Source organism: Mus caroli, unplaced genomic scaffold (genome assembly GCF_978045245.1).
Source record: "Mus caroli unplaced genomic scaffold, Mus_caroli_1 scaffold_14, whole genome shotgun sequence".
Classification (NCBI taxonomy): domain Eukaryota; kingdom Metazoa; phylum Chordata; class Mammalia; order Rodentia; family Muridae; genus Mus; species Mus caroli.
In genome coordinates, this window is record NW_028227269.1 from 84777501 (window position 1) to 84882500 (window position 105000).

General features: G+C 44.7%; 1 protein-coding gene across 2 annotated transcripts; it reads left to right on the forward strand.

Annotated features, from left to right (window-relative positions):
- Positions 1 to 40081: 40081 nt before the first annotated feature.
- Gpatch2l (G-patch domain containing 2 like) lies at positions 40082 to 89850 on the forward strand. 2 transcript variants are annotated; one of them, XM_021179228.3, is made up of 10 exons: positions 40082 to 40148; positions 42325 to 42996; positions 55181 to 55245; positions 58862 to 59038; positions 59901 to 59980; positions 63490 to 63557; positions 65399 to 65438; positions 67226 to 67311; positions 79702 to 79796; positions 86825 to 89850. In XM_021179228.3, exons 2-10 carry the CDS (start codon positions 42335 to 42337, stop codon positions 86998 to 87000), a joined length of 1449 nt encoding a protein of 482 aa, XP_021034887.1. In that variant the 5' UTR covers positions 40082 to 40148; positions 42325 to 42334; the 3' UTR covers positions 87001 to 89850. The 2 variants fall into 2 exon arrangements, with proteins under 2 accessions (XP_021034887.1, XP_021034888.1); XM_021179229.2 differs by lacking the exon at positions 79702 to 79796.
- The last annotated feature ends 15150 nt before the right edge of the window (positions 89851 to 105000 follow it).

A 105000-nucleotide genomic window follows, 5' to 3' on the forward strand; every position in this document is an offset into this window, starting at 1 on the left:
TACCAAATCTATGAGTGAAGCTGAGTCCACTTATGTTAAAGATGAGTCAGATGAGACAGCTGCCCACTTCTCCCAGTCACTGAAGGTCATGTGGACCAAACCCCAAATCTCACACAACATTTCACTTTCCAGAAGTCTAGGAAAGGGCAATTCTCCATCTAAGACACTTGTTGTCTTCCCCACCAACCTCCTAGTGCTGGTCTTCCATGGCTCTCTGGGCTTTGGTCCTTGTCTTGAGCAGGTCTCACTTGAGTATGTTCTAGTCTACAGTTCACAACAGGGACATATATTAAATATGGCTTATTTGGGCCCTATTAGCTTTTGAGAGGGACAATTCTCATCCTTTTCCAACTCTGTGGTCAGTAATAGCATGTTGGTACCAGGAAATAGCCATGGTGGGAGAATTCACACTATGGAGATGGGCAAATGCCATACTTTGGGCTTCCTGCAGGCCCCTTGAGGAGCCAGTTCAACACTGATCAACACACACTTGAGAGAGAAAGAGAGAGAGGGGGGGGGAAGAGAGAGAGAGGAAGAGAGAGAGAGGGAGGGAGAAAGAGAGAACTTATCTGCCTCCCCACACCCAAGTTTTCTAAAGCAAGGCTCTCATCTGTCTTGTTCACCACCCAGAAATTAGAATTTGCATAAAATAGAGTTTCTCTGATACCAGTAAAGCTTGGACCACCCTAAGTGTGTGCCCTCCATGACTGGTCTAGGTTCATGTTCTGAGGGTTTGGGATGCCCATGAAGGTACCCACCCTTGGTGCCTCTGCATCCTAGAACTGAAGGTAGCATAACTGCTTATCCCTGCTGGAACTTGGGAACATTAATGTAAGATCATTTCACACTCCTCCCTCCCTGAGATAGACTCAACTACTGTCTCCTCTCTTGCTGTTCCTCTCCAGAGCTCTTAGCTCTGCTGAAAAGAGCCTGGAGGCCATGTTTACTTCTCCAGGAGGACTAGGGGCTGCTTAGCAAGGGCCATGGTTCCTCTATCTCTGTTGGATGAGACCAGACTTTCAGCTATCACGGGAATGAGCAAGCGGGGGAGGGTTTAGATAGGTGGTTTTTAACCTTCCCAATGCTGCGACAGTTCTTCATGTTGTGGGGACCCCCAACCATAAGATTATTTTCATTGCTACCTCATAACTGTATCTTTTCTACTGTTATGAATCATAACATAAATATCTGATATGCAGGATATATTTTAAGCGACCTCTTCAAAAGGGTTATTTGACCCCAAAGGGGTCCCGGTCCACAGTTTGAGAGCCAAGGATGTGGAGAATGAGAAAGCTGTCCCACTGACAGGTCACACACTACTGAATCTAGGGTAACTTCAGAAACAGAGGCCCAGATATGGAGGATCCACCAGACAGCTGCTCAGCCCTTCTCAGGTCTACACCCCTAATCTAGAGGAGAGGAGCCGATCCCCAATCCTGCCCCAGGTCAGGAGCCTCTCAGCCTCCCTGGCTGCTCTTCCCCTGTATTCTCCACAGAGGTCCTTGTTCCTCGGGCCCCATTTTCTGGATTATTTTGAGTCTTCCAGAGTGGAGGGATTTGGTTTACAAGCAAATCTGGGCTTTCTTTCAACCAGTGTGATGTGATTACATACAAACATCTCCTGCCCAGGGAGTGGCAAGAGGCTGCTTAGGTATATTCTAAGTCATCATCCTTTGATGCCTTGGGGTGCAAATGTAAAACATCATGATCTGCAACCCCAAGAGCTGCGCGTCACAAAGAAAGTAAAAGAAACAAAAGCGAACCCATCTGCCAGTGTGCTTGCTTTTGGCTAGCACAGGCTCCAGAGTTAGAGGCCGATGGGAACTGAGGGTGCTCAAAAGCTGGTAAAGAGGAGATGGGGAGGGAAGACAGAGAAGAGAAGGAGAGAGGGAAAGAGAGGGGGGAGAGGGAGGGAGAGAAAGAAAACAGGTGGAAGAGATGAGAAGGGAAATGATCTGAAGCTTCCGGATGAAGACAAAGACACTTGAGCCGAGGAAGGTGTTGGGCGTGGAGGAACTACTGTCGGTGGATGGGTGCTAGGGAGCCAGGCTGGAGCGTGGTGGGTGGTCCCCGGCTGCAGCCTGCACTGACCAGATGCAGAGAGGGGGCGGGGCGGAGAACTGGGGAGGAGGTGAAGACAGCGTGACTGTGTCTGATCTACAGTGACGAGTACCAATGTTAACTGTCACCTCTCATCTCCAAACTAAATCACACCTGGAATTGGAGCCACCGAGGAGCTGATAGAGTCAGCCTCGCAGCGGCGACAAGTCAATCAGCGCGGAGATGCGCACTCGGAGACAGGCTCCACCAGGCCGGGCGCCTTCATTCATTCTGGGATTTACACTTGTCAAGCAGCCGCCTGGGGGTGGGCGGGAGGAGGGGTGGGCAGGAGGCTGGTCTCACTTCAGCTCCACTTAAAATGAAATGACTGGCGGTTTTCCCCCAGGGTCCACGCAGGCTGGGTCCCCTTACTCTGGATAACGAACGATTGGCAGGCTAGGTAGGAGAAAGCCTTATGGGATGCCCCAAGCAGCCTGCTGCATCCAGCAGCCCCTCAACATGTTTGGCAACTATGAGTTCAAAAAAAAAAAAAAATTCTTTCCAGGGCAACAGGTCGTGTTGTTGGGAGGGAGCAGCCAGGGCAAAGATGGTTGGATTCAAATGGATCTTTTTGGAGCAGATTTTACCAGTGGCGGAATGATATGCAAAAGGGGCTTTCTCCTGTTTATATTGTTCTGCTCATTCAACAAATGCTATTTAGTTGCACTCCATGGTGGACTGAAGATTCATCAGCACAGAGCTTCTGCATTCTGAAAATGAGGAGGGTTAAGCATGTTAAAGACCTGGGGTATAGCTTGTTTGGTAGGGTACTTGCCTGGGGTGTAGCTTGGTTGGTAGAGTACTTGCCTGAGGTGTAGCTTGGTTGGTAGGGTACTTGCCTGAGGTGTAGTTTGGTTGGTAGGGTACTTGCCTGGGGTGTAGCTTGGTTGGTAGGGTGCTTGCCTAGCTCGCAGCCCTCTGTTCATCTCCCAGCACTTTTGAAGATCAAGGTCACCAAGGACTACATAGTGAAACTAGCTAAAAATAGTGTTAAGACAGCTCAAGTTAGGGTCTTCTACAGCCCTTGAGTTCCTGAGTGAGTCCTTCCCCTGCCGTGGCTGACCACACTAGTTGTAATCCCTCGGGTTTACAAAAGAAAGGGCTTCTTACCAATAAACATGACTGAAAACTGTTGTGCCGAGGAAAGTACCTAGACATGTAAATGCCAGGTAAAAGGGAAACTGAGAGTCCTTCTCTCTCTCTCTCTCTCTCTCTCTCTCTCTCTCATCATTAAAGCAGTAAAACTTCATCACAGAAAGTCTGGAGCAACACAGAGAGAAAGTCACCTACATACAACATTAGCATTTTGATTGGCTCCCTTGTGGTCTTCTCTCTCTCTTCTGAGGAAAAAAAAACACATCTTTGTTGTTGTTTTGTTTCATTTTGAGACAGGTTCTCACTGTGTGGTTCAGGCTGGCTCTGAATTTGTGATCCTCCTACCTCAGTCTTGCAAGTATTGGAATTACAGATGAGCACCCCTGTGCCCACCTCTTCTTGCTGTATCCTTTACATATGATTTCTCAAAATCCCCTAGCAGAGAGCGTGTGCTGTGCCGATGGATGTGGAGGTAACCCCCATTCAGGCTGGTCCCTGAGGACAAGACCTCATTCTGCCTGGCGCCCAGCACAGACTTGGTGATACCGGCATTGGGCAGGCTGATCTCTTAATCCAGATTGGTGTAGTCATTTGGAACTGAACGTAGCTCTTTTTATGTTGCCTGCTTCTCCGCATTAACTTCTCTTTGATGTAATTTTTGCTTCCGATGCTCTCTCCCTTCATGGGTTAGATTAGTGTGAAATTGGCCCGGCTTCTCTAGAGACCGCAGTGTTAAGCTTCAAATATTTGGTCCTTATTGAAAATCCTTAACCCACATCAAGGGAGAAAAGTGGCTGTTACTTGGGAGTGTGTGTGTGTGTGTGTGTGTGTGTGTGCCTGTGAGCACATGTGTACAGGATTTGGCATAGGGTAAGAGGGAGAAACGTGTATGCTGGCTAGGGGCAGTGGGGAAGTGAAGACTCTTCTCTACTTATTGACCTCCGAGACTACAATAACCAGTCTTATAAGGCACTTAAAAACTTCAAAGGGAAGAAAGCCTGATTACTTGGCTGGACCGCTGTCTGGAGCTGTCCAACGATCCTGGTGCTGAAGGGAAGCAGAGACTCCATTTGCCTGTGCTCAGAGATCGTGTGCCAATTATATCTTCCTGGTGGTACCCGTGCAGTTAAAGCGACCCTTGAAGCTAATACCAACTGGTTCAGAGATGACTGTGAACTACATGGTTGCCAGAATTCTACAAGGACTCTCTTACTAGTGAGCCGGTCTATACTGCTACCCTGCTTTTTTGTTACCATGTTAAAAAAAAAAAGTGCAAGTTCAAGCTTGGGTCAGACTGCTGGATGTAGGTACTCAACTCCAGGAGATACCACCTAAGTGCAAGGCCTAAGGGAAAGTCCTCCGCTTTTAAGAATGAACTGGGGAGGGGAGGCTTCCTCTAGTAATTGATCCAGACAAGCCCAGAAGGGAAAGATCTCCAGGGTGGCAGTTTATGTCCCCTGCTTCCATATCCGGGTTGACACCTGAGAACCTTACTGGAGGACAGAAGCAAGGGCAGTCCTGACCCCGCCTTGAGCCAGCTACCCAAAGGGGAAATGATCACATGACCAAAGTGTTGGAGAGGGGCAGGGTTAAAGACTCTCCATTTCAAAGCAGATGAATTCTGTTTATTTCACTCTTGCCATCAGCCAACCAACAAACTCGTTGCTCTGTACCTCCCACCCAACTTTCTCTGCTCTATTAACCTTGGCCTTTTATTGTATATCTGGCTTCTGCACTGGTTCCTCTTCCAGACCACACTCCTTTCTCTGGTGGGGTCTCTGTGATCTCCCCTTCTCTTGGCATTCTTTGTCTTTTCCCTCACTCCCGTTGGGTCCTTCCACTCCCTTCTGCTCTTGCATCAAGTGTGTCCGTGCTCCCTCCCAGCTTTGGCTCCAGTTGCCCACTCCATCCATGAGGGACCAGAGCTCGGGAAAGGGCCTTGGCCCAACTTTGGCTCAGCGTTGTGCCTCCTTGTGTTTGGGTCCTCCTCTCCCCTTCTGGAGTCCGCAAATCACTCCTTCCAGTGTCAGCGGGCAAATTGGTTTATCCTCCCCCCAACCCGGCTTTCATTACCTTGCCGAAATGAAGCGATATCTCCTCGCGGAGGCTTCCAGTCCGTGCCGCCGCTGGCATAATAAATGAAGACAAAGTGCCGGCGGCAGAGACCATCTCCCCTCCGCACCACCAGCCGCTGCCAGCTTCATTATTCGCTTAAGTTGCCGGAGAGAATTACTTAACCCTGACCCGTGTATTAGGGGCCTGTATTAATGCCGCGACAGGCGCCTCTTACGGCAGAGAACAATTTATTAGCGCCGAAACAGGCTGCTTTTCTCTGTCATTTTTCCAATCTGAGCTTTGAACACACATCATTAAACTTGTCTGACTCTCTCCCCTTCTCCATCATTCCTTTCATTTTTTTAAACAGAAAGCACCATAGAGAATGGAGATTGTTCTGAAAATCTCCAAGCTCCCCCTCTCTACCCTCATTCCCTTTCCTTTCCTTTCCTTTCCTTTCCTTTCCTTTCCTTTCCTTTCCTTTCCTTTCCTTTCCTTTCCTTCCCCTTTCTTTTCTTCTTTCCCTCTTTCTTGTTTTTTTCCCTGGGCTCTTTCTTAGTCTGTATCCTTGACCTGTTTTTAGAGTCAGAATTTGTGGGGAGGGGACTTGGGGTTTCCAAAAAAGGAATGGGTGTATGGTCTGGGTGTTAGGAAAATGATAGCCCCATCCATTGAGCTATACATCAGCTATCTCTCCTTCAGATGGCGGAGGGGAGGGGAGGCCTTTTTGTGCCTTCAGCAAAGCCCCACCCCCACCCCTATCAGGCTTGAGATGGATCCTGAAAACTAAGGGAGCTGAGAATAAGAAAAAGCTGGGTGAGCTTACCAAGCAAGGTTTGGAAGTAAGCAAAAGTGCCTAGGGGTGGCCATGCTGGACCTGAATACCCCCAGCCCAGGTGCAAAGGCTGGCCTAGTGACTTGGCCATAGGCTATGCTGCCACAGGATATGAGCCTAGTTCTCCCAGGCCAGGGCACTGCAGTGTTGAGCCTCTAGTTCCCATCGTTGGCTCTGCATGTGACTTTGTCTCAGCTCCTGAGCTCAGCTTGCAGCTTTCACTGTCTTCCTAGGTTCTTGGTCTTGACACTTCTGCTCTTGCAGAGGCTATGTGTGTAACACCAGCTGCTGACTGGAGTCACAGGCAGCCGTGCTTCCTCATGGCCTCCTCTGCCCTTTAAACTGGGAGATGCATCAGACCACCATCTTTACTTACATCCCTCTGAGGCTGACCTTGATCAGACTTGGAGTGGACAGTTTGGGAAGCAGTAGGGGAGGGTGGGGAGAATGAGGCTAAGAAGAAGAAGTAATGAGAATGTGGGAGCCATTGGAGACAGTTTGACTCCAATAGGTTCTCTGGACTAGGCTGTACTCCCACTTATTTGTCTGGGGAGCTGAGGTATTTATCCACAAATTCCTGCCCACCCCCATGGGGGGGGTGTAAACTCAGATATTTCTCCCATGTGTTCTGTGTGTGTGTGTGTGTGTGTGTGTGTGTGCACTCAAGTGCATGGTATATGTGTATATGTGTATAAGTGTATATGTGTATAAGTGTATATGTATATATGTGTATAAGTGTATATGTATATATGTGTATAAGTGTATATGTATATTTGTGTATAAGTGTATATGTATATATGTGTATAAGTGTATATGTATATTTGTGTATAAGTGTATATGTATATATGTGTATAAGTGTATATGTATATTTGTGTATAAGTGTATATGTATATTTGTGTATAAGTGTATATGTATATGTATATATGTGTATAAGCGCATATGCATATGTATGTATATGTATATATGTGTATATATGCATATGTATACATGTGTATATGTGTAGGCAATACTGCTGCTAAGCTCAGTTCCCTTGGTCTCAGGGACAAAAGGAAAAGGTGAGTCCCCTAATGGAAACATGAAGGGTTCGGATGGGGTCACGGGGCACTGGCCAGCACAATTATGCAAAGGGTGAAATCAAGAGGTGGTCAGAAGGGAACACTCATCCTTGCAGCACACCCTTCCACCCATCATCTCTCTGAGGTCTCTCGCCAGTCCCTGGCACTCACTGCCTCTGGCAAGTCTAAACTTTGCAGCTCCAGGCGAGTCCTCAGGTCAGGAGAGGCCATGAGCAATTGAGGCAGGATGGAAGCAGGGACTGGTGGGAGCTGTCAAATCGTGGCACCAAGACAATCGCATCATTGAAGAAAAACAAAACAAAACAAAACACATGCGGTCAGCGAAGCACTCAGGCAGGGGGAAGACAGTTTGCCCTGCAGACTTCCAGGTCAGTGTCAGGGTGGGATTTCTAGGGTTGCATGACTTCTGTTTCGCTCAATTTTGTTTGTGTTCTTCACAACTCTCATTGATGGTTTGGGAGGCATTGGGACTGTGAACCTGGGGAGAGGAGAAAGGATGAGGGGCTGAAAGCTTGTCTAAGAGGTCAGTGGCTTTCCCCCAACCCAGTCCCGCCCGGATTCCCTGGGCCCGCAGATCCCTGCAACCCTCCCTCCCGCTTAGTTCAATGGCTCCTGAAGACTTCTCTAATCACCTCTGCTTCCCGCATTAATGAGCCTCTCATCTCACTGATGGCAATCAGGATATTTGCTTATGAAAGGGACACAGTTAATAACACGATCGCTCCTCTCCACCTCCTTCCTTCCTCTCTCCCCCCTCCCTTCCCCTCACCCTCCACACAATTCTCTCAATTAACGATAGGCAGAAATTAATTTTTCCCCTCGATCGAAACAATTGCCGAGAAGCGGATTGCTAGCGTGGCTTCAGATAGGAACGGCTCCCAGCAGAGCGCAGAGAAAGGAAGGGAGATGCGGGCGATAAGCAGGCTCTATCTGCAGGCACAGGACAGAGTAATACAAATGTTATCCTTAGAAATGTACTTAAAGAGGATATGTTTATAATTCGGAGGGGATTTTCAGGGCCTCTCCTGTCCTCCCTCCCTCTCCAGGGCACGCTGCTCCTCTCACTTCTGCAAGACGAGAGCCCAGGGTTTGCTGGAAAGTGGTTCCCATTGCCTCAAAGAGGGCGTGGCCCAGAGCGAGAACAGAGATCAAGTTACGCAGAGTCCTGACCCTGGACCAAGGGCCCAGGATAAGTCTCCACTAGCAGTGCTCACCTGATCTAACTGTCCAGTGGGTCTTTAGGCAAGAGGCTGTTTGTCTGCCCCCTGTACCGCCCCTTCCGAACCTCCCAGTGTGCTTGGTGAACTCCCTTTCAGTCAGGTCTCTGACCTATGATGGAGTTCACATCCTAGAGAACTGTCTTTAAGAACCAAGAAGCCAAACTGATTTCGGGAGTGGTTGTACCAGCTTGCAATCCCACCAGCAATGGTGGAGTGTTCCTCTTTCTCCACATCCTTGATAGTATCTGCTGTCACCTGAGTTTTTGATCTTAGCCATTCTGACTGGTGTGAGGTGGAATCTCAGGGTTGTTTTGATTTGCATTTCCCTGATGATTAAGGATGTTGAACATTTTTTAGGTGCTTCTCAGCCATTTGGTATTCCTCAGTTGAGAGTTCTTTGTTTAGCTCTGTACTTCATTTTTTTAATAGGGTTATTTAGTTTTCTGGAGTTCAACTTCTTGAGTTCTTTATATATATTGGATATGAACTCCCTATTGGATTTAGGATTGTTAAAGATCATTTCTCAATCTGTTGGTTGCTGTTTTGTCTTATTGACATGTCCTTTGTCTTATAGAAGCTTTGCAATTTTATGAGGTCCCATTTGTCGATTTTTGATCTTACAGCACAAGCCATTGGTGTTCTGTTCAGAAATTTTTCCCCTTGGTGGCTCCTCAGAAAATTAGACATAGTACTACAGGAAGATCCAGCAATACCACTCCTGGGCATATACCCAGAAGATGCTCCAACTTGTAATAAGGACACATGCTCCACTATGTTCATAGCAGCTCAACAGAGGAATGGATACAGATAATGTGGTACATTTACACAATGGAGTACTATGCAGCTATTAAAAACAATGAATTTATGAAATTCTTAGACAAATGGATGGATCTGGAGGATATCATCCTGAGTGAGGTAACCCAATCACAAAAGAACACACATGATATGCACTCACTGATACATGGATATTAGCCCAGAAACTCAGAATACCCAAGTTACAATTTGCAAAACACATGAAACTCAAGAAGAAGGAAGACCAAGTGTCGATACTTCGATTCTTCTTAGAATGGGGAACAAAATACCTATGGAAGGAGTTACAGAGACAAAGTTCGGAGCAGAGACTGAAGGAAGGATAGTCCAGAGACTGCCCCACCTGGGGATCCATCCCATAAACAACCACCAAACCCAGACACTATTGCAGATGCCAACAAAATTTTGCTGACAGGAGCCTGATAAAGCTGACTCCTGAGAGGCTCTGCCAGTGCCTGGCAAATACAGAAGTGGATGCTCACAGTCATTCATTGGACAGAGCACAAGGTCCCCAATGAAGGAGCTAGAGAAAATGCCCAAGAGGCAAAGGGGTTTGTAGCCCCATAGGCGGAACAACAATATGAACTAATCAGTACCCCCAGAGCTTCCTGAGACTAAACCATTAACCAAAGAAAACTCATGGCTCTAGCTGCATATGTAGCAGAGGATGTCCTAGTCGGTCATCAATGAGAGGAGAGGCCCTTGGTCCTGTGGAGGTTCTATGCTCCAGTATAGGGGAATGCCAGGGCCAGGAAGAGGGAGTCAGTGGGTTGGGGAGCAGGAGGAAGGGATGGGGGGTTTTTAGAGGGGAAACTAGGAAAGGGGATAGCATTTAAAATGTAAATAAAGAAAATATCTAATAAAAATAAAAATAAAAGAACCAAGACGCTGCAGCTCACGAGCTTGGGTTGGAACCTTGGCCCTGCTGCCTAGCAGCTCTGAGGGAGGATGTGGAAAGTTGTTCTCTTTCTTTGTGGCTTCATTTCCTCACCTGTAACATGGGGCAGGGGCTAGGGGTAGTGAAAAGGCCTCCCTGGGTTGTGGTAAAGTTTAAATGAGAAGTGATTGCATTGGTCAGCTTTGCACTACTCTCAGGAAATAGCTGAGGTCAAAGTTTTATTTTGGCTCACAGTTCTGGTGGTTCAAGGCCAAGGTCTCTCGGCTGAGTTAGTTTGGACCTCTGGCCAGAGCAGCATATTATGTCAGGAGGCCATGTTAGAATGAGTACACTTACCACACAAGCCAGAAAAAGAGAGGGAAGAGGACAGGAGAGAGAGAGAGAGAGACAGAGAGAGAGACAGAGAGAGAGAACACCCGGATCTCATCTTTCAATGTTCCTAAGTATGTTCTGTTAGACCTCCTAAAGGTTCTAGCACCTTCCAACAGTACCACCCTCAGGAGCAAGCCTCCCATACATGAACTGTTGGAGAACATTCAATATCCAAACCATGACAGTCAATGAGTACTTAGAATGGCATGTGGAACATAGCAAGTGTTACTTAAATGTTTGATACAGAAAAAGAAATGTCTCTGCACTCAGGAATCTGTGGATAAGTTCACTTGTCAATAACTAGGTAGGTCCTGCTCCTATGAAGGATATGGGCACTTCAAATACCTGCTGTCTGTATGTCTGGAGTTGTAAATAGACATAAAATGCATGGAATTCTCATCTTATGAGAACTGAAATGGGATTGCCATGGGAAGAAGCCAGGAAATTCGACCAGGACAATCTAGACTGGCTTCACAGAGGACACTACCTCTCAGAGGGACTTTTTCTTTTATGAAGATTTATTTATTTTAATTTTATTCATACGAGTGTTTTGCTCACCTGTATGTAAATGCACGGTGTGCACATCTGGCGCCTGTCAGGGCCAGATGAGGGCGTCAGGTTCCCGGGAACTGGAGTTAAGATGGTTTGCAACCATGGCATGGATGCTGAGAATCCAACCCCAGTCCTCTGAATGGCTGAACCATCTGTCCGCCTCTATTGGCGGAACCCTGAAGAACATATTGAGTTTTTATAATAAAGTCTGGTGCAGGCTGCTGCTGAGTAGAGGGGGGGCAGGAAAGCGAGGGCTCCAGTGGTAAAGCCAACAGGTCATAGGGAAAGTTGGAGAGCTGGGTGGGCAGAATAGCGAATCCCTCTGTGGTCTCCATCAGTGTCCGCTTCTCCCCACCCCCACCCCACTCCCAACACATACACTCTGCTTGTCTCCCTCCTTTCTCTCCACATCCAAGAAAGATTAACTTCTCTCAGTTCCAGAAGAAAGTTATCATTAGCCAAGAATTAAAAGAGTGATTAATGATGCACAGCCCCCCACCCCGGGGCCTTATCTGGTGGCAGTGAGCCGGACAATGGGGCGAGTGAGGAGGAGGGACAGACCAAGGGAGGGAGAAAATGGAAAACAATAAATATTAAGTGCAAGAAGAAAGGGAGCGCCGCGGTCCCCACTTGTTACATTGAAGGCGCCTCTCCAGAGGGGGCAAGGCTCCAAATTGCTAATTAGCGCCTCTGAAAAGGCCTGGCTCTGATATGCGGCAGGCTGAAAGGCCGCGTTAATGAAGGCGCCGAGCCCCGCTTCCCTTTGACGGGCCCCGCAGCCCTCCTCCAGCCCCGGGCCGCCGAACAATGCGGCGGGGAGCGCCGGCTCCCCCAGGCCTCGCCGGGACAGCCCGGGCAGCAAGCGCGCCATGTGGAGGGGGAGATAAGGCCGAGCGCAGGGAAGAGCTCCCTCCCAGGGGCCCAGGGAAAATTTGCAGTTATTATGAAGGAGATGAGACAGATTAAAAGCCCTTGTGTTCGCCGCTTTGCCCCTTTATTTAGTGGCTTCATCTTGGAGATGAAAGAAGTTGGAAATGACTTTCCCTGCTTTGCGCCGCAAGTAGCTTCGTGGCGCATTTCTTGACTTTATTCCTTCCTTTGTTTCTCTCTTCCTTGCTTTTAACCCCTGAATGGCTTTTCCGTGGGGCCGTGGGTACTTGGGGGTGAGGAACCAGAAGGAAGTTCTCCAATGGCAACTGGCAGGCAGACTCCCGGATCGTCTGTTGTCCGAAGGCAGTGACACGGAGTTTACACTGTGGAAGGCTCTAAGAGAAGGCTGGAAGAGTATCTCCCAAGGCTGGATCTTCTTTGGGCCTATCTGTAGTAGGTCAAGTTACTTGGGCTCAAGCCCCAGGGTCTCAGAACAGAACCTTGGCAGGGACCCTTAACATATGTGTACTTTCCTACAACACGATGTTATCATTGAACTGCTCTGAAGCCTACTTGGCGGGTGGGGGAAATGGCTCTCAATACTGACCCCACCCTAAGAGTTTGTTCTGGATGTCGTTATCATTTTTTCTTTAATGTCTCCCTGTATGTAGCCTTTCTCTGGCGACTTCCGGCTTGGCTCGAGAGACCTACCTGTTTTGTCTAATATGTTACTGACAACCTTAATTCAAGGAGGGCTTGAAAACACGTTAAGTCCTGAGCATTTCTGCCCTCTCTCTTAGTGTCCTTATGGTGGGAAGGACATGCTCAACTCTGATCGTGAGACAGTGACTATATCAGCTTGCTGGAGGAGTGTGGTAGACATAGAGGGAGAGTCAGGTTGTCCTACACAACAGTATCCTAGGATAATATACAACCTCCCTCTGACTGTAGATGTATTGAGTAAACCCAGCCATGACCAGCCCAGTCCAGATGGGCAGAATGTCCCAGCGAGCATAGGGATTTGTGAGAGTCGATGAATGAGTATTATTTTAAGTAATCATTTTTTCATGTTTATTTATTTTTGTTTGTTCAGTGTGTGTGTGTGTGTGTGTGTGTGTGCACGCCTACTCATGTGAGTCCATGACAGAATGCACACAGAGAAGTCAGAGGGACCACTTGGGGGACTCAGCTTTCTCCTTCTACTGTGTAGGTCTCAGGAATCGAGCCTACTTTACCAAGATTGGCAGCCAGTGCCTTGATCTGCAGCGCTATCTTGCTATTATTGCACCACCTCAGTAACTAAGTTTTAAAACTTTTTTTTTTTTAACATCAGCAGACAAAGCAATGGGTTCCATCACAGCCTCTCCATGCGTGTGTGTTATTGTACCTTGCTCTCATTCATTTCTCTCTCCTCAGCAACTACACTGATTATTTTTTAACATTTTTATTTAGTTGTGTTTGTATATGTGGGGTTGTCACAGAGGTCCGAGGACGACTTGCAAAAGCCAGTTCTCTCCTTCCACCGTGTGGCTCCCTGGAATGATGGAGCCACGTGACAAGTGTCTTCACTGACGGAGTCATCTCAGCTGCCCAGAAATAATGCTTTGAGGTGACTTGGTTAAGCTGTATCACTGAGACAACAGATGCTTAATGTGCAAGCAGATGCTGAGAGATCCAGGGTATTAAACCAAACTCAGGTTAACTGGGACATCAGAGCATTGGCTCCGGAAGGCAGGGCAGCCGAGCTAGAAAGCCTGGGAAGGAACTGGCACAGCAGGCTGGAAAAGAGGGTGACCTGTGCCATGCCAGCTGAAATAACTGGTAAAAACCATTGCCTGAAGTCATTTGGAGATGGAAGCACCTAATGAACTTACTGGTGTGAGTAACAAGAACAAGTGGGACTCTGAAAGGGTCAGATGCTCTTGGCTGCTGAACTGATCAAATACTGTGAGAAAGAGGTAGAGAAGGAGATGACCAGGTGGCAGGATTTAGAGAGACTATTAAGGACCTAGAACTGGCTGGAAAAAAAAAAAAGGACTATTTCTTATCTCTGCCTGGCTGAGCTGTAAAACACCCTAAATGCAATACAGGGCTTGAGACTTCTACCTTTGGCAACGGACATACCTATGCCCCCAAACGATCATTCGGCTGTTGAAGGTTTGGTTCCCAGTACAGAAATGTTCTGAGGAGGGGGGTTTTGGGGAAATGACTGGACCATGAGCACTTTGACTTCATGGATTGATGGATGGATGGATTCACTGGGGAATTCATATTCCGACAGGGCACTGGGAAGTGGTGGAAACTTAAGAGGCCCTCGCTGGTGTGCCATAAAAGGTGGTGTCTCAGCCCAATCCCATCTTCTCTTTCTCTCTGCTTCTTGGCTGCTATGAGGTGAGGAGCCCAGCTGCAACCCACTCTCCTTAAATGATGCTCTGCCTCACCCCAGGCCTGCAAACAGCAGAGCCAAGCAACACCGAGGAAGAAGGGAGACAATACAAAGATGAGCGGTGGTGCATGCCTTTAATCCCAGAACTCAGGGAGGCAAAGGCAGGCAGATCTCAGGGTTCAAAACCAGCCTGGTCTACAGAGAGAGTTCCAGGACAGCCAGGGCTACACAGAGAAACCCTGTCTGGAAAACCCAAACCCTAAACCAAAACCAACCACTCCCCCAAACAAAAGAAAACAAAGAGCCCTACTATGCGTGTGTGCATGTGTGCATGTGTTTAAAAGCTGTGTGAATGCTTGCTTGTGTATCCATGAGTGTGAATCAGAGTGTGCGTTCCTCAGTACATGTGTGAAGGTCAAAGGACAACCTTTAGGAGCTGAAGCTCACTGTTCTGTCTCTTGGATGCTGTATCAGCCAGGAATGCTGCGCTGAGAGCCTCTGGAGTTTCTCCCGTCTCTGCTGGCTACTACTACAGACCTTTCTGCTAATGCACCCAGCTTTAATGTGGGTTATGAGGATCTAAGTCCAGGCTGATGGACTGTGCAGCCCAAGCTTTCCTCCTTCTTGTTTTCTTCCTCCTCCTCCTCCTTTTTTAGAGTTTAATTCTACGTTTTATGTGTATACTTGGCCAGGATGTGCCTGTGCATCACATGGGTACCAGGGAGGTCAGAAGAGATCAGATCCTCTAGACCTAGACCTAGAGTTATAGACATTGTGAGCCACCATGTGATTGGTAGGATTTGAACCCAGGTCCTCTAGAAGAGCAGCCAGTGCTCTCTTCACAGCCGAATCATCTCTCCAGATTCTCAACCTTTCCTTTAGTTATTTTTTTCCTAGGGTATTTTTGTCACAGAGATAAAAAGTTGGCCAACAGGGACATTAATGGACTGTCAAGTATTGCTTTTACCTCATATCAAACAATGGGGTACAAACGTTTTCAGTATCCAGCAGTGTCAGGAAAAATAAATATTATGATTATAGTATAAAGAAAGTCAAAGGGATGGAGAGATGGCTCAGCGGTTAAGAGCACTGACTGCTCTTCCAGAGGTCTAGAGTTCAATTCCCAGCAACCACATGGTGGCTCACAACCATCTGTAATGGCGATCCCATGCCCTCTTCTGGTGTAAAGATAGTGAGAGTGTACTCACATACATAAAATAAATAAGTAATTCAAAACATAAAGAAAGTCAATCAATAAAAACAGAGCCCATTGTTGCTAAAGGACAGAATTAATAAACTCCTAGGAACTGATGTGAATAAAATTAAACACTATAAATAAAAAGGAAACAATCAAAAATCCAGAGCCCAGCGTGGCGGTGTGAGCCTTTGATCCTAGCACTGAGAGGCAGAGGCAGGTGATTTCTGTGAGTTCAAGGACACCCTGGTCTACAAAGAAAATCCAGGACAGCCAGGGCTATTATACAGAGAAACCGTGTCTTGAAAAACAAAACAAAACAAACAAACAAACAAAACACAAACAAACAAAAAGCCCTATCCCTCTACTTCATCTGTTTAACAAGATAAGAGAAATATGAGCACATTAAGAAGCAATGCTGAATGTTGAGAAAGAACTGCAGTTAAGAAATTAATAGAAAATGGTGCTAGATACTGCAACAGTAACAAAAATGAATTTCAAATCTAGCTTCAGTTTAAACACAACATCTGAGATGAAACAATACAGTTTTCATCAGTGGGCTAAGCAGCCCATCTGCTGTTGCAGTTGGAGAAAATGGCTGACTCTGAAGACAGCAATATAAGTTGCCTAAAGTAAAAGGCCAAACATAAAAGAGGAAGGAAGAAAGAAAAAATAAAGAATCGGGCATGGTGACACTTGCCTTTAATCCTGGCACTTGGGAGGCAGAGGCAGGCCCTCAGAAAGAGTGAAACTTTGAGTTTAAGGCCAGCCTAATCTATAGCATGATTTCCAGGACAGCCAGGGTTATACAGGGAAATCCTGTCTCGAAAAAAACAAGGCGGGGGAGGACGGGGGGGGGGGGAGGAAGACGAAAGAATACAGGGTAGAAAGAAGGAAGAAAAGAAAGACAGAAAAGAAAAAGAGAGGCTGGAGGGATGGCTCAGTGGTTAAGGGCACTGGCTGCTCTTACAGAGGATCTGGATTTAGTTCCCAGCATCCACATCTGTTGGGCCACAACTGCCTGTAACTCCAGCTCTAGGGGATCTCTATTCTCTTCTAAAGCTTTTACACATATGTTAAACACATATTCTCAGGCCCACGTATCTGCACATAAGAAATAATAAAATAAAATGTTTTAAATATTAAGAAAGAAGAGCTAGGCATAGCAGTGCACACCTTTAATCCCAGCACTTGGCAACGCAGGTGAGTTCAAGGCCAGCCTGGTCTATGGTCTACACGGTGAGGTGAGTTACAAGACAGCCAAGATTACATAGAGACCCGTTTCAGTCTTCTCCCTCATCAGAAAATTTTTTTTTAAAAATGGAAAGAAAGATCAAAAAAGGAGAACTTAAAATAACCCAGTGTGTATGCACAATGTGACTGAAGATGGAGTTACATCCTGACAGATCTGTAATAATTTAAAAATATGAGTCTAAAATACAACTAATATCACTGGCCTTCTGACCATCGTAGCTTATTCTATCTTAAACATGCTCAGAAGGCTTACCTGAACATTTATTCTGCCCTCCCACTTACCTTGAGATTTGTCTTTTTTTTTTCCCCTTTTATACTCCCATTACGGCAATTTTGACAAGAGCTCTAACCTCTTTTTGGAGTGCCACTCCAGCAGGATTCTGACATTGGCCAAAGACAAGGAAATGGGCTTCAGGAAGGGACCTGACATTGGCCATGACAAGGAAGTAAGCTCAGGCAGGGACCTGACATTGGCCAAGAACAAGGAAGTAAGAATCTGGTTTTAGGGTAGAACAAAGAAGTAGGCTCAGATATCTTGATAATCCTTAGAAACAGCATCACTGGAGTGATCATGGGACTTTGTGTGTGTTGTCTTGCTTGTTTCTTGATTATTGTCTTGCTTGATTCCTCATTGTGCTGCTTGCCCTTAATACCTGCATGTTAACAAAGTGGTATAAAAAGGAGATTGGGGCACAAGTCCCGTCTGGTCCATGCCAGCACCGGGGCACCTTGGGCTCGGAGTCTGAGGACACCCCCAAGGTCCCCACAGGACCCCCCCCACGGGATCTTAGGACCTCTGGTGAGTGGATCACAACTTCTGCCAGGAGGCAGGTTCGAACACCAGATATCTGGGCACCATCCCTGCAAGAGGAGAGCTTGCCTGCAGAGAGTACTCTGAACACTGAAACTCAGGAGAGAGCTAGTCTCCCATGTCTGCTGATAGAGGCTAACATAATCACCTGAGGAACAAGCTCTAACCAGAGACAACTATAACAACTAACTCCAGAGATTACCAGATGGGGAAAGGTAAACGTAAGAATCTTACTAACAGAAACCAAGACCACTCACCATCATCAAAATGCAGCACTCCCACCCCACCCAGTCCTGGGCACCCCAACACACCCGAAAAGATAGTCCCAGATTTAAAAGCATATCTCATGATGATGGTAGAGGACATCAAGAAGGACTTTAATAACTCACTTAAAGAAATACAGGAGAACACTGCTAAATAGGTAGAACACCTTAAAGAGGAAGCACAAAAATCCCTTAAAGAATTGCAGGAAAACACGACCAAACAGGTGATGGAATTGAGTAAAACCATCCAAGACCTAAAAAGGGAAGTAGAAACAATAAAGAAAACCCAAACTGAGGCAACGCTGGAGATAGAAACCCTAGGAAAGAAATCTGGAACCATAGATGCGAGCATCAGCAACAGAATACAAGAGATGGAAGAGAGAATCTCAGGTGCAGAAGATTCCATAGAGAACATCGGCACAACAATCAGAAAATACAAAATGCAAAAAGATCCTAACTCAAAACATCCAGGAAATCCAGGACACAATGAGAAGACCAAACCTATGGATAATAGGAGTAGATGAAAATGAAGATTTTCAACTTAAAGGGCCAGCAAATATCTTCAACAAAATTATAGAAGAAAACTTCCCAAACCTAAAGAAAGAGATGCCCATGAACATGCAAGAAGCCTACAAAACTCCAAATAGACTGGACCAGAAAAGAAATTCCTCCCGACACATAATAATCAGAACAACAAATGCACTAAATAAAGATAGAATATTAAAAGCAGTAAGGGAAAAATGTCAAGTAACATATAAAGGCAGGCCTATCAGAATTACACTAGACTTTTCACCAGAGACTATGAAAGCCAGAAGATCCTGGACAGATGTTATACAGACACTAAGAGAACACAAATGCCAGCCCAGGATACTATACCCAGCCAAACTCTTAATTACCATAGATGGAGAAACCAAAACCAAATTCCACGACAGAACCAAATTCATACATTATCTTACTACAAATCCAGCCCTTCAAAGGATAATAACAGGAAAAAAAAAAAAAAAACCAATACAAGGACGGAAACCACTCCCTAGAAAAAGCAAGACAGTAATCCCTCAACAAACCAAATAGAAGACAGCCACAAGAACAGAATGCCAGCTCTAACAACAAAAATAATAGGAAGCAACAATTACTTTTCCTTAATATCTCTTAATATCAATGGACTCAATTCCCCAATAAAAAGACATAGACTAACAGACTGGCTACACAAACAGGACCCAACATTCTGCTGCTTACAGGAAACCCATCTCAGGGAAAAAGACAGACACTACCTCAGAGTGAAAGGCTGGAAAACAATTTTCCAAGCAAATGGTCTGAAGAAACAAGCTGGAGTAGCCATTCTAATATCGAATAAAATCGACTTCCAACCCAAAGTTATCAAAAAAGACAAGGAGGGACACTTCATACTTATCAAAGGTAAAATCCTCCAAGAGGAACTCTCAATTCTGAATATCTATGCTCCAAATGCAAGGGCAACCACATTCATTAAAAAAACTTTAGTAAAGCTCAAAGCACACATTGCACCTCACACAATAATAGTGGGAGACTTCAACACACCACTTTCACCAATGGGCAGATCATGGAAGCAGAAACTAAACAGGGACACAGTGAAACTAACAGAGGTTATGAAACAAATGGATCTGACAGATATCTACAGAACATTTTATCCTAAAACAAAAGGATATACCTTCTTCTCAGCACCTCATGGTACCTTCTCCAAAACTGACCACATAATTGGTCACAAAACAAGCCTCAACATATACAAAAATATTGAAATTGTCCCATGCATCCTATCAGATCAGCATGGACTAAGGCTGATCTACAATAACAAAATAAATAATAGAAAGCCAACACACACGTGGAAACAACACTCTTCTCAATGATACCTTGGTCAACGAAGGAATAAAGAAAGAAATTAAGGACTTTTTGAAGTTTAATGAAAATGAAGCCACAACATATCCAAACTTATGGGACACAATGAAAGCATTTCTAAGAGGAAAACTCATAGCTCCGAGTGCCTCCAAAAAGAAACTAGAGAGAGCACACATTAGCAGCTTGACAACACACCTAAAAGCTCTAGAACAAAAGGAAGCAAATTCACCCAAGAGGAGTAGATGGCAGGAAATAATCAAACTCAGGGGTGAAATCAACCAAGTGGAAACAAGAAGAACTATTCAAAGAATCAACCAATCGAGGAGCTGGTTCTTTGAGAAAATCAACAAGATAGATAAACCCTTAGCCAGACTCACTAGAGGGCACAGGGACAGCATCCTAATTAACAAAATCAGAAATGAATAGGGAGGGGCTGGTGAGATGGCTCAGTGGGTAAGAGCACCCGACTGCTCTTCCGAAGGTCCAGAGTTCAAATCCCAGCAACCACATGGTGGCTCACAACCATCCACAACGAGATCTGGCGCCCTCTTCTGGAGTGTCTGAAGACAGCTACAGTGTACTTATATATAATAAATAAATAAATCTTTAAAAAAAAAAGAAATGAAAAGGGAGACATAACAACAGATCCTGAAGAAATCAAAAACACCATCAGATCCTTCTACCAAAGGCTATACTCAACAAAACTGGAGAACCTGGATGAAATGGACAAGTTTCTAGGCAGATGCCAGGTACCAAAGTTAAAAGAAGATCAGGCTAATGATCTAAACAGTCCTATATTCCCTAAAGAAATACAAGCAGTCATTAATAGTCTCCCAACCAAAAAAAGCCCAGGACCGGATGGGTTTAGTGCAGAGTTCTATGAGACCTTCAAAGAAGATCTAATTCCAGTTCTGCACAAACTATTTCACAAAATAGAAGTAGAAGGTACTCTACCCAACTCATTCTGTGAAGCCACAATTACCCTGATAAACCACAGAAAGATCCAACAAAGATAGAGAACTTCAGACCAATTTCCCTTATGAATATCTATGCAAAAATACTCAATAAAATTCTCGCTGAGTCCAAGAACACATTAAAACAATCATCCATCCTGACCAAATAGGTTTTATTCCAGGGATGCAGGGATGGTTTAATATATGGAAATCCATCAACGTAATCCATTATATAAACAAACTCAAAGACAAAAACCACATGATCATCTCATTAGATGGGGAGAAAGCATTTGACAAAATCCAACACCCATTTATGATAAAAGTCTTGGAAAGATCAGGAATTCAAAGCCCATACCTAACCATGATAAAAGCAATCTACAGCAAACCAGTAGCCAACATCAAAGTAAATGGTGAGAAGCTGGAAGCAATCCCACTAAAATCAGGGACTAGACAAGGCTGCCCACTTTCTCCCTACCTATTCAACATTGTACTTGAAGTCCTAGCCAGAGCAATTCGACAACAAAAGGAGATCAAGGGGATACAAATTGGAAAAGAAGTCAAAATATCACTTTTTGCAGATGATATGATAGTATATATAAGTGACCCTAAAAATTCCACCAGAGAACTCCTAAACCTGATAAACAGCTTCAGTGAAGTAGCTGGATATAAAATTAACTCAAACAAGTCAATGTCCTTTCTCTACACAAAGAATAAACAGGCTGAGAAACAAATTAGGGAAAGAACAGCCTTCTCAATAGTCACAAACAATATAAAATACCTTGGCGTAACTCTAACTAAGGAAGTGAAAGAGCTGTATGATAAGAACTTCAAGTCTCTGAAGAAAGAAATTAAAGAAGATCTCAGAAGATGGAAAGATCTCCCATGCTCATGGATTGGCAGGATCAACATTGTAAAAATGGCTATCTTGCCAAAAGCAATCTACAGATTCAATGCAATCCCCATCAAAATTCCAACTCAATTTTTCAACGAATTAGAGCAATCTGCAAATTCATCTGGAATAACAAAAAACCTAGGATAGCAAAAACTCTTCTCAAGGATAAAAGAACCTCTGGTGGAATCACCATGCCTGACCTAAAGCTGTACTACAGAGCAATTGTGATTAAAACTGCATAGTTCTGGTATAGCAACAGACAAGTAGAACAATGGAATAGAATTGAAGACCCAGAAATGAACCCACACACCTATGGTCACTTGATTTTCGACAAGGGACCTAAAACCATCCAGTGGAAAAAAGACAGCATTTTCAACAAATGGTGCTGGCACAACTGGTGGTTATTCTGTAGAAGAATGCGAATTGATCCATTCCTATCTCCTTGTACTAAGGTCAAATCAAAGTGGATCAAGGAACTTTACATAAAACCAGAGACCTGAAACTTATAGAGGAGAAAGTGGGGAAAAGCCTCTAAGATATGGGCACAGGGGAAAAATTCCTGAATAGAACAGCAATGGCTTGTGCTGTAAGATCGAAAATTGACAAATGGGACCTCATAAAACTGCAAAGCTTCTGTAAGGTAAAAGACACCGTCAATAAGACAAAAAGACCACCAACATATTGGGAAAGGATCTTTACCTATCCTAAATCAGATAGGGGACTAATATCCAATATATATAAAGAACTCAAGAAGGTGGACTCCAGAAAATCAAATAACCCCATTAAAAAATGGGGCTCAGAGCTAAACAAAGAATTCTCACCTGAGGAGTACCGAATGGCTGAGAAGCACCTGAAAAAATGTTCAGCATCCTTAATCATCAGGGAAATGCAAATCAAAACATCCCTGAGATTCCATCTCACACCAGTCAAAATGGCTAAGATCAAAAATTCAGGTGACAGCAGATGCTGGTGAGGATGTGGAGAAAGAGGAACATTCCTCCATTGTTGGTGGGATTGCAAGCTTGTACAACCACTCTGGAAATCAGTCTGGTGATTCCTCAGAAAATTGCATATAGTACTACTGGAGGATCCCGCAATACCTCTCCTGGGCATATATCCAGAAGATGTTCCAACTAGTAAGGAAGACACATGCGCCACTATGTTCATAGCAGCCTTATTTATAATAGCCAGAAGCTGGAAAGAACCCAGATGCCCCTCAACGGAGGAATGGATACAAAAAATGTGGTACATTTACACAATAGAGTACTACTCAGCTATTAAAAAGACTGAATTCATGAAATTCCTAGGCAAATGGTTGGACCTGGAGGGCATCATCCTGAGTGAGGTAACACAATCACAAAAGAACTCAAATGATATGTACTCACTGATAAGTGGATATTAGCCCAGAAACTTAGAATACCCAAGATATAAGATACAATTTGCGAGACACATGAAACTCAAGAAGAATGAAGACCGAAGTGTGGACACTTTGCCCCTTCTTAGAATTGGGAACAAAACACCCATGGAAGGAGTTACAGAGACAAAGTTTGGAGCTGAGACAAAAGGATGGACTATCTAGAGACTGCCATATCCAGGGATCCATCCCATAATCAGCTTCCAAACGCTGACACCATTGCATACACTAGCAAGATTTTGCTGAAAGGACCCTGATATAGCTGTCTCTTGTGAGACTATGCTGGGGCCTAGCAAACACAGAAGTGGATGCTCACAGTCAGCTATTGGATGGACCACAGGGCCCCCAATGAAGGAGCTAGAGAAAGTACCCAAGGAGCTAAAGGGATCTGCCATCCTATAGGTGGAACAACACTATGAACTAACCAGTACCCCAGAGCTCTTGACTCTAGCTGCATATGTATCAAAAGATGGCCTAGTCGGCCATCACTGGAAAGAGAGGCCCATTGGACATGCAAACTTTTTATGCCCCAGTACAGGGGAACGCCAGGGCCAAAAAGTGGGAGTGGGTGGGTAGGGGAGTGTGTGTGTGTGGGGGAGGGTATGGGGGACTTTTGGGATAGCATTGGAAATGCAAATGAGGAAAATACCTAATAAAAATATTAAAAAAAAAAGATTGAGAAAATTAAATTTGCCTTCAGTCTCAGAATTGACTGGGGTCATACTACAATGTTGTCTGTCTTTTTTCCGTTTAATCTTCACTCCTGCGCTTGAGAACCTGTTGACTGACTGAGCAGGCTTGGTCACCTGAGCCTACGATTAGGCAAGATCATCCAACACAAAGCCCATTTGCAGTTAAGTGTTGGCTACCTCATGTTATTTGTTGAGTATTATGCTTCGAGGGAAAAACACAATGGTTATTTGGAAACCTTTAAATGCCGTTCTGGAATAAAATTAACTGGCAATTGAACCATTGTAAGTCTGTCTGTAATTTCAGTTCCAGAAGTGGATGAGAAGTGGGAGGAGCAAAATCAAATCACTGCTAAAGGCTTTCTAACATCAACACAAACCACAAATCCGTAGATTTAAAAAACCCTATTACTTCAAAGACAAGAAACAGGCTGAAAGTGACACCAAGGCATAACATAATCATAATTCTTAAAAAGCCAGTCATGGGCTGGAGAGATGCTCCGTGGTTAAGAACCCTGACTGCTTTTCCAGAGGTCCTGAGTTCAACTCTCAGCAACCACATGGTGGCTCACAACCATCTGTATTGGGATCCGATGCCTTCTTCTGGTGTGTCTGAAGAGAGAGACAGTGTACTTATATATGTAAAGTAAATAAGTACATCTTTTTTAAAAATGTAAAACAAACAAACAAACAAACAAAAACAAAACAAAAAAAAGAAGCCAGTGATAAAATGATAAGGGCTAAGGAGACGCCTCAGGGTTTAAGAACACTTGCTAATCTTGCAGAGCCCAAGGGCCCTGTTCAGTTCCCATCACCCACATGATGATTCAGAATCATCTGTAGCTCTGGATACAAGGAACCCTCTTCTGACCACTCACATGATGCACATACATTTGTGTCGGCGAAACACTCAGACACATGACATAAATCTAAAAGCATGTTTTTAAAGCCAGTGATCACGAAGCAATCTTAACAGAAGCACAAGAACAAAGACCCACCATGCTCAAAGAAAGGCAAGAAGGACTTGATTAATTGTTTGAAAGATTCGAGCCAGACGACAGTAAAGCAACACCTTGACGAGAATAAACAAAAACGTTGTCCCAGGATTCTCCACCAAACAAAGACATCTTTCAGAAATGAAAATATAAAGACTTTTTTTTTTCTTCCCAGAGAAATCTGATCTGAATGAAGCATTACCAACATATCAGAATTACAGGAAATACTCAAGAAAATATTGCAGACAGAATGAACATTATAGATGCAGACTTGAATCTACATATGGGAATAAAATTTGTGTGTTATAAAAATATTTTATTTAAAATATTTAAGCAATAACATGAAGTGAGTAAAGGCAAGAAATAGCAATATGTTGCGGGAATTCTGCCATATGAAGAAATAATAGGCATGACAACTGACTGATGGCTACAGAACATGCCACTTAAAAACAACAGCACTGTGTCCACAGAGGAAACAGCAGCGGCTGCCACAATGGCTACCGCTTCCGCTGCTGACACAGCCACCGCCACTGCCTCCGCTGCCGCTGCTGCCACCACCACCATAGAAGCTACATAGCCCTCTCACCTCTCCTTGAAATGGGCTGTAAACATAGCTGATCTTGTCCTGAAAAACAGATCTGAAGACTTTCATTCCAGAAGTTACCTCTTTTTTTTCCCCCCCGAGACAGGGTTTCTCTGTGTAGCCCTGGCTGTCCTGGAACTCACTCTGTAGACCAGGCTGGCCTCGAACTCAGAAATCCACCTGCCTCTGCCTCCTGAGTGCTGGAATTAAAGGTGTGCGCCACCACGCCTCATACCCAGGAAAAGGATATCTTTACCACACAAGGTTGACAAGAAGAATCTGGACAAAAGACCCCTCTTGCTGAGTTACCAATCTTTGTTATCATTTAATTACACCCCTTCAGCCTCTGATATTTCCATATGACTGATAAACACAAGCTGCCCTGTTTCTTCTTCTACAATGTGACTTAATTTTATAGGTGTGCCTGTTTTGCCTGCATGTATGTCTATGCACCACATGCGTGTGGTACCTGAGGAGGTCAGAAAAGGCCATTGAATTCCCTCGGACTAGAGTTACATAGGTTGTGAGTTGCCACCATGTGGGTGCTGGGACTTGAACTCGGGTCCTCTGCAAAAGCAGCCAGTGTTCTTAACCACAGGGCCACATTTCTAAGCCCTTCGCTGTTCTTGTAGACTCTGGGTCAGGTAAAACTCCTTTTATATAACTACTGTGATTTTTTTTTTTTTTCTTGTCAGGTTCTCTGCTGGCTACTTTTACGAAGCTGACAGTGACTTAAGGGAGAGCTCATTTGTGTTTTGATTCATGGTTTTATCCATCATGGTCAGCTCTGTTGTTTCTAGGCCTATGGTGACACAGAATGTCACGGTGGTGGGAACACGTGGCAGAAGATGTTTACTTCTTGGTGAACAGCATGTAGAGAAAGAGGGTGCTGGGGACAAGATATCCCAAGAGCCCATCTTTAATGACCTACTTCCTCCAGTTAGACCCTACTTCTTCCAGTTTCCAAACCCTCTCAAGATCACATCACCAGCTGGGGATCAGACTTTCAACACAGGAGCCTGTTGGGACATTTCATTTTTAAATCATAATGCCTCCATCACAGCAGGAGGTAGGAGGATACCGTGATAAGTTTCTTATACTAAGCATGAAGAGGAATACTATTACTTGAAAGGCAGGCAAGTTCAACTGTGTGTTTTAAACTTAAAGCAACTGCTGAACATATAGAACAGGGGTGTACATAGTAAGCTAACAAGGGTTATATCCAAGCTTAACTGTTGTGGGCTGGAGTATCTTCCCCATCCTTAAAATTGGTTATGTGGAAGCCATAACTCTCAGTTTCCATGTCTGTAAGGATCACTTAGGTCAGCAGTTCTCAACCTGTGGATCGTGACAGGGGTCATATATCAGATATCCAGCATATCAGATATTTACATTAGGATTCATAACAGTAGCAAAATTTCTGTTATGAAGTAGAACAAAAATAACTTTGTGGTTGGGGTCACCACCTGTGACCACACTGTGAGGAACTGTATTAAAGGGTCCCAGCATTAGGAAGGCTGAGAGCTGCTGACTTAGCTTATAGGGTTATCTTGAGGACTAATGAAACCAAGTTATCAATAAATAAAAGAGGTATGGCGTTTTCTTGTATCACAGTGTATGCCCAACAGTTAATATACCTATATCCATGTGTCCTTCTGAGTACCAGGCCAGATGCCAGCTAGATAGAGTTCTATTTTAGAGACATTATAGCTTAAGTGGTTAAGTGTGTGATTCTAGTAGCTACTCTAGCTGGTTGTACAATAACCAGCTGTATGTTTTAGGCACGCTGGTTAACCTGCCTTAGTGTTTGCACCTGTAAAATGGAGAAAATTGAGCAGGTGAAATGGCTCAGCAGGTATAGTGCTTGCTGCTGAGGCTGCAGATCTGAGTTTGATCCCTGAAACCCATATGGTGGAAGGAAAGAACCGAATGCTAGACATGACACATAGAGAAGAAGTAAGTAAATGTAATAAAATAAAGATACTAATACTACACACATATATGATTTCCTTGAGGGTTAGTCATCAGAGGATTAATGAGTTAATTCACACTCATGTTTAGAGTACTGAGTGCCCAAAAGATAATAGTGACCATTATGTCATGCCTGTCACAAAGGATGGTATGATCAACAGTAGACCATATGCATTATGGCAGAATGGTAAGATCAGAACAAAGCTGGATCACCCCCACCATCTAGTGGCATCGCAGCTGCTGTGATGGTGGTCATGGTGAGGCTGGCGCTATCGGCTGTAGGAAAGTATACCACTTACAATGGCAGTGCAGAGGCTGGGGAGATGGCTCAATCTGCAAAGTTCTTACCTCACACTCATGAGGACCTGAGTTCCATCGCCAGTACCCACATGCAATCCTGGCTCAGGGAATGGGGAGGGAGACAGGAGAACCCTGGGATTGGGGAGCTCTGGGCCACTAAGAGACCCTGTCTCTTATTGAGGCGGCTGGTGTTCCTGAGAATGAGATGCAAAGTTGGCCTCTGGCCTTCCCCACACCACATATATACTTGTAGCCACACACACATGAACAAGCACACACACACACACACACACACACACACACAAATAATAGAATAAAATAGCCAAATGATTCTATATAGTGATAACACTTGATCAGGATACGACTCACTGTCATTAGTTTATACGTTACTTTATATTGTTACCTTAGAGCACACACTTTACTCTTATAAGAATGAGTTGATGTATAACAGTGTGCAGTTACACCAGCAGCAGCCGCCTCATACAGGTCATGCAGACAGCACAAGGCCACCATGTGATCCTGGCCAGTTTTGTGTAAGATGCTCTATAATATTTGCAAATGATGAAAGTGCTGCAGGACACGTTTCTCAGAACAAGTCCCTGTTGCTAAGTGAAGCATGGCTGTGCCTTAATTGTCTGGCTTTGTCTGTGTTTCTGGGGCGGTTCCTGACATACCAGAGCTCCTGAAAGCTGGTCTCCCTCCCTCAAGCTCCTTCTAGCCCACCCAAAGGCAGGTCCAGCTGGCGTTTTCACTCTCTTCCAAGCGCCTACTCAGTCCCATCTTGCTCTTTTTAGAACTTTCTACTGATTTTTTTGTGAATTTCACATCATGCCCCCAATTCCACTCATTTCCCTGTCCCTATATACCTGCCCTCCTCCCTTGTTACCCCTCCTCAAACAAGACAAAACAAAACAAATACAATAAATAAAAAACCCACCTCAACATGGACGCTGTGGTGTATCACAGTGTGTCCCACAGTATATACACCCTTTTGCCCCAACAGCTATACTTTGCAAACGTTCATTGCAATGAGTCATTGGTCTGGTGCAAGGCCTCTGGCTTCTACACTATCAACACTGTATCCTCACCGGGACTCCACTCAGATATCCTGTTGTTGCCCTGTGTCATAGAGGATCAAATCCGCAGGTCAGGCTTTTTTGGGTGCTCTGACAGTTCATAGGTGGGATACATGTTGGGATAACCAACCTTGGTCCTTATTTCTGAGAGCTCCTATTATCTGCTTTTACTTGTCTTAGTGTGGGACAAGCTCAGCCAAACGGAGAAGGTGAGTCATCGCTTCTTGGTACTTCAGCTCCTCATTACCTCGAGAGAGTACTTTCAAACAGAACTTCAGGGATTTTTCTATGGTGATCTTTTAGTGGCTGAGCAATTTGTAAGAATCCATGTTTCTTAGGGTTTCATTGCTGTGAAGAGACACCATGACTGAGGCAACTCTTATAAAGGTGTTGGGAGCTATTAAGACAACACTATTGTCCTGATCTCTGAATTGGGCCTCTCCCCCGGAGAAGAAAAGGGGGTCAAAAGCGGGCCACCGACGCACCGCTCCGAGAACAACCACAGAATGTTCCAGCCCTAAGTCAGCACCGGATGTCCTGATCACAAGATGTACTGTGATACCACCAAGTTCCTGCTTCCCCGTGTAGTCGCCAAAAGAAAAATTTCCACTGCCCCACCCCTCCTGCTGAGAAGTACTGTACTTCCCCTTTTGCTTGTGCATTTCCACTGCCCCACACCTCCTGCTAAGAAGTACTTATACTTCCCCTTTTGATTGTGCATTTAAGCCTTGAGCCTTGCTGAATACAGAGAGACCTTGATGCTACTCAGACTGCTTCTGTGTCGTTCTTGCACTTGGTCTCTGTCCCTCTCTCCCCCCCCCATTTGGTTCTTAGGAGAAGGTCCCCTCGAGACCCTCGAATAACTGGACCTGCTGGACAGGTCATAAAGGAAACGTTTAATTGGGACTGGCTTACAGTTTCAGAGGTTCTGTGCTTCATCATCATGGTGGAAAACATGGCAGCGTGCAGGCAGATGTGGTGTTGGAGGAGTCAAGAGCTCTACATCTTGATCCACAGGCAGCAGAAGGTGATTCTCTTTCATACTGGGTAGAGCTTAAACATAGACCCTCAAAGCTCACCCCCACAGTGACTCACTTCCTTTAACAAGGCCACACTTCTTAATAGTGCCACTTCCCATGGGCCAAGCATATTCAAACCATGAGTAGAAAATCAGGTATACATCTTATATTAAATGACCTTTTGACAGGTGTGCTCTGTTTTGTCTCCAGTGAGCACATACCATGCAGATTTTATATGTACATCAGTAGTGTCAATCCACTGGCACAGTGTGTGTAAATGCCAGATGTGGTGAGATTTTATTTTGTATATGTGATCAGATAAAATAACTCCTGACAGAAACTGTGAGAAAACCAGCTGAATGTTTGACCTGATGACTGATGTTGTATGGCTTATGTTAAACGTATATTCTTTTAATCAACGAATAAAGCATTAAAAAGTGACAAAAAAAAAAAGAAAGAAAGAAAAGAAAAGAAATCTGGGTATACAGTTTACTGCCATTTTTGTAAAAACATCGAGAGTCCAACATGAGTAGGGGAGTTGTGGGGTTTGTCCAAGTAAGTGACAGCTTTGTTTTTCAGTCCTGAGGATGTGTAAGGAAGAAGAGAGTGGTAGGTATGGGGGATTGGCTTGAGTGATGGGCAAGTGTGAAAGCTAGGGACTCTGGGCTGCAAGCAACACAAACGGACCACTCAAGAGTTGCTTAAATAGGAGTATTAGTATATAACAGAACAGTAGAATGTTCTGAAAAGGATCTGTTAGAATTGGTTGATGTTGTTCAGAGATCTCATGAGACATCGTCTCTGTATTCTGCTTCCCTCAAGGTTAGCAAGAGGATGTGGCATTCCCAGATCTAATACTTGGTCCAATTAGCAGGGAAAAATGGGAGATGGTCTCTTGCTGTGATTCTATATAGGAGCAGACATGTTCCTCAGAAGGGGTCAGAGCTGGCCCCTCATATCTCCTTGCTAGTTGTTGAATCGTGTACCTGATATTGAAACAATCCGCATAGAGACTGGGATTGGTCTCTGTGATACTGAAACAAGGTAAGGACCAGCAGTCTTTGAGCACATGGACTCTTGAGGTATTATGGGATGCATTGGATGCTTCTAGTACCTTAGAATGTAACTATACTTGGACGAAGAAGGGCCTTTAAAGAGGTGACTAATGTCCAAGGAAGCTGTAAAGAGAGCTAGTCCAGTTTGACTAGTGACTTGAAAAGAAGAAACTTGCACACAGACACCAAGGGAGCACATGCCCGGAAGGATGTCCATCCAAGAGGCAGCAAGAAGGTAGCCATCTGGAGGTCTAAGGAGGGAGGTCTGGGCTCGGGGTGTGGCTCAGAGGCAGAGTGCTTGCTGACCAGAGTGATGCTTAGCACTGCTGAAGAGCAAAACAACAAACAAGAAAACCAAACAAACAAAAAAGTAAAACAAACAGGAAGAAAGGCCTCAGAGGAAATGACTCCAGTGGCACCCTGATTTTAGATTTTCTGTTCTCTAGAAACGGAGAGAACAAATCTGCACTCGGTAAGCTACCCAGTATTTTATCATGGCAGCATCAGCAAAGCTCCACGTGGGAATGCCAGTGTAGGAAGGACGTAGGGAGGGGGCTTCCTGGTGAGGACCCATGGGTGCTCTTGAGAGCAGCTGTGCAGGGGAAGGTGCAGTAGGAACACATGAACGTAGTTTAGGTAAAGCCGGGAGGTCAGATGGACCTAGATTCCAATCCTGCTCCTTCATTTGCCAGCTGTGTGGATACAGGAGAAAATTCAGGAAAATTTCGCTTCTTCGTTGCTCTAGTTTTTTCTCGCCTGTAACATCGTAAACTGTGTATATTAATGAGAAAAATGGCCTCACACAATCTGTGACAGAGGGGATTTTTTTTAAACCAGTGTCATCAAAATTAAGGACCTTGAGCTGAGTGTGATAGCATATACCTGTAATTCCCAGGATTTAGGGGGCAGATACTCTGTGAGATCAAGGCCAGCCTGGTCTACATAGAGAGTTCCAGGCAAGCCAGGGAGTGAGACGCTGTCTCAAACAAAGCAACCACCCCCAGCACCAATCCAACAGTCATGGACCTTGGGAGGATGACAGTGTAGTTTATCTGAGTGGGCCCTGTCTAGGCTCATAAGCTCCTAAATACAGGGACCAGCCCCACCACCCACCACCACAGCTATGCTTGGAGAAAGAGTGAGGACAGGACACAGGCCAAAGAGTTTCTATGTCTTGGCCTTTGGGGTTGGTGGGAGGTCAAAGATGGTGGGCGGCCTTTAAAGGATGGTAGAGTACAAAGGTTGGATTCCTCTTCGGAGCCTCCAGAAAGGAACATAGTTTATTGGATGGCTTGAGTTTGGCCTGATGAATATCCTACAGAACTGTAAGGATGTAAATTGGTTGCAGCAGCCACAGGAAACGGATCACCACTGATATCCAATGGTAGTTGAGATAGTATGGTGTGAAGACTTTTCCATTTGTAGAGAGGTAAACAAATGCCTATGTATAAATATTTACTTCAGTCAGGACACATATTACAGACCAAATGATCCCACCCAAGTCTAGTGAACTGGTGAGCATCGTGGCTGCCTGCAGGAGTCCAGGTCAAGGACAACTTACAGGAATATGGATGGCTCCAAGACTGTGGCTTTGTCAAAAAAAAAAGCTGTCCCCTGGATGGAGCAAATCCCTATTCCTGGAGTTCTTGCCAGTCTGGCAGGCCAGTGGGAGATTTCCTTTCTCTAGCAGTCAATATCACTACTTACATAAGCTTGGAAAGGGGCCTTATGACTCTTCCTGACACTTTTGAGTTTGTGTACTTCCTTAGCCTTACAAGTTTCCTGAGTCTTAAGGAGCCCCCTTTCTTCCTCTGAGAGGGAATGTTTCAAATAGCTACACAGCAAGAGGGTTGAAGAAAATAGTAACTTTGAAGCCTTCTCCTGATACCTGCCTACTGGAAGCCTTTAGTAAATACTACTTTAACAAATGGCAAAATCCAACAGAGTGGAAGAGAAGGAGATAGGATGAAGGATGCGGCATAGGAGAACTGGGTGAATCTCTGTCATCCTGGACTATAACATGGACCTCTCTTGACATGCTTTAGGCAGCAATTCTGTATCTACCACCACTGCTGCCAAGAAGTAACCAATGCTCTCCCTGTTTCTAAGCTCCTGCCTCCAGGGAAGTTTCTTCTACAGGGAGAAGATACCAGAGTACTGGGATAGGAGAGGAAGATGCACTGCTGGCAATCACTTGCTTTCTAAGTAAACACTAATGTTCTTGCCCTTTTCGGTTGCTGAAAACAAGAAGAAGGAGGAAGAGGAGGAGGAAGAGAAGGAAGAGCAACAGCAAACTTCTGGAAATTTTCCAGATGTCAGGGATTAGTTCAGAGAAGATTTGAGGTGGAAATGGGATAAATGAAAAAGAATGGTTGTTTACTGTATTAGATGTTCTCAGACAGGACTTAGAGCTGTGATTTGACCAGGCTTGGAAAGCATCTTTTTGAGACAGTCTCCTCTCTTCCCTCTGCCTCCCCTCTCCTTTACTTTTCTCTCACTTGAGACACTGTCTTGTGTATCTCAGGTAGCCAAGGATGACTGTGAACTTCTAATTCTCCTGCTTCTACCTCCTGAGTTTGGGGACTTAGGTCATGTGCTACCACACCAGCTTTATGCAGTTCTGGAGATTAACCCAGGACCCCAGACATGCTAGGCAACAACTCTTTCAAGTGAGCTGCCTCCTTAGCTCTTTTACCCTGAATCCCTGTCCATGGCTTTCATCATTTCATAAGGATGGAATTTTCATTAAAAACTTATTTTAGGGTTGTGGGTAAATGCTTCTAATTTCCTTGTCCCGTATTTAGTAAAAACCAAACCAAAACAACAACAAATACTACCTATTTGATTTTTTACTCTATCAAGTGCCTGCCATGTGTGCAGCTCCAACTATAGCAGTCAGATGATGAATAGGACTGGGCCTCAGGGAGGTGGGGTCTGCTTTGTTTTGTTTACATAGTCATATCTGAAGGTGCTCAGTCAATATTTGCCTGCTGAGTGATTTAGTTGAAGAGGCAAACTTGCTCATAATTACCTCTAATTCAAGGTTGAATGAAGAAAGTGCTGTAATAAAGATTCTGATAAGTGCTGAGAGAGGAGTGGACAAGCCAGCAAGGAGAAGTCACGGAGGTGCCTTTAGTTTAGAGCCTTTAAATCACCGCTAAGTCCCCAGGGTGTTCCAGAAACAGCCAGTGGGATACCGTGCTCAAGCGTGACGCAGGAGGCGGTAGAACATGGATGAAATGGTATGATCCAAATTGTGTTTTAGAAGGTGGAAGCAAAAGATGGCTTTTCTGGAGGGGTGACAAGGACTAGGACCATTGTTGAGTCATTTAGCAGAGTGACTGCCTGTCAATGGCAGAGAGTAAACAAACAAAATGGATGGATTCAAGGACACTGTAAGACTGGCATCCTGGAACTTAGCTTTAATCACAGGCTAGATGGAAAGAAGCCAGGTGGCTCCTGCCTTAACCCCAGCACTTGGGAGGCAGAGGCAGGCAGCTCTCTGAGCCTGTAAGGCCAGCCTGGTCTATAGAGTGAGTTCCAGGACATACCCAGGGCTATACAGAGAAACCCTGTCTCAAAGAGACAAAGAGAAAGAGTGAAAGAGCGAGAGGGGGAGGAAGGAGGAGAAAAAGGAGGAGGAGGAGGAGGAGGAGGAGGCAGCGGTGGCAACAGCAGCAGTAGTAAGATTTGGAAAACATTTTGGAGCTTTGGGACTTGGTGACTACATGGTGGCAGTGGCATTTCCCAAAACAGGGACAGATTTGATATGAACTATGGAAGAAACTAAGCTATATTTTGACATCTTAAATTATAGATGGCGGTGGAGTGTGTACACATGACATCTAGCAGGAAGCAGACACTGAAGCTGAATGTAAGACATTTGGGAGCTTTCAGTGTCGATGGCAGAACCTGACAGTACAGGAACAGACGAGACCCACGGGAGAGGATTTTCACTTAAGCAGAACAGAGGTCTACTGGATGTGCATACCTAGTGAATATTTCCATATTTCCTGCCCTGTGGGAGTCACAAATTCATCAAGATCTAAACAGAATGAATCATCTTTCCACCAACCTGTTTCTTTCTTTGACTTCTCCGACGATCAGTCTCTCTGTCACTCTGGCTCCAAATCTATCTCTCCTAACTCTTTGTGGACAATCTGTGTGTGTGTGTGTGTGCACACGTGTGCATGTGCGTGTGCGTTGTGTGTGTGTGTATGTGAGTGTGCATGTGCGTGTGTGTGTATGTGTGTGTGCATGTGAGTGTGCATGTGCGTGTGTGTGTGTGCACTCGCGTCCGTGTGCACAGAGGATGACTTCAGATGTTGCCTGCCGAGCAAGCCCGAAGGTCTTTCTAACTTGCACCAAGAATACAGAAGCAGGCTGCTTCCTGGGGTTTTATGTGAATACTGAGAATCTGAAGTCATATTTGTGCAGCAAGCTCTCAACCACTCGGTCATTTCTACAGCTCCTACTCCCCTAATTCTTTACACAGTTTACAGGCAATTCTGGAAATCCATAAAACAACAGTTTGGAGATGCAGGTATTTATACAAATCATTTTTGGGGGGTGGGGGGGGGAGGCAGGATGAAACTATGTATCCTTGGCTAGCCTGGAACTCTCTGTGTAGACATGGCTGGCCTTGATCTCACAGATATTTGTCTGCCTCTGCCTAATGAATACTGGGATTAAAAGTGTGTGCTACCATGCCCAGCATTTGCAGTGTTATATAGTGTAACACTCTGGTCCTATTTCTGTGTAGGCATAGTCCTGATTTCTTTTTTTTTTTTCATCTTGACATTTTTTATTATATATTTTCTTCATTTACATTTCAAATGCTATCCTCAAAGCCCCCTATACTCTCCCCCAATCCTGTTCCCCAACCCACCCACTCCCACTGCACATGATCTTCGCAAGACCAAGGGCCTCTCCTCTCATTGATGGTCGACTAGGCCATCCTCTGCTACATTTGCAACTAGAGACACAGCTCTGGGAGGTACTGGTTAGTTCATATTGTTGTTCCTCCTATAGTGTTGCAGACCCCTTTAGTTACTTGGGTACTTTCTATTTCTTTTATTTATTAAGAGTCTAATTCTAACTTTTTCTATAGTCACTTTTTATTGAAATGCAATATTATATAGAAATATATACAATTATAAACTAGTAACTATTTTTTTGAGACTGTGTCTCTTTCTGTAGTCCTGACAAGTCTAGAACTCTCTATGTAGATCAGGTTGCCCTCAAACTCAAAGAGATCTGCCTGTCTCTGCTTCCCCAGTGCTGGGATTAAAGACATACACCACCAAGCATGGCTTAAATCAGTAACTTCTCATGTCATCAAATAACCTCCTGCTACATCAACTTTTATTTATATTGCTGGGATGGAACTCAGGGCCTTGTGCATGCTAAGAACATGCTTTACCATTGAGAATTGATGTCATGAGGACAACCCAGTCTCATGACATCAATTCTCTGAGACTGCAAAGAATTCTGTTTCATAGCTATACTGTGATTTTTGTTACCTAATCCCTGTCATATGTGGCTCCCCCCCCCCCCCCCCCCCCCCCGAGACAGGGTTTCTCTGTATAGCCCTAGCTGTCCTGGAACTTACTTTGTAGACCAGGCTGGCCTCGAACTCAGAAATCTGCCTACCTCTGCCTCCCAAGTGCTGGAATTAAAGGTGTGAGCCACCACTGCCCGACAATGTAGCTGTCTTTAGACATGCCAGAAGAGGGCATCAGATCTCATTATGGATGGTTGTGAGCCACCATGTGGTTGCTGGGATTTGAACTCAGGACCTTTGGGAGAGCAGTCAGTGCTCTTAACTGCTGAGCCATCTCTACAGCCCTTAATGGTTTTTAAAAGTCTATTTCAATTTTTCCTTAGAATAAGTCTTAGAAGAGTTTCTGAGCCAAAATTCATATGCATTTAAAAAAAAACTTTTAGTTTTGAGATAATTTTAAGTGTCCAGAAAAATTATGAAGATTCTACAGTTTCTATATGGTTATACACATCCATGTGTATGGTTATAATTTTAATATTTTATTTAAAATCTATCTTTCTTTCTTTCTTTCTTTCTTCCTTCCTTCCTTCCTTCCTTCCTTCCTTCCTTTCTTTCTTTCTTTCTTTCTTTCTTTCTTTCTTTCTTTCTTTCTTTCTTTTCTTCCTTTCTTTCTCCCTTTCTCTCTTTCTTTCTTTCTTTCTTTCTTTCTTTCTTTCTTTCTTTCTTTCTTTCTTTCTTTCTTCACTTTACATCCTGATCACAGCTCTACTTTCCCAGTTTCCCCCTTACAAGGCCCCTACCCCAAACCCCACTCCCCTTCGCCTCTGAGAAGGGGAAGCTCCTCCCAGGGAACTAACCTACCCTGGCACCTTAAGACACTGCAGAACTAGGCACATCCTCTCCCACTGAAGCTAGACAACACAGCCCAGTCAGGGAGCAGGATTCACAGGCAGGCAACAGAGTGTAAGCCTCTGCTCCAGTTGTTGGGGGACTCGAATGAAGATCAAGATACATATGTTCGTGGTGGGGAGCTTAGTTCCAGCCCTCGTATGCTCTTTGGTTGGTGGTTCAGATTCTGGTAGTGTCTAAGGATCCAGGTTAGTTGAGTCTGTTTATCTTCCTGTACAGTTCCTATTCTCTCCAGGCCCCTCAGTCTTTCTATCAACTCTTTCACAGGACATCCTGAGCTCCGTCTAATGCTTGGCTGTGGGTCTCTTGTTTCCACCAGCTGCTGCAACCCAATTTCTTTTGTTTACATCTTATGTAGTATATAGTATATTTATCATAATTAATACGTTTTTAACACAAAAGAATGCTAGCTGGAACTTGATGTGTAGTTTAGACTAGCCCCAAGCTGGCAATTTTTCTCCCTTGACCTTCCAAGAGGTAGGATCACAGGCATGTTCCACCACGCCCAGTGTCTTAGTTACACGGTTTCTATTGCTGCAACGAAACACCATGACCAAACTGTTATGGTCTGACACCACCCCAATAGCTGTAGCCATTTTGTTCCATGTCTGCCAGCTATTTCATATTGTTGCTGTCAAATGCCTGCCAGTCACTAACACAGAGAAGTGACTTGGCTCAAGGACATGCTGACCACATGCCCTGTTTTGTTCTGTGTGTTCTGAATGTTCTGTGTGAGGTTCACTGATCTTAAGAAATTCCACAAAGCTTTATGTAGGACCCATCAAATCAAAGGTCAATATGAATTGTTAGGTCTAAAATGGCTTGAATCAGGGCTGACCACCAGGCAGCCCTTCCTGTGCCTATGACTGAGCTCACTAAGGCTTTTGTGGCTGACACTGAAGAATGCTACTAATAAGCCAAAAAATTATAATACTCACGCTCTGTTGTCTCAGTGTTCTGAAATTCCCCTGTTCACCACATATCCACTACCTCCCTTACCTTACTCAGCACCAATCGGCTTAAAGGTTAGCTGATAATACTTTGCTTAGGAAGCCAACTGCTCTCCTCCTTGCCTTTTAAACTTTTGAACCTGTTTTTTCATATAAAAGGCCTGCCCTGAGAGCAGACTCACGCCACAGCCCTTTTTGCGGTCCTGAAAGTCCAGTATGGCTTAACTGAGATTTGTTGTTTGTTTGGTTTGAGTGGCAATTCCTGAACCCAACACAAACCAAGCTGGGGAGGAGAGGGTTTAGTTGGTTTACACTGTCACAGAATTGTTCATTGTTGACAGAAGTCAGGATAGGAACTCAAAGAGAGCAGGAACCTGGAGGCAGGAGCTGATGCAGAGGTTATGGAGGGGTGCTGTTTACTGGCTTGCTCCTCATGGCTTCTTCAGCCTGCTTTCTTATAGAACCCAGGACCACCAGCCCAGGGATGGCACCACCTATAATGGGCTTGGCCCTCCCCCATCAATCACTAAGAAATGTCCTACAGACTTGCCTGCCGCCCTATCTAATGAACCCATTTTCTTATTTGAGGTTTCCCACTCTCAGATGACTTTAGCTTGTGTCAAGTTGGCATAAAACTATACAGAACACCCAGGTAATTAGTCAACTTTTACTACATTATTAACTAAAGTCTATCCTTTATCCAGATTTACATTTTATCTGAGTCTCTTTCTTCCTATTCCAGTGTCCCACTCAATATATAACAAGGCATGTTTTACTTTAGGCTCCCCTAAGCTTTGCCAGCGTTTTAGGGAGCTTTCCTTGTCTTTGATGCCTGTAATGGATATTCCTCGTTGTCAACCTGACTATATCTGGAATGAACTACAATCCAGAATTGAAGGGCTCACCTGTCATCCAGATCTTGAGGCTGGAAGACACAAGTTTCTGACCTGGATCTTGGCATGGAGATCTTGAGGCATAGTGGCCATGAAAAAGCTTAGGCCCAGGCAAGGTAGTACATGGCTTTAATCCCAAGAGACTAAGGCAAGGAGATCTCTGAGTTTAAGGTCAGCCTGGGACAAAACAATTCCCAGATCTAGGCATGGTGGTACACAACTTTTATCTGGGGCACACCTTCTGCTGGAGACCTACATAAGGACATCGGAAGAAGGAAGATTTGCTCTTCTTCACTTCTTGCGTTTACTCACCAGCACATCTGTTGGAACCTACTTCCACAGAAGACCAGCTGAAACAACTAGCCTTGTGGGACTGAGCACCTACTAGATTCTTGGACTTCCCATTCACAGCTGACCACTGTTGGGTAGTTGGACTACAGTCTGTAAGCCATCGCAATAAATTCCCTCAACACAGAAAGCCATTCCATATATCATTCTGTGACTCTAGAGAACCCTGACTAATACAATGCCCTTAACAGTTTTGAGACATACTGGTGATGTGTTCTATAGGCTAGTTCTTAGCCATAAGTGGTGTAATTTCTTTGTTTGGTTTGCTTTTTCCAGACAGGGTTTCTCCGTGTAGTACGGGAACAAACTCTGTAGACCCAGCTGGCCAGCTTCTCTTGTATAAAGTGACTCCTTCGACACTGCATTAGTCAGCAGGAAGTTGCTATGTACAGTGCAAAATGCTTAAGAGGAAACCAGTTGTGCTCCAAGAGAGCCTATGTCTTCTACGGGAAATGTATTTCTTTTCCACTTACTGAATATGGAATGCCAATAGCCACTCAATATTGAATTAATATTTCTTTTAGGCTTTGAGTTATAATGTAGTATGCTTTGCTTTTTTGCTCATACCACGTACACTTTTAATGTGATGAGTAACTAAATGCGAAGGCCCACTTCTTAACGTCAGCACCCTAAGGGAGAGGTCTTGTCTCACTCAGGCCTAAAGATCTTCTCACCCCACACTCGCCCATTCTGTCCTTGCCTCCCGGCACCACTTCCTAGTTTCCCGGGGGCCCCGCCCACCGTGGAGCGGAAGTGGGCGCGCAGGAGGGCGGAAGTGCAGGGCGGGCGCTCGTCCTTTCTTGTAGCCCGCCCCTCCCTTACCACTTCAGCCCCACCTCTTAGGCCCAGACCGGAAATGAGGTCAGAGAGGGAAACCCAGGCTGGGAGCTACGGCCCCGAAGGCGGCGCCGGGTGCAAGCGACTGCGGCAGCCGGTGAGGGGAAGGATGGCGGCGAGGCTGGGCCAGTGCCGGGCGGGATCAGGGTTCCGGGTTGTGTCAGGGCGACCGAGGGCACCGCGGGGCTGCGGCGAGTGACCGAGGGTGGCGGGGCCTGGCTGCCCTAGGCGCGTCTTCCCCAGCCTGGGCTCTGAGGGTCGGGCCGCCTTCGTGGCGACAGTCCCCTCCACTCTGTCTCTTCGGTGGGCGACAGCGAGAGTTCAGGCTTGGTGTCCCGGGCCAGGGTCCCCTTAGCCCTCGAGGACGGGCTGGGCATGGTGGAGAGTCCTTCAAAACACGGCTTTCTTCATCTCTCTGGTGGTGCTGCGATACCTCTCTCCCCACCATCACAGAGGGAATGCAGTCACTAGGACGAGTTTTGAGACAGTTTCTGCCCTAGACAGCTGACCCCCAGTCTCGGGTGAACCCAAAAGAGAAGTTGACTCTTGCGTCCCCCACCTCCCGTCACTCTGACCCGGAGACTGGCTCTCTGCTTTGCGGCCCACCAGTGTCCTGTGACACAGTCCAGGTTCTCTAGGGTATGCTCCTGAGAGTGCGGCTGGAGGTGTGGGCATACCGGGGTTCTCTCTGTACCCCCACGGAACAATTCTATGTCAGCTTTTGATGACACGTTGTTTAGTACTTGTCCCACGTTAAAGTTTGTGCAGTTCTGCCTGAGTTTCAAAGCCGTAATTCTTTATTAGAGACGTAGAAATGATATTCCCACTTGTTTATCAGCTTTGAGTTTAGGGACCGTTGTCTTCCAAACCGCAGTCCTGGCATTTTAAACTACTGCCGACTGCTAAAGGGAAATGGTCTCTTTATGTGTAAGGCTTTTGACTCTTTGAGGAAGTTTGAGTGGGGGTGGTTTTGGAGCTAGGTGGCCCCATTGCTCTCACAAGTGTGACATATAAGCCAGAAGACTTTTCCTGGTTTTAAGTGTGATAACATGGGGGCCCTGTGAGAATTTTTAGAAAGCCCCTTATAAAATGTAGATTGCATGAAGGGAAATCTGGGCTGAGTTCAGCTTTAAGCTCCAATTATGGGCAAGATGTATTTTGGGCTTAACAAGAAAGTGCTATTTTAGCATATAAAATTTAGGTGTTGTACAGATGGTATTAGACATTTCTTTTGAAAAGCGAAAATTTGAAAATTGCCTCTACTACGCATGCCTTGAAAGGGTTGCTTCTGTTAGAGCCAGATATCTTAGAGATTTTACGTTGTACTTCCATTTTAGTTTCATTTATGTCCTGCTTTTACGTGATTGGCACTAAAGTACATAATTGGGATGACCAGGATGAGGAGTCTAAAAGATGTTCTCCACTATACTACTACTATATTACTAGTACTACTATATTACTACTGCTACTATATTACTAGTACTACTATATTACTACTGCTACTATATTACTAGTACTACTATATTACTACTGCTACTATATTACTAGTACTACTATATTACTACTGCTACTATATTACTAGTACTACTATATTACTACTGCTACTATATTACTAGTACTACTATATTACTACCACCACCACCACCGCCAAATCAGTGTCATACCCTGCAGCAGTCTGTTTCTAGTAACTTTCAGGTGGCAGTTGGTGCCATGGTAGTACCAGATGTGGGCTTTCTTTTTCCCATTCTGAGTACCTGCTTGGCTCATCACAGGTCCTGTGACAATGAACATTGTAAAGTCTTCCTCATAGGTGCCGCTCAGCTCTTTCTCTCCTCCCTACCGAAACTTTTTTTTTTTTAAAAGCAGGTATCCCAGACCACAGTGTGGCCCTCCTCATGGTTGGATCGTGTCTGGGGCTCCCTGGCTCCATCATAGTGATGAAGTTGTGTGGTTGCTTTTCTCCTCCAGTGAGATACTTTCTCATGATTAGGCAACCAAGGCATATATTTAATTGGAGAAAGGAGGAGGCTCAATTTGTTTATTTTTGCTAATGTCCCGGTTGTCATCTGTTGAGCTACTAGATGTGTGGATTTCCAGTATTTAACAAGGATGGAACACCTGTTTTTGTGGTGCATGATGGTAGAGACAGTAGCAGATGAAAGAGGCCTGTTTTCTATAGCCAGGCAGAGAGCCACAGTGCCATTGTGTGCTCTATAACATGACTGGAAGTGCAGCCGGTCTTCTCAAGCATCTCTTGTGTTCTTACTTGGCAGATGCGGCCTCATGGATGAGCTGGTGCATGACCTGGCCTCAGCCTTGGAGCAGACATCTGAGCAGAGCAAGCTTGGTGAGCTGTGGGAGGAGATGGCCCTGAGCCCCAGACAGCAGAGGCGGCAGCTTCGCAAACGCCGAGGACGGAAGCGCCGGTCTGACTTTACTCACCTGGCAGAGCACGCCTGCTGCTTCAGCGAGGCCTCTGAGTCAAGTCTGGATGAGGCCACCAAGGACTGCCGAGAAGTGGCTCCGCTCACCAACTTCAGTGACTCTGATGACACGGTGGTGGCCAAACGGCACCCAGCTCTTAGTGCCATCATTAGGGGTAAGCAGCATTCTTGGCACGAGTCTGACTCCTTTACGGAAAACGCACCTTGTCGACCCCTCAGGCGCCGGCGGAAGGTGAAGCGAGTGACATCAGAGGTGGCTGCCAGCCTTCAGCAGAAGCTGAAAGTGTCAGATTGGAGCTATGAGAGAGGCTGCAGGTTCAAGTCTGCCAAGAAGCAGCGTCTATCCCGCTGGAAGGAGAATACTCCCTGGACCTCATCTAGCCATGGGCTGTGTGAATCAGCAGAGAATCGGACTTTCCTAAGCCAACCAGGAAGGAAAGAAAGGATGGAGTGCGAAGCCGAAGAGCAGAAGCACGGCTCTGACGAGAACATGTCCGAGTGGTGAGCTTCCCCTTCCTAAAGCTAGGGTTTCCGTAGCTGATGGACCCAAAGTGCAGACCCACGGCCCCTGAATGAGTTCCACTCTCTTTTATACTAGCCCTGCTAGAATTGCCTTTGCAGCCCTCTGTTAGTCAGTGGGTAGTTGATTTCTGCTTTGCAAATTGTCCTTCATGAATCTCTGTTTTGCTATGTCAAGAAGGCTGTGTGTAACAGAAATAATTTGATCCTAAAAATACTTTCAAACATCTGCCTCAACTGCATAACCAAGAATTTGTTTTAAAAAATGATCTGCTGTTCTTTATACCATTTAGTTCATACAAAGGTACTGTCATTTAGAACCAAGGTATCAGCAAGGGCTGGCACTGACAGTTGTGACAGAGAAGCCATACAGGTGCCAGGTCTAGGCAGTTTATAAATGAATACAGGCTATGTTTGCTCCTTAAGAGTCATGGCTTTATATACTTGGGGGCTATAATTCTGTTCTCTGCTAGTTTATACTTTGACTATATTGAGTGCATTTCCTTTGTGTATGTGCATGTGTATGTGTGCGCAGGTACGTGTGGAGGCCCAAGGTGGATGGTGTGTGTCTTCCTCTATCACTTGTCACCTTATTTTGGGGCCCAGTCTTTGTCACTGAACCAGAGCTCACCAATTGGCTTGACTAGGTGGCCAGCAAGCTCTGGGAATCTACCTGTCTCAGCTCTCACAGTAAGATTACAGAGGTACACTGCTATGCCTGGATTTCATCTGGGGGTTGGGGCTCCAAACTCAAGTCCTTATGCTTGCTCAGTAAGCACGTTACCCACTGAGCGAGCTCCTTAGCTTCTTGAGTTTCTCTCTATCCTTGATTCTGTCTCTGTCTCTCTCTCTATCACACACACACAAGTAAGTGTGTGTGTGTGTGTGTGTGTGTGTGCATGTGTGTGCATGTATGTGATCAAACTCAATTATCAGGCTTGGCAACAGGTGCCTTACCTCTTCACCAAACCCTTGAGTGTCTATGGCAGACGTTTAAGTTGTCTGCGTATAGAGTGGGGACTGAAAGTGACAGTGAGTCCCTTTAACCTTGTATCCCATGGGATCAAGTACTCTGATGGTTGCATGTTTAAAATGTCAGTGTAATTTTGGTAACTCACTTCTCTTCATGTCAGATCTCCTGAAAACATCAATCCTTGGTAGCTTGATACTTTTGATATGTGACCTCTCAGTGATGATGCCTTTCGTAGCTGGGGCAGTGCCTTGTGGCACACTGTAGGATGCTCAGCAGCTCTGCCATGTTGCTACCTCTCTTCCTTGTAGCTACTGCCAGGGGTGACCATGAGGTGGGTTGAGGACTGCGGGTTTGTTAAGCACTCTGGTAGGCACTGAACTGCGTGCCTGCTGGGTGTTCTTATTTAATGCTTATAGTTCTACTGTATGGTAGAACCTCATTATTTGTATTTTTAGAAGAGGAAACTAGGTTTAGAGTTTGGTTAATTTGGGAGGGTCACCTGGTGTCCAAACCGAGAGCCAAGCCTGATTTCCAAGCTCGTATTTGACCAGTTTTTGCTGCTGTTATACTTTATAGATATAGAGCAAGTACCCTTTCTTAGGACCTTATTCTTTTAAGGTTTGCACCCCCAAAGACATAAAGCTTAGGTATGCTGGGCAGAGGCTGTGGTAGGTCTTTATGTTTCCTCTTTGTACTGACTAGTTTTGTGTTAGCTTGACACAGCTGGAGTTATCACAGAGAAAGGAGCTTCAGTTGAGGAATCCATGAGATCCAGCTGTAAGGCAGTTTCTCAATTAGTGATCAAGGGGGAAAGGCCCCTTGTGGGTGGGACCATCTCTGGGCTGGTAGTGTTGGGTTTTATAAGAGAGCAGGCTGAGCAAGCCAGGGGAAGCAAGCCAGTAAAGAACATCCCTCCATTACCTCTGCATCAGCTCCTGCTTTTTGACCTGCTTGAGTTCCAGTCCTGACTTCCTTGGTGATGAACAGCAGTATGGAAGTGTAAGCTGAATAAACCCTTTCCTCCCCAACTTGCTTCTTGGTCATGATGTTTATGCAGGAATAGAAACCCTGAACAATTGGTACCAACTTCTGTATTAGTCCGGGTTCTCTAGAGTCACAGAACTTATGGTTAGTCTCTATATAGTAAAGGAATTTATTGATGACTTACAGTCTGCAGTCTAATTCAGTAGTAGCTATGAATGGAAGTCCAAGGATCTAGCAGTTACTCAGTCCCACACGGCAAGCAGGCAAAGGAGCGAGAGCGAGACTCCCTTCTTCCAATGTCCTTATATGGTCTCCAGCAGAAGGTGTAGCCCAGATTAAATTTGTGTTCTACCACACCTTTAATCCCAGATGACCTTGAACTCAGAGATTCAATCTTCTGGGGTCCATAGCCACTATGCCTCAAGATCTCCATACCAAGATCCAGATCAGAAATTTCTATCTCCCAGTCTCCAGATTAGGGTCACTGGTGAGCCTTCCAATTCTGGATTGCAGTTCATTCCAAATATAGTCAAGTTGACAACCAGGAATAGCCACTACACTCTTTTTCTGAATAATTTTAAATTTAACTTTAAAACTCTTTTTACTAACTGTATATTTTGCCATCGTATTCAGCTGTGTTACAGTTTGACTCTTGTAATTTTCTTCTAAGCTTGATTCTTTCGAAGGCCTATTTATCCAGTTTATTTGTAGCTGTTAGGTTATTTAGGCACTCTTTCTCCGTAGTCGTGCTATTATTAATCAAACAAGAATTGCTTAACTAACTTGTATCTCTTTATAATAAACCTTTTGTTGAGACATTCAAGTTGACTTCAAGATTAAGCACATACATCTTAGATTCTTAGAGTTGAGAATAGAGAATTAAGATAGCCCCTTGCAATGTTGCTTGTGACTTTTTCTCCCCCAGTTTCTTGCTAAACTGAAGTTACTGTGTGTGTGGTCCAGGTGTGGTGCTGTCCCTTCCCACCCAGGCTGTCAGGCTCTGAGTTCTGCTCACCTGAGCCCCCGGAGACACTGAAGTTGAGAGGAGTTCTTGTGAAATTCTTGTTTTCACACTGAGGAGACCTGGTTCTCTCCTGTGGGCTCCCTTCCTGGCCAGGACATCAGAGCCTTGCAGTGATAGGGATGACAAAGCCCTCGTCACTGTGAAGAAACAATGGGTAAAGTGCTAGTGTGACATTGGTCCTGTGTGAGCTATGGCTGGGAAGGACGTTAGATATTCGTGTAGTATCTAAAAGGATATTCTAATGCAGAGGCTGGATGAAGGGCTCAGCAGTTAAAAGCACTTGTTTTCAAAAAGACATGAGATCAGGTCTCAATACCTACTTTGGATGGCTTACACCTATAATCCAATACTCTCTTCTGGGGACACACATGCATACACACACACACTGTACCTTAAAGAGAGATCCTTGTGCTGTCAGTGTCCACTGTTACGATTATTGAAACAATGGACCCTAAAGAATTAAAATTTCCCAGGAGTCCCATGTTGGGGCAGGGAGAGGCTGAAATGCTAGTGCCAAGCAGAGGAGGTTCTCACTTGCTTCCCAGGAAGAGATTTCACACTTCTGAACAGCTTATCTCACAGTTAATGGGAGCATTTCCAGAGTTATTTCGTCCGAGGTGGTAACAGTGGTACAGGAAAGCAGTGGAAACCCCACAAGTTTTTCCTCTCCCCAATTTTTGGCCAAACTGTAAATAATTCCATTTTTGCTTACCAATCTCTGTTTCCTAATTTCCTTTAAAATAGTGGGGAAACTAGGTGGTAGGTTTGTGGTAATAGTAGACATGCACTGAGAAAAATTCTCTGAACTAATTACAAGGCTTAGTGCACATTCTTGTAGCCCGGCAGTTGGGAAGCAGGAAGATGAGGAGTCCAAGATTGGTCTCAGCTACGTGATGACTTTGAGACCAGCCTGGGCTATATGAGACCCTGTTTTTAAAAAGTAGGATCTAGTTTTCAAGGGAATGTTAAGTCACTCTTTGACTTTGTCTCCGTTTATCTGTAGTTACAAGGAGAAACGCTTTTGTATTTTCCCCCTAAATATGTTCTGTGGAGAGACAGTGGTCCTTACTCTTTTCCATCAGAGAGTGTCCAAACTTCCCTCAACAGAGAAGGGAATAAAATCTTATAATTTTCAAGCAGCTCTTAATTATTACTTATTTTTATTTTTTCCTACTCATTATTACTATATCGTTATTTGGAATAGGGTCTTTAACTCAGGAGGACCTTCAATTTGCAATCCTCCTGCCTCAGCTTTCTAAATGCTGGAATTAACAGATGTGTGGCCTCCCTTTTGTTTTGCTGTGGTGTTGGGGATTGAGAGCCTCATCCTTGCTGGGCAGGTGCTCTCACACTAAGCCTCACCCCCATATATTGTATAAACAAACAGGGCTAACACTAAACTGCAAATAGAAAATAGGATTTGTATATTACAGATATAAAAATATTTGGTGAGTTGGTTATGTCAAATGTCCCTACCTCCTGTTTGAAAAGAAGTACTTTCAAGAGTCCCTGAGTGGGTATTCTTTAAGGGAGCTGCTTGCAGAGCTGTGGTTCCGTCACATAGAGATCAAAGTGTTGCATTTTACTTTTCGTCAGTCATGTTGAGGGCTCTTACCAGCAGCCTTGTAAGATTACTAGTCTTGATCTATCTTGTAAAATTACTGACATAAGAAGTCCATCACTAATCCTAACCTAGTCTATGGGTAGTGTTTTAAGAAACCATATGTTAAATGTTTTGGATTTGGGAATGTCTATCTTAGTTTGGCTTTATTTCTAGTTTACTTAAATTCACTTATTACTAACAACTGAAAATTGCCAACAGCATTAAGCCTTGCCATTATTTCTTTCTGCTTTTGTCTCTCTATTCCTCATTCAGTTGTGCTCTAGTCAAGAATAGTGAGGATTTAGAAATGGGTACAACATAGTAGCTTTATTTATGCTGCATAAAGCTCAAGTTGTTACTGTTATGTCCTTCTGTGTATGTGTGGGAGTGAATGCTCAGAGATCTAACAAATCCTGTAAAGTTAGCTCCTGCCACTCTTCATTCCGCTTTTCAGAGAGTCACTCACTTACCTGTTAGGTGATGGACTTACCCGATTGCTCTGCTCTCCAGCAGTGCGTTTTTTGTGCCTCTTGAATACAGTTTAGTTCCTTTATGAGCAAATTGGACGGGTGGTGGCCCAAAGTCACATCAGGAGCCTTCCTCAGGTGATGTATTAGAGGCTGGTCTCACAGGAAAGAAAATATTCCCTTGTCCTGGAAGGCAAGTGACAGAGATGGAGTGCTAGGCCTGTCTCCTCCTTCCCCAGCCCAGGCTGACCTTCTGCAGCCCCTTGGTGCCTCTTGTTTTCTTATTTTTATAGAAAATCAATATCCCTTCTGACACAAACAATAGCTCAGAAGCAAGAATAAATGGGAGAAAGCTGAGATCTCTGTCCATCACCTCTCACTTTAACTGCCCCAAACTCTTTAATTACAAGTGTGCTTTGCTCCAGGTGTTTGTGACAGTGAAATTGCTAAATGAGGACCATTTTAACCAAAGATTGGGTGATCAATAACACTCTATAGCAGTAGCTTGTTGGATCGATAGCCTTCATTATTTCATGGTTAAGGTAAGTAGTCTCCTTTGCAAGTGGAGGCCATTAATCAGGGGTTACTGGGGCAATGGAAAGAATATCTGTAGTGTTGGAACGTTGTGCTTGTCTGTAAACAGAGGTGCCGACCGAGAGCACACTTACCTTTTCTACAGTTGGCAACAGTCCCGGAAGGTATTAGAAGGCTAACGGAGACTGCTTATATAGGCTTAGTCTGCTGGTGAACCCTTCCAAGGAGCTGGGAACTCCTCTGCAGGCACATACGAGATGACTGTATTTGCAGGTCTGTCCCTCAGGCTCTCCCTCCTGGAAAGAACTTTGCTAGGAAGTACAGAGCTAAATGGTAAATATGTCTTATTCTAAAGAGCACAAACTGGAACCCTTCTAAGGATGCCACCCCTCCCTCCCCCAACACAGGAGACTGTGCTTCTTAGTCTACCTGGTCCTGTGAAGTCACATCTTAACAGGCCTCTAAGAAACAGTTTCCATTACCTACTAGAATACTTAAAAAAAAAAAATTAAACATTGGGGCCAACCAGATGCCTCCGTGGGTGAAGCTGCTTGCTATCGAGCCTGACGGATGATGTGATTCAGCCTCTAGGACCCACGAGGTGGGAGGAAAACACTAGCCCCCTACAAACACTCCTCCCACGCATGACACGTACGCACAGCCAGTCAGTCAGACAAATGTAACCAACCATTTGCACACTCACATCATCAGCTGCCTGTCAGTGAGGTTTCCTCTGCGTTAGACTGGTGTACTGCAGAATGTCCTATGTCAGTTTACCCAGAGGGGCAAGACCCAGTATGCAAACATGACTTGAACTTTCCAGGTGATGTGTTGCTCCTTCCTTCACTTTCAACCTATAACTGAGTTTTCTGTTTGGAGTATACTTGGATGGGGAAGGCTGGCTCTCTCTGTGTGTTTTGTATTGTGGATTGGAAGCAGCTACAGGGTATTGAGTCCTGGGACGTTGAACCTCCAAGCAGATAGCTTATTATTACATGGCCAGAAAAGGAAAAAAAAAATCCCACTTTGTAGTGCATTCTAGAGCATGTAGTGTTTCATATACCTCAGTTTGTTACAAATATCTAGGGTGGGTTGGGGTGAGAGTCACACAGTGAGAGTAGGGAGATGATCCAGTGTCAGTCTGGTAGACCTGTGTGAGGTTGAAACCCCCAGTAGCCCTGGGGCTTCTTCAAAGCCTCCTCACCTCACGCCCATTGGTCAGGTGTGGATCTGGCAAAGGGGATAGGTCTGAGGCCATAGAAGTATCTGTGGGCAGATAAGAACCAGTGCCTGTGCAGACCTGGAAATAATCCTAAGACTTGACAAATAGGATAGATGAAATAAAAAAGTGCTACACAGCAAAGGAAATAATTACCAGAATCAAGATAGCCCCTAGGATGGGCGGAAGTCTGCCAGCTAGTCTCTGATTAATATCCAGAGTCTACAGAGGACTCAGAAAGTTAAACACCAGCGTAAATCAGGAAATGGACGTAGTATGTGAGCAGACAGTTCTTAAAAGAAGTACAAAATTCCAAAAAATAAGTGAAAAAAATGTTCATTATCCTTCGCTGTCAGGCAAAACAAATCAAAACTACCTTGGCATTCATTAAGTTTTACCCCAGTCAAAATGGCTGTCAGCAAGAAGTCAGGTAGTAGCAAGTGCTTGCAAGAATGGGGTTGGGAGCACTTACACAGCGTTGGAGTGTAAGTCAGTGTAGCTGCAATGGGAATTAGGGTGGAGACTCCCAAGACAACTCCTGATTCAGCTGTGCCATTCCTGGTTAGATCCCTGACAGAATTGCTGCCAACACAGAGGGAGGAGATACTTACATGCCCGTGTTTGCTGTGATACTATTTATCAGCTTAGCTGCTAGAGAAAATACTGTAGGCACAAATAATGGAATATTATGTAGCTACTAAGAAAAATGAAATCATATCATTTTCAGGAAAATGGATGGTACTGGAGATCATGCTAAATGAAGTTAGCCAGCCTCAGAAAGACAAATATCACATGTGTTTTCTCTTATCTAGAATCTAAACATTAAAAAAAAAAAAAAAATTCATGGGCTGGAGAGTTGGCTCAGTGGTTAAGACAAAGTTCAGACAAAGTTCTCTGCTCTTCTAGAGGTCCTGAGTTCAATTCTCAGCAACCACATGGTGTCTCACAACCATCTGTAATAAGAGCTGATGCCCTCTTCTGGTGTGTCTGAAGAGAGCAATGGTGTACTCATACAGAAAATAAATAAGTAAATCTTTAAAAAAAAAATCACAAATCAGTGGGGTAGCCATTTGGGAAGAGGAAGGAGGCAGGAGACAGCATGGGAGGGGAAGGTGGTCATAGGAGGGGTGGGTAGGAGCTAGGTATGTGGCATGCACGTGTGCTCACATAATGAAATGGGATATTTTGCACAGTGATGTATCCTAAAAGCACACTGGAACATGAAGTCTGAGGAACTGGATTAAATTCTGCTCAGTTTCATATATTATAAAAGAAATATTACAAATAATTTGGGACATGTTCACTTAAACAAGAGGCTTTTGGACACATTCTGTAGAGTAAGGGAAGGGGGAACATTCTTCTCAAAGTTGAGTGGAGGACAAATCAGGAAACACAGAACATTCTGATCTAGGGCACAGATTTGGAAAGCAGACAAAGTTCACAGGAAAGCTATAAGGACATTTAAAGTATAGTTAAAATTACAAAACCAGGGATAGTTGAGTTGATGACATAGAAACCGTCAAAGTCTTCCTAGAATGCAGATGGAAGAGATGTTGGTGAGAGGACAGCAGGTGTGGGGGACAGGGATTAGAGGCGCAGTCTGTGAGCATTGTCCCAAGGAAGATGTGAAGGTGTTGGAAAAGGAGTTAGGAGATACAACTGTCGGGAAAAAAAATTCCTCAATTAAAAAAGAGAAACTAAAAGTTTTAAAGGGAGAACTAGTGAAAGCAATCCTCTCTCCATACATGTTCTGGCATGTTTTTATGTTCTGCATTGGTAGTCTTTGGGACCAGGTATGAAGGCAGATTCTAGAAGGAAGAAAACTACCATGGCCTTTATCCTCCGTGATAAACGTGAGGGCTGTGTTTGCTCGCATTATTTTGAGGAGAAAAGTATTGTCTCTTGTTCTGGATTTTACACATAGAAAAGATACATTTTATGTGGAAAGGCAGCCGAAAGTTTTAGAAATGGGGGCTAGAGAGATGACTCAGTGGTAAAGAGCACTGGCTGCTCTTCCAGAGACTTAAATTTGATTCCCAGCACTCACATGGTGGTTCACAACCATCTGTAACTCCAGTTCCAACGGCATCTGACACCTGCTACTGGCAGGCACTAGTCACACACAGAGTACACAGACGACTACATATAAGCAAAACACCCATACACATAAACAAGATTTTAAAAAAGCCTCAGAAATATAGGCCTGTTAGATAGGTAAGATACACATTAAAATGATGGATGGGCTCCTCTGAGCTCAGTGCCAGCCTAGATTAGCTAGCATACTGCCCAACTCTTTAGTCCCTTTCTGTTCATGATCATGTGGCCTGGAGAGGCTGCTGTCTGCATAAACTCACTACCATTCTAACTCACAGGACTAGTCTGGAATTGGAGGCGGAGCTGTCTGAGTGACCTTTGTGGGGATCAGGTTCATGATGATGTGCAGTGCAGAGGCCCCACCTCTGCCCAGAAGCATGGCAGAAAGCAGGTGGGAAGAGCAGGAGTGTCTCTGGGCAACATGGAGGGAACACGGAGACATTTTTCTCCCTTTTTTTTTTCTCCTAGATTCTAAAATATTTTTAAAGTTTTTGTTAAATGCATTTTTTTTTACTTATTTTGAATAGTTAACCTAAAAGCTTTAGTTTTTCTGATAATAATAAGTCATAAATTTCTGTTTAGTTTTAAATATATGAAAGTTATGTGTAAGAGATAAGTTCTTGAGCCAGGCGTGATGGTGTACGCCTTTAATCCTAGCACTCGGGAGGCAGAGGCAGGCAGGAGGCCAGCCTGGTCTACAGAGTGAGTTCCAGGACAGCCAAGGCTACACAGAGAAACCCTGTCTCAAAAAAAAAAAAAAAAAAAAAAAAAAGAAAAGAAATAAGGAAATAAGTTCTTTTTAAACTTTTTGGTTAATAAATAGCAACAAACCTTTGTGCTAACAACAGTTTAGTGTGTGTGTGCATGTGGGTGTATGTGTGTGTTGTATGCATATGTGCACTCAGATGTGCACCCCTGGGTGTGAAGGACATTGGGTGTCTTCCTGTCTGTCTGTCTGTCCCCTTCGTCCTTTGATCTCCCACCGACACTGGAACTTTGTGATTTTCTGTTAGGCTGTCTGGATAGCAAGCCCCTGTGGCACTTCTGCCTCTCTCTTCACTATATATGCCTTCCGAGGACTATGGCGGTATACGTGCACTCAGTAATGAGGCCCGGGCTTCTCTCTCCAGAAGAGGAGGGAGAAGATTGGAGGCATTGCTAAATGACCCTGAGAGGGATACAGAAATGTCTCCAGTTGAGAATGACTGCTGATGTTCCTCTGCTGAGATTGGGTTTTCACTTCATTGGCTCAGCTTTATATAATAACATGGGTTTCAAATTGAGAAAATGAAATAAAACCAAACGATTGATTTTTCCTATAGAATAAATATCCACAGATTTAAAACTGAGACCTTGTGTTTATTTGAAATGATAACCTTTAATTCTCCCAAAAGCACATACAGTTCCTTTTCAGAATTTGGAAAGAGCAACATTCAAAGACAAAAGCAGGCCTGTCACAGTGGCTGCGGGTTACAGTGCTGGGCTGGCAGTGATTGAGATGGTGGCAGTAGGCGAGCGAGCGGTATCAGGCAGTTTATTGGGCTCATTCCTGTGATACACGCTTATGTGGATGTGGATCCTGTGCCCAATCATCTGCTCCACTGAGAGAGCCTCTAATTACAAGGAGGCTCTGGTGGACGCTTAGATGGATGGATGTGGGATAAAGGAGAGTGCCACTTGCAGAGTGTAAGTGACAAGTGGGTGCCAGCCACCTTTTAATTCTAATAGAATGTGGGTGGGAGGATCAATCTTTAGAGGAGCTGCTAAGGCAGCTTTCCTTACAGTTGTGTTATTTCGTTTGGATGTGCTTCAGTAGCTTCTCCAATAATGCTGCAGTAATTAGATCATACAGTTGGTGGTCCAAAATTCTGCCTCTAATTTTGTGTCTCATTTAAAATGGTGATCATGCTGCTCAATGAAAGATGGAAACTTTTTCTTTTAGTAGAAAGCGTTGTAGAGGAGTGTGGGGTCAGTGAGATGGCTCAGTAGGTAAAGGTGCTTGCTGCTGTGCGTGATGATCAGAGTGCAGTCTCTAGGGTGCACATGGTGGAAGGCAGGCGAGAACCCACTCCCAGAAGTTGTCCTCCGACTGTCACACAAATGTACATCCACATCTACAGCAGTGAGTGAGTGAGTCAGAGAACTCACCTCCGGATCTGCCTCAGACCACCTCTGCATTTCTTTTTATCCTCCTATGAATCCTTTAGAGATTTTTTTTTTTTAGCTGTTAAAGGGGATGCTTTTTCTCTTGCCATGAGGTTAAACTCCAGACGTGCACTATCCCTTATCAATTGAGGAGTATTTGTCTTTGGGAAGCACTCTCCTACTTATTCATCTCTCTCTCCTGTTAGCTTGACTAGGAGTATTTATCAAATGCATTGTTTAAATTGCCATTGAGATGCCCCTGTTGGTTTGGGTGTGATTCCAGCAGTGTCTAGTAAACACGGAGCAAAGGCTTCCTCAGTGGAACTCTGGGCTAAGGCGGAGAGGGTCTCTTCCCTTCACCTTTCTGTTGGAAATGTCTTTATTCTCTTATTTTAGGATTGGATGGGGCGGGGGTGTTGTAATGTTGCTAGTGATTTGAAATTAATGGGAAGAGATTTGACAGATGTCACCTCCTTAGTTTTTTAACATTAAAACTGTGGACCATCGTCACCTCAGAGTCGACCTTACTCTGCCGTGAGCCAGCGGTGTCTGAGGGCTCCAGGCTGTGCACTCTATGCTTACCTTTATGGATGAGTGCAGAAGCCCTGGGTGGTGCGTAAATGAAACGAGTGCACATGGCTACCTCCAATAACACTTTATGTACATTGAAATTTGAATTTTATGGGTTTCTACATGTCAGAAAACACTCACTTTTGAGTTTTTTTCCCCAACCACTGAAAACTGTAGAAACCATTTGCCGGCATCTGCACTCTGCTGCATAGGTAAGCACTGTGGCAGAGAATAGACCAGCCACAGAGCCCTCCTGCTCCTGGGCCGGAGCAAGAGAAAGGAGAACAGCCTAGTGCTTGCAGCTCCCTGGGGCTTTTACAGAACAGTGGCTTTAAGTCTTTTGAAACTAGTTTAATATGTAAGAGTTTGAGCTTTCTTCTCTCACCTTTTGAGGGCAGGATGGATAAACTTTACTTGTGTCTTCTGTGTGAAATGTATGTACCAGATTGGCTAATGGGCTGAAGTGGAGTTACCGAGACAATTGGAATATTTCCATTTGAAAATAATTTTTGACCGGAGTTGCTGAGTTGCCTTGTCTTTTCTTTCTCCCCAGTGACACGAGCAGTGTGTGCAGCAGCAGTGACACGGGGCTCTTCACCAATGATGAAGGACGGCAAGGTAATCTTAAAGTGATAATGGGTTAATGCTGTTAAAGACTCTTAGCTTTTAATTTTTAAATTATATATACACCTGTGTGTCTGAGTGTAGTGCAGTCACCCACTGAGACCAGAAGAGGGCGTCAGATCCCCTTGGGGCTGAAGTTCGGCCATTGTGTGAGCCACCTGGTCTAGGTGCTGGGAACCAAACTCTGGTCCTCTGGAAGACCACTCTCTTAACTGCTTAGCTATTTCTCCAGGTCCCTGGCAAAGTACTCCTGATTCCAGCTTTGGGACTCTGTCTCAGTGATTGATTCTGATGACTGTGGAGTGACTTATTTATGGTGTATGAATTTTCACTTGGGGAATTGTGACAATTTCACATTTTCTGAGCTGCTAGAAATGAAATACATTTGGAGTTGGTCTCCAGAATCTGGTGTTTTTACAGCCCCTAGAGTGGCTCTTACATAGTAGATTATCACTGAGAATCACTGCTCTGCGGGATCAGAGCATCAAGGCTGAGCTTGGGAAAGTTCTTTTAGTTACAACCAATAATATTCTGATATGTAATTTTTATTTACTTATTCTTTCTTTATTTTTTTTAAGATTTATTTTATTTATATGAGTACACTGTAGCTGTCAGACACACCAGAAGAGGGCATCAGATCCCATTAGAGATAGCTGTGAGCCACCATGTGGTTGCTGGGAATTCAACTCAGGACCTCCAAGAGAGCAGTCAGTGCTCTTAACCTCTGAGCCATCTCTCCAGCCTAATATGTAATTTTTTTTTTGGGGGGGGGACATATTTGTATTTTTACTGAGAGATAACTTTGACATTATTTACGTTTAAATGCCTGAAGATTATTACAGTCATGTGAATAAATCCTGTAGTGTCCTAGGTGAATATTTAATAAATGTCTTTAGAAGTCACCATGTGGAGCCGGGCATGGTGGCGCACGCCTTTAATCCCAGCACTCGGGAGGCAGAGGTAGGGGGATTTCTAAGTTTGAGGCCACCCTGGTCTACAAAGTGAGTTCCAGGACAGTCAGGGCTATACAGAGAAACCCTGTCTCGAAAAAAACCAAAAAAAAAAAAAAGTCACCATGTATCCACTTAAATATGCATTTTATTTCCCTGAAGAAACCCTGATTTATAGTCCTTATCTGAGTGTGTACATGTACGTGTGTGCAAGTGTATGTGTGTGTCTACACATACACACTCTTGTTCCTTGTACCTGTTACCTCATGATTTTGTTTGTTTTTAGATGTTTTAAATTTTATGTATATGAGTGTTTTGCCTGCATGTATGCAACATGTACCATGTACGTGCTTAGTGCCCTTGTAGGTTAGAAGGTGTTGGATCCCTGGAACTGAGTTTTGTAGATGGCCATGAGTCAGCACGTGGGTGCTGGGAACTGACCTCAGGTCCTCTGTAAGAGCAGCAAGTGCTCCTAACTGCTAAGACGTCTCTCTAAGCTCTGCTTTTTAAAACAATGCTTATTGTGTCATATATTTTTGTGCTTTCCTTTGAATGAGTCCACAGCTTGGAATTATTGTTTTTATATATTTACTTATTTTATTTTTTGTGTATGTGTGTTTGTGCCTGAGTGTATGTATACGCACCATAAGGGTACATGGACCTGAAAAGACATCAGATCCCCTGGAACTAGGGTTGTAGGACAGTTGTGAGATGCCATGTAGCTGCTGGGGACTGAACCCAGGTACTATGCAAGAGCAGTAAGTGATTCTAGCCCTGAGTCATCTCTCCAGACCCCTTAGACACTGCCTGGAATGTAAGAGCCCCTGTTAAGTTGACAAACGTGGGTAAGTGTGAGGCAGGATGCAGTGAAACCACCGAATTAGACTACTCCATGGGTAGGAACCCTATGTAGTAGGGTCACACTGCCAAGGCTGTCTCTAGGATCTCCCGGGAGGCAGAGAGAAACAAAATGGCAGGGCAGCGTGAGGAGTTTGCATGGTGGTCTCCCTAAGTCTCTTCTAGCTCAGTGAGTTGTTACCCCAACCCCCCAATTTGTTTTTGGTTTTTTTGAGAGAGGGTTTTTCTGTGTAGTTCTGGCTGTCCTAGAACTCACAGAGTTCTTCCTGAGGGATTAAAGGAGTGTGTCACCATGTCCAGCTACAAGTCCTTTTAAAAATGTTTATTATTGGATCATGAGTGAACTGTAAGAACCAAAATTCTGAACTAATTCATTGTCAGAAAACATAACCTAATGGGTTTGCACCTTGCCGTGCATGTGCTGAGAAAGCTTCTGGATAAGATGGAGTGGACATGTCAACTTTATAAACTAGCGTAGACACTGTCCTGAGCCTCCTATGTCATTGGCTGGTTGTAGAATAGTGCTCTCACATTGTGCTCCCCATACACTCAGCTTCATGAGGGAACTTGCTTGTATTTGGTTCAAATCAGAATCAGAAACTTTGTCTGGCATGTGTCTTCCTTCCTGTCTGTCACATCACCTCACTTCCCCACATCCTGGTTTCAGCAAGCCCTCTGTGCTTCTGATGCTTGCTGAGGCTTGGGAATTCTTGTTTCTGAGCGAGACAGCTGTTTGCAGCATATGTTTATAGTGAGACACGGTTATACACCAAAGAGCAGCTTCTTTAGTGTTTGGTGGTATAGCTGCTATTTGCAGGATACAGGTCTCACTGCCCCCTTGGAAAGTTGCACATTAATTCTAAGAGTCATTATTATTTTGGGTGTCAGTGGGGAGGTGGGATCTGGTGTGTGAGAGGATGAAGGCAACATGAACTCTAGTTACTGCTGTAATATCTTACTGTACTCCTGTAGTCTGGAAAGGGGATGGCATGTCTTGTTGCTGGTAGGAATACACTGTAGTGGAAACTGAGCTGTTGTTATTGTAGCTAGTTGGAAGTTTGAGCCCAGAGTTTGAATGTATGGGTTAGTCGGGATCCTAATGAACAGCGTGGGCTCGGGCAAATGACGTAGTTCTTGAAAAGCCTTAGGGAGTTTTATTGCTTGTTACTGTGGTTGTGTTTTTTTCCTGGAAGCTTGGATTTCTAGTTCAGAATTGTTTTCTGTCCTGTCAAATGAGATACCAAGGCTAAAACAAAGTGTGGGCATTCTTTACTGATCTATTATGATAAAATGTAAATATATAATACCCCCACCCCAGCAATAACAGCTAATTTTTGGATTGAGGAACATTCATGGCTTTGAACTTTATTTATTTACACCATGGATAATGGTCGGGAACACAGTTTGTTTTTTATGGAAAGTACCTTAGGCTTTGTCAAGTTCTGGATTCAAATTCTGATTTCATTTACTAGCTGAACCCCAACTTTTGGGAATTAATTGCCTCACTATTACTTGGAGCTATTGTGTGTTTTGGAAGAGATAAATTATTTGCGGGTTTTACACATGGATTCTGGAGGGCATGAGGCTAGATCTTAGCTTTTACAGTGTAAGTGCTGAAAACAGACCGCCATCCATGAGCAACAAAGTTGATGCCTCAGTTTTCATCTTGCTGTGCTCCAAGAGGGACTGGACAGCTTCTTTTGCACCTTGGCTTACTTGAAAGTATCCCAACTATGGCGCTGAGAAACTCCTGGCATTTGGATTTTATCATGACAGCTCAGGACACGATCTGTTTGCTTTAGGAGATGATGAACAGAGCGATTGGTTTTATGAAGGAGAATGTGTCCCCGGATTCACTGTCCATAATCTTCTGCCCAAGTGGGCTCCTGATCACTGCACTGAAGTAGAAAGGATGGACTCCGGCCTGGATAAACTCTCAGACCCCACGTTCCTTTTACCTTCCCGGCCAGCTCAAAGAGGTGAGTGTGGAGACGATGAAAGTCCAGGGCATCGCTTTATCTTCCCGGTGGGAAGACGCAGCGTGCTCTGCCTGAGCACTTGCACACCTTTGACCATGCATTGCTCTCTGAATCGTGGAGTTAACTCAGGGTTCTACGGGATTCAAGGGTGAGTCTCAAAGCTCAGAGTTCTCTTCTCCTAAGTCAGTCCATGTAGGTTCTTGGGACGCATCACCAGTGTGTGCTGCATTTAGGAAGCCTGGCATCAGTCGCAGACACATATCATGGCAATGCTGATGCATTACTTTTTGAGTGCTCATTGGAAGCTTGGAAGCTTGGCTCTTACAAGGGACAGGCTTTTGTAAGGATGTTCACATGCAAGAAATGATGGCATTTTTAAGTGGATGGTTTAAAAATACTTCTTTAAATGTAATTGTTTACATTTACGATCCTCTTAGTGTGTATTTTGACACAAATGCATATCAGCTTTTTTTCAGTTCTAAAGTAGCAGAATGGAGTGGAAATGGCCCATGACAGGGGACAGAAATGTGATGGTACTTCTATTTTAGTTAGCTCCATACTCGTGACCAAGTCATTTCACTCTTAGGAATGTCAGAACCATTGCCTAAGATGTGTGACAAGGAAGAGGACTGGTGTACAGGTTTCTTTAGCCGAGTACATTTAGGACTCTCAGGAAGTGACAATCAACCATTGTCTACTTAGCATGGCTCACCTGCCATCATACTGCTCAGGACAAAGATATGGGCACAGTAAGTCTTTGTCAGATAGGCTTGTGAGGATGCTGGGGTAAGGGTTCCAGTGTGTTAAAACATCTGTGCTCACGTATCTTGTGCATTCAATAACTGAGGCCTTCTTTCCACAGGATACCATGGTCGTCTGAATCGGTTGCCAGGAGCTGCAGCTCGTTGCCTCAGGAAGGGGCGGAGAAGGCTGCCTGGGAAGGTGACAGATTTCATAGTTTCTCCTGTGCTGTGGGAAGGTGGTAGTCCCCATGGGATTTGCATGCCCTACTGACAATTGAAGGCATCACAAGACTTTCTGGAGTAAATGAAACCAACTGAAATGTTCTGGGAATTGAGAAGGGGTAATGACCATTATGTGGGATTTGAATGGCTACAAACGTGAAAGAGAAGCACTTTAGAAGTTCTGACCAAGCAAACATCCCCTGTAGCTTCCATTGTGTGTAAACCTGCTGGCTCCATCTCTCTTTCCTGCACTTGTGACTAATCCTATATTATTGCATACGTTAAACAATCTCTTTTGACTTCTTTACAACTCCTGAAATCAGGAGTGTGTTTTTATCCTAAGATGACTTTTTGTCCTAGAATTGATGTAAAGGATGCAACAGTAAACACACAGAAACAAACAACCCCTCCCCCACGTGAACAGCACTAAGCTTGCTTTGCAGAAGTATAGGAGCTCCTTGTAATGTTCTTCTTTTAAAATTGAATTTATCTTATTATTTTTAGGTCTCTATGAAGTCCACACTGGCCTAGTACTTGCTTTGTGTCTCACTTGCTCTGTGGCCTTCGATTTGAAATGATCCTAACTCCCTGAATCCTAGGATTATAGGCATGCCCCTAGCGCTTGACCTAATTTGTATTCCAGCTTGGAGACTGAGAAGTAGGCTAAGGCAAAGGGTCCTCATTCAGGCAGGGGACCACAGTAAGGAAGAGTTTGTCAGGCACTCAGAACACCTGCTACAAGGTTGTCTGTCTGCCAAGCCATGCATGTGGTTGTCGGTCAGTCTTCTGGCTGCTGCTTTGTACTGTAGTCTACCCAGAGGACAAATTTCTGAAGCTTAGGACATGGAAAAAGAAAAGAAAAGAGAAGAAAAGAAAAGAGGTGAGGTTAATTTGTGTATATTGACTACAGAGGACGACTTGCAGAAGTCTCTCCTCCTTCCACCATGTGGATCCTAGGGATTGAACTCAGGCCATTAGACTTGGCAGCAAGGCCTTTAGTTACGGAGCTACCTCTCCAAGCAGATCGTATTTCTTACCTTTGAATTATGGCTCCAGTCTCTAACTGGAGACACATTTGATCATTGAAGGAATCACACAATGTTTCTTTTGACGTGCTCCATTTACAGACCATGGACCCTCACTGTGCTGCTTAGGGAGTGCGTCTGTGTAGATGGGGTTAAGGATGGTAGGAGATGCTCTGCCGTAGAGGACAGTGGGAAGGTTTCGCTTCCCCTTCTGTTGAGCAGCAGAGTCCTGTTCTCCCCACCATCTGCTGCCTTGCTTTAGGCTCATATAAAGTAAGAGCCTTCTGCTTCCTGGAAGTGAGTTCGTTCATCTTGAAGGGTCTCTTCAGTGTGCCTGGGAGGAACCTAGGGTTTACTGGATGTGCAGCTAATGATCTCAAGTGAATAGGGCGATACGCACTTGTTTAATTCCTCTTCATCACCTTAAAGGGAGCTCTGTCATTTCTAGCAGAGGTCACCGCTCCCTCCCCTCCCCAGTCCCTCTCCTCTCTTTCTAAACTGTAATCATAAATAATGAGTTTCATTCACAGTTCCCTGCCAGTGAGCTGCTAATTACATAAAGTACTGCTTGTAATTTACACAGTAATAAACTGTAAATTTAAATATTACGGCATTTTAAGTTAATAATTTTTCTGCTTTAATAAATAGCTCATTTTTCACCCATCTTTTCCCTTGGCCCCTCTACCATTCTCTGTCTCTGACCTGGAGCCATAGCCAGAGGATAAAAAATTAGTGTGTATGGGCCTTCCACTTAGCTCTGCCTCTGTTTAGAATCTGACCTCAAATTAATTTTTCTAAAGCTGGTGCTTCTACTGAAGTGTGTTTCCTACTCTTCAGGTTAATTCATACACACAGTTGAATACAAACAACATCTGCCAAGATACAGATGTGTTTGAGTAGTGCTGACACTCATGCCTCTGACGTGACCTGTCACCTTAGCACTTACTCTGGGCTCTGTGTGGGTTGCTGTGGCAATATCATGTAAAAGTGTTACAGTTACAGGAGGAGAGTGCCTGCGCTCTTCAGTGGAGGTGACTGCTTGCTGTGGGGTTACAGTATGCTTTCACACTGCAGTCCGTAGAGCCCCAAATGTAAGAGTCAGTTCATACAGCCTTCTGCTTTGACTTTGATGTGCAAGGGACAGAACATGGTGATGATTCTTGTGGTTTTTGTTTCTTGTGGTGGTAGGGATTGAATTCAGGGCCTGCCTTGTGCATTCTAGGCAAGCACTCTGCTATTGAACTTTGTGTGTCCAGCCTGGCTGATTATTTTTCTAAGTAGCAGTTCTGTAACACGTATTTAGCGCACAGATATTTAGGCTTCGCCTGTGGTGTTGTTGAGCCTCAGTCAGATAGTTCATGGAGCTGAGTGTGTTCTTCTGTTCAAATCTGGCTCCTGTTGTTGAGTTTGGTGACATAGACCTCCATTCTCAATACTTGGGAATCTGGAGCAGGCTTTGAACAAGACCAGCTTTATCTACATAGTGAAACCATGCCTCAAAACAACAACAAAAGTGAGTCTTCTGAAAAAGCTTTTCTATTCTTTATACTTTAGTACTATAGTAAGTATTAGTATATTAGTACTCCTGGAAGTATTCCTACATTAAAATTACATACACATGCAAACAATAAACAGTGTATATACATGTTGAAACATCACTTTATATTAGTTTTATATTTCACTTATGTGCCAATCAAAAAATAAACTTATGGCTGGAGAGACAGCCCAAGCTGGTGAAGCGTTTCTAGAGAACTTGAGTCTGTTCCCCACCCATGTGAGGGGGGGAAAAAGCTTCAGGTGTGGTGGCATGCTTGTAATTCCAGCACTGGGGAGATGGAGACAGGGAGAGACCCGAAGCTCACTAGCCAGATAGTCTAGTGTGTATGGTAAGCTCTGGCTAAGGTGTAGACAATGCTTGAAGAATGATACTGGAGATGGTTCTCTGGCTTCTGTACACATACATACTCATGCATGCTGGAGATGGGCCTGGATTCTGTACATACACACACACATGCATGTTGGAGATGATCCTAGATTCTGTACATACATACACTAACACATGCTGAAGATGGTCCTCTGGCTTCCATATATACTCTTACACATGCCTATACACGTGTACAGCCCCACATATTTACACAAAGCTAAATTTAAAACAGAATAAACCCCAAGTCCAACAAACAGTATTTATAACAGCCTTTTTAAAGGCTTTTTATTTATATTTGGATCAGCAGAGAATAGCTAGGTAGTATATAATACTTCTAAGATATATTCACATAAAAAACAGTTACTGTTGATTTTTAAGGTTGACATAAACTTGAGGCTGCTTGGCTGGCTTAGTTAGGAGAAACTTGAGCTTGGGGACAGCTTGCGTTGTCCACATTTGCTTGTGTACTTAGATGACACTCTTGTTCTTGTCCTCTCAGCATGTGCTTAGATGACACTTTTCTTCTTGTCCTCTCAGGAGGCGAGCATGAGCAGCCTGGGGACTGAGAGGATCAGCCATACCATCAGTGACCCCCGGCAGACAGAGTGAGTGGCTGAGCACCCCGCCCACCGGCTGGCCTAGCCTGCACCTTGGAGATGGAGGCAGAGGAGGCGTTTATAAAGCAACCTTGATATTAGACTTGAGAGCCGCAAGAGGAGATCGTAAAGATTAGTGCTTCCTAGCAGTTAAGATGGCTGAAGTCAGGCTGGCAAGATGGCTCCCAGGCTAAAAGTACCTGCTCCCGTGTGAGGACCGGAGTTCAGTCCCAGAGTCCTTGGGGAGAGAAAAGAACCACCTCTACAGACTGACCCCATGGGTGCTGTGGCACACACACTAACAAACAAGATTTAAGATAGCTAATGCCCCCAAATTATGAGAATGGTTTCCTTTTCCCTTCTAGATTAGTGTTCATTTTGTTGTCTGTTATATTTCTAGGTGTCCTCCACTAAGATGCCATGTTTTATTTTATTTTATAGCCAGGTTTGTTGGGAAGCTGCCTCTGGCGAGTTCACTGGCCCTAAGGATTGAGGAGGTCAGGGGAGTTGCCCTGGGAGAGAAGAGGGGAAGGGGAAGAGAAAAAGAGAAAAGGCGAGCGCACAGAGAGGAGGGGAAGAGGAGCAAGATGCCATGTTTTAAATGCATTTTTCACTTTTAAAAGTTTTATTTTAATGGAGTTAGGGGAAGGAGTGAGTTGCTGAAGGAGTTTGCAACCCCATAGGAAGAGCCACAGTATCTACCAACCAGATGCCCCCCAGCTGCCCGCTCTGAGCTTCCAGGGATTAAACCACCAACCAAGGAGTACACATGGAGGGACCCATGGCTCCAGCCACATATGTAGCAGAGGATGGCCTTATCTAGCATCAGTGGGAGGGGAGGCCCTTGGTCCTGTGAAGGCTTGATGCCCCAGCATAGGGGATGCTAGGGTGGTGAGGTGGGAGTGGGTGAGGAAGCACCCTCATAGAAGCAGGGGGGAGGAGGGTGGGAAACCAGAAAGGGGGATAACATTTGAAATACAAATAAATAAAATAACTAATAAAAATTTCAAAAAAATTTTTTTTTGTTTTAAATAGTCATTTAAAACAAAAGCTGATTGCTTCTGTTCTCCTTTAGACCTCTTTAAGGAGAAATCTTTTTGTCCTTGTTACCACGGTGAATACAGTGGGAAGCCCAGATGTAACTATTCAGGAGTCGCCCGCCTTTCTTGTAAAAGCTTCATCTCCCAAACAGCGGCTCTGCTCTGTGTTTTTCCTTCCTGCTGGGTCTTGTGTGGCAAAAATTTAAATATTTGCTGAATAAATTCATACATATTGGGGCTGGAGAGAGGGTTCGGTGAATCAAGCATAAGGACTTGAGTCTGGGTCCCCAGCACCCACATATGCAAGCAGGCAGGTGTGGCGGGCCTGCCTGTAAGAGCAGCACTTGAGAAGTAGATCCCAGGGCAAGCAGGCTAGCAGTGAGCTCGAGGTCAGTGAGAGATCGTGGCTCAGTAAATGAAGTGGAAACTGATCCAGCAAGGTGCCAGGCATCAACCTCTGGCCAGGTGCAACCACATGTGCACCTGTGAACTTACACAACTGCAGACACATACACATGCCATACACACCTGCACACGTGCCAAAGCCCCACATTTGTATATGCTAAAGCATCTTATTCCTTACAAGCCGTGGTCAGCACCCATGTCTCACCTAGTCTAGTTTTGGAGTTAGAGCCCTCTTCTGACTGTACAACCGAGATAAGGGCTGTCAGGCTGTAGTCAGGGTTACTTCACCCATGGCCAGTCTCCCAGTCCTTCTCCGTCCTTGCTGCAGCGCCCCCTACCCCGTTCTCTTCATGCGCACTTTCCTAGCACCTCTTACCGTCATCTTTCCTGTTATTCTCTCCTTAGTTTCTGGTTACCATCAGCTGGGAAAAGGGAACGGAATCAGGTAAGATCACTCTTCGTGGCCATCTTTATCATTCAGTTTCCTCTTCTTTAGAAAGGCTAGAGCATTGGCTTCTGGTTCTCCTTCCGTTTCTGCTTGTGCACACGAGGTGAGTAAGATTCCTGAGAGCTGTGTTCCTCGACTGCCACACGCTCATCTCCGAGAACTGTAGCCAGTTCTCTCTTGGGTTCCACTGCAAATGTCAGTTTCTTACTAGTAACACACATTTCAAGGGAAGCCTGGGTTGATTTTGGTTTATTAGTCTTTTTTTTCCCTGGCTCCTCCTTTAGGGGGACCCAGATATTTCAGGCCTTTGAGTGGTATCCATGATTTAAAAACGACTCATCGTAGTGGTCATGGTTATTTTTATAGAGGCTTGAACTGTTTTCAGTACAGGGATGGGGTTGCTTTACCTCAGTGAAATTGATGGAAACTGATGGGGGAAAGTTCTTAGACTTCCTCTTGCTCCTTGCTTGGTGGGTGGCCTTTTTGGCTACTACTTAGTAGCGTATTATGTTACACAGTTCACACTTGGAAAGTTCACTGTGAAGTTGTTGGTTCACAGTTAACGAGAACAGTATGGAAGATAAAAACCAAGGTGTGTTGATGAGGTGATTCTAGGTAATGAATCTTAAGTTACATATTATAATAAACATTAGAAAAAGTGTAATCGCTATGTCAGGCTTACTCTGTGGAAACAGCAAAGTTGAGTGTGAGTAGATAAACAGTAGTGCAGGTCGTGGGCAGGCAAGGAAGGGGTCGTGAAGGTGGCTGGCATGCAAGAGACTCGGGACTGTTAAGCTAGAGTGTGGATCATATTTGCTTCAGAGCATGCAGAGGCAGAAGGGGACTTGTGGCCATCACTTGCTCCACGTTAGTGATGTACAGTAAACAACATGCACCATGAGTCTCAGCTATTTTCCTAAGTTGCAGAGCAGTGAATACCAGTGTCACTTCTGTTCTTTTAAAGTCCATTTCAATTACCACTCTTTCTCTCTTAAGTCGTTAAATTACCCATTTTTCAAAGGAATGCTTAGTGTGGGACAAAGTGCAGTGCAGTGTACACAGTACCCCATTTGATCCTCAGTGCTTTGTACACAGTACCCCATTTGATCATCAGCCTCATTTTTGGGTTTATAGTTTTGATGCTGAGGATGTCCTGCTAACACACGCACTGAACTCTTCACCTTCTCTCAGTCGTCTTTTAAGGTCAATAGAAACTGAAATTGCTTTATGGCCTGAAAAGCAGTACTTGAGCTAGTCCTGCCAGTAACCCTATTATAAGACAGGTAAGATGGCCAGTGATCCACCCTGGAGAGCAGGCTAGCAAAGCTCGCAGGTGATGCCACTCTTAAATGCACAGCAGCTCGATGGTACACTCAGCTGGGCACTCTAACTCCAGGCACCTTCTCTTTACACTATTCTCACCATTGCACTGGAGTGTGCTCTGCAGTTGTCCCTGAAAAGGTAATTTTATGCTAGCCCTCTTGGGAAAGGGCTGATACACAGTGGATATTAGTGAGGTGTAAGTTCCTGGACTGTCCATTAAGAAGTACTGTGTTTGGCTTGTAAGTGATTAGTGCATGAATGTTTTGTTTGGCAGGCAATAGTTGTTTGTTCTGTGCTGGGACATTTATGGACGTAAGGTTAGACATGCATACCCTTATTGAATGGTGGTGGTGTTCATGACAGGAGGGTTGGACATTGTTAAAGAAAGCATGTAGGCTGCTTTTTGAAATCAGGCCTGTTTGATTTAAGCCATACTGAAATAATCTCATTCATCCCCACAGTTTAATCCACTCTCCCCTCTTTACTCCCTGGATGTTCTTGCTGATGCTTCTCATCGAAGGTGCTCACCTGCACACTGCTCTGCCAGGTAATTGGCTTCCAGTGGCTATTATTTTCTTTTGGAAAATTCTGTGTCCCTTTTCATAACACTTGAGATTATACAGTATATGTGCAGAGGATCCAATTTGATCCTCACAGCAATCTTCAGAGGTAAGTTGGAGTTTCACAGATGCAGAAGCGGGCTGAGGCCTGAGGAGTTTTTCCTGTGATCACATGCCTCTGTGATTCAATCTGCACTGTGGCCTATGTCTTCTGCCTTACATTTCACATTATTTCTGCTGCTAAAAGCCCATCCTCAAAGAACATTATTAATGCCTCTTGTCCTGACCTGCAAAGCCCTGAATAATCTGGTTTCTGCCAACATGGCCACCTTCCTCTTATCCAGTCCTGCCCCTCAGTATCAGGCAGTACCAGGGAGCTCCATTTCCTTATACAATGGCAGCCCGTGTGGTCGTGGCCCTTGCTCTCATTTTGCTTTGCCTGGAAAGCTCTTGGAGCCCCTGGATACCTAGGGGTCACGGCTGCCCCATCTGGTTACTGTATCTTTCCATGCAGTGTTTACCCTGTCTGTAATACGCTGTATACCAGTTTCTTTAAAATTCTAGCCCTACCCCATTGGCTTTCTCACTGTGATGCAGAGACCTTGTCTTATTCCCTGACAAATCCCTGCACATAGGTCTGGCACTTGTTAGACATTTTGTTTGTCATGTCATACGGATTCTCTTAGTTCAGGTGACATGGAAGTTTGATGATGGCATTTCTTAGCAGTGTTATTGTGTGTAGAACAGCTAAGAGTTTAGACCAAGGAGCTCTTGTTCTAGTTTTGGTAGCAGAAAGGATTTCATTTCCAAGGTTCTGATGCTTTGTTGTTGTTGTTTTGTTTTTGGTTGGTTGGTTGGTTTTGTTTGTTTGTTTGAAACAGGCTCTCTCATATGTAACCCTGGCTGTCTTGCAGCTGTATAAAGTAGGCTGGCCTTGAACTCACAGAAATCCACCTGCCACTGCCTCACAAATGCCTGTCTTCTGTTTTGTTTGTTTGTTTGTTTGTTTTGTTTTGTTTTGTTTTATTAGTCAGCTCTTAAGTCAGTGTGCTCAGACTCGTCCTGTAGACTCCATGGTAGAAGTTAACGGTTCTTTGGACATAGCTCCATAGGATTTGGATGGTGAGCCATAGTTCATAATCTGCTGCTAGATCTTTCTAAGAAGTATTTTAATAAGCATAGTCTTTTGAGAAGAAAGGCCACTGTAAATAGTGTTGCTGTGAATGTGGAAAAGTGGGGTGATACAAACTTCTCCCATAGGCCTTTCCTTCAGTGTCAGGCTGCTTGATTTTCATTCATTCATTCATTCATTCATTCATTCACCATTTGCTGACTCCCTACTATATACTAGGCTCTTTGTCTAGAACTCAAGCTCTAATGAAAAAATCAGGTATGGAAACTGACAGCTATGATAACAGTTTGCACAGAAAAGCTATGACACACACAGGCAAGGCTCCTAATGCAGGCCCGTGGGAAGTTTTCCAGATTTTAGTCCGAAGAAGAGCACACCTCTGTATTTTGTTTTGATACTAGAGCAGTGGCCGTGTGTGGTCTTTGGGACAACCAGCTGAGCAACACCACAAAATCCAGCACACGGGATTACTCTGCCCTCCTTCCTCACATCTACTACCTGGGGTGCGCTAAGGGGAGCATTGCCTCTTCTCTCTTCCATTAGAAGCCTTGTCCGTGGCCAGGACCCAGAGCTGGATTCCTGATCCTCTGCACATCCTGTAATATCATTATTGTTGCTCTCTTGACTGAAGATGTGTGTGTCTAGCCTTGGGAACATTAGTTTCAGCCAAGCTTCTGGTGCACACAGCTGAGGGCCGTGCCGCTGCTGCTTTGAGCTCTTGCTAGAAACAAGGAGAGAGAATGGAGACGATTGCCAGTTGTCTTTGTCTTATCTTTAGGTAACAGTCCAAGTTAGTAGGCTGCATGCATGCTCTTTTGAGTTTGGGGAAGAAAAAAGTTTGAATTAACATTCATTACCTTATCCTTACATTTTTCTTTGTTTTACGTTATATGTGTGTTTGTCCTAAAACCACATGTGTGTGTGATGTGTATAATATCTGCTCTTCCTAACAGTTTTCACTTAATGAAGCTCACGTGATGATTTGTCAGGTGCTGCTCTGTGAGAATGGTCAGCACAGACGTCTAAAGTTGTCTGAAGTGAAGGTTTCAGAAAACAGGAGTGAGAAACACTGAGGTCTTGGGGATAGTGTTCAGCACTGAGGTCCCGTGCAGCAAGGTGTCACTCCAGCTCGTAAGATGGGATTGGAACCATGCAGTGGGTTTTAGGAAGAGTGGACTGGTTAGCTGAAGCCTGGTATCAGGGACAGGGTGTGGAGGAGCAGAGTGCTAGGGAAGAGGCAGCCGAGTGACAGCACTAAAGGGTGTTTCGAATGGAGAGTTTATCTCTTCCTTGTCCCATTTTATTTGTAGTAGGGAGAAATTTCTTTCCAAGCATCTGGGCAGCACTGGGAATTTTACCCCCATCATTAGAACGATTTGTGCGCGTGTGTGGTGACTGTGTTATCATTAGTGGTATAATTTTATTTTGCAAAGAGAGAAGTGTTTCCTGTTTTATCGCAGCTTCCCCTGAGGAGGCTGCTGTATTAATTTGCTGTATTGCCTCCTGGCTGTTCCCAGGCTGTTTTTCCTCTTCATCATGGAATTTTTAATGGCCCTCGTGCCTCTTGGGAAGCGTGTGAGGAAGAGTTCCTCGGGGAGTGCTTCCCCTTTCTCACACGCCTATAATTACTCTCCTTTAAGAGCACAAAGAGTCTGATAATCATGCCGGGCTCGGAAGGTTTCCTCCTGTCAGGGAGCTGAGCTGAGCTGAGCTACCTCCTTGTTGGACACTGCCAGTCACACTCAGCTCCACTTCAGCATCTGAACATGGCCTCCTCCAAAGCCACATACAGCCTGGGATCTCAGAATAAGCTGAGGCCACTGGGGTGTGACGAGTGTCCTCAAGTACTGTAGTTGAGCATTTCACTATAATCAAATGACTAACGAGACCTAGTTAAGGGTAACACTGTGTGGGTGTGTCATGTACCAGGTGTAGGGGGCGGGAAGGAGACTTGTGGTGGTTGTACCATTCAGTAAATTTGGAGGTTCACTCTAAAAATACTTAAGTTTGATGATAATTTTCAACCCTGACTCTACTTGGGAGTCATTTGAGAAGCCTTAAAAAAATGCATTCATGGGCAGGGCAATAAGGGAGATGGCTTAATTGGTAAGGACTGGTACAAACACTAGGACTTGAGTTTGATCCCTAGCACTCATTTTCTTAAAAAGTGGGGTGCCACAGTGAGATCTGTAATCTCAACACTGACCAAGCAGAGACAAGAGAATCCCTGGGCTTTGCTGACCAGCAGCTCTAGCGAAATCTGTGAGCCCCAGGTTGGGAAGTGATTGAGGAAGACACCTAATACCAACCTCTGGTCTCCATGCTCATATATCTGCACCTGTATGCACACACACACACACAGAGAGAGAGAGAGAGAGAGGGAGAGAGAGAGAGAGAGAGAGAGAGAGACGTACACGAACATACATGCACACAACTAAAAACAGCAGTACTATCCATCCATGCTGAGCCTGAGCTTCACAGATCATATCGTGTTGGTCTGGGGCAAGGCCCAGGCATTGGCATGACCTTACAGCTTCTGCGGTGACTGCGAGGCACCTGGGGTTAAGGACTCTTGCCTTAAGTAATATGGTTTCTCAGCTGGTTCTTAACAGGAGCACCTATTTTATAACTGGCACAGGTTCCATGCTTTGGTATTGTGAGCCCCGTTCTTCCTGGAGGCAGACCACTGGGATTCCTTTAGCTTGAGAGACGCCATTCCAGGTGAAGAAGAGTGTGCAGCACGTAGCTGATGAATGAGAGCAGGCCAAGTTTTGTTGGGGGTGGGGTGCGTGAACACTTGGTGGATGTCTTCATAAAGTTCGTAGAGCTGTTTTAGTTTAGTTGTGTTTGCTAGCATTGGCATTTGCTGTTGAAGTAGTAAGGTGCAGTCTAAGAATTGCTGCTACTCAAACAGCAGATGGGGTAGTTGGGTTCTGCTAGAGGCTGTGCGATTGTAGACAAATGAGACCAGAGCTGGAGGCAGCTTTCCCCCAAAAGAGACTGACTGTGAAGAAAAACCTTAAAGTTATTACCTAGAGAAAACAAGTGGAGATTACCAGTTGCTACATCTCTTCTGGTACATATTAGTGGCCCACATATTTGAATACTTTATGGACTTTCAGTTTTCTCTGATTCCTGTGATTTTTCCTCTGCTTTGGGTGGTGATTTGGAAATGCATCCATTTCCAGTTAGTCTCGAAGTTCTGCAATAGGGAATCACGTATTCTAGTGTCCATGTGTGTCTCTCTGCCGCAAGGTGTGCACCAGATAGGCCAGGTTTGTTTTGTTTTGTTTCTGAGACAGGGTTTCTCTGTGTAGCTCTGCCTGTCCTGGAACTCACTCTGTAGACCAGGCTGACCTCAAACTCAAAAGTCCACCTGCCTCTGCCTTCCTAGTGCTGGAATTAAAGGCGTGTGCCACCACTGCCTAGCATATCAGTTTCCTTGTAAATAATTTTTTCACTTGTGAAATCTTATTTTTAGTTGATTAAGGACGGCAGATTCCCAGGCATGTAGCCATAGAATATACATGAAATTTCATGAGGGAACAGAAAGTCTGATAGCATCTCCTGTGCTATTCATTGCTCATGAAATGTTGGACAGAAACATAACACTATGGCAGACTCACTCGGATGAGAATGTTGGATTTACCTGGGCAAACACTTAGCCTCCTTGTTCCTCAGTTTCCACATGTTTAAAGTGGAACTTTTCTTTTGGGACTAGTGGGGATCAAAATGAAATGATGTATGTAAATATTCAGGAGCCTGGCAACCACCATTATTTTTGAGTTACTTCCTTATCCTGTTCTTAGGATGATTTCAATTTTAAGACCTTTGAGCTCGCTCCAGACTTCTTTGCTAATAAGATGCTGTGCAGATTCTTGAGGACTTTAAATGGCCTCAAATTGACTCTTAAGAAGAAACATTTGGACAGTGCTTGGGTAGAGAGAGAGAGAGAGAGAGAGACCTTCCTGCCCATTAGAGAGTTGAAATATGATGGGCCTAGCTCATTGTAATTCATTTTATCTGTTCATAAGCCTTACGATCTGCATATCAGAGTTGTGTGCCCAGCTGGCTCTACCACTTGACAAGGAGTTTCAAAGAGCAAGAAGAAGACTCAATTCATGCTATTAATTTTGACCTTTGGAGCCATAATAAACAGCCTCGGGTTTTACCCCAGGGCTTGGGGGAAGGAACCTTTTATTAGTCCTCTGTCTGTGTGGGATGCTGTGACACACAGCAGCTCCAACTCAACTCTTTAGTGCCTGGGTTTCAGCCGTGTAAGAGGAAGGGTTTTGCTGTAATGGTGTCTGCATACATCCATAGGTCATCCAGGCCTGTTGTACAACCTCCTGCTGCCTAGCACACAGTTCTTAAATCTTCTTCTCTTGGAGGGGCTTATTTACAGGAGCTCTTGGATGGCTGCCATGTTATTGCCTGTGTGGAGTGATGAAAGCACTTTCTGTCTGTCTTTCCATTGTAAATACACACATCTTCTCAAGTGATGCAGAGTGTGATTCCTGTGGGTGACATAGCCTTGGTCTTGCCAAGGGAAGAGTGTAAAGGCAGTTTTAAGTGCTTGTGAGCCTGTTGTCACAGGCTGCTGAGAGTGAGGTAGGAGGTAGTGAAGGAGTTGTCAGGGTTTCAGCGCTTGCCTCTTGTGTGCTTGTGAAGTGGGTTTCTTCCCCTCATGCTATGGCCTTCCCTGTGCAGGTAGATGAAGGAACCCTGAAAATACACTCAGAGGTGAGGGAGGGTTCCCCTGCTTCCCCAGATGTAGCCACCCTGTCCCTCATTCCAGCCAGGGCTTGGCTTCTTCCTTGATTATGACTGCTTGTCTCAAAAGTGTTAGTTCTCAGAGTCCCACCATGCTGTGAGCTCCTGGGGACAGGCTCCTGGCAGTCACCGTGGAGCAACTCTGTGTGCCTCTAGCATAAGGTTTTACACAGGGCAAGTCTCTAGAATTTTTTTATTAAAAAAGTTGAGGTGAATGGATTTGAAATTAAGGAGAATAATTAAAATATATGATATGTATGACCTTTGGTCCTTACTAACACCAGTTTTTCCTCGGGTGTTATGTAAGTAGAAAATAGAGCCAGTAAAACCTCTTCTTTTTTAAACACCCAAACCAAACTTTTTCATAGCTTTAAAAAACAAGCAGTTTTGAAGGTGAACTGTTCCTTACACTAGCTTGCCGTTGGCAGACAAAGACTGCTTTGGCTGCCTCCAAGAGACTTTCAGTATCTTTGTTCTATACCAGAAACAGTCAATCACTTGAGTAGTCCTCCCCTCCCCTCCCCTCCCCTCCCCTCCCCTCCCCTCCCCTCCCCTCCCCTCCCCTCCCCTCCCCTCCCCTCCCCTCCCCTCCCCTCCCCTCCCCTCCCCTCCCCTCCCCTCCCCTCCCCTCCCCTCCTCTCCTCTCCTCCTCTCCTCTTTTCTCCTTTGCTTGCTTGCTTTCTCTCTCTCTCTCTCTTTCTCTCTCTCTTCTTCTTCTTCTTCTTCTTCTTCTTTTTTTTTCTTTTTTTGCCAGCACGAGTTCTATTAAACATGCATGTATTTCTTTCAAAGTATTTTCCCCCTAAAAGTACATTCCTGCCCCTGGGACACAGTAATCTGCCCGGTTACCTAAGTAACCCTGCAGGCCCGGCAGCTCACCTGATCCTTCCACAAATAAAGTAGCAATGCTGTGTTTACAGGAGCATAGAAAGAGTTTTCTCTTTCCATTAATTGTTAATCACCATTCACCTTCACGGAAGAATTTAGAGACTGCTTAGGAAGGAATATATTTTTAAAGTGTATTAATTATTATTCTGCTTAGCTATCCCCACACCTGCTTCTTTGAGTGTGTGTGTACATGTTTGTGTGGTATGTGTGCATGTGTGTGTCCACATGCTTGTACATGGAGACCAAAAGTCACCATTAGGTGTCTTCCTGAGCTGCTCTGCACCTTAGGTTTCTACTTTTATTTTTTGCATCTATTTTGGAGGTGGGGTGGGAGGGATATGTGCACAGCGCTCATGTTGAGGTCAGAGGGCAGTTTGTGGGAGTTGGTGCTTTCTTTTCATCACGTGGGTCCTGGGGATCAAGTCTAGGCCCCCAGGCTTGGCATCAAGCACCTTAGTCCACTGAGCTCTCACCAGCCTCCAGTGGACTCTAGGGGTCCATTTGTCTCTACCTCCCTAGTGCTGGGACTGCAAATGCATGCCATTGTGCCTGGCCTTGGTGTGAGTGTTGGGGGTCCAAACTCAGCTTTTCATTAATACATACCATGCACTTTACCAGCTGCTGGCCTCTCCTCTAGCTTCTAATCTCTAATCTTTGGCAAATGCGACCACACTCCACAGGAGGAGACGATGACACCAGCAGGAGAAATGCTGATCCCACACACATACTGTGAAGGATGAGCCTGACCTATGCACTCACTGACTGTGGGCAGAGTCCTGGGGCCCAGCCAGATGAAATGGAGCAAGGGGAGAGTGGGTTCTTGGCTTATATGCTGGGGATATTTGTATTATTTATATTTAGTTAGCATCTAGTCTGAGTATTTAGACTGTGTAGTTGACTAGATTGGTGTTGGGGGTAACTCCGTAATTATCACAGAGGCTATCAGAGTTATCCAGGAGCAAATTCCAAAGTAAACCCTTTACTGATTCTGTACACTAAATACAGATCTTAGCCAGACGTGGATTTTATGAAAACGCCTTAGTGATTCTAGTAACCATTTGTCACACCAGTCGACAGTGACACTGTAGCCTGGTAGCCACACAGGCCTAACTTCTGCTTAGCCTTCTTTGTCTCCAGAGCAGCTGGGAGGCTTCTTGCCCAGCATGTGCTGTCTGTAGCGCAGGACCAACTACACACTGCTCTCAATCTCTGCTTAGGTCTAAGTCTTCTGCCTGGCCTGATAGGAGGCTCTGCAGGTGGTGAGAGCACCTCTTCTTTCTCCTTCCTGGGAGCTGGTTTTGTTGCTATGGTGAGAGCTGACTGGGACTGTCACAGTGAAAGGACTTACACTGAGAAGCAGCACCGTAAAGAAAGGCCAGGAGTCAGATCCCTGCAAGTCAGGATGTGGGTGGGAGCTGTCTCTTTATTATTTTCTTCTCTTAAAATATTTTTATATCCACTTTTGAATTATTTTGGAATACATGATCAGAACTGCTTGGGTAGGAAACAGAAGACTCAGCACTTGTCTATCTGCTTGCAGCAGTCTCGGGAGTAGCCTGAGCTCCCAGAAACTAGCACAGCAGCCTCCCTTTCTGGTCTCCTTGTTCCAAGCACCCAGCTCCTTCTCCTCAGGCTTGTCCCGGGTCCTTGTCCTTCTTTGTTCTTGTCAGGTTCTCCCCAAGCAAGCAGAACTCAGTCCCAGTGTGCCCCTGTTATCAGAGAGGGAGGAACTTACTGCCCCTCTTGTCAGAGTTTGTTTCTCCTCAAGTCCCAACAAGGAAAGGAACACAATCCCTTCCATGTTTCAGCCTACCTCCTATGAAACAGCACTCCACTCTAGAGCTTTGTTTCAGTGTTGTATGAGGGCAAGGATGTTTATACGAGATTTAGGGATGCATGTGCCTTCTCCTCTCTGTCTCAATGCTCCAGTCTCTATTACATATGTCTGTTCCCAAAAAAGCCTTGAAGCTGCAGATCAGACTTGGTTTGAAGACTTGTAAAAGCAGGAGTGGTCTGCTCATCACTATGTTCTTAGTGCTTAGTACTATGTGTGGCACTTAGTAGGTGTTCACTTAGAGCTTAGTGAATGATAGAAAATGCAAACAAAATAAACTTTTACAATTAAGTAAAATGATCAACTAATGTTTGTTTTATGGGGTGTGGGGACTTGGTTTGCTTAGGAATCCTGCAGTTCTTTCCCCTCTGAGAGAGTTCCAAAAGTTGAAGCAATTAGAATGTCCCTGGAAGCTGTTAGAGGTGGGACTGGAAGAGAGGATGAGCGGAGACGTTGGGATTATTTAGTTGAGGAGCAGCTGACCCTCAAGTCTTTGTTTAGTGTTGCTCATGAGGGACAGGACTGGAGAGTGGGGGCTGCTCTGAGCTTGCCAGTCCCCGACAGCGCATGGACATACAGTGCGTATGATGATGTGCACTGTTAGACGAAGTCTTTCTACAACTGCTATAGTTCCACTTAAAGTGGTTAACATTTTAACATTTGATACAGTAGCAAATCCAGTTTTTACTTAAAACATATTTCTTGAAAGTGTGTGGTAAGTATTCCTGAGTACATACATAAAGATGTTGATACTCTGGGCCTTTAACCACATTACAGACATAAACCAAAAATTCAAAGCTCGGGAAGTGAAGATGTGATATAAATAAACGCCACTTACCCCATTCTGCATCTGTTAGTTTTCTGTGTGTGGCTGTTTGCCGGCACGTAGTCCGTGCACCACGTGTGTGCAGTGCCTGTGGAGCCTCAAGAGGGCCCTGGAGTGTCAGTGGCTCTGAGCTACTAAATGGAAGCTGGGAATCAAAGCTGGGTCCTTTGCAGGAGCAGCCAGTGTGCCTAATCACCAAGCCAGTTCTCCAGCCCGTAAGTGCTGCTTCTCAAGTAATATGGAGGTGATTTGCTTTTGTCTTTTGTACTATTCTTTGAAAAAGATTTAAAAAGTAAATCTTGGCAGGAAGAAACCCAGACCCCTGGTACCTCTCGCTCCTGTCCCCCTCTCTGTTTCCTACTGTCCTGATCTAAGAACTGCTCCCAACACTTACTCTGAGAAGGACGTCGGTAGTTTTTTGTTTTTGATAAGCTTATGGTGAAGAGAAAAGGTGGCTAACACACACCCGAAGTCTCTGTGGCTGAGTGGCCCGAGTTAGGCGAGAGCACAGGTAGGTAGAGCTTCAGTCTGTGTGTAGTTAGGGCCCTTGTGTGCAGAGGTGCAGTTCTGATCTGTGCTTGTGTCTGGATCAGGAACACAGTTCTGTACTGCCGCAGCCTTTTAGGCCTAAGTTTTGGCATCAAAGTGTCTGTCCCTCTGTCCAGACAGAAGTCCTGTGTGCTTTTGGTACTCAGTCACCTCATTAATTTATTAAATACGCATGCTGGTTAAAGCCATTCAGTGGGTCTGTGTAAGGTATAAGAAATCAACCATTTTCATTACTTTTCCCATTTATTCAGAATTAATTGTTTCAGCTTTCAGAATTAACATCATGAAGTATATAACTTGAAGTTAACTCTTGCATGCATGACAGAGTGATCAGTATAGATGATTAAATGGGTTTTCTTTTTTCCTTTTGTTTAGCTTTAGGGGGAAAAAAGACCTTGCTATGTAGACCTGGGAGCCCAGTACTTGGCTATGTAGCCCAGGCTGGCCTTGAGCTCCTCCTGCCTGCCCTCTGAGTGTTCAGACATCTTAACGAGTGCACGAACACACACAGACACACACACACGCACATGCTCACACACACAGACACACACTCACACACACACACAGAGACACACATGCACACACTCACACACACAGACACATACACACACACACACACACTCAAACACACAGAGACACACATGCACACATACACACACACACACACACACACACATGCACACGGGTGCACTCAATCCCCTGTACAGCAGGTCTAAGCCACCTCATGTGGGTGCTGGGAAGGGAACTTGGGTTCTCTGCAATTCCTGATTGTCCTCTCCAGTCCCACACACCTGACTTTCTTTGTTTTTCTTTTTTTAAAAAATGGGTTATAGCTTTTTTTAAAATTGTGGCAAAATATAAATAATATAAAGTTTACAATTTTAATCTACTTTTCAGGATTCATTCATTTGTTTGACCATTTGACTTTTAAAATTCTTCTTCCTGTAAGTCCTGGCTACCGTATACTTAATGAGGATCAGCACTTGCCCTGCGCTCAGGATAGTAGATCATTGGATAATTATGAAAGAAGTGTAAATATGGTGCCTGCTTTCAGGATCCCCGTTCTAATCTCAGGGGGATTAAGCCTCATTAGGGAAGCGTGATGTATGTTCACCAGTCAGATAATGATTCGCGTGCGGCACGTGAGTCCTGCTGTGGTGACGGAAAGCTTTGTGTGAAAGTGACACACAGTCAGCTTCATCAGACTGCAGGGACGGAGGAGGTGGGAGACTGAGATGTTACGGCAGCTCCGTCCACTGTCAAGTCTAACGTCTTCTGGACAATCTTACTTTCCTAGCTTAGATTATTTAGGTGTTTGATTTGTGAAATAAGTGGAAAATCCAACAGTTTAACACATTGACACATAGTTTACATTTTAAACACAGAAACCAAATATTTAACTTGTGATATAAACAGTATTAAAAATCCAAATTATGCTTGGGGTGCATGATATGAAAATTCACAAGGAACCAATAAAAAGTTTTTAAAAAAACGAAGAAGAAGAAAAAGAAGGCAACCCAGATTGCCGGGGCTAGAGGGTCAGCTCAGTGCTCAGTAGTGGAGAACCCTTGATCCCAGCGCTCGCTGGCGGCTCACTGCTGTGTGTAACTCCAGCTCCAGGAGAGCCTCATCCCTCCTCCTCCGTCCTCCTCAGGCACCAGGCATGCATAGGATGTACATACATACTTGTAGACAAAACACTTGTACACATAGATGAACATTTTAAATCCAGATTATCCAGTGGCAGCAGGGTTAAACTTTTTTTGTGCTTTTTTTCTTTTTGGATGGTGGTAGTGGTATTTTTTTGGTTGGTTGGTTGGTTTTTGAGACAGGGTTTCTCTGTGTAGCCCTGGCTGTCCTAGAACTCACTCTGTAGACCAGGCTGGCCTCGAACTCAGGGATTCACCTGCTTCTGTCTCTAGAGTGTTGGGATTAACTGTGATCACCACTGCTCTGCAGGGTTAAACTTTTTATAATTCTATGCAAATGTCCCTGTTCACGGGTCATTAACACCCTTTCAGTGCCTTGTCCTGTGGAAGTAGGTATTTCATTAGTAAGTTCAGCTCAATTGCAGTTAGAGTTTATATGGGAAAGCACTGAAAAAAATGATGTAAGGAACCATATTTACTCTAAACTTGAATGTCTGCTTCCCTGAAATCTGCTCGTAGTTGAGAGTGCCAGGTGCTGTGGGTTCTCAGTAATGCTGAGCTTGTGCAGAAGCTGCAGTGGTGAGTGCGGAGAGCTGCCTGCTTTGTTACCCTGTCTGTCTGTGTCTGTAGGGGCAGAGGAGTCCTGCGGACAGCATGGTACCTCATAACAAGGGCGCGATGCTAACATCTTTCTTCTTCCTCCTCTTTCTCTTCTCATTTCTGCAGGCAGGCTACTGTACACTGGGGACCACCATGTCCACGTGACATTAAGAGGAAACGGAAACCTGTGGCCTCAGCATCTTTTTCTAGCCCTAGTCCAGGTGATTGCATACAGTTGTCATCTATAGCGCACCATTGTGTCCCCAATGCTAAGTCATGTGTCTCATATACCTTTCCCTGTAATCGTTGTGATAAGGAATCTCTAATCCTGTTTTGTGTAAAAAGTTTGATGCTGACAGTAATTTTCACAGGTCTCTCTGACAGTGGAGTCTGCTTTTTCATCCTGTCACTGGGCTTTCTGTGTTCCTCTGTCAGCTGTCCCCAGCTGTCTGAACCTGTGCAGGAGTGAGGTCCACGCTGAAGCGAGCCACCTGGATAGCAGCATGGGCAGTGGTCAGTGGGTACCGGTTCCTTTACTCTCTTCTTTAAAAAATAATTTTTATTTTATTTTACATATTTGTGTGCCTGGTACCCATGCAGGCCAGAAAATCCTAGATGATTATAAACTGCCATGTGGGTGCTGGGTCCTTTGGAAGAACAGCCGTGCTCTTACCCACTGACCCATCTCCCCAGTTCCAGTTGGCTCTTCTTTTCTTTTCTGTTCTGTTCTGTTCTGTTCTGTTCTGTTCTTTTCTCCCTCCCCTCCCCTCCCTTCCCCCCCCCCCCCCAGTATTTTGAAATAGGGTCTTACTGTATAGCTCTTGCTGTCCTTCTACATAGACTGTAGACCAGAATGGCCTTTACCACACAGGGACCCATCTGCCTCTGCCTCCTAAATACTGGGATCACAGGCATGTGCCACTATGCCTGGCCCTGTTTACTTTCTTCATTGGTGAATATAGTGCCATGCAGTCTCACTGGCTGTGTATAATAGTGTGCCCATTTTTACTCATCATGAAATGTCTAATTAAAAACAAATTTTCCAGATAAACCTTTTTTGTTTCTATATAAAATATATACCAACTGTTAGAAACCAAGATAGCAGCTATCTTTGATGGGAGAGTGCCCAAGAGAGGACACAGAAAAATCTGGGGCTCTGGAAATGTTTTACATTACAGACTGGACAGGAGAATGTAAATGATTTTAGCTTTACACTTAAGATATGTATACTTTACCGCACATGTTATGAAGTTTGTTGAATTTCAAACCCATCATAAATTATTTTCTCTAGATAAACTATAGGTTGAATGTCCCTAGTTTAAAAAAATTCAAACTCTGAAGCAATTCAAAATATGAAGGCATTCATTGGTGGTGCACACCTTTAATCTCAGCACTCAGGAGGCAGAGGCAGGTGGATTTCTGAATTCAAGGCCAGCCTGGTCTACAGAGTGAGTCTAAGACAGCCAGGACTACACAGAGAAACCCTGCCTTTGAAAAACAAACAAAACCAAGAAACTTTTGGGCACTGACATGCATACGTAAGTAGACTTCTCTACTTGGCTTTTTATGATGGGCTGCAGGCAGAAGCTCGCATGTTAACAAATCATACACATGACCTCTTTCAGCTGTGAGGATGTTTGTGACACAGGCCTGCACCCAAAGCAGTTCTGTACCCAGACAGCTGGGTTAAAGCTTACCTAACCTGAGCTGCACATCACATACTTCAGGTCCCTTGTGAGCTGAGAGAGGATGGAGAGCAGGCAAGTGTGGACCCCACCTTGCCTTTAAGAGTGACTTTTCTCATGCTCTCAAGTGGCCCTCTTTGAGCTTCTGTTTGGGGTGACTGTTAATCTGTGGCTCATCCTGAACAGTTATCTCAGGTCTAATGGTAGTTACTGTGAGTTTTTGTGGTGGTTTCCACCCGGCCAGGCTGTGAGCTAGGCAGTTTGTCTACAGTACTTGACTCAGCCTCTGCCTCAGCTTCAAGGACGGATGCAGTTCTTCGTATTCCCACTGATCCATGCGTAAGTCACCTTCTGAAAGCAAGTGCAGTAACTTACAGGGTCAGAGCAGACATTTCCCTCACCCTTCAGATTCGCCCTTTAAACTCTTAGGCATCCTTTGTATGTATAATAGGATTGCTCCAGACTGTGAAACTCCGCTCACTCCTTGTCTCCCCTGCATTGTTTAAAGAATTTAAGCCTTTCCTCTTCATTTTTGTTCGTTTTTTCCCCCTCCTTAATGCCTTGGTCCTATTTCTTGCTTTTAATTCCACCCCCCCCCCAATTCTGGGGATCAAACCTAGGCAAGCCCTCATGTTCAGAGGCAAGTGCTGTACTGCTGAGCTACACCCCAGCCCAGCTTTAGCGCTTTATGAGAACAGAACCACTGGGAAGAGTTTATTCCACATTCAAAGCAGGAAATGTAGTTAGTGCATTAAAGAAGATGTTACCTGTAAGTGTTTCCCATGGGGCCGACTCCCCTGACTTGTTGACTGAGCCCGGCTTCACTTTCTTTCTTCCTTTTTTTTCTCCTCACAACCTGAGTGCCCCATGGAGGTGAAGGACACAGCCTGAGCCTGCGCCATCAGTCAGGAGAACAAATGGGCTTGCTCTGCCTAGCATCGGGCCATCTCGGATCCCACCTCTTTTATAGAAATGAGTGATGAAGAGAGGCGCGTCCCGCTTTGCCGCTGTATTAATACACATCAGGGGCCAGCTCCTGGCACTAAATCACACAGCTGCATACATCTGTTATCAGCTCTTCACCCGTGTGATGAACAAGACTGCAGATAGAGGCTTCCTTGTGTCATTCTTTATAGGATTTTCCTAAAAGAATAAATAGCTCAGATCTCTGCCAACACTCTCCCTGTCACCGTGATGAATTCAGCTTCTTTCTTAAGCATGCAGCCACAAATCTCTGCCCTTCCCCCACCCGTAGAAAGTTTTGAGTTGAAATTGACTGAATTTAAAGATCTCAGTACTGCTGGAGGGGTGAAGAAGGGACACCCAGGTCTTCCTTGCTCTGTTTGCGTGTTTGTTTGAATGGTACAAAGGCTGGGAAAGGGCCCTTGCAGGGTCATTAGGTAGATCCTTCCGGGACGAGAGCACTGTTATTTTCTACTCTTTGTCTCTACTTCCCTTCCCTCCCTGGCTTTACAGCAGTTAGAGGTTAAGCACGCAGCTGTTTCCTGGATCCTAGTGAGTACACATGCAGGCTTTTTCTAAGACTGGTACCCAGGCTATACCGCACACTGGATCAAACTAGCTGTATTAGGCACATAAAAAATGTATTTGGGGGGTGGGAATGGGAAGAACCATTTTCTTCAAAACTTGAGAGTCAGTGGCTGTGAGACTTGTAAGGCACCCAGGCTCACACTGAGACATGCTGCTCGAAGTGATTTTCCTCATCAGAGCCCTTGACATGCAAACCTTTGCCTTCAAAAGGTAAACCATGGCTTTTAGAACAGGGGAACTGGGGCCACTGGAGATTCTGTTCAGAGCCTGGATAATTTAGTGTGTTCCTAAAGCCTTTCCCCGACCTTCCATTCCCTGGGATTGTGAGCATCATGGAGAAGCTGTTAACAGATGATCTGTTAGTTACCCTGAGCATCAGGCCAGCCGAGGGTCCAGAGGGTAGGTGTTTTTAATCCATTGGCTCACTGCTAATCCCAAACATCTAACCAGACACCAAGCACTACAGCACTTAGTAGGTAGTATTTATGAATAGACCAACGGTATCTTTTATTAGCGTTTATGAAGCTACTAATGTCATTGTCACATTTCACACGTGTGGACAATACACTCTAGTCACCGTCAGTCCCCATTCGCATGCACTGCTCTCCCTCCCTCTGTCCTGTCCCTTTCCTTTCCTCTAAGCACTCCTCTTACTTTCATATATTCTCTTGGTTTCTTTCATTATTTTTGTGACATCCACATTATATATGTGTGTGTGTGTTTAATATATATATACATATATATATACATATACACATGCATACAAAACATACGTACACGTACATACACATATATATGAACAACCTATTGAATCCATTTAGTGCTGTTCATATGTACACGGTTTTAGGCCTCCCTGTCTCAGAGGTCATTAATTTTCTGAAGCTCTTCATCTCGAGGCAGGCCCTGTCTGATTTCCTCTGTTCATGCTGGCATGTCAGTTGATGGTGTCACTGTCTAGGTCTTGTTGATCTTTTATGGGTGTGGCATCCCTCTCTTTTGTAGAGCACAGTCTCACAGCAGATGTCTTGGTCCTCTTGCTCTTGCAGTTCCCCCTCCCCCTCCCCCTTCTTGATGTTCTGTGTGCCTTAAATGTAGGTTAGGTTGTACACAGTGACCAACACAACAAGACATCACCAGTAATGCATAGCAGTACTTACATCTTGGGAGTAACCAACAGCTGTCTAATTGGTCTTTTTTTTTTTTTTTTTTAATTTTATGTGTTCTGCTGCATGTACCCCTGCATGCCAGAATAGGGCATCAGATCCCCTTATAAATGGTTGTGAGCCACCATGTGGGTACTAGGAATTAAACTCAGGTCCTCTGGAAGAGCAGCCAGTGCTCTTAACCCCCGAGCCATCTCTCCAGCCCCATGTCTGATTGATCTTCAGGCATGGTGAACAGGAAGGATTTTATGCCTGGTACTCTAATCCTAGCCAACCACACGTTATCAATGAGGTCACAGAACCTAGAGGAAGTCTACTGCTGCCACTTTCTTAAATCAGTATAACCTCTAACTGCATTCTTATTTTTTTAAGGATTTATTTATTTATATGAGTAAGTGTAGCTTTCAGTGAAATTATTTTTTGCAGTAGCTGGAGTCCATTACAGCTAGCTACAGCTAACTGATCAGAATGTGAGAGAACTGAGCATGGGGTGCCAACCTTCAATGTATGTATCTACATCAGTTATTTTTAAGGTGAAACAATGTTCTCCAAGTTATGCTAACCCTTTGTCAAAGACCTAATTGCTATCAAAGATACCTCAGGTATAAAGAGCACAGTGTGGTGAGTGTATGTGCACCATTCACGTTAGGGAAGGTCTCCCACTTGCTCAGCAGCAGCTGCTTCCCTGCTTGCTTGGTGTCTTTTGTTTTAACCATCACTTGGTTTTTAACAGGCAGGTGCATCTTCACAGATAGCGCTAGAGAATATGTTGTCTGCCTTTTAGTGTTTCTGGACCTCATACAAAAGAATTCATATTAACAAGTTTCACCCAGTTCTGTTTCTGAGCTTCATGCATGTTTGCTTATACAAGATGCTTTTGTTTCTGACTGTCACCCACAAGAGTATTCCACTGTATAACGAGGCCTGTGCCACAGCTCAGTGTTCTTGATGGCCATTAGACTGTATCTCATTTTATACTGTTGGGAAAAACACTGTTCTAGGTGAGGATGGTGTGGACATTCCTGTGGGTTACTTCACACTCATTTGATGGTGGTTTCAGAATCCAGACAATACTTGACAGAGACCAGGTCAGAGCCCTTGAGCATTTCTGGTGGCATGTCAAGTCCTACATCCTGTAGAAAAGCATACAGTTTCTCAAGATGGTCATCATAAAACTGTCATGAGATTTGCCAACTCTGCTTCTTGCTTATATCATGTAAAGAGTTAAAAGAAGAAAGTTTAAAATGTTTTAAACATGTTACCATGTTGTGTGTATGGCTGTTTTGCTTGCTTGTATGTCTGTGTATCATAGACATACAAAACTCACAGAAGTCAGAAGATGTTGGATACTCAGAAACTGGAGTTACTTAAGGTTGTGAGCCTCCATGTGGGGGCTGGGAATTGAACCCAGGTTCTCTGAAAAAGTAACTAACCAGTGCTCTGAACTGCTGAGCCCCTCTCCAGCCCCCAAACAAAGAGTTTCCTATGCTGCTGGTCACAGTAGAACAGCCCAGATCTCCATGGCCAGGTGAATGAGCATCAAAACGTGGTGTGTTCACACATGGAGTGCCATTTAGCTAAATTTGTCTTTGTGACTGGCTGTTAGAAATGTGCCAAGGCTATCCACTTGGGTAGAATTACTGGATGGGAAAGAAAAAAAAATCTAAAATGTGCTGTATTTTAGTATATCTCAGTATATTTGTATTCTTGGCAGAGTGGGCACACGATAGGAGTGAGGGTGGTCTGTCAGGATCCACTCAGGGGCATTTGGAAAGGTGAAGAAAGTGACGGCACATGGTGGGGCGCCGTCGGCGTTCAGTGGACCGGGTACAGCACAGCTCTGCATCAGCACTGGTTACCCAGTCCAGAGTGTTGCACCAAACTTCCTTAAAGTACTGTGCCTGGTTCTATTTTCTTGTCGTATTTACTGGTAACTCCATCATATTGGGGGTCCAGTGTGCCAAGAAAACCATAGGGCTTCCAGCCCAATATTTGAGCGTGAATTGCTACTTTTGATCATTTTATTTTATTTATTTTGGTTTTTTGAGACAGGGTTTCTCTGTGTAGCCCTGGCTATCCTGAAACTCACTCTGTAGACCAGGCTGGCCTCGAACTCAGAAATCCGCCTGCCTCTGCCTCTCGAGTGCTGGGATTACAGGCATGTCCCACCACGCCTGGCTGAATTGCTACTTTTGATCTCCGTAGTTTAGTTTCCTAATCCATAAAATGCAGATGACAGTGCCTACTTCTAAGAGTTTCCGTTAAGAAATTAGGTCATGCAGGTAATGAATCTGTGATCCCAGCACTCAGGGGCTGAGGCAAGAAGACCATGAGTTTGATGCCATCTTGGGCTACTTCGTAAGATGTTATTTTAAAAAAGAAACACTCACACACACATACCCGACATGGGGTGGGAGAGAAAGAATGTGGTAGGGAGTCACGAGTGTCCAGTGCCTGGCACATGTATGCTTCGTGGGTGAAATGTTTTGGGGTTTTCTGTATTGTAAATTTGTCCTAAGTGTTTTAAATGAAGAAAACATTAACAGGTGAATAGGACATGAAATATAAAGATTAGCCTCTTCTTCTCCTTCTTCTTCAAGATTTATTCATTTTATATATGTGAGTATGCTGTAACTGTCTTCAGACACACCAGAAGAGGGCATTGGATCCCATTACAGATGGTTGTGAGCCACCATAGGGTTGCTGGGATTTGAACTCAGAACCTGTGGAAGAGCAGTCATTGCTCTTAACCACTGAGCCATCTCTCCGTCTCCAGCCCCCAAGAAGCTTATTTCTAGTGCTTCTTATTCTAACTTCTTACACTAACTCATCTCCCTTCTTTTGTGACAGTGCACCCAGATGTTCTGGAGCCGGCCATCCCAGCACAGAAGCCTCCTGACTCAGAGTGGTTGGATGGGACCTCTGCAGCAGAGAAAGCCACTGCCTTTCCTCCAGCCACGTTTTTCAAAATGCCACAGGAAAGGAATTCTGGATGCAGCTCTAGCCCAGTAACCAATGGGTGTTGAAACTTCGTATTGTACAGTCTTAGTGTTCTGATTGGCAGTCTTGGTCCTAATGCCACAAGGACTGACTCCTCATCATGCACAGCAGTTGCTCTTTCTTTGAGAAAATATTTGGGGAATCTTTTTTTGTAAAATATCAATTTTCCTTAAGTGGGCGGGGCATCCTCTGCTGTCCCCTTCCTTCGTTGCTCGCCCACCATTCACCTCCAGCTGCTGCCTTAGAGCTGCCTCTTCTTGGCAGCTGTGTCTTTGTTCCTGAAAATCTAGCAACAGCTTTTGCGTACCTTCTGTGTAGAGCTTTTCATGTCGCTGATGAAATCCTAAATTTGCAGCCAGTTGGAAACACGTTGCTGGATGGGATTGTGTCTGTGCAGTAAGGCTGGCCATCGAGCCTCCGTCCCCTCAGGACCAGTAAGAGACATCAACCAAGTTCTCAGCTTAGGGCCCCAGAAGAGACACCAGCAGGATGGGGTGGGAGCCTTCCCTTGCCTGCACATGGTCTGAGGAGATCGCCAGCAACTCCATTGTACCTGACCTCAGCCTCCTGTTCAGTGTTCTCCCGATAGGGCCCAGAGGTCTGTGTGCTCCAGTGCAGATGGGGGTTTAGGTGCTCAGCAAACTAGTGGATGATGTGCTGACTCCAGCCTAAGGCTTTATCTCCTAAGTGGAATTTCATTGTTAGTGTTTTAGAGGTCGGTAACCAGTGGTAAGCAGAAACTCCTGCTTTCTTATCTGTTATGTAATGGTTGGTTGGGGTCATGGTTTAGGAAGGAGCGATGTCTTTTTGACATACCTTTCTATGTGGTGTGTTTATGACCGCTCAGCTGCAAGTACAGTTGTGTATATAGTTGGGCCTGAAGTCGATGCTACTTTGTCAAGGTGAGGAGGACGTGAGTGCCTGGAGCTGCTGGGGAAGAGCCACATTTCCCAAAAGTGTCATCTGGAGCACCTGCCATTCAGGGCTCTGCTTGACACAGCTCTCTCTTTTTGTATCAGCTGAGTGTGTTGACTCTGAAACACACCGTAGCGTTGTTAAATGCTTGCTGCCTTGGTCATGTCAGAGAGAAAAACCTCTCTTTAAGACAGCAAGCAGGTGATCCGGTGCCTCCTTTTCCTGAAGGGTCATTATCCCTCCCACAGAGTGTAAGCAGTGTGTTCCCCTTGAGAGCTACATTCATTTGAGAGGCCACTCTGTGACTCTTCAGCAGTGAGGTGGGCAGGGGCCAGAATGTGAGTCTGTTTGCAAAGGGGAGCCTGAAGCTCGGTGCTTGTAGATCTGTGGGTGGCTGAGAATGTATCAGCTGACCATAGCAATAATGGGAGAGGGGGTGCAGAGAGAGATTGCAGGATGAGAAGAGTAACACCAAACCCTGTCCCCCGAGTCACCCTGGTTACAAGGTGACTTAACTGTGACTGACTGTCTTATGGGCGTGTCAGCTGCATCCACAGAAGATAGGGACTGTGGCACTGTTACATAGTTCAAAGGTGAAAGTGGGTGTGTGTGTGCCGTCTGCTCCTGCAGTGGCCAGTGGGACACATTTCTACTGTTCTGAGTTGGGTTGAGGGAGAAATCTACTGACGATGCTTTTTAAATATTTCCAAACTGGTTCATTGGTCTTGATGACGGCTGTTGAGAGCTCCACAGTTAGGTGCAGAGGTATCCCCTAGCTCTCCTCTGTGGTACATTGTGGTATATACTGCCTGGTCGTCGTCCTCTTTTTACCTGGGATTTAAAGTAGCTTATATATACATATTTATTTATATTTTAAATATCTCTCTGAAGCCATGCCAATATTCCGAGGTGAAGGCAGAGTCGCATGCTTTACTCCATCGTATGAGTGAGCCCACACTGAACAACAGATGTCCATGCTAGTCTGCCCTGGTTATATAATCTGTTGTTTCTCATTGGTATCCCAAGTCAGCCTGAGGCCCACACCTAGGAAGCGCTTTCATGACTGTTTATCATCTTTGTTTGTCATGCATTTCTACACATTTCTGAATACTTCTGACAGGGATCATCCAAGACTACAGCATCTACCTATAACGAATGGGAATAAAGTTATTTACCAAGAAAATAGAATATTAAGCACATAAATTCTTTCTAAAACAGGGTTGTAATTTATGGTCATTTTACAGTGTAAATGCATGCTTAAGGAAGCCATTTATCCTGCTTATTTTCTATGTTAACCAGCTTCGGGGCAAACTTTAGTATCATTTGTATTTTAAACCTTACATTTAAAAAAATTGTTTATGGCACAGTGGATAATGTCAAAAATTAAGATCTGCTTTTCAAGGAGAGATGCAGTTTTGCAATCAAGTTTTGTTGTCAGTATTGAAGATCACCTACAGCCCTTAAAGATGGCCATTGATTGTGCTCATGCATTTCATATCAGAATTAATGAAGCCAAGTGCCATGGTTCTGACATCTGTGTCTTGATAGATCCTTATGGACTATATAGATGTTTCTCTGAATTTCACTGGTTTTTTCCTATAGTGGACAAAAGTCACATTATCTACTTGCATGAAGTCCATTCACAAGATGTTAGCCTTACCAGGAGGTTTCACGGGTGGGAGACTGTTCTCAGATGCAGCGTTTAAAGGAAGAGCTTCATTGGTGTCAACCCCTGCCTGGGTCGCTCTTTAGTCAGAGCTGATGAGAAGAGGGATTCAGTGCTGTGTACTCGGTGCTACACTTGCAGGGGCAGATACAGTGTTCTGAGTGACATGTGGTTGGGCCTTGAGTTTTAGAAGTCAACTGCAATGAAAAATTTCAGATGGCATTGGCTCTTAAACAAGGCAGTTCTCCCAGCAAATGACCCAACTTAAATAAAGCGTCTTAACTCGTGGTGCTTATGAATGAGGTCTGTTATTTAAAAAAAGCTCAATGTAGAACAAGTAATTGAATTAATTACCAGTCCTGAAAAGATTAAGCTTTGCATTTGGGGATGAGAGACACTAAGCATGTCTGTCTGTCTGTCTGTCTACCATCTATCTATCTATCTCTATCTGCCTGTTTATTCATCTATCTAAAATTTCCTTCCAAGGTCCAGGAGGTTCTGCTGCATCTGAGTTAGCATCACAGAAGCCACTCAGAGCTGAGAGTTACAGGTATTAGGAGGAGCTGCAGGCTGCTGTGGTCACAGTTGGTGCATTGGGCTCCTTGGCTCTGAGTGAAGGATGTTGGGGGTGCATGGTTCATTCAGGGCCTCTGCTCATTTTGACATCACTACTGTGGTTCTGAGCAGTGTGCTTCCCCTCCCTTCCTGGGAAAAATGCCTGGGATATACTTCAGCAGCAGAAGCTGCCTTCAGTGTCTTAGGAACCTGAGAGCAGAGTAGCTGGCTCTAGCAAACATGGCTGCTGTCTTGTTGGGGATATAGTTAGACAATGAGGTAGTGGGAAGCATTTCACACTAGTCAGCTTCTCCCTTTGCTGAAAGCTAGTTTTGCTTGTCAGTATTTCTTTATCCCCTGTTGCTGCAGTTAGCAGTTACAGCTGCCAGCATCGATCAGGATAAGTCCCTAGCCTGTCAGAGAAGAGAAGTCAGGGAGTGGGGCCACAGGCAATACACATGCAAGTCACCAGGGGTGACTCCTGTGTTATGGTCTCTGAAAAAGGAGGGCCTGTGCCTGGAAACGCAGTGATGCTGAAGAGAGTAGACCTAAGGGTTTTTCACAAAGGAGCCTAGTAATGCAAATTGGGCAGAGTAATACACTCCTAGCAGGGGGAAAGAAATTTCTTGGCAGATTAGCAGATATGAAGATGAGGCCCGTGCTGAGGATTCAGAGGGAAGCCATCTTGGACAGAGAGAGCAAAGGGGTGCTCCTAGCAGAGCCACAGACTGGTCCTTAGACTAGCAGCGAGCTCAGTGCTGAAGACTGTCGCTGTGGAGAACAGTCTCCAGCAAAGGGGAAGGGTCAGCTCAGGGCAGTCCTCAGACCAGCTGCACCTACCTACTGACTCAGCACGTTCCCCATGTGTTTCCTCCCAGACACCTGAAAGATGAATACCAAGAAAGGGTGATGTGGAAGAAACCGTCCCGGTGGCCACAAGAGAAGATAGGATATTGTCAGTAATATAAGATATACGTTATATAAGATACAGCCACCTGTGAGCCTACAGTATTTCTTCATTAAATCATAGTTTCAGGGAAATGTCATACAGATCTTTCCCCACATAATGATGTATATATTTCAATATATAGCTCAGAAAAATGAAAACTAAAAGCTAATACCTCCTGTTCATCGCAGGTATATGGTAAGCATCTATAGAGTTTGGTAATCTCAGAACTTCAGGTCTTCTCAGCCCACACACATTCTCATGGCTGCTTTACACACAACTGGTAGGGTGTGAGGCCTTGGAGTCCGGCAGGAATAGCACACTGCTTTGTTGTCTGAGTCATGGCTTCAGCACTTCAGAGTAGGTCATCTCATCTCTAAGCTATCAAAAGAAATGGACATTGGTTTTATGATTTATTAATCATAATTAAGGCGGGTTCTGACTACTGTCAAAGCTCACAACTCAAGCCTTCCCTTCCAGACAGGTGGTGAAGGAGTTCTGGGAACTGTCTAGCCTTGTTCTTTATACTTTTGCCTGTGTGGTTGGTTTGGTTCTCAACTGTTTAGAACATGACACAGCTTTTCTTTCCCATCTTAAACATCAATTAAAGGGACCTGTACAAAAATGTCAGCATTACTAAATAGCTATCAGAAGCCCCTTGGTAGCGCTGGGCCTGGTGGCACACATCTTTAATCCCAGTATTAGGGAGGCAGAGGAGTTTGAGGCCAGCCTGGTCTATATGCTGAGTTCTAGGACAGCCAGAGCTATGTAGAGAAATGCTGTCAAAAAAATGTCTTGATGGTGGCTCATGGCTCATGCCAGTGAGCCCAGCAGTGCCAAGGTGGAGGCAGTGGGATTCTAGGCTGGCCTGAACTTTGTAGCAAGACTTTGTCTTTACCGACCAGTTTTAAAAGCTTCCTAAAGTTTTAATAATGCAATTTTTTTCTACAAGGTAGTTTATGGCCCTCGAATCTTCAAATATTATAAATTGAAGAATGAAAAAAGACAGAACATTTCAAAATAGCCCCTGGGTAGCTTTTTTAACTTAACTACATCGTATTCTTGCCGATGGCCGATGAACAACAGCTAAGCAAAATGACACCACCCCAGAATCATGTGACAGCTCCTCCTGCCCAGTGTCCCTGCTGGTGCCCCTCCTGGTAGCAGTTACTGCAAAGCAGTCATTCCTAACCCTGTTAACCTCAGCCTCTCAGCAACTGAAATCACTCCCACCCACGGCCCGCCCATCCCCCACCCCGTCTCCCACCCACGGCCCGCCCATCCCCCACCCCGTCTCCCACCCACGGCCCGCCCATCCCCCACCCCCGTCTCCCACCCACGGCCCGCCCATCCCCCACCCCAGTCTCCCACCCACGGCCCGCCCATCCCCCACCCCAGTCTCCCACCCACGGCCCGCCCATCCCCCACCCCAGTCTCCCACCCACGGCCCACCCATCCCCCACCCCCGTCTCCCAACCACACTCCTCCTCTTGCCCAGGTCTGTTGCCTTCTCCCTTCTTGATTTGTGCGTTACTTGAGCTAGCTGTCATAGATGGTTTTGCATTTTTAATATGCTCATAAGCTCTTCCCTTCAAACACTTTTTCTTAACTCTGGACCCCTACCTACCACTGAAGTATGCCCCCTACTCTACCTATGAATTCTCTTGTCTATTGAAGTGGGGCTTTTTAATCCTGGATGCACATGATGATCAACTGGGAGTTTTAGAGGGGATGATGGTTCAGCAGGTGAAGGGCATTTGTCACCAAGCCTGATAATTTGAATTCTGCCCCCTGGGACTCACAAGTGTCCGTCCTCTTCCCTGTACAGATACGTCGTGGCACATGTGCACAATAAATATGACTTTCTTTTCATTAAAGGCAAAACAGTTTTCAAGCGAACTTTAGGGAGAGTCCATCCCATATTTACTATCTTATGCCTATGCATAATTGGGTGACATATGATTAAAATGAGATTCACTACAGAAAGGGTCTTATACAGTAATGATGAAGTGACCTAGCAGTCAAAACATTTGCCAGTAAGAGGCTCTCTGCCATTGTACCTTCTAACTATAATTCTCTCTATAAAAGCTACTGATTTTTGTATGCTAATTTTATTTCCTGCTACTGACTTGTTCTACTTGTGGGAGTGACTTTTTTTTTTATCAGTAATCCACTGGAGTAAAAAGAAAATCTTCCCAAATGCATGAAACAAACAAACAAACAAAAAGATGGGAGGCAAATTCGACAATACCATCCTTCACCCTAAAAGTATTCACCAAGCCCCAGAGATCTTGAGCTTCTGGCATGAAGGCGAGGTGAGCACCTGAGGTCAGGCACAGGATAATCAAGGAAGAGGGTTTCAGCTGAGGAGCCTCACAAAGCCAGCTCCTGGCCGAGCATGACATCTACAAGTGTGGGGGAAGTGCTAACGAAACCATGGACCTAAGTAGAAGCAAGTTTGTCTTTCTCCATCTTGATCTGGTAGAAGAAATTCGGGGTCTTTTTCCATCTAAAAAATGTGTAACAAGTTGTCCCTGACATAGGTTTCTGTACCAATGTAAACTGCTTATGTGGTCTAAAATTTGCAGCAGACCTGGGTCTGTCATAATTCCAGATGACTAGCAGAAGCAGTGTCAAAACTCTGCAAGAGCAAACTTTCCTGCAGGTGTCAAAGTAGTCCCAGAGGTGAGGTGATGTAGAAGCTGGGCTCACAGTTAAAACCATAAACTAAAGGCAGGAAGTGAGGTAGATGCAGCCAAGATACGAAAGTTAGCAAGGTAATCCTGTGAACAGCCTTAGCCAAGAAATTTGAAAACCTCCCCCAAATAATTTACTAAAATTATCCAATCAGGAAAAATGAAAAGATGGATTAGTTCTGCCACATTAAACAAACCTGATTGTAATTTAAAATCTGGGACTGTCAGCCAGGCAGTGGTGGTGCGCCTTTAATCCCAGCACTTGGGAGGCAGAGGTGGGAGGATTTCTGAGTTCAAGGCCAGCCTGGTCTACAGAGTGAGTTCCAGGACAGCCAGGGCTACACAGAAAAACCCTGTCTCGAACTCCCCCCCCCCCAAAAAAAAATCTGGGACTGTCCTCTGTAGAAGGATTGGTGGCCCACCCCTCACTCCCACTCCCTCCCCATTCCAGATACCATCAGTCCTTTTTCTGGTGCTAGGTATGTTTGTGATAAGATTGATTTGGAAGAATATAGGGAAGAACAGAGAAAGCCCTGAAAAAGCATTTGGAAGGGAGACTTTGTCTTAGCACAGATTAATATGAAATCAAACTCTGAAAGTATGGTGCAGGCACATGTATAGGCAAGAAGTAGAACAGACTATTCAGAAATGGGCTCATCTACATGAGAAAGTTCGGGATACTGTAAAGTTGGTGTGCTCAGTCACGGTGACAGCCGTGGGTGGGTGGGTGGAGATGGATTAGAAGACTGAATGATGCTGGAACAACTGGATAGAATGTCATAGATGGCTATACAGAAAAAGAGAAATTAGACCTGTCCCTCATACTTAATGGCAGGATAATTCCCACACTGGCCAGGAATTTAATTATATGGCATTAAACAATTACTAGGGGGAAATGACAGGACAGATGTCTCTTAACAGGAGTCAGGAGCCAATGGCTAGTCGTCTCTACTTTGCCCAATGCCCATCTCAGGGCTGCTAGGAGCTGTGAATGTTTGGTTTGGTCCAACACACACACACAAAATGTAAGGATTCAGTAAGAAAGGAAGTAGCATGAGCTAGCGAGGTCATCTGGGGGTGGGCAAGCTTCCCAGGCGTGTGGGTCACCTGCCAGGTTACGATTGGGTGGGTGGTCAGCTGGGGCTCTGCTCCTTGCTCCTCATCCTCTTTGGACCAGTAGGAAAACTCCCCTCCTTCACAAAAACTTCCCTCACTGCTTTTGGAAATTCAGCTGCAGTTGGAAATTTTGACTCCTTTAAAGAAAACAACTAAAGCTTTTGCATGCACCTATGCCATAAGCAAACAAAAATATAGTAACGGGGAAGCATACTGGAATTTACATCACTGATTATGGCTAAACTTAATGTATAAGGAGCGTTAAAAATAGAAATGATTCCATAGGAGAATGGGGAATGAATGTGAACGCCTGCTCAGGGGTGTGTGTGTAAGTAGCGTTTAAACATTTGAAGAGATGCTCAGCTTGCCACATAGCCAGGTGATAATGCAGTCACCTTGTTAGCAGGTGCCTCCCATCCTCACTTTAAAAGGCAAGGGGCCGGAATCCTGAGGAGGGAATGTATTCTACTGAACACCAGTGGAATGCTGTGGAGCTAGGATTTGAAACCAGCCAGATGGCTGTAGATAAGAGTAATTCACCATGACTAAGTGAGGCTTATTTCAGGAATACAAGGATCATTTAATATTAGGAATAGCTGGGTGTCTCCTTAATATGATAAAATATATTTATCTCAATCCGAAGTCAGCGTCATGCTTAATTGAGAATACCAGAAGCAATCTCATTAAAGCCAGGAACAAGACAAAGATGTCTACTAATCATCACTATTATTTAAAATTGTTCCACAGGACGTAGACAAAACAATTAGACAAGAGAAGGAAATTAAAGACAGAGAAATTAGAAGGGAAGAGAAGATAAAACTGTAATTCCCAGATGAAATGATTGGATTGTTTACCTAGAAGCACAAGAGGACTAATCAAAGACAAAATAATTTACAAAGTTAATTTTCAGAAAACAATCGACTTTATATACATGGTGTCCAGTTTCATGCTTTAAGGGAAAATAGGTTCCAATAGCAGCAGAAGACAAAAAAATAAGATATTAGGAATCAATTTATTTGCAGAAAAAAATGTAAATCCTAGTGAGGGACGGAGCAAGACCCAGTGAAAAGGAGATCAAGTGCAAAGACTGCCACGCTCGTGTTTTTTCATAGGAATGAGCAGTGTCATGACGACGTCACTTCCCCATGCTTAATCTGTTACCTCAGTGTGATATCCAGGGTTGGAGAGATGGCTCACTAAATGAGAGCACTTGCTGTTCTAGAAGATCCAGGTCCAGTTTCCAGCACCTGCATGAGGCAAGTAAACTCGCTCAAAGGGATCTGGTGCCCTCTTCTGGCTCCCATAGGCATCCACGTGCACGGACACAAAAAGTAAGGATACATCTTGCCACGATATCCAAGAAGCATGCTAGTAGGCTTTTAAAAATATTTATATAAGCTATTTAAACGTCTCATGGAAAATTAAATAGTGATAGCCTGGGCAGGAGGAAATGGTGACGAGAGAGGCTTTGCTATACATTCATGTTTACACGTATGTAGTGGTTACAGCGTGGCAATAGTTTACAAACAAAGGAAAATAGGACAGTTCAGAGCTAGACAGAACTTACAGGGGAGCACTCTGTGGTGATCTGGAAAGATGAACAGCGCAGAGCCATCCTTCACTCACAGCAGGGCAGTCTGCACATACATGGCCCATTGAAAAGTAGAAACAGTTGTGTGGGTGTATTCGTGTCAGTGGAGGTCAGAGGTCAGCACTCGGGTGGTGGTCTTTGGTAGCCATCCACCCTTATTTTCTGAGACAGCTTCTCACTGGATATTTTTACGTGGTGCTGAGTCTGAAACTAAGGTTCTCATGCTTGTGCAGTAAGCATGTTAACTTCTGAGCTACACACACACACACACACACACACACACACACACACATATATAGCAAGAGTGGGAAGGCTTTTAAGTACGAAGCAAAGCACAGACGCTATAAAGGTTCCTAGATTTGATTTTATAGGTAAAAGTTTCTTAAACTAGAGAGAGATGGCTCAAGAGTTAAGAGCACACTTATTCTTACGAGGACCTGGGTTCAATCCCCAGCATCCACTCGGTGGTTCCATTAACTCTAGTTCCAGGGGATCTGATGTTCTCTTCTGACCTCTGTGAGTATGTGTTGCACAGGCATACATTTGAGAAGAACACTTCATACACAAGATATATAAATCTAAAAAAAAAAAATTAAATTCTTCTTGATAAGAGTACCATGAGCCAATGCTAGGCAAAGTGCTGACAGCTTCCTCATGGTGAGACATTGAAATAGAAGAGTTTCTGCAAAGAGCAAGCTCAACAGTCCAAACTAAAGCTGAGCCAAAGAAATGGAGGAGATTTGGAGGAGCTACCAGGGGGTAGAGAGCACACATGGCTTCTAAGTAACACAGATGTTAAATAAGGATATTTTACATGTCGAAATAGTCATCCTCAAACAAGAGGGAAGGCTTTTTGTGGGTGTGTGTGTGTGTGTGTGTCAACGGGGTAATCTTAAAGTGGCTGCCTGCTAATTGTGAGTAATTAAATCTCTTCAGAGCTTACACAGTTGCTTTCAGGAGGCACACTTTAAATGCAAAGAACAACTGCTAACGTAAAAGGATGGGAAAGATGAACTAAGCATAGAGCAGCAAAAATGAGCTAGCTAGATATAAGGTGAGAAGCATGATTACAGACCCAGAAGTATTTCTCATAAAAATTAAATAAGAACGAAGAAGATATAAGTTGGATTTTTTTGTGTTCCAAACATTATAGTTTCAAAATATGGAAAGAAAAATGATAGAATTGTAAGTATTGAATTGTACAGACATTTAAAATATGGGAGATAGAATAAAAGAACCAAGTAACCTAATTATGTCGCAAGGGGCAGGTGTGAGCTCGGTGTAGCACACCCACCTAGCAAGCAGGGGGCCTTGGGTTCAGTGCCCAGAGTGGGGGAGGGGGCGAAGTTCACCTACTTTAGATATAGAACACTATCATCAACAGTGTTTTAAGACATTCTGTTTAAGTACCCATGGAATATTTACCAAAAATGACTGTGGGCTGATCCTTAAAGGTGAACTCATCTGAGATGTCCTCTGAGCGTAAAAGGCTGTGTCTGTGAGACACTGAATGAGAGGAGTCGGGATAACAAGAATTGACCTCATTCCTCAGACAGCATCGGGAGCCACAGAGAAGCAGTGAGGCCGTGGACAAGGGTGGAGAGACAGAAAACTGGTGGGATTCTGTGCACAGGAGTAGGCAGCACCGGGCCCCAGTGGGGCTCTCTGGCAGAAGGAGTGGGAAGAGAGCCTAGGATAATAGATAAGACAGGTGGTCCAGGTGAAAGGAGACCGATGGTCCTACCCAGGGACATGCCCAGGGCTCTCCCAAGCCTTGCATGCAGTTGAGGGTTTGTGAATCGGCGCCTGGATGAACCAGCAGAGAAGAGATCTGTCTTGTTTCTTGAAGCACCGAAGCTGGGCTGGCTTTAAGAACAGCCTGTTTCCCCAGCTCATATCTGCGATGTTCTCTCACCCCACCTCCCAACCCACTTGCCAGACACACCATGGCTAGTCAAGGAGCCTCAGGAGTAGGAGACGGTCTACTTTGCCCCAGGCTGTAAAGCTAACCGTGGCTAGAGCAGGTGCCCAGGACAAAAGGCAGCATGGTTCTAATGAGCACCGGACTCAATGTGCTGGATTCAGCACCAGCTTAAGTGGTAGGAAAGGCAAGACGCCATCTTCTGCTGAGCACCCACACTCTTCCACACACCGGGCTCCATATTTTGAAGTCCCAAACGGTGATACTCCAATGCTTTAACTTATTTTTTTTTAATTTGGCCCCAATGTTTCTTTTTGTCTTCTCACTTGTATTTTGCTTTTACATTTTCTTCTTTAAACGCTGACATTTTTATTCCTTTTCTTACATTTATTTTGTCTATGCGTTTTCAGCCTTGGGCAATCAGCTTCTTTTCTCTCTTACTCATTTCTCTTCCTTTTGATTATTCTCCACTCTCCTTGTCTTCTGTCATTTAACCTTGCCTCTTCCCCTCTCCCCTTTCCCAGCTTCCTTACTTTATTTTCTTCATCCACCACTTTATTTTTACCCTAAATAATTTTACCTTCATAGCAAAGCTGGGCTGGAGAGATGGTTCCATGGTTAAGAGCACTGGCTGCTCTTCCAGAGGACCTAAGTTTGATATTCAGTACCTACATGATAATCTACCACTGCCTGCAGCTCCAGTTCCAGGGGATCCAGCACCCTCTTCTAGTCTTCCTGGGTACCAGGCACGCACAGTGTACAGACACACATGTAGGCAATATATGCATAAAATAATTTAAAATTTTAAAGTATAGTATAGTCTACATTGTCTCTGCCATTCTGCAGTTACTGATAGCAGCCTAGTGGGCTTTGGTATATTTTAAGCATATTTCTATGTCTTGCTCAGTTCAACATTGTAATTACAGTGGTTTGGATTCTGTCTGGGGGGTAGTGGTGACTGTGTCCTCAAAGAGTGGGCTGCTCCCTGAGAAAATCTCCAAATGAAACTGGATGAGATAGCACAGGTTCAGGTACACAGACCGTCACATAGAACCCAGGAAACACGAAAGAGCAAGGCAAGACAATGCCTCCGAAGGATTCTAACTCCCTACATCCCAAACCTGAAGATAGTGAAATGGTTGACTTGTCAGACAAATAATTCAAATGTCTACTTGTAAAAATGATCCATGACTTCAAAGAAGAAATAAAAAAGGAAGCTGGAGAGATGGCTCAGCGGTTAAGAGCACTGACTGCTCTTCCAGAGGTCTTGAGTTCAATTCCCAGCAACCACATGGTGGCTCACAACCCTCTGTAATGGGAACTGTAAGAGGATACCCTCTTCTGGTGTGTCTAAAGACAGTAACAGTACATACATACATACATATACATATATATGTATATATAAATTTTTTAAAGAAATCAGCAACACAAAAGAGAAAAATTTAGTGAGGAAGTTTATGTTTGGGGAAAAAAAAGACTGGAAATGAAATAAGAAGTCTTTTGAACTGAATGCAAACACAGTGGAGAGAATCCCCAGTAGACTAGATTAAGCCAAAGAAAGAATATCAGGGATGGAAGATTTAATCCCAGCACTTGGGAGGCAGAGGCGGGCGAATTTCTGAGTTCGAGGCCAGCCTGGTCTACAGAATGAGTTCCAGGACAGCCAGGGCTATACAGAGAAACCCTGTCTCAAAAAAGCCAAAAAAAATAAATAAATAAAAATAAATAAAATAAATCTTTTTAAAAAAGGAATACTACATTCAGACATAAATTTTAAAAAATTAAAAAGCAGTACTTCAATTTTCAATGAATTTATGACATAAGAGACCCCCCTCACCTCAAAATAGAATAGATGAAGAAGCTAAATGGATTAAAACAAGATTTAGCTATTTGTTGTCTTTAGTAAATGCAGTTTTCAACAAAGAAAGCCAGAGATCGGGGGTGGGGGGGGGAGGGGTGGCAAGATGGCTTAGCAGGTAAGAGCACTGACTGCTCTTCTGAAGGTCCTGAATTCAAAACCCAGCAACCACATGGTGGCTCACAACCATCCGTAATGAGATCTGATGCTGTTTTCTGGTGTGTCTGAAGACAGCTACAGTGTACTTATGTATAATAATAAATAAATCTTTGGGCCAGAGCAAGCAGGGACTGAGTGAGCGGAGTTGACCGGAGTAAGCAGAGGTCCTAAAATTCAATTCCCAATGACCACATGAAAACTCACAACCTATACAACTACAGTGTACTCATATACATAAAATAAAATAAACAAATCTTTTAAAAGGAAGGAAGGAAGGAAGGAAGGAAGGAAGGAAGAAAGAAAGAAAGAAAGAAAGAAAGAAAGAAAGAAAGAAAGAAAGAAAGAAAGCCAGAGATCAGAACATAGCATCTAATTCCATTTGTATGCAGTAGATACCAAGTGCTATGGTTTAGATTTTCAATGTCCCCCCAAAGGCCCATGTGTAAAAGAGTTGGTTGCCAGCCATAGCATTTATTGGGAGAGATATGGTAGGACCTTTACGAGGAGGGAACCTCATGTCAGTTTTCCATTGCTATAACAAAATGCCAGAGACAATGAACTTATAAGTAAAAAGATTTGTTTAGGGTCACAGTTTCCTAGGTTTTAGACTCTGGTCGGTTGACCCTGTTGTGTTAGACTGATGGCGGCAGCATGTGACAAAACAAAGTTATTTAACTCATGGTAGCAGAGAAGCAAAGGAAAAGAGGAGAGAGGCTGGGGTCCTACTATCCTCTCCTTTGCTTCCCTTCATCATAAGGAGAGTTGGCCTCTTCCTCCATGCTGTGAGGCAATGTAAAAGAGCCAAGTGACCATGGGCTGGAACCTCTGAACCTTCGTACTAGAGAGAAGCGTCCTCCTTAGCCAACGCTCACCTCGGGCTTTTGTTACAGGGATAGAAAGCCGACTGGTGTAGCAGGTCAAACAGAACTTGGTTACTGCAAACCAGGATCCTGCTTACCTAGAGAAGTATGGCATAACGAGAAGAGAGGGGAAAGGTCCCTGCAAGCTGGGGGGATATCAATTCTATGATTTGGGGGTGTGCATGGTCCTGGGAGTGTGTTGTTTCCATTTAAAAAAAAAAAGACAAGGCAAGACAAACAAAAACAAAAGCCCACAAAATGTATGTGAGCACAAAGGAGTGTTTTCTGAGTGTAAGGGGATGTGGAGAGCTTGGAGGTGACAAAGAGCTCCCCTCCTGGACTCAGGGATTCCTCCAAACCCTGACATCTTATTTCATGATATATCAGGAAGCCATGTATAATTGTGAAAGAGACCCCCACAGTAGAGGGCATGCTGGGATTCTGACTTTCAGTTATCACGGACCATCTCCCTTGACTGGGATAACTCCCTTCCCACAAAAGCCTTAATATGGGACTTGGCTGCTGTCTCCTGATGCTTTGGGCGCCCGTGAATCCCCAAGGTCTGAGCACCTGCCTGTCCATAGAGGAAGGAGTTAGAAGGGGAGTGGGGCCAAAAGAGCTACTGATCTGGGGAGAGAGTCTCTGCAGAGGTGGCCGTGCCAGGGTGGGGTAGAAACCTATGCACGAGGCTGATTCTCTGAAGAATGAGTTCAGGGACATGCAGGGACACTCTCAAGGCCACGCGGGATGTTCACATTCTATAGCTCATGACCACCTCCTCATAGGTCATTTGTGGATTGGATCATGTTCCTGCTAAGACACAAAGCTTTTAAGATATTAAAAAGTAGTGCATGTCCATAGCACAGATATCATCCGACATTTAGAAGTGCACTGGAGGAAGTTTCACCTGTAAGAACCCTAGTAGAATTAATACGACAGTGGGTAATGGTTTAGGTCAGCTTTCATTACTATAATGAAACACCCAAGGAGGGATAAGTTTACAAAGAAAAGAGATTGGTTTTGGCTCACTCTTCCGGGTGTACAAGGTCTGGCGTTCACATTTAAGAATGGCTTCCTTGAAGGGACAGTTCTGACTTGTGTGGCTCACCAAGGTCAAGTCAGGAACAGTGTGTCTCCTTGTGTGTTTCTGCTTTTGTTTCATCTTTTAGGACCACCAGGCTTCAACTTAGGGGGCGCCCACCAAATGAATTATCTAACCTTATCACCTCCTATGGCCTTACCTGTAAACACCATGGTGAGACCCGGCTTCCAATCTCTCTTGATACTTGACATGGGGATTAGCTTGGGGACCACATTTAACCATATCCAAACTGTAGCCATGCTCTGGCAGGCAGGCAGGTAGGTAGGTAGGTAGGTGTGTAAATCCAAGTTAATTCCCCTTCCAGGCAGCAGACAAACTGATGGGTTCAGCAACTCTGGTCTGCTACTCTTGAAGCCATGGCTTGACAGGCCAATGTTTATAACCTGTGGGTCGTGACCCCAATTTTCATGAGAGTTGCCTAAGGCCATCTGCATATCAGATATTTACATTACAATTCACAACAGTAGCAGAATTACAGTTATAAAGTAGCAACAGAAATCATTGTAGGGCTGGGGTTCACCATGAGGAACATTAAGGGGTGGCAGCATTAAGGAGTATTAGGAATGTTGAGAACTACTGATCTACAGGAAGTCATCTGTGCCAGCCTCTCCCCCACGAGAGGCTCACTCCATGATTCCCAGCCTCTGGGAGCAAGGAAAATAGCAAAACTACCTACTTTCTCCTGGGGCACCCGCCGCCCCACCCCCACCGCCACAAACACAGAATATGTGGTGGTGGGCAACCCTGGGGCTTCCAGAAAGCTATGTGTCTACCGCACAGACTCGGTTAAATGCTCGTTGGAAGCCTGCTCAGAACTCCAGGCTATTGCTCTAGGCATCCACATGTGAGATTTGCTTCCCAGGTAAGTTCACTCCTCTTCACTTCAAGGCCCCAGAAGGAGCAGAACGTGCCCTTTGTCACTTCCAAGACATTCCCAAGGGTCTTGTTTTGAATGTTGTCCTACTTTGGAGGACAGAGGAACTTCTGGTTGCTTTTGATGGTGGTGCGTGCACACGCACGCGTGTGTGCTCATGTGTGCATGTGTGTACAGAGGCTGCTTCCTCCTATCACCCCTCTGCATTTTCAACTCTTTTCTCTCGCTCTGAACTTCTGTTAACTTCTGCCAGGGGGCATGCTGTTTCTAGTCTGTTGGTTTCCCAAGGTCATCCTTTGAGGCTGGCTGACTGCTGGGTGTATTTGTAGTAAGCACTGGCTTGCTCAGCTCACTCAAGAGGGAAGCTGGGCCTCTCGGACCCAGAAGCTGCAGCTCGAGGCATGATGTAGCCTGTAGACTGTCTGGTTGCTATGAATTCCTAGGAGAGGGTGGAAGCAGATGTGTCATTCCTGGTCCCCATTTCTTTCCTCCTCCCTGCCCTGTGGTACATGTGCAAGGATGTGGCAATACCTGGTGGAGTTGGTGGAGGGAGAATCAGTGGGTTGCAGCCTGGAGGGAGAGGTTATCCTAGGATGAAATATCAAACCGTATCATATCGATTTTCCCTCTGGGGGAGGGCCGGATATCACATCCTTCCATTTCCCTCTAGTGCCTGTCCGCCATCGATGGGGAAGCATTAACGGGGAATAATCAATGATGCTCTGTCCTGAAAATAAAAGGCTTGTCATGTCTCTCCACTTGGTGGAATGGATGTGGGACAGGGGGTCATGTGGCCACTTCCATCTGTCTCCTGACAGGCACCAACTCAGACGTGCTTTCCACCCAGAGGCCTGTAGCCCATGGCCAGGGGACCACAGGCTGTCCATGGGCATCAGGACCAGTTTCTTTGAACTCTCTGTCAGCAACTCAGCTACCTCACAAACTTGGCAGGCTTTTGTGAATATTAACCTGGGATTTTCACCATGAGCTGGTATTCCCTCATGTGCTGGGTGCTGGGTTCTGGGTCTTGGGTGCTGGGTGCTGGGTGCTGGGTGCTAGGCTGACCATCGGTATAAGGCCTTGCTTCAAGGCAATACTTCCTCTGGCCTCTCAGATTCAATTGAGATTGGCTTGGCTCCTCACTCCTCATTCCCTCATTCTCCCACTTACAAGGCCGGTGAAGTCCTTTTAGACTGAATTCTCATGCTTCTGTTCTAGAATGCCAGGGCTCTTCTTTCTTTCTTTTCTTTTTTTTTTTTTTAAAGATTTATTTATTTATTGTTATATGTAAGTACACTGTAGCTGTCTTCAGACACTCCAGAAGAGGGAGTCAGATCTCGATACGGATGGTTGTGAGCCACCATGTGGTTGCTGGGATTTGAACTCCGGACCTTTGGAAGAGCAGTCGGGTGCTCTTACCCACTGAGCCATCTCTCTAGCCCAGGGCTCTTCTTTCAACTCCTGGAGTAGCCTCTCTGCCCTGCCCTGTCCCCAGCCCTTCAGCCCAGAGGTATTCAGGAGGCAGTTCTCACATTTTCCCTGTGTTCATGGGGCTGAAGGCTTTCAGAAGATATTCTTTGAACTTGTTTGATGGGAGTTCTAGTTTGAGTCCCTTTGCTTTTCCTTGGGTACCTATGTCCTCCTGGAGAATGGGGGAAGGGGGGTCCTCTATGGAAACTTGCAAGGGTCAAAAAGCCCAGAGAGCCCCAACACTCATGAATCTCTTCCCCAGGGTATAAGAGCGGTAGATGACTGCAGAGAGGAGAC

Bases quoted from the DNA above. Each gene is read 5' to 3' on its own strand.
- Gpatch2l (XM_021179228.3), top strand. From the start codon at position 42,335: ATGGATGAGCTGGTGCATGACCTGGCCTCAGCCTTGGAGCAGACATCT. The intron at 42,997-55,180 runs GTGAGCTTCCCC...CTTTCTCCCCAG, and splicing joins GACGAGAACATGTCCGAGTG to TGACACGAGCAGTGTGTGCA. The intron at 67,312-79,701 runs GTAATTGGCTTC...TCATTTCTGCAG, and splicing joins CCTGCACACTGCTCTGCCAG to GCAGGCTACTGTACACTGGG.